Source organism: Rhizophagus irregularis, chromosome 18 (assembly GCF_026210795.1).
Source record: "Rhizophagus irregularis chromosome 18, complete sequence".
In the NCBI taxonomy this organism is placed as follows: domain Eukaryota; kingdom Fungi; phylum Glomeromycota; class Glomeromycetes; order Glomerales; family Glomeraceae; genus Rhizophagus; species Rhizophagus irregularis.
The window spans coordinates 1,297,150-1,441,328 of record NC_089446.1 but is presented as its reverse complement, the minus strand read 5'-3'; the positions used below and the strand labels follow the sequence as shown (position 1 = coordinate 1,441,328).

Here is a 144,179-nt window from a genome sequence, read left to right as displayed (position 1 = left end):
TCGGTGAAAAGAATATCATAATCCAGGAAAAGAATAGCATTATCCAAGAAAAGGTCAACCTAATCCGAGAAATTGTTAACATAGCCCGAGAAAAAACTAACATAGTTCGAGAAAAAGTTAACATGGTCCAAGAAAAGACCAAAATTGTCCGAGAAAAAGGTAACATAGCCCGGGAAAAGGATAAAATAGTCGACAATGACAACATCTTTGATAGCATTATCCATGAAAAAACAAGAGAAGGATATCATACTCCAAGAGAAGAATGTCATGATTCATGAGAAGGATTCCATGATCCAGGAGAAGTATAATATGATCCACGAGAAGGATACCATTGCCTACGAGAAGGATGTTATTATTCAAGTAAAGGATAAAGAAATTCAGAAAGTTTAAAGAAAAATATAATAAAATCAATAAAAAGTTTCACAAAAAGGACAACTCGATTCAAGAAATAAGCCTAATATTTAAAACAAAGATTTCTAAATACCAATATGTTAATTATAAACGATAATAAAATAAATTTAGTTAAAATATATAGAAAAATAAAATAGAGTTCCTAAATTACGACTTCACATTATTGTAAGTATACAGACCCAGTAAATAGTTTTTGTATAAATTTATACCAAACGGGCTCATTGGCTCGAAATTAGCTCAAATTTATGCAAAAAATAATCCAAATTTAAGCCAATATAGAGCCAATTATATATGGATGAGCCCATTTGGTACAAATTTATACAAAAACTATCTACTGAGAGACCTCAAGAAAACTATGGAATAGAAGCTGTTATGTATAGAAGCTGTTATGTATACAATTTAAAAAAGAATCGTATTAGAGTTGATGGAATAATACAATCAAGTATAATTAAATTGTGATTGAAGTACTTGGAGAAGATTTAATAATGGTAAAAGAAATATGGATACAATAAAATTGGCAAGAAAAAAAATTGAAGATATGACTGATGAAATTATTAAAATGTCGTTATTTTATTTTAAACTTAACGTTCAAGGACTTCGCTGATTAATCATAATGACAGTATATGTTACCCTAGTTTTATGAAAGAAATTGGGGATAGATAATACTGCAATTGATTTACCTCCCTTAATAGAAGAAAGAATTCAAGGATAAATCATATTTTTTTTGGTAATTAACAATAGAAGAATTTTAAACAAAATTTAGAATGATGCTTATTACTGTACAATTAACAAAATAATTCAAAGATTACAATAAATTGAGCGTCCTACGAAATATTGCATAATGCGGGCCAAAAAATCATGTGTGCGTTTTATTTTAAAACGTTGTGACGATCAGTCCAAGTGATGTTAATATTGACCGCACCAATCCATTTATAGATGCGTAACATGTAACGAAATTTGTTCCACATCGTCTCATTGTCTTTTGTAATAAAGAAATAGAAAGTAACAATCCAAAGAAAAGGATAAAATAATTTGAGATAATATGGCCCAAGAAAAAGTTAACTTAATCCAAGAAAAGACTAACATAATCCGAGAAAAGGCTGGCATAATTCGAGAAAAGAATAACATAATACGAGAAAAGAATAACATAGCCCAAGAAAAGGCTAATTTGCTCCAAGAAATTGGTAACTTAGTCCGAGAAAAGGCTAGTATAGTTCGAGAAAAAGTTAACGCAGTCCGAGATAAGGGCAACATAGTCCGAGAAAAATGTAATATAATCCGGGAAAAGGATAAAATAGTTCGTGAAAATGATAACACTGTCTATGATAATATGATACACGAGAAAGATACCATGATCCAAGAGAAGGATATCATAATCCAAGAGAAGGATGTCATGATCCATGAGAAGGATTCCATAATCCAGGATAAGTATCATTCGATCAACGAGAAAGATGGTGTATTCTACGAAAAGGATACCCTGATCCACGAGAAAGATACCATGATCCAAGAGAAGGATGCCATGATTCATGAAAAGGATAAAGAAATTCAGAGGATTTAAAGAAGAGGATTCAAAAAAAGATAAACCGAGTCAAGATTTAAAACAAAAATTATTAAATTCAAAAAGAAAGTTTCTAAATACCGATATGTTAATTTAAAATGATAATAAAATAAATTTAGTTAAATTAAAGATATTTATAGTGTTCTTTAAGTTATATTCACATTATTGAACGATGTTTAAGTATACAGACCCTCAAGGAACTTTGGACAATTAAAAAAGAATCTTCTTATTGTTGATGGAATGATACAATCAGTTATAACACTAAATTATGACAAAACATTTTTGAAGTTCTCGGAGAGGATTTAATAATATTAATGGTAAAAGGAATACGGCTAATTTTATATAATGAAATTGGTAAGTATCGCAAGCTCAGATTCTGAAAAAACAAAGAAATTAAAGAAATTGAAGATATGGATGGCGAAATTATTAAAACCGTTGTTACTTTATTTTATTTTTTGTACCAAAATATGGACTCAAAGCTAATGGAAAGGTTGAGTTTATCTTCTCTCATTATATAAAGCTAAATTTATACTTTTTAAATCGCTTTTACAGAATACCGAGGATACTGACTTACAGAGAAAAATTAAAACAATATGCATTAAATTCTGGAGAGAATATTGCACGGAAGATATAGAAATGATTAGACCAGTTTCTGATTAATCATAACGACAATATAGATTCTAGTTGTATGGAAGAAAATTGGGATGATAATGGAATAGATAATATAGCTGCTGGTATTTGCTTCTCTTAATAGTGAAAGAATTCGAGGATAAATTTTATTTTCTAGTTAATAAAACTATGATTGGACAATAGAGGAATTTTAAACAAAATTTTTGATGATTTTATTACAATTTACAGTACAAGATAACTCTCAAAGATCATGTATATTGAGCGTCCTAAGAACACGTGCTCGTCTTATTAATGCCGTATGTCTTATTAATGCCGTATGACGATCCTGGCTGATGGACGTGCAACATAATAATTTGTAACCGAAATAACGTAACACTACTCATTCCGAGTCTGCAACGAAATTTTATTTCCATATCATCTTTAGATGTTGCAATTAAGAATAGAAAGCAACTTAATTTGAATGATTAAGTTAAACCACTATAACATAAGTTAAGAAAAGGATAATATGGTCCAAGAAAAAGTTAACTTAATCCAAGAAAAGGTTAACTTAATCCGAGAAAAGAATCACATAATCCGAAAAAAGAGTAACATAGCCCAAGAAAAGGCTAGCTTACTCCGAGAAATTGCCGACATAGCTCAAGAAATGGCTAGCATAGCTAGAGAAAGAGTTAACATTGTCCGAGATAAGGGCAACATAATCCGAGAAAGATGTAACATAATCCGAGAAAAGGATAGAATAGTTCGTGAAAATGATAACATGGTCTATGACAATATGATACACGAGAAGGATGCTATGATCCATGAGAAGAGTATCATGATCCAAGAGAAGGATGCCATGATCATACCACGATCCACGAGAAGTATTACATGATCCAAGAGAAGGATGCCATGATCCACGAGAAAGATGTCATGATTCAAGAAAAGGATAAAGAAATTCAAGGGATTTAAAGAAATATAATAAAATTCAATAAGAGGATTCAAAAAAAGGATAAACAAAAGATAAGAAATCTAATTATCAAATGATAATAAAAAATAGTCCAGTTAAAGATGTTTATATTATTCCGTAAGTATATAGAAAACGGATAGAAGTTGCTATGTATACAATTAAAAAAATCGTGTAGTTGATGGAATGATACAACCAAAGTATAACTTATTAAATTATGACAATGTATTTTTGGAGATCTTGGAGAGGATTTAATAAATGTTAAAAAAAATACGATTATTTTTAAATAATGAAATTGGTAAATATCGTAATCTCAAAGATTCTGAAAGAAAGAAGGAATTGAAGATATGGCTGGTGAAATTATTAATATAGACTTAACGTTCAGCTGATTAATCATAACGACAATGGGATGATAATGATATCATCCCAAAAATGTCATTAAGTAAATTCAATACATATCCATTATATGTATAATGCAAAATTAATGCTAAATATTCTTATACCTTATGTTAAGTTATTATGTTGCTATCTGAATTTGGTATTAATTTAAAATCGCTTATTTAAGATTATTAATGATTAAAATTATTTTTATGACAATATTTTTTTATTGTAAGTTTAGCAATAAAAAATTTAATTTTTCAATCTTAATGTTTAATTAAATATTCTTTATTATACTTTATGATTTTATAATATAATTAAATTGATTTTTTCAAAAAATTTCATTATTAATGTATAAATATTAAGTTTAATAAGCCATAATCATTAATTTAAATATTAGTTTAAAATACTTTATGCATTTTTATTTGGTGAGAAAATTATTATGAAATGTTTATATTTTTAATACTCAAGAATTAATGTTTTAATTTGAAATAATCAATTTTGCTTTAGCAATTTAACATATTATAATGTAAAGCTATAAAATAAAATTAATCATATTTATTATAAGCTAATACATATGCTAATAAATTACAGCAACTAGACTTTTGAATTTCCTACTTTTTGGTAAATATTTTCCTTACTAACAGTTTTACCCTTCATTGCTAATTTGATTATACCAACTGCAAATGTTAGACTTAGTATGTTACCAGTGAAAATTTTACTTTCATATAAAACTTTACCTTGGAATTTTCTTAAATTCTATTGGTTAATTAACTAAAAAGGAAAAAAATCAATAATGTAATATAAAAGTTCCTTTTATAATAGGATCTTTAAAGAGTTTTATATGTAAATCTTACTTTAGACTATAAGGTATAATGTTGCTACCTAAAACTCATTTAACAATAAAATTCAAAAATCCAAAACTCAAAAACTTTATTTTTAATGAAAAAATTGGTAAATCTGAAACTTCTCTAAATTATAAGTAGTTTCAGAAAAACATAAAAACAGTTTAGACAATTAATTTTATTATAAAAAATAGTTTAAATTGAATTTTGACTAAACTAAAATTTTAAAAAAAATAGTTTTGGTAAGTATCCAAGTATCCTTATTTTAAATCATATATAGTTACTTTTTTTATAAATTAAAAAAAAAAATAAAATCAAATTATAATTAATAAGTTTTTTATATATTAATCTACTATTGTATTACTAACAATTAATAAATTTTACTATAAGTTATTAAACTAATTGATTAATAAGTTTAATAATATATCTAAAAAAAACTTAATTCTTTAGTTTTTTAATTTTATTTTTTTAGCTTTTATTGAAGTATCAAACAAGTTAAAATCTTTATATTCAATATTTAATTTTATTTTATCTATTTATTCTTTAATAAATAATTTGATATGTCAATTTTTTTACATTTTTAATTATTAATATTATAATTTTTCTTTAAAATATCTTGAATAAAAAGAAGTAAAACTAATGAAATTGAACAGTAATTAAAAAAGTCTAAAAATACTATAATTATATAAAAAAAGATAATAATAATTTAAATATAAAAAAATTGAAAAAAATAAAAAAGGTGAAAAAAATATTTTAGTAATAAAATATTAAAGAAGTTACTAATAATTAACTATTAAATTTGAAATATTTATTAAGGATGTGCCAAAAATTACATGATTTAGTGGGTGGGTGAAGTCAGGTCCTGCAATCAGATATCACAATATACTTTTTATGGTAATAGTATATCTTTTATCCTTTAAACGGTAATGCAGGCAAATTTGCCTGCAATTTTTTAAAATAAATTATATCTAAATACAAACTTTATCAATATGATTTGGATTATCCTATAATTCCACAGTTATATTGATCTACATTCTTAAGATCAATCGTATTGGTTTAATATGCTGGCTAATCACCAAAATTAAACACAACACTAGTCGAAATAGGAATATTCGACCTCTAAAAAATTCAGCCTAAATTCGGCCAATTTTAAAAAAAATTGATCTAAATTAGTAATGATATACAATTCAATCTATATTCGACTCTGATTCGATCCTGCAGAATGATGGTCGAAATACGTATAATAAAATTAAACTATATTCAACCTAACAGAATAATGGTCGAACTATAACTTTTTTTTTACAAAAAATATAAAAAATAATGGCCGAATTGCATGCTTTTTTTATTTACTTTTCTAGATAAAATAGTGGTTATACTATATTAATAATACTAAATATAATAAAAAAATAATTTGTTAAAAAATGCTTTGAAATTCGAATTGGTGTAAATACCAGTTCGAATGTTATATTAAATCAACGCAAATGGAACTTTCTATTTATAGGAATAACGGCTAAATATTCCCTGGCATTAGATCGATCCGATTTTTTGTATTTTACAGGTATAAACTAACCTAAAATGTTGTGTATCGGGATTATATTGTCTCTACTGCTTGGGTAGAAACTATCTTCTCATAATTTGACGTTGCAAGTTTCGACATCATCGTCAATACTGAAATGGAATCGAGATGTCAAATTTGCCGGTTTGTACCATTTGATGTAAGCCAATTTGTGTGTCAAATTACGGGAAGATAAATGAACGCTATGTTCGAAAAAAAATTGGATTTGACCTGGGTAAGTATCAACGCTATTCCCATCACGATTAATAAATTTAGCTAAGACGAATGAGTTCTTAATATGTCGTGTTGCAGCAGCAGATCCAAAAGTTTCTGCACAGATTTGACATCTTCCATATCGATTCGCTCGTGATAATGATCGTCGAATTGAGTAAATTTTCCGCGAACGGTTTTCTGAATATATAATCTACATACGTATCCTCGTAATATTCGATAAGTAAATCGCAGATTTGTTCTCAAGATGAATATCTTTGGATTGCGGTGCTAAAAATTTACCCGGAAATTCCTCGCAACCAGTAATTGCGACTCCGATATATTTCTGAATTCATCAAAAATCGATACATTTCATCTGTAAAAAATCGAAAAGATTTAACGACAGAAGGTCGTTTATCAAGTAATTCGAGTCCTATTACTTCTGAACTTGAACTATTAATAATATCATTTATTTGCGTTTCGGTCATCAATCGACGCATTAGTTCAGGTTCGATTTGGCGGTAGCTATTAGGCAAAGATCCTAATAAATAATTTATTATTAATCTTTGCTAAATGAAATAATATAATTCGAAAAATCGACACAATTAAATTTGAATTACCTAATAAGCCATTCATTCGTTCAAAGCTAAAGCACCAGAACGAATACAGAGATTCGTAATCGTAAGAGCACTCGCATAGATGTAATGATAGGTGGAGGTTTGGCATTATTTTTTCTTCGCCATAGCATTCTTCGATCAATTTAATTATCTTTATCAAAAGTTCATGGGCTTCTTTCATATCGTTAATCTCCACAATTCGTCTAATCAAAATCGTACAAACTCTTATGAAATACGTAAGAATTTTGCGATCTTTACCCGAAAGATGATTCCATAAAGCAATAGTGGCATATATTAGGAAAAAGTTGCGCCATTGGTCAGCGGTAAAGTTAGAAAACCCTTCACCACAATGGATTTTACCAGGAATTCGTCCCAAATCTGATGGTACTTTAAATTCGTCTATTTTCTTTTGAATTGATTGAAGATCTTTTTCTGTTAATACACCTTCATCAATCCATATTCGTTTTGTTATCCATTTAGTGATTCCTAGAAAAAGGCAATGCATCGGATTTACAACAACAAAACGAATTGGATCAAAATACGGCAGTCTTAATATTTCAGACCACCTTACGCCATTCTCCTTGACGAATCTCTCTCTTTCTGCGTTAGATTTGCATCATCGCCATTCTAAAGCCTTTTGACGATGCTCGACTGGATCTTTCATGATAAACCAGTTGCTCATATTCGCCATACCACCAAAATTGCGATTATTGGCCCTTTTTTCGCATCGATGGCATAATGCAAGGGCAGAGATGTGCCCGCATAATTTTTGAGCTCCAGGAATATTGCACGAAGCAATTATTAATGCAGCTCGAATATCTTTGCCATTTGGACATTTATTAGTGCGATTAAGATTCACGCCTTCCCAAAGTGATTCTAATTCCATGATTATTAGTGAAAGGTAATGATTTACTCTATGTAATTTAACCTCATTGGGCCCCGGTAATATGCCAAGTATAAGCATATTTTCAGGCTTAAATCGAACATCCCGAGGTAGATTACATATTATTGCGTATATTACACCTGTACTGTAAATCGTTCCTTCGTACGGCTGGAACCAATCCAAATTTATCATTAATCCTAGATGAGTATCAACGCCGTCCGATCGGAAAAAGTTATTTGACCCTTGTTCGTTTGATTCCTTAAGATTTTGCCAAATTTGCCCGTCGTATATGTCTGATAAAACATTATCAATTACTGAACGACGAGTCCAATGCCGCAATAATTCTTCAAATCCCTGGTCGTCGAACATACTAAAGAAATGCTTGTGTATACTCGGATCCAGATAAATTAATTCAGGAACAATTGATATACTATTATTTAAAGAAATTTTCTTTCCTAAAGGAGTTTGACATTGCTTTAATCTCTTTGTGGCCGAATTTGGAAATTCGACATGGCTGCATTTCATAATAGTATTATCATCATTTGATATTATATCCTCTTTTTTGTATAATTTGTGGCATTTTTGGCAAGCTGCAAATTGCGTAAATCGATTGATAAGTCCTAACGCTTTTCTTAACATATATAATGAATTTGGAAATGATTCGGGATTGATATTTTTACACACTTTCAATATTATTTTAATAAATTGTATTAATTCTTCAATTGCAGTATTTGGTATGTTATGACTCGACCTGAACTTCATAATCCATATCAAAATCCCCTTAATTAGTTCATCGTTGGTAATTCTGAAATATTCGGTGTGTCTGAAATATCTGGTATATCAAACATAGGATGAGAATAATTCTCAAAATTACTTGAAAATTCGTTATCATCATTATTAGGAGAATCTTCTTGTGCCGAAGATTCACTAGTATAGATATCATCTAAGGTTGCATGCCGTAAGTATTGATTATTATATTTCGAATTACAACCTAAACGGGTTGTAATATTATAAACATAAGTTGTAATTTTGTTGTAAATACTATGCTATTGTGGTTAACTAAAAGATGATAATTCTGATTTACAACCATTATAATTACTTGATTCTTAGACTTACAACTATTTACGGCAGGCAACACTAATATTATCCATGTCATATTCAGTTGATTCAGCGACTTGCTCAACTTCAGTAATATGACGAAGTGTGCCTGTTTTTGACCTTTTTTTACGTGGAAGAAATACATATTGTTGTTTCTCATACGTATCATTATCAGAATATGTATCAATAGATATTGTCGTATCTTGTGGTTCTACTAACGATATTGTCGTATCTTGTAGTTCTTCTAATGATATTGTCGAATCAATCAGTTTTACTAACTCTTGAGACGTTGGAGCCTTATCGGAATTTAATTGTTCTAAAGAATTCGTTTGCTCGTGTCTCTCCTTTGTGCGCGGATCAATCATTTTCCCATTACAATTGCTGCAATAGCACAGAACCTTCGATCTTGGTTTTCTGGTCGTAAATTTGGCATAAGTTCGTTCAGAGGTTGAAGAACTCGGATTATTATATTCGTCCAAGATATTAGCAGCAATGCGTTTTCTTCTCCCTTTATTCATTTTTTGATAAAAGTCAGATATGATAAAGTTGTAATATGTTTTTACGTTGAATAAAATTGTAATTATTAATATCAAATTTTTAGTGATGTCGAATTTTTAGTAATATTGTGATTTTTTATATTCCGTTTTTAAAGTGATATTGATGGTATAATTAAAAAAACCATATAAAATTTGGACGAAATAGACAAAAAATTGAACGAAAATTGAATAAGTATAGGAATTTAAAAATAAAACATACGTATCACCATACTATTTAATTTGATTTAACAGTTTCATTAATTGAAAGTCTAATTTGATGCGAAAGTTTAAGTCTGATTGATGAAAAAGTTTAAGTCTGATTTGATCTGTTTAATTAATTGAAAGTCTAATTTGATGCGAAAGTTTAAGTGTAATTGATCGTTGATTGTTGAGAGTCTAATTTGATACAAATGTTTAAGTGTAATTGATCATTGATTGTTGAGAGTCTAATTTGATAGTAAAAAATAGATATAAAAGGTGGACCAATTTCCTCGTCCGTACAAAAATCTCTTTCTTTTTTTTTTGAAAAAAAAAACCAATAATGACTCGTAAGAAACCATCGAAACCAAATACTCCTCCACCAAATATTGCTGAGTCGTCAACACCAGCACCACAAAATATTGCCACTTCGTCAACACCAACACCTCCAAATATTGCTACTTCAACACTGGCATCACGATCGTCAGCATCAGCATCACGAAATATTGCCACTTCGTCAACATCAACACCACAAAATATTGCTTTTTCAACAGCAACACCTTCAAATATTGCCACTTCGTCAACACCAATACCTCCAAATATTGCCACTTCAACACCGGCATCACGATCGTCAGCATCAGCATCACGAAATATTGCTTCTTCAACACCGGCATCACGATCGTCAACATCAGCATCACGAAATATTACCACTTCGTTAACACTAACGCCACAAAATATTGCTTCTTCAACAGCAACACCTCCAAATATTGCCATTTCGTCAACACCAACACCTCCAAATATTGCCACTTCAACACCGGCATCACGATCATCAGCATCAGCATCACGAAATATTGCTTCTTCAACACGTAATATTACCACTTCGTCAACACTATCAACACGTAATATTACCACTTCGTCAACACTAACACCACAAAATACTAATACTACAGTTTCTTCATCTCCCTTTAAACTCGTTATTCCGCCAGATATTTCAGCCTCAATAGGTCAAACTCAATCTCAATCTCAACGAAATTTAACGGCTTCGGATATTATTAAAAAATATCCTAATATTAATGTACCAAAAAGTTATCGTTCACATCACGAAGAAGGAGCACCAAGAAGTGATCGACCAAGTAATGAAGAAGTGGGTAAATCGAATTTGTTATTTTTATATTTTGATATTTATTATATTACATTTGTTTGTTACATATCCTTATAATTTAAAATAGGTAATTTTGAGTTAGGAAATTTAAAAAAAGAAACCCTTCGACTACAGAACGAATTAAAACAAGAAAAGTCCAAAGTAGCCGGAATGAAATGAAAAATAGATAATTTAGAAGACCATGTTCGTAGGATCGAGGAGGAGAACTCCATGTTACGGGATTTTAATGAAATTTTTAGTAACGAATCGAATGAATTATGTGAAGAAAATAAAGCTCTCTGAGAAAAACTTCAACAATCCAAACAACTTCACATACCTCGAAAGATTATTAATCCTCCACAGCAATATTCACCAAAACGTCCCAATAAAAGATTAAAATCGAGAGAGGAATCTCCTGATGAAGTTGCCGCTACAGATGCAAGAGTAAGAATTTTACAAGACTATTTGCAGCCGAATTGTGTTAATGTATATATACAGCTTTTATTATTTTATTATTTCCTCTTATTGTTTAGGCTGAAATGAAGAACCTCTTGAAAGGTCAAATACCCGAAGAATATCGGTTGGATTATGGTAAGACTTTCAGTGAACAGACAGCAAAGATATACGAAAAATTGATACCTGAATTAAAGAAGTTGATGAGTGGACATTATAATCCGTCAGTAACCCAATTGTCAAACTGGTTACGATCGATGCACAAGCATAAAAGAGATAGATAACGGAAACGACAATCAGGCCAATTAGACAAAGTAGATCGAAGAATGCACGTAAATGCGCGATTATCCGAAGTGAGGAGTATTTTATTTTAATACACTTCTTTTTTTTTAGTCATTTGAAATTAATCTTTATATATTCGACAGAAAAAAAATAGACGAGTAAAGGCCGCAATAAAATTATACGAAAGAAATGATGCCAACATACAGGAATTCGATAAAGATGAATTATTACCAATGCTCCTACAGAATGATTGTCATTCGATTGAGCAATCGGATTTCGAAGACGAATCAAGACAGAAATTGCCTAATAACAAGCGGTTCCTGCATGTATACGATCAGGAATGGCGTTCGAACAAAGTATTAAAGTGATTATTGCTATTAACCTATTTTAATATTTATTCGATATATAAAGTTTATCTTTGTTTTAAATAGTTAAAACACCTATTACGAAACGTATTGGACCCTGAAGCAGAATATATTCAACACGCAAAAAAGCAAAGAGAGAGAATTTATAATGATGACATATATTTTACGTCTAGTGAACTTCTCAAGAATGCGCCCGAATGGGCGCTCGATAAAGCGAAAATGTACGAAACTGATAAAACCAACGAAACAAACGACATTAGCGAATATGACGCGGCTGATAATGTGATTGATGATTTGATTCAATCTTATGAAGATTGTGAGCCAATGGAGCCAAATTTAACGGAGCCATATTCGGATTTCTTGTTAAATTCAGCGGAAATGAATTCGATTAGACCCGAAGATTTGGATGAGATTGGTGAAAGTTCGATGACAGTAAGTTGAATTGTTTTTAATATTTTTACATCGCAAATATCGCTAATTAATTTTGTTTATATCATATTAGCAACAAAGAGCCGAAAGGAGTCGAAAAGGCAAAGAAAAAGCCACAAAAGAAGCAAAAGAAGACGAGGAAATTTATGAAATCTTTGAAGCCGACGAATATTATTAGTATATTTTATATTTCTTTTTTTTGGTTGGTTTATTGGGTTTATTTTTTATTATATGGTATTATTAGTATATTTTATATTTCTTTTTTTGGCTTAATATGGTTGGTTTATTGGGGTTTATATATTATTATGTACATGGGTTGATTTATATAATTATATTACTATACGTCAATATATATAAAATATAAAATAAACAGGTTTTATTTGCTTATACTATGCTTTATTATTCGTCCTTGAAAACTCTATTTATCAATAATATTCGGGTTACATATAGTAGTCGAATATAGTTTTTTTTAGGGTCGAACAAATATGTAATAATGTCCTAATATAGAACTAATTTTAGCCGAATATCCTTTCTGAATTTGAATCTAATTTTAGCCGAATATCCTTTCCGAATTTGAATCTAATTTTAGCCAAATATCCTTTCCGAATTTGAGACGATTGGCACCCTAAATGCGCCCAAAAATTCGACCTTAATTTGACACAGGTTAAATCATCATTCGACCTATATTTGACCTGGTCAAATTTAGGTCGAATTGTTCTATTTCGACCAGTGCAAATTAACCTCAAAAAAATAACATCAGAAAGTTTATATAATAAATTAATTTTCTTTGCCATAAAATTCTGCTTCATTACAAAGCATTTTAATATACTTATTTATTTTTATTATGAAACTTCAAACCCTAATGAACGAAATAGAGATGATAAAATTTAACTTTATGCATTTTTTTACAAGTTCACAAAAATAATTCTTTTTTTAGAGTTCTATGTAAAGTCAAATTGCCAGTTCTAAACGTTAATAATCATAATAATAAAGTTTTTCCCCATAGCAAAATCTATATATTTTAATAAGCTTTACTATAGCCATAATCAAATTCCAATGAGATCGTCAAAGTTAAATGCAAAGTTTTTCAAAATTTTTTGTCATCTAAAAAATACAACTTTTGTCCAATAATTAATCTTCAATTTTATAATATAAAATCAACAAATAATAATTTTTGTCACATAAATTAAGATTTAAGCTCTTTGCAAAAAAAAATTTTATTAAAATAACTTCGTTTTTCATAAAATTAGATGAGAACTGAATTTTTGGTAAAATTGCAGGCAATTTGCCTGCAGTGTTTTACCATTTAAGGGATAGTAAATAATATATAATTTGTTTATTAATAAATTTTTTTTGCAATTATCTCACCATCTAAAAGTCCAATTTTAATGATTTTTTTTTGTTTTATAAAGTATAAAGAGAGCTACAAAATAAAAAAAAGTTTATGCAAATTGAATTATTGGATAGTAAAATAATTGTATTATAATATATATGTAATACAGTCGCCACTGGTTATAACGAACCTGTTTGTACCGAAAACTTGTTGTATTGAACCAAGTTTCACAGAACCGATTTTTTTATAATTAATTGCACTGGATATAACGAAATCACATAATAAATTATTATATACCGCATCCGAACTTATTTTAGCCAGCCCAAGTATATCAGTTACATATTTAGTATACCGAACTATTACGTGACTTTAATTAGTAATATAAAAGAATGGACTACCGGAAAAATTATTTCTGCTAGTATCAGATAAAATTTTCATTTGAATAGCTGGTAAATACTTAAAAAATCGATGAACACATAAATTTTAAATAAAACATAGTGTTATCTGTTATAGTAAGTCATGTAATCATCCGAACTTTAAATATTACAGTATATGCTGCTATAATTTAATTGAATAAAATTCATATACCGAACAGTTCGGTATATAATATGAATATCATATATCGAATTCACCATATACCGAACCAAAACGCTTGGAACGGCAGATTCGTTATATCCAGTGGCGACTGTATATAGTAGTAATTTATTTATTAAGAAGTTTTTTGCAATTAACTTACTATATAGCAGTTCAATTTTAATGATTTTTTTTTGTTTTGTAAAGCATAAAGAAGTCTACAAAACAAAAAAAAAGTTTATGCAAATTGGATTATTGGATAGTAAAATAATTGTATTATAATATATACAGTCAACTCTTAATATAACGAAGTTGGCGTCCAGACTGATCAGGCCTTCGTTATAGAAATATTCATTAATATGATGGAAAAATCTGGTATAACTAAGGTTGCTTGTCTAAACCTCTTCAAAATCCTACGATTAGTTTCGTCAAAATTTTACTATAGATTTATTATAGTTTTGGCAGAGTTTTGGCAGTTTTAGCATTTATAATAAGTTTCGGCAGTTTCGCCTTTCTCCAAAGTTTCACCAGTTTTTTAATATAACTTTAATATAGTTTTAGCAGAATTTCGCTTTTCAGCGAAATGCCATCTTGCCTAAACCCTAAGTTTTAGCAAGCAACCTTAGGTATAACCAGAAAATTTTTGTATATTATGGTATATTGTCGTATAATAATTGTATCTTATAATGCAAAAACGCAAGTTATACAAAATATTTTCGTTATATTGAAAAAAAATTCGTTATAAAAGAAAATTTGTTATTAAAGGAGGCATTTTTCATATACGGTTTATAAAATTTACTTTGTTAAACGGTTACAGCATTTAATTAGTAAAATTTGGTATAATGAGGTTTTTTTCATATGTTAAAATCTGTATCATACTGAAGATCCATTATATTGTAAAATTCGTTATATCAAAATTTGTTATAAGAAAAGTTGACTGTATATAATATATGATAATTTATTTATTAACAAGCTTTTTTTGCAATTATTTCACCATCTAGCAGTCCAATTTCAATGAATTTTTTTATTTTATAAAGCATAAATAAATAGGGCTACAAAACAAAAAAAAGTTTATGCAAATTGGATTATTAGATAGCAAACTAATTGTATTATAATATATATATATTAATATATATTATACTGTATGTATTTTTTTAGCCAATCAGAATTCAATCACATGGTGGTAAGGATAGTGCTGCAAATATGTAATTGCAGAATAATTGCGATTTACAGTATTGCAGAACATTGCAGATTTTAAATCTAAAAATCCGCAGATCTGCAAATCCGCAATTATCTGCAATTCCACAAATATTCCGCAAATCTGCAAATATCCAAAGTATTACAATTCAATTGCAGAATATTTGCAGGATTGCAGAATATTTGCGGATTTGTGAAATGTCTGCAAAAAAAACTAATTTTTTTTAAATGAAATATAATTTTTTAATTTAACTACTAAAAAATATATTTCTTTTTATTATTAATCATAAAAAAAAATCATTTTTCATTAACAAAATTTAAAAAAAAAATGATTTTATTTTTTAGAAAAAGGTGGATCAGTAATTGGAAAAAACTGCTAAAATGGCGTTTTCTCTTATTATAACTGCAAAAAAATGCCAGAACTAATAGTTCTGGCATTTTTTTATAAATAAAAAAAATAAAAATTGACACGTCAGAACTAATAGTTCTGGCATTTTTTTATAAATAAAAAAAATAAAAATTGACACGTCAGAACTAATAGTTCTGGCATTTTTAATAAAAAAAATTAAAAAAAATGTTAAAACCTATAGTTCCTGCGTTTTTATATAAAAAATTTAAAAAAATGTCGAGATTCATAGTTCCAGTGTTTTTATATAAAAAAAAATTTTAAAAAAATGCCAGAACCTATTGTTTCAGTGTTTTTTAAAAAAAATAATTAAAAAAAAATGCCAGAACCTATTGTCCCAACGTTTTTTTAAAAAATAATTAAAAAAAATGCCAGAACCTATTATCCCAGCGTTTTTTTAAAAAATAATTAAAAAAAATGCCAGAACCTATAGTTTTGGCGTTTTTATATAAAAAAAATTAAAAAAATACCAGAACTCATAGTTCTAGCGTTTTTATATAAAAAAAAATAAAAAAAAACGCCAGAACTATAGTTCCGATATTTTTATATAAAAAAAATTAAAAGAAAATACTGGAACCATAGTTCCAGCATTTTTTATATTAAAAAAAATTAAAAGAAAATGCTAAAACCATAGTTCCAGCATTTTTATATAAAAAAAAATAAAAGAAAACGCTGATACCTATAGTTCTGGCATTTTTATATAAAAAAAATTAAAAGAAAATGCTGGAACCCATAGTTCTGGCATTTTTATATAAAAAAATTAAAAGAAACCGCTGGAATCCATAGTTCTGGCATTTTTATATAAAAAAATCAAAAGAAAACACTGGAACCCATAATTCTGGCGTTTTTATAAAAAAATATGTCAGAAGCAATAGTTCTGGCATTTTTATATAAAAAAACTCCAGAACTATTAGTTCTGATGTTTTTGTATGTAAGTCAATTAGAATTGCGGAATTGCGAACTACTAACCGTAATTCAACTCCAAAATCTGCAATATTGTGGAATTTGAAAATCATTTGCAGACCCATCCTTACATGGTAGGTAGGGGAGTCAGGTTTCTAATTGAGCATAATCACGTGATTTCTGGCACGCCTCTTAGTAAAGATAATATTTATTAATTTGAAATTAAAAAAAAAATAATCATATTTAGTAGAATTCATTACTAATATAAAGTAAGTAGAATATCATATGTAATTATATAATTTATTTATTAATTGATGATCTGCAAGTCAACTAGCGAAATTACATATAAAATTTGACACAAATCATATACTAATTTGTCGTAATACACTAATTTTGGCAGTTTCTGACGTAATAAAATTATAAACATATTTTACTAAAAATAGTAACCAACAATAAAGTAAACGACATACTTTTATTTTTTCAAAGCCACCAAGCGTAAAAATTTTTTTTGGCAAACTTTACCTTGGAAGCATGCGGCATTTACCATATATTATTAGGTAAAATAAGAATTCAGAAGGTAAAATTTTTTTAAATTTCACCAAACTTTTATACATTTTTACTTTATTTTATAAATAAACTAAGTTATAACAACTTCTATTCTGATAAATTCAAGACGTTTTCAAACTTATTAGCCAAATCACACTCTGTAGCTCTTTCTTTAAAAACACAGGTATATGTATTTATCCAATTTTGTATAGTATTGACTTTTAGGATGTCCTCTTCTTCAAGTTCACCAGCTTCAACATGTTTTAATAGTTCATCACGCATACTTCGAGCATTCAGCCTATCTTCTGACCTACAATTCCCATTCAGGAAAAAAAGCTCTAATAGGGCTTTTACCTCTTTTTTTCATTCTTTTTCCACCTCTTCTGCCCAATTTCTGATTACCTTTTAACGCCCACCCTTTTGCTAATGGAAATTTTTGATCTATTATTTAAATGGAAGGAATAATGTAAAGTATATAAATATATCTTCATTATGTAATTTTTGTTTATAGTTTGACTTACCAATATCTATTTCCTCTTTACTATTGAAAGAATTTGGATCATTAGGTTGTTCATTTGGGAGAATTTCATCTAAAATTTTCAAACACACATAAAGTTATCTCATAGTAACTAATACATAAAGGTTTGAGTTATATTACCAGCATTCTTATCATTTTCTATTAGATCTAGATTATTTGAAAAATAACCATCAGTAATTTTATCAATTTAAATATACAGTACATACGCCAACGTAATGAAATACCTGATTCTAATGCAATTGACATAGTCCATTGTGTTTCTGAAGTAGTATATTGAGATATTGATGGTTGAGGTTGGTGAAGAGGCGTATTCCAAAGTTTGGCTACATGTGATGGTGAAAAATTGTTCCATGCTCCAAAATGAGGTAATGGGCGAGCACATATATATCTATCATATTACCCTGACAAGGCCATTTCCAATAAAATAATTTTGAAATCCCTTTGATTGTTTTAATCTTTGACTTTTTTTTTGATTTTTTTCATGACTCTCAGAATCATTGTTACGATTGGGTTCAAGATTAGCTAATGAAGTTCCAGATAATCCTTTTACTGCTTAAACAATATCATCATCACTTGATAAATCACATCCAATTCGTAAATATCATTTGATTGCATACGTTATCTGGGAATGATGGTATAATATAATCAGATATTATAGTCAATTGATTTCAATTGGATTAGAACTTACTGATGCATGATGTGAATTTACCATTATTTTCGCCTCCCCAGGTTTAAGAAACAATCAACTCCAAACTTCAATATCATACCAAGTATGCCAATAACTTACAATTGCCATGAGTTCAGAATTGTGGTAATGTGGATCATTATCTGATATTACTTTGATCCATTTGGGCTTTTTACTTATTGTTTCAAATACTGCTTCAAATGCCGATGCTGTAAACTAAGCATCCTGTTTGGTATCCAAAGACCAATGATCATAAGCTTCAATATCTAATTTATTTGAATTTGTTTCCCTCATAAAAATCAAAATAGTATGCAAGGTCCATCCACGCTTTCCAAAAAAATCTTGCTTTGTTTCATGTGCTGATTGTGGTAATATTCGCATTTTATAATCAGCAATAATAACTGCACCACTTAAATTCAACTCAGCTAATGTGGCATTAAACTGGGCATTTAGAAATACTTTGCATGCTTGATGTGAAAGATAGTACAACAGGTGCTCTTTAGCTTCAGCAAGTTGTGATTAATAATTTTCAAAAGTATTTTTAATCATGAAATCAAAAAATTCAAAAAGTTAATTACATTTTAAATATTGTATTTTATGTTTATTATTGTACTCTCCAAATGCATATGGTAAACAATGAGAAATACAAGGATCGTGAATAACTTGACCATCTGGATTAACTGCTAGTTCTTTTTCAAAATCTCGCTTTAATTGTCTTTTCAGCTTGTCAAGTTGGTCAAGAATCATATTCTAAAATATCTTTAATAAGTAATTTATATGTTATTGTAAAAAGTAAATATGATTTAGTTTCAACTAATCATAATTGTTTTATCTTTGAAATTATTCCGTATTATGTTGGCCAAATTCTCAAATACCTCAAATCCATAATCATTGCAAATTTGACATAAACCTCCAAGATCATCACGGTATTTCAAATTGGTAGAATTTTTTAGACGTGCCATAAAAGTTGATCTTTTCATACCATTTGGATAAGTTTCAGTAAACTTATTTCATAATTCACTTTTTTGATCTCGAAGATATAGAACTGGCAACCCTGTTTTCGCATCTATATAGTAAGAACTCATAGCAACATTTTCACGATTTTGAAAAAAAATAGTAAATTGTTCTTCTTGTGCATTACTTAAACGTTGAACTTTTCTTTTTATTTTATTTATGGGTGAAGCACACTGGTCAGAATAGTCCATTTCGGCAAAATTTTAAATTGCCGAATGTTGGACAAAATTCGGTCTGACATTAGCCGATCAGTACCAAAAAAATCAGCAACTAATTTTATGGACAATTTGCACCGTAACACCTGCTACTCACAATTAGAAATTGGCAAAGTTTCAGAATTAGTTAAAAAAATTGGCTGTACATATCAATAAAATTCGAACCTGCCATGCAAATGAAATTCGTCATAAACAATCGACTATTCGTTTAAAAATTGATATTGATTTAATTTGCCGATTTGCAAAAATAAATAAAATCGACCATAATAATTTTGACAAAATTTAGCAAATTTAAGTTTTAAAACTGATTTATTTCGATTGATTTACCAATTATTTTAATTAAATCAATTAAATCGCAAAAATTTCCTACAAAAATAATACTAAAATAATACGAAAATAATAAAAATTTCCTACAACAATAATACTAAAATAATACGAAATAATACTAAAATAATCTAAAATAATACGAAATAATACTAAAATAATACGAAATAATACTAAAATAATAAAAATTTCCTACGAAAATAATACGAAAATAATACGAAAATAATATGAAAATAATACTAAAATAATAAAAATTTCCTACGAAAATAATACAAAAATAATACGAAAATAATAAAAATTTCTTACAACAATAATACAAAAATAATACGTAAATAATACGTAAACAATACGAAAATAATACGAAATAATACTAAATTAATAAAAATTTCCTACGAAAATAAAAAAAATTCAATCCACAATTCCACAAAAAATCCCATAATTTTCAAAAAAAAATCCGAAAAAAACCGACGAATTCACAATCTAAAATTCGAAAAAAAAGTTAGTATAATAAAAACTCAAACAAAAATTAAAGTACAAATTTATACCATTTGTCTGTTTCATCTTCCATTTCCGGCAATTCTTCCACTCCTATTGGTTCCGATTCTTCCACTCCCATTGGTTCCGATTCTTCCATTTCCGTTGGTTCTGATTCTTCCATTCCCGTTGGTTCTGAATCTTCTATTACCACTATTTCATCCATCTCTGCCGACACTTCCGCATCTTCCGCCATTATTAGATTCTCTATCGTTTGAATTGGCGTCTCTGGCTCAGAACAGTCAGTATCGGCCAGCGTATTCTGCTCCACATAGGTCCAATTTGAAGCACCTCGTGGATGACGAGAGACGATATTATATATCTCATCATCATAATTTCGCGTTCGTATCAATTGTGCAGATTGAAGAGAGAAAGCGTGTTGGTCCAAGACATTTCGTAATAAATCTATTAACTATTATTAGAAAAAAAATCAATCCTATTACGAAAAAAATAATACAAATAAAAAATAAAAAATAAAAAATGCGACAAATAAGTTATCGAACCTCTTCAGATCTCCAAGACGGATTATAAACATTGATATGTCTTTTACCGTCTGGTTGCTCCTCATCCGATTCAGAATACTCTGGAGAGTGATATCGGTTGTCACTTAAAATATTCAAAAGTTCTTTTCGATCATAATTCTCCAGTTTTTCGTCATTTTTGTCGAAAAGCGATTTTGCGCCTTTAACTCGACGTGCCTTTTTCTATATTTAAAGTTTTGACGAATGATGAGATTTTTTTTTTTTTGAAATAATAAAGAAATTATTTACCTCATTTAACCGATTGTTTCGATGTAGACGGCGATTATCTTTGTCTAAAGTGCCACGTTGTTTATATAACAAGCGCACTCTGCGATGTTTATGTAAAGCGGAGAGCCAAGACTTGACTTGCCTGTATCGTGGAGTATACCTTGGCTTCATCGCTTCAATTAGTCGAGGTATAACCTGTCGAAAAATTTTATCATTCAACTCACTGGTAAACTTTTCATCGTATTTTAATTCTAGTTCAATCAGAAAAGTTTTTAGAATCGTCTTCATCTTGGCCTAAATTGTACAATATATCAGTTTAGTGAGCGTTAAAAGCATACATTGAAAGAGGATTTTTGGACGAACCCTAGCTTCTTCTTCATCTACTTCCATTTCATCTTCAGAATCGCGCACAAGATTTTTTCCTTTCCTACGCTTTGTTGGTCATTGATCCTCTTCAAATTCGATATCTTGAAGGTCAGATGAATGTCGGTGACGCAAGCCGTCATTTTCCTGACTTAGTATATTGTTATACGATTGTAATTGGCCAACGTCTAGCCATAGGTCACGCAACTCGCCATTTGCATTATCGAGTTGCCGATTTAATTCGTCGATTCTTCCCCGTAAGTAGGCATTTTCTTCTCGCATCATACGTTTCTAAAAACGTTGAAAGTCGACCAGAACTCTAAAATGAATACAAAAGTCAATTGTAGCTCACCATTTACATCTCTAGTCCAATTACTACTATAAGGTTCACGTATAATTGGCGTTAATTCTCTCCTATATGGTTTGGCGGTGTGTACATTGCTCCTATATGGTTCGGCGATGCGTACATTGCTCCTATACGGTTCGGTGGTGCGTGTAATGGGCGTTAATTCCCTATGTACATTGCTCCTATACGGTTTGGCTGTGTGTGTAATGGGCATTAATTCCCTATGTACAGTTACATTACGAATTGGTGGTACCATCTTGCTTTGTTGTGAGTACAAGCTGGATGGTACCACTAAGCGAAATGGCCCATTATCTTCCGAAGCTTCTGGTATCGACGTTTGTTTTTAAATTTTGGTAGAACCGGAACCAGAAGCTGCGGATTCCTGTTTCGATGCTTGTTTTTGAGTTTTGGTAGAACTGGAACCGGAAGTTGCGGATTCCTGTTTCGATGCTTGTTTTTAGTTTTGATAGAACCGGAACTGGAAGCTGCGGATTGTTGTTTCGATATTGACGTTTGTTTGGGAGAATTGGAACTTACAAATTCCTGTGAAGAAGTTTGTTTGTGAGACTCTTGACGACTTTTTTTGACACTTTTTTTTTCAGATCGTTACATTCTTTATAGAGATTTTAATAAACAGAAGAATAGTAAAATTAGTAAATAAAGTAGAACTTTCTTTCAAAATGACGAAAAATATTGTTCGATTTATATAAAAGTTACGTTTGACGATCAATATAAAAATGTATTGCAGATTTTATAAAAATTTTATAAAAATTACGAGAATTGTTTATCGAAAAAATAAAATTATTTTTGCGAAAAAAATTCGATTGATGGAGCTTTATAAATTCAAAATTCAAAATAAGCTTTCCTGGGAAAAAGTCTATTTGATAAAAATAAAACCAAAATTTGATTTAAAAGTTAATTAATCGTTAAAAAAAGTTTAATCGAAATTAGACTTTTATTACTTTTATCAAATCAATTACTAACGGATCAAATTTAACCGAAATTTTCAAATTAAAAAAAATTCTCATGATTGAAAATTTAATTAATCGAAATCTCGAAATTAAACTTTTATCAAATCAATTACTAACGGATTAAATTTAACCGAAATTTTCAAACTAAAAAAATTCTCATGATTGAAAATTTAATTAATCGAAATCTCGAAATTAAACTTTTATTAAATCAATTACTAACGGATTAAATTTAACCGAAATTTTCAAATTAAAAAAAAATTCATGATTGAAAATTTAATTAATCGAAATCTCGAAATTAAACTTTTATTAAATCAATTACTAACGGATTAAATTTAACCGAAATTTTCAAATTAAAAAAAATTCTCATGATTGAAAATTTAATTAATTGAAATCTTGAAATTAAACTTTTATTAAATCAATTACTAACGGATTAAATTTAACCGAAATTTTCAAACTAAAAAAAAAATTTCATAAAATTTTAATTTTCAAGAGAAAAATTGACTTCATTTGTCAAAGTTTCGTTAAATTTTAAAGTACATATTAATTATAATCGAATCTTTATCAAATTTTATAAAACATGACGAAAAGAAGATCGATTAATCAAATTATGGGTTCGGAAAGGATAGCAAACCGACTATCTTCTAGAAGGTTTAGCAAAAAAAGAACCAAAGTCCCTTGTTATTGTGACAAATGTAATGGAAAACTGGTTATAACACGAACCAAAATGCTTCACGAAGCGGTAGAAAACACAACTGACTCGAATCTTAATAGTGGTTTGGCTTTATTGTTACTAATTAATCAAGAAGAGGATTCGACAATAACTTCGTTAGAAGAAAATCCGATAAATGAAGATATTTTGGTACCTCCATTAAATGAAGAGATTTTGGTAATAACTCCTTTAGAAGAAGATTTGACAACAATTCCATTAAATGAAAAAGATAATTCTACAACTCCAGAATACAACGAAAATGAATATATTTTTTACCTCGAAGACGTACAAGAAGCTACGCAAATCGCCCACAAATTATGCTCGAACATTCAGGAACAGAAGATTTGAGCAATTCTGATTATGAACAATATACTGATACTTCTTCTTCTGATGGCAATGAGTCAGATGATGAAACTTTTGCCGATACTTTTGAAAATTATTCACCACCAGATTTTAAATCATATCAAGAGGAAGAAAAAATGACAATCGATGATAAATTTTTATGGATTTTATTGTGGATAATGACCTTTCGAAAAAGTTCAATCTCCCTGAAACAGCGACCGAATCTCAACTAAAATTCATGAAAATAGTGTTAAAAGAAATCGGTGGAGACATTTATGATAGCTTTCCTGACTCTCTATATCTGGCAAGAATTCAACTTGGCCTGAAAGATCATTTCCATAGTTTCGTGTCATGTCTGAAATGTCATAAATTATATAATAAGACAGACATAGACGAAATTCAAAAAAATGACAGTATCGGTATCATAAGATGCAGTCACGTCGAATTTCCAAATTCTGCGTCTCGAAGGACGAAATCGTGTCAAACGGTCTTGGCTGAGAGAGAGGTTAAAAAGCCAGAATTAATATATCCGTTTGTACTGATTCATCAACAATTGGAAACTCTATATCGTCAGCCTCACTTTGAACGGTTACTTCAACATTGGTCAAATCGTTGACAATTCGATAACATACTGACCGATATATATGACGGTCAAATCTGGAAAACATTAAGAGAAACTGACGATGAAAATTCAGCCAAATTTTTCTGACCAGAAGTAGCCGATTCACATCTAGGACTAATGATAAACCTTGATTGGTTCCAGCCCTACGATGGTACATTTTATAGTATTGGGGTAATTTACGCGGCTGTCTGTAATTTACCCCATGACATTCGGTTCAAGCGCGAAAATTTGCTGGTTCTCGGTCTACTACCAGGACCGAACGAAGTAAGCTTGCACAAGATTAATCATTATATTGCGCCTATTGTCAATGAATTAGAGTTACTATGGAGTGGAATAACTTTAAATCAAACATTTGAGTGCCAAAATGGGAAAAATATTCGTGCGGCTTTAGTACTAATTTCGTGCGATATCCCTGCTGCTCGAAAAATATGCGGGCACATTTCAGCTTTAGTTTCTTGCCATCGGTGTATGAAACGAGCAAATTATGAAGACCACCAACATAATTTTGCAGGTATGGAGGATATGGAGAATTGGTTCATTACTCGTGATTCGACCGAACATCGTCGGAATGCTCTTGCATGGCGAAGTTGCAATTCCACCAATTCAAGAAAGAATTTCGTTAGTGAAAAAGGGGTTAGGTGGTCGGAGTTACTTCGATTGCCGTACTTTGACCCAATTCGTTTTATTATTGTAGATCCAATGCACTGCTTATTCTTAGGAATTGCGAGGTGGATAATGAAGAGGATTTGGATTGACGAATGTGTTTTAACCCTGAACGATCTAAAGCAGATTCAAGAAAAAATGAATCAATTCAAAATACCGGCTGATTTAGGACAAATTCCCGGGAATATTGAGCGCGGAAAAGGGTTTCGAACTATACAGCTGATCAGTGGCGAATTTTCTTTATGATCTACGCAACTACCTCATTGTGGGAACATTTACCGTCAAAAGATCAAAAAATCTTGACACATTTCGTTAGAGTTTGTTCTATTTTAGTAAGCCGAATTTTAGAAATTGAATTAATGGAAGAAGCTCATGAGAGGCTAATTAAAATAATTAAGCTTATTGAAGTACACTATGGAAGAATAAAAATTACGCCTAATCTTCACCTTTCGCTCCATTTGTGCGATTGTTCGAATGATTTTAGTCTATTGTATGCATTTTGGTGTTTTTCATTTGAGCGTATGAATGGAATACTCGGTAAGATATTCTTTTTTTTACTTTTTTTACTTTATTCGGATGTTTACATTGTTAGTCTTATTTTTAATAATTTTTAAGGCTCGTTGCCAACAAGTAATAGACAAATTGAACCGAAAATAATGTGTCGGATAATGAATGATAATCGAATTGGAAATCTCATTAGTTCTGACATTCAAACGAAAGGCTTAGAATTGCTTGAAGATCGACTCACAACTGGTTCAATATCGGCTGCAGACCAATTTTCTTCAGATGAACTAGAGCGGTTTTGGCTAAATGCTAAAAACATACAGGAATCGACTATTACTGGATGCGAGCCGTTTCCTGGAGAAATGCTGAAGCTTAGTTCTGAAGCAATAATGACCGAATCAATGCTCGAACTGATGGTTGCTTTTTATAATGCTTCTTATATCGAAATGTATAAGTTTCGCAAACCAGCAGATGAAATTATCCAAGATTCTATAACAATTCGAGTAAAGATAAATCAATTTGGAAGATGCCGAATTGGTTCCAAAGTATTTGGCTCCGCAATGTCAGTTCGACATACAAAAAGCTCGTGTGTCCTAGCCAAATTTATAACTAGTGATGAGGAAGTCGACAGTTATCCGTTAAGGTGTTCTGAATGGGTCAGGTCAATTCGGTGACCCGTCGGGTTGACCCGAAAATTTCGGGTCGGGTCATCAAATTTATGACCTGACCTCAGATCAGGTTACAGTTTGACCTGACCCGTTGACCCATTTGACCCGACATAATATTTCTGGTCAGATGGGTCAAATATGTAAAAAAAAATGCCGAAACGTTTTTTTTTTTGTATTATTATTAAGAAAAAACGTTTCAGTGTTTTTTCATATAAAAAAAAACGCCGAAACGTTTTTTTTTATATTAATTATTATAGAAATAACGTTTCGGCATTTTTTCATATAAAATTATTAGAAAAAAAACGCTGAAACGTTTTTTTTTGTATTAATTATTATAGAAAAAACGTTTCGGCGTTTTTTCATATAAAATTATTAGAAAAAAAACACCGAACTATTTTTTTTTGTATTAATTATTATAGAAAAAACGTTTCAGCATTTTTCATATAAAATTATTAAAAAAAAACGCTGAAACGTTTTTATTTGCATTATTATTAAGAAAAAACGTTTCGGCGTTTTTTCATATAAAATTTAAAAAAAAAATGCTGAAACGTTTTTTTTTATATTACTTATTAAGAAAAAACGTTTCGGCGTTTTTTCATGTAAATTATATTTAAAAAAAACGCTAAAAACGTTTTTTTTTGTATTAGTTGTTAAGAAAAAACGTTTCGGCATTTTTTCGTATAAAATTATTAGAAAAAAACGCGAAACGTTTTTTTTTTGTATTAGTTGTTAAGAAAAAACGTTTCGGGTTTTTTCATATAAAATTATTAAAAAAAAAACGCCGAAACGTTTTTTTTTATATTAATTATTATAGAAAAAACGTTTCGGCGTTTTTTCATATAAAATTATTAGAAAAAAACGCGAAACATTTTTTTTTGCATGATTATTAAGAAAAAACGTTTCGGCATTTTTTCATATAAAATTATTAGAAAAAAAACGCTGAAACATTTTTTTTTGTATTAATTATTATAGAAAAAACGTTTCGGCGTTTTTTCATATAAAATTATTAAAAAAAAATGCCGAAACGTTTTTTTTTTGCATTATTATTAAGAAAAAATGTTTCGGCATTTTTTTTTAATAATTTTATATGAAAAAATGCCGAAACGTTTTTTCTATAATAATTAATACAAAAAAAACGTTTCGGCATTTTTTCATATAATAAATATTAAAAAAATGTCGAAACGTTACTTTTTTAGCAGAAAAACGTCAAGTTTGGCATTTTTTGTTTTTTTTTAACTAAAAAATGTCGGGTTGACGTTTTCAATTAAAAAACCCAGGGTTTTTTAATTTTTTAATCATTTTTGATACACGGGTCAAACGGGTCAAACGGGTCGAGTCGGGTAAGATGGGTTACCCGACCCGACCCGACCCAATTTTTTTTGTCAGGTCGGGTAAGACGGATTACCCGACCTGACCTGACCCGTTCAGAACACTAGTCAAAAATAATTTTTAACTACTATTAAACCCTATTAAACCTATATAAAAAAAAGGACAAACAATCCATATTAGTTATAAAATAAGTAATGGTAGTATGAGAAAAAAAATAATTATCTTTACTTTAGGCAAAATTTCTAAGCTGAAAGAATAAGAAATTCCAAATCATCAAAAATAATTCCAGACCGCCTAGAGAAGAGAAATTAGTATTAGCATATAGTATTGTATAACTAACAAGTATAATTGAAGAGTTGTAGATATGAGAGGATATCGATAACTTACAAAAATAAATGATTTTTATATACTTTTTTTTCATTTTTTATATTAAAAAGCTCCTTATAATAAAAAAAATCCAATTTTTTACGGTTTACACAAAAACTACCTAACTGACTGTCATTAATAACTTAGAAAAACATTTTCTTCTCGTGAATTTGCATATATTACTATTATTAAAAATATTTTTTATTCTATTTCTCAACTTTAATCTCAAAGAAAAGCTTTTTTTAAGGGTTTTTTGCACGAAATATAAAATGAAAATAAAAATTTACTAAAATAGAAAGCAATGATAAAATTTATAGAACACATGATTATCTATAAATTTTGTAATTTACACAAGCGTGGTACATTTGGAATTTGACGATAATTATAAAATAAAGTTGTTGGATTAACATTACACAAAATCGATTTATTATGAAAATGATCTGCATGTGACATTTCCGGTGACTGATAAGCAAAAAAATAAGGTTAAATAAATTTTCTTAATTTTTATTAGTTTGTTGTATTAAAATAACCATATAATTGACTACTTTCTTTGGCTAGATGCAACCGAATAAAGTGAAGTTTTTGACTTTTAAAAAGTTCAAAAATATTTTTCAAACCTTGAACGAACATGTTTATTATTGTTGAAAAAAATGTTACATTGCATAAATATGGTGTTACCTTTGACCTGAAAATTTCGATTTTAATGTAATTTGGGCCAGCATTACGAATTCAGCTAGAATTAAGAAAATTTCAGCCAGAATTAAGATCTGAAAATTGTCAATTTTAGCCATTTGTACCAACTTTGGCCAACCTTAAGTTTACATATATACTATATGCCATATAGCCATACTATCCCAATAATTTATATTGAGATATCATAGTACAAAAAATCTCTCTCTAATTTTTGGGGACATTTCCACTGACTGATATACATATTTATTTATTTATTTATATAATATTTTATACAAAATAAAATCTAACTTGCTTTAAAAATCATTATTATTATACAAACAAATTTCTGACTTATCAAATAATTACCAATTGGCTATACAAATTCAAACACATGACTTATCAGAAAATTACATAGTAAGTCTATATAAAATCGGATCCCAGTATTATATATAATGTTTGGGGTCCTATTCTACCCATCTATTTAAAAATCACGTGTAATTATACAATGCTCTATTAATTACAGCATTAACTGATTAATATATTATGAAAAATTAGTTTTTATTTGATTAGCAAAGATAATTTGATTCCAAATTTCCAATACATAATATTTTAGAACAATTTATACCTGTAAAATATTAATTCGTGATCTGCCAGTGAACCATAAAATTTGACCATTAAAAGGTGGTGATAAGAACATATATATTTTTATCAATAATTTAGAATCTGCAATTCTGAAGAAAAAATATGGGATAACTCGCCTTCTATTGGTCATGGAGACATAAAATTATTACCATTAGATGCGTCTTGACAAGACGAATCCGATGAACCAAATTTTATTTTCTTACGACCACTAGATGATGAGTTATCTTTAAAATTTTTAAAATACTAAATTTTTTTTTTTCAAATTCAAATTTTCAGCTCTTATGAAAGTGTCTTTCGGTGCTTAAAATTTTACCGGTCTTTTATTACTAAGATAGCCAAATGGCATATTTTTATGCCTATAATATTAGTTTTTTATATTATATTTTAGTAATTTGTACATTGCATTGCGGACGCAAGTATTATGCATTATTAGTAAATATATATATAACTTTACCAGAATTTAATAGCCAAGTTTTATGGTTCGCTTGGTCGGATCGCGAATTAAATATCAAATTGAATTAACTCTAGAGAATATTTAGCTATTATTTTCATAAATAGAAAATTTTATTTTTACTAATAATAAATTACTTCAATTTAACAATTCAAATCTTGGTTTAGACATTTTAGTAAATTTATTAATATTATTTTTTATAAAATTGCTGGAGGCGATCATTGCCAGTGTCACGTGATTTTTAATAATGTTTCCGTTTTTACTATGTATTCTAGGGACTTTTGAATTTTTTTAGTATGAAAAATTCTATTTGTCACCCTTATTCGTCACATCCCATTAATTTCAGCTAAATTTTATAATTCTGGCCAAAATTGCCTTTTTGGAAACTTGAGTAACGTTATACAATCCAAAAGGGCAATTTTATTTCTCATATAGTGCATAACGTAGAAGCGTAAATAGTCCGAAATTTATTTTTATGCTGATCATTACCAAATATAGTTAGATTATTACTAAATAAAGTTAGATTATTACTAAATTTGGTAATAAAGATGTTGATCATTTTATGTATTATAAATTAAATTAATATGATTGGTTAAAATCATTTTCACGTGATTAAAAATTCCGAATTTTTCTCATTTACATATAAAATTATATAAATTAATATAAAAATACATCAACTTTAAATCTTAATAGCTCCTAAAATATGTCAGTTATGGAAAAAATAATCCGATAATTTGAAAGAGAAGAACTTAAAGTATAATATTATCAGTTTATATTTTCAATTATCATAAAATTTTATTAAGTAGTTAACATTTTAAAATCACTAATTTTATTTGATGCCTTTAGATGTTATGCACCATAAAAATCGAGAAAATGGGTTACACAAGATTCCAAAAAAGGCAATTTCTATATCGATCATTTAATTCCGGCCAAATTAAAAAATCACGTGACGCCAGCGATGATCGCCGCCGGCGATAAATAGCAAACTCCTATTTTTTATTATATTATTATTATATTATTAATGTAATAAATATTCAATTGTTATTCAGTATAATTGAATGATATTTAACTATTATTTGATCAAGTTGAATATAGATCAAATAGTAGATCATTATTAATTTAGGTTAAATAATTTTGATTTTGGTCAAATATAAGTTGAATTGTTATAAGATCAAATATTTCATTTTAACTAATAAGGCTATATATATAGGGTTTAATATAATAAATTAATGAAGGTTTTGAATGAAGAAGAAATTTTTTTTCTATTTTGAAAATTCTAGCATTTATTCTGAATATAAAGGTTAAGATTCAAGCTTTTATTCAATGATTATAATGTTATATATCTATATTATTATAAACTAATAACTTTATAAACGTTAGGAAGCATACGAAGCATATACATATAAAAAAAATCAAAAAATCATTTATTTTCTTAGCCAATTACTAATATAGGTAACTTTGAGTATTATTTACTATCTCATGAGTTACAAAAATTTTTTCTGAAAATTTTTTACATGTAATTTATTTTTCTATTGATAATTCTGACAGATCACCTTGAGCTAAATTTTTTGTGAATGTACACTTTTATAATAATACCCTATAAGTAAATTTATAACTTTTAATCATTCAGAATAAGTAATTAGTATCACATTTTGAATCATTTATGTGAAGTTTTAGAGTTTTGCTAAAATCAGATCTAATGATTTTATGTGTAATAGTGCATCTAAAAAATAAATATTCTGTATAATGCTAGAAAAATAAGTCATGATTTATGATAACTTATCAGTATCTGAAAGTGTTTTAGAACTGTCATAAAACTGTAAAGTGATACTTATGATATGATATACTCTATATATACAACATTTTTAGCTAAATTTTTGGTATATTTATAATTAAATAAAAATGAATCTAATATTTTATTATAATATATTGACTAAAACTTACTAAAAATACTATAAATCAATAAAATCACTATGTATAATAACTCTGCTATAAACTGCTAAAATTTTACTAAATGGTTTTGGAAGTACTTATGAGAAGTATTTGAAATATGCTGATTTACATCGCATTAAGGAATAAGAATGGTAAAACTCTGTCTGACTGAAAAAATAGGATTTGGAATCATCTAATGTATTTTCAGAATAAAAAATATTATACATATAATGATTATAATGTGAAAGATTACTTTTGTGCTGCCAAACCTTTGCCAAGACCCCGGAAACTCTATATAAAGGTTGGTCTAAATTTTGAGAAATTTACTATTATCTTTACCCAGTTTAAGCCAAAAATTTACTAGTATCATTACCCAATTTAGAAATAACCTGAAATATTTTTCTAATATATATTACCCAAAATAAAAACAACCTATTATAATTTTTATATAAGTAATTTATTAATAAAATGCGATATATCATACAAATAACGTGTTTTTTTTAATCCAGAATTGATACCAAAATATTAACTATATGTAAAGATGTTAGCCGTAACTGTAATATTAAGACACAGTGTCGTATGTAATAGGTTGCAACCTATCTACATTAAAAAGCAAAAGTTGTAATGCTGTAATTAGGTTGTAATGCCATAATTAGGTCGTAATACTGTAATTAGGTCTTAATGCCGTAACTAATCCGTAATGCCGTAATTCCGAAATTACGTATGTAATTTCGGCCAGAATTATGCACTTAATTTTAGCAGAAATTAACAAATATCCTAAAAAGGAAAGTGTTGTTACACAAAATTCCAGTGTCGTTCCCACTAAAATCAATTTTTGTGGAACGGCTATCGCCAAAAAAGGAAAGATCCGCATTCCCGTTTTGGCTGAATTATGATTTTCGGCTGAAATTACATGTTTAAGTGAAATTACGTTAATTTCGGCCGGAATTATATTTCGGATTTCGGATTTCGGATTTTAGGAAATATGTGACCGTGTAATTTCAATTTTAGGGTAAATAATATCAAAAATAATAATAATAATAATTTTTTTTTTTTGTAAAAAAGTTTATATGTAAATTATGCATAAAATCATCTAATTATTAAAGATATTATGCTAATTTAATATAAATTTTTTGAAAAAAACTTAATATTTCCCACCTTCCATCCTGACCATCCACCCCTAGGGATTTTAGTTCATTATATAATTTTTTTCTTTACACGAACGCGTATACAAAATACAAAAAAAAATGCGACGCGTCTTATGTACCCCCTAAAAATTAAAATTACACGACATATAAACTATTGTAATTTACTTTTATAATTCATTACTTTTATTTTAAATTTTTATGCCATTAAAAATTACGACATTACAGCCTAATTATATATAGCATTGCGACCTAATTACAGCATTACAACCCAATTACAGCATTACGGCCTAATTACAGTATTACGAAAAGTGTCATAACTGTAATGCTGTATGCTGTAATATTACGGCATCGGCCAATCAATTACGGCTAACATCTTTAACTATATGTTTTTGTGAAAAAAAATCAAAAATTTCCCAAGAATTTCCTATTAAACATAAACGACCAATTAGATTAACAACTGTTGAATTGGTGTAAATTATATCTGAGCTATTATCAAAGTGATAAATAACTTGTTTTGGAGTTATATGTGCAAATAAATTGCCTCCCGTTTTACTTGCTAGAGAAAATAAATTGTCATCAATATTAATATATGTGGGCGAACCTACAGCAAAAGGTGGGGCTCAGACAGATCACGTGATTTTGAGATTTTTTGAAAATCAGATGCTTATTGGTCTTAACTTTATGGGGGTATTTTTTTCCATTAAGATATATTTAGTAAAATAATTTGCAATTCGATTTTTTTTCTACTGCATTATTTCGTAAATATCGTAAATATCGTAAAATTGCTTTTTAATAAAAATATGGAGTATGGTATTAGTTCTATTAAAGATGATGCAAATAAAACTATTTTAACTGCTTTAGAAGATCTAGATAATACATTTTTTACCGAATATTCATACTCTGAAGATGAAAAAGAGCCTAGTTTTATACCAAATGATAATGATGATGATACCGAATTAATAGATTTATCGTTAAAAGTAGCTGATATTCATTTAGATAATTTTGAATTTAAAGAAAATCCCGATAGTTATATTGAAGATGAGGTTTATAAACGCTTGAAATTAAAAGTTGATGAATTTTTTTTAAAAAAAAAGTGTTCATGCCGTTCTTCTGATCAACCTTGTTTTATGAAAATTGGCTATGAACGTTTTCTTGCACGTCGAATTGAATTTGAAAGCTTGGACAAAACAATGCGAGATATGGTTGTTAAAGGACAGCTTATGGCCTTTCAAAAGGATGAAAATACACGAAAAGTTAATAGTAATGATAGAAAATTTGTGCGCTTTAATTATTGTTATAATAATGATCTTTTAATTTGTTGTACAACGTATGAAAATCTTATTGGAGCTAGTCATAAATATTTAGATACAATTATACAACATTTACGAGAACATGGTATTGAAGAACGTGTACATGGAAATACTGGTAGAGCTCCTAAAAATATGAAACGTGTAGAAGTTAATTATGATGTAGCAAACGACGTACAAGTATTTTTAAAAACTATTCAAATGTACATGGTATACCTTCGCCCAGGCAACATTGCAGTGAAAATACTATACCGGTCGTATTTCTTCCAACAAGTTACAGCTATTCTTCAGTATACCGTGACTATGTAAATGCTTATAAGGATAAGCATGGAGCAGAAACTCGTGTTATGGTCAAACAAACTTTTATTAATATTTGGAAATCTTTAATGCAATCGCTCCAATTTATGTCTCCAAAATCGGATTTGTGTGAAAATTGTGAGTTAATGAAGATGGACATTCGGTATATTATACAACATGAGAAAAAATTGGAATCTACAGAAAATTACCTGGCCCATTTAAAACGTGCACAACAAGAGCGAGATTATTATAATTCAAATATTGCACTTGCAATTGAAGATGGCCGAAATAATTCTAATCCATCCGGATCTCAAATATTATTCAAAACTTTTGAGGGAAGTGCTCACATTGCATATGACTGGGCGCAAAATGTACAAATCCCCCACTCACCACAACAGGTAGGATCCTTGTTTTTCAAAAGTCCACGAAAAGTGCATTTATTTGGTGTTTGTAATACTGGCAACTATCCTAATACACAACAGATTAATTATATTATTGATGAGGGTGAAATGGCTGATGACGGCAAACAAGGAAAGGGTGCAAATTGTACATTAAGTTTGGTTTTACATGCAATTCAAAAATATAATCGTGGAGAAAAAAAATTAATTGTTGCATGTGATAATTGTGTAGGGCAAAATAAAAATAACTTCACCTTATTTTTTTATTCATGGTTAATTGATCGTGGTATATATGATGAAATAGAATTAAATTTTATGATACCCGGACACACAAAATTTATTTGTGATGGTTGTTTTGGTCTAATTAAGATACTCTATCGAAAAAGTATAGTGAATACAGTGGATGATGTTGTTTCAATTATCAACCGTTCCACTACAAATAATTTCAATATTGCTCAGCGTTATTTAAATGGAAAAGGGTTTCAATATTACGATTTTAAGAGTCATTTTCAAATGTTTAAAAAATTACCTAACATTCAAAAATATCATCATTTTTATTTTTCTTCACAACACCCTGGAGTTGTCTTTTATAAAGATAAACTTGAAGATGTTTACGAAAAAACTACAATTCGTACTTTTTCTTATGCCATCAACATTTTACCACCTATAATTGCTTCTAGACCCCTTTCCTTAAAAAGACAAGAAGAATTATATAAAGAAATTGCGCCTTATGTTGATGTACCCTTTCGTGAAATTACTTGTCCTAAACCTGAACTTCAAAATGAGTGAAAATAAATTTTATTTTTTCGTATATAAGACAAAAACTTCATTATTACTCATTTTTTACATTATAAAACTTACATTTTTTATGATTTTTACGCTATAAAACTTATATTTTTTACATATAAACATAGTTTATAATTGTAACAATAAAAAATTTACAATTTCATTGATTTGAAAAGTAATGTTTCGAAATAAATAAATTTGTTATGTTTTTTCTTAAACTTGTATAAAGGTTATGCTCTCATATATTCAATAATACAAATAAAACAAGGTGTTAAATGGAAGCTAATATATTCAAAATATTGCCTGTAAAAATTTTTCTTTTATTATAAAAGTCAATATTAAGAACTTCGCAGTAAATCACATGAAAATTACGTAAAAACTTTAATTGCGATTTTCTCAAAATCACGTGAATGTCCGAGCCCCACCTTTTGCTGTGGGTTCGCCCATGTGGCAACTGAAATATAAGATAAAGAATCTATATGTTTTGAAAAAGAAATATAAGCATGTCGCTTAGATACTAATTTATATATTGACAATACTTTTCCTAGTAATATCTCTTCTTTTGATATATATAAAATAAAATTATTTTCTTGTAATGGATTATTATCGGTTATATTTGCATAGGAAATATTTGAAGCTATTATTTAGAATAATAAATAAATATAATAAATAAAAACTAGTGTTCACCTGTTGTCTACGACAACAGTTAATATGTAATTCCGGCCAGAATTAAAAGATCTGCAAAGAATTTCCTTTTTTTGGAAATTTGAGCAACACAATTTTTTAATTTCTCTGAAAAGTAACAGAAGACAAAATTTCCTTTTTTGGAAATTTGTGTAACCGAAAATTTCCTTTTATGGAATCCTGCGTAACTCAAAATTTCAGTTTTCGCCAGAAATAAAATTTCCTTTTTTGGTATTGTGTAACATTTGTGACGAATAGGAGTAGGGTTACACAATTCAAATGACTTATTTATATGGTTAATCTAAATATAACGCCTACGTGATTGCAGTGTTTTTTAATATATAGATTAAAAAATTAAAATAATGCCTTTACCTTTAACATGTTGAGGTAATCCAATATTCTCAAGTTTTTTCTTCCCATCCATCTTTCTTTTCGTGATCTATTTGTTAATTCAAAAGTACTATCATTTCGAAAAAATTCTGAAACTAATAAATTTGCTGAATTTTGTTTTAATTTTGCCTGATTATTGGATGATCGAATTGCATTTAATTGACAATTTTGGCAAGGTCGTTCAGATCGTGAAAATGCATTATGAGATGCACGAATTTGAATTATTTGTGATATATTCATTGAACCATCTATATAAAACAATTCATTTTATTCTAATTCAATCATCGGAAAATATTTTTTTGAAGTATTTAGAATATAATCCAATTCTATTTTTGATAAATCTGAAAGCTTATGCTCTTGTTCTGGTTCATTTGTTTGTTGCTCCAAATCTGCTAATTGTGATAATTGTGCTACTTCTAAAGCTGTATTAGCTAAAGAATAATCTTCATTTAAATCAGATTCATCATTATTGAAATCAAATCCACTGATATCATTTATATCATCTGAATTATCAGAACTAATATTTAAATAATTAGAAATTGCCATTGATTGATGTGATGTTCAACCATAAAAGCGTGGAATTGACTTATCATTTAATAGTTTAATTCCTAATACTTTAATAAATTTAGCCGCATCTTCATATGCTATTTTGATTGCATCATGAATAGCATTATCATTTGGCCATATTCGTAAAATATCAATATTTTCATTTGATTTAAAATTTGGATCAAAATCAAATATATATTTTAATAAATAATTAATAAACCAAATAAGTTAATTATATTTATATAAAAATTTGAAATACAATGTTTATTAATTTACCTGATGCTGATGTTTTTTCCTTTTGAATTTGCATATTTTGTCTAATAATTTTGTCCCGGTATGCAACACGTTGTTGAATTTTAAAAAATTCATAAAAGGAAAAATCATTTGTTATTTGACGAGATATACCAAACACATGTTCTATAGCCTCTGTACCATGTTCCCAAGGATATAAAGGGTATGATGAGTAAAATTCACGATGAGATATAATTAAAAGTATTAAGGATTTTGCTAAATTGGTAAAAATTTTAAAACTTTGTGGAGAAATAAAGTTTTTGGCAATAGAAAACATTGAATTATATAATTTACTAGAATCTTCTATATATTCAATCCACATATTTAAAAAAAAATATCTATGCATGGCCATTATAATTCATTCCTTATAAGAAATATTACGATTTAGGTATGAATCAAAAAGATTTCCTATTTAAAAAATAAAAAATCTATTATACACAAATATAATAATTATATAATAAACATTAATTATTTATTACCTAACACAAATAGATAAGTAAATAAAGATTGCATTTCATTATTTTCTAAACCAGTTTGATATATTTGTGCTAATATGTCTGAATGAAATACTCTATACGCGGCCCCATCATCCTGTTTATCAACATTAACAACATCCCGCATATAAAGCGCATGATCTGGAGATTGAGCAAGAGTTAAGAGATGTCGGTAAAGTATTACATTATTCCCAAGTACAAGTAGTCTTGCGCCTGAATGAAGTTGATTACGAGCTGTTTTCTTAGCATGTTTGGGATCTTGTACAGTTATGATAGGTAAATTTCGATAAATTGGCATCTATACATATTAATTTATTTAATAAAAATTTCTTTTTAAAATCATACTTTTATTATACTATAATCACCTGGAAATGTACATTATAATAATTATCATGAAATTCAAAAAAAGTTTCAGCTTTTTCACTATTCATTATTAATTATTACGCATTATATTCAACAGGAGCACCATCTGATCCCAAACTAACTAAATTAATACCTGCATCTCAGGACATGGTTATTACATTTATTAGAAGGTCATAAATTTCTGCAGCATTAGATCCCCCATTTGTTGGTAACATAAAAATTACAAAAGGCAGAATTTTTTCAATTGGAATCTAAAAAAATACTTAAAATGTAAATAATTTTTTAATTAATTTTTATATTATATTTAATTCATACCTTTAATACTATTACTCTAACTTGAGTTGCAATAGCTTTTTTTTGTTTTATATAATTTATAACATTATGAATATCATCATATGTTTGAACCGAAGTCTCTGATAATTTTAAAGTAGATCTAACAATACCATCTAGTTCATCTGAATAAGTAAATTTAGGTCGAATTTTTGTACAATCTGTCATTCCAACAACAAGTCCATTCCAATTAAGTGCTTTAATTAACTGAGAAAATTTTAGTATATTTTCATATATTAATTCTGGATTAGTCACAACATCAACTTCTTTTGCTCGCAGGTATCTTATAGATCGAACGCTCATTCCTGCAAATATTTGTCTAAAAATCTCATATTCACGACTGCTCTCTGATAATAAACTAAAAAATTGTTTTAAGTGTTTAGAATAACGGAGACCTGTAGTTTTTTTGTTTCTTAATTTTTTTCCCTGTATTTGTATCATTAGTGATACTAATTCTTGAAATGTTTTTTCTCCTTTAAAAAATCCATCTTTTCCGAATTGAGCTAATTTAGTCCAAATTGCCGTATTGTCATTATCTTCATCAGCTGATACCCATAATGATTTGAGATTTATATTAAGAAGTAATTTGCTTAAAGGATGTTCAAGATAGCATTTTGGAATAAAGCGAATATTTTTTCCAGTTGCTCGCCGCTATAAATACAAAAAAAACAGATGATTAAATTTAAACATAATAAATACATAATATGGTTGAACTCGTACCTTATTAATTGCTTTAATTAGGCGATTATCCCTTCTTAATTGGTCACAGTTATTACAAATACCTGATTCTCGGATTGTAAAATTTTCACATGCTTTGCTTCTGACGGATATAGTAGTTTTATCTAATATCCACGTAGCACATGCACGTAGATAATTTTCGAGATCATCACAATTTGCTGTACTAAGACTCTTTAATCTAAGTTTCATTTTAATAGTTTCGGGAAATAATTCTTTTGTGGCTATATCAGGTCTAACTGATCCCCCAAATTCAGCAGGACTATTAAGTACATACAGTCAAACCTCTATATACCGATATTGCTGTTTTGGGGAAAAAGCATCGGTATATTGAATTATCGGTTTATAAAAAAAATTTTGTATACCGATATTATTATAAATAACGTGATTAATATCGGTATAAGTATTTTAATATATATAAACATGCAACTTTATTCTATATTTATAAAATTCAAAAAATTTATTAACAAAATTGTATCAATTATATCAATTATGTATTACATTAGGGATTAGAAGTAAATATCAATTATATAATTACGTTATTAGGATTAGAAGTAAAATAGCTATCTAATGTAGCCTGCTTTAAATCGGTGATATGTGATCTTAATACTTCATGTCTCAATTTTTGTAATGTATTTAATTCACTTTGATTAATAGAATTATTTAACGATGAATATTTAAAAAACATAACAAGATCATCCAAATCATTTAAGGTCTGAACTTTTGAAATTACTGATGGAATTTCTTCATCAGATTCAACTTCTAGTTCATTTTTATCTAAATTTACTAAAGATATAATTTCTTCATCAGTCAGCCCTTCGTTACTTTTTAGATGATCATCAATATGAATAAATTCATCCGCGTCCATATGATCATCAAATGGGAGTTGATCAATTAGAAATTGTATTTCTTCCCGTTCTACTTGATTATCTTCTCCTAATTGATTAACACTTTCATCCACTTCCTCTTGATTTACTAATGGAAGTATACCTGTATGCTTCCAACAATTATAAATTGTTTCTTGTGTTACTGCATTCCAAGCATTTGTACAAAAAACAATAGCATCATGAATATTTAAAGAATCGGCTCCTTTATTCAATTGCTGTGAGATTTCATATGCTTCAACCCTATTTTTTACAAGGAGTTTTCGATACTTCGCCTAAAATTAAGTGAGTGTATGTTAAAACATTAAAAAATAATAAAAGAAAAAAAAATGCTAACCTTAAAGGAATTAATGATTCCTGCATCGCATGGTTGCAAATGAGAAGTAGTATTTGGCGGTAAAAAATGTAGAGTTACATTTGTTAATTGGGTATTTTCATTTGTAATATGCACAGGAGCGATTATCAATCAGCAATAGAATTTTGCGATTTTGCAATCGCATTTTTGTATCCAATTTTTTGAGATAATCGTTCCAAATAGAGACCTGCATCCACGCTGTTTTATTCCAATAATAATTAACAGGTAAATCATCTTTTTTTTTACCTTTTAGTGCTCGTGGATTTTTAGAGGTATGAATAAAAAATGGCGTTAATTTTTCTGTTCCAGTTGCGTTACATGTAAGAAGAATTGTAACTCTTTTTTTTGATTTCTTTTTTCCAGAGAGCGGACCTCTTGCTAGAGTTTTTGAAGGTTCAAGATCCCAATATAAACCTAAAATAACAAAAAAAAATATCAACACAAATAAGTGCATGTAAAATCTGAAAAATTCAGTATTTACCTGTCTCATCACAATTAAAGACATCATTTAAATCATAATCCTTAATTATTTCACGCAACTTTTGTCTTTCTTCATTTAAAGTTTCAAGTGGAGCACTTGCTGCTTCACCCCACTTAACATATTCTTTCATGTTATGACGTTTTTTAAAATTAGAAATCCAACCATTAGAAGCTTTAAAATTATTAACTTCAAAACTCCTAGCAAAAAATTCTGCTTTTTCACGTAAAATATCAGTACAGTCAACTCTCTTTATAGTCACACATTTGGGACAGTCCATATTTGGTGATTATAAAGAGATGTGACTATATAAAAAATTTCTTATATTTGTATATCATAATTCCGGCCAAAAATTAACATAATTTTAGCCAGAATTATACTTAAAACTTTATTGTATCGTAACTTCGCCAATATTAATCGTAGAGAGATGATCTTACCGCCATTCGATTCGTCTTGATGAGACGGTTCTAATGGTATAAAATACGTCGAAATCCAATCACTGGATTAATTTCCGAAATTAAAAAAATATTAATGGTTTTTGTGTAATAACTCTGTCAATATTGATCCTAAAAAGACGATCTTACTACCATTCGATTCGTCTTGATGAGACGAATCTAATGGTATAAGATACATCGAAATCCAATCACTAGATCAATTTCCGAAATTAAAAAATATTAAATGGTTTTTAAGTAATAACTCCGTCAATATTGATCACAAAGAGATGAGCTTACCACCATTCGATTCGTCTCGATGAGGCGATTCCAACGAGCTATAAATCATCTTTTTACAATCACTAGGTACCGAGAAATCTAGCAAAATGTTAAATGGCGCAGTAAACGTGAATCAAGAAATATTATAATGCCGATGTTTAACATTTTGTTGAATAACTCGTTAGCCAGTGATCAGAAAAGGATAAAACTAACTCTCTCCCGTTCTGCTCACTTGACAATATTTACGAAAAAAATAAAAAATTTTTTCGAAGTTTTTTATTACTTTTTCTTTATATTTTCTTTATTTTAGATAACTACGACACTCTACAAATGGCTAACAATAACAAAAAGAAAGATAACAAGTCTAACAAAGATACTACTTCTAAACGTCCTGCCTCTAGCTCTCCAACTGGCAACGTTTCTGGTCAAGGTTCCTCTATGTCTGGTCCTTCGAACACTCCACCTTCGACCACCTCTACTAATAAACGTACCAGAGTCAGTGCCGAAGACTCTGTCATGGATGTTGATAAACCTCTCACGCCTCCTGGCCCCGTTGAGACAACTTCTGATGAGACACCTTCTCAACCTGATACCTCCTCTCTTGACGCTTCTCAACACGCACCTGCTAATAACAACGATAAAGGCAAAAGCCCAGAAATTACTCCCGCAGTCTCCTTCCCCGAACGTGCTGCCTCCCCCGACGCGTCCCAAGCTGCAGTACAATCTCAACCTACGCTTTTCTACGCCTCAGCCGCTCCTAATGATGTCGATGGCTTTTGGAATCACTTCGCTTCGAACCGCGACGCGTGCGACGCAGTTGATCGACAACTTTCCTTGTTCTCCTCTTATGGTAGTCGTGCCACGTGTAGTGGATCCAACGATTTGAAGAGGATCATCGTCCACTTCCGAAAAAAGGAAGATCTTGACAACGCCACAGCTTCCCCTATGGATTCTTTGTTCGGCTTGCATTTCCATGCGTATGACCCCCAGGCTATTAAGGCAGAAGAACACGCACGTACCCTGGTGGTTACCGATATCCCCCTTTTTCTTACTGACGCGCTTTTGCGTGGTACCTTTTCTCGTTACGGCAACATTACTCGTTGCCATACCCGTTTGTCTAAACTTTATCGTACTGCATACATTACCTTTGAATCTACTGGTGCTTTACGAAACCTCGACTCTACCTGGGGCGTCCTTTGTGGAGGACATTGTTTGCGAATTTGCCCCGCTACTTTTTCTCCTGACCAACGTGCTGAAAGACGCGCTTATGTCGCTTTACTTGCCGGTCTTCCGCGTGGTACTATAGCGGCCGATCTTGCTGAAATTGCCGATGAAATTTCCGCTAAATCTATCAATGTTCCCTTCTCTATGAATTCCTACAATCCCAAACCTTACGCCTATTGCCATTTTGCCTCTGAAACGGCTATGGAAAATGCTAAATCTATTTCATGTGCCCTTAAGAAAATTGGCCTTACCTGGCATTCTCCGGATGAAGTCACTTCTCTTTGTCATCGATGTGGTCGCCCTAATTGTAACCCTGATCGATGTGGTTCTTCATCTAGACCCAATCGCCCTTCTCGCCCTTGGCAATCTAACGATAAATTGCGTGCTTTATATAATAAGCATTTACCTCCTTCTCACCCTGCTAAACGACATAACCGTTTTGCCCGCCCTGATAATAATAATGATGGACAAAGCCGTACCAATGCTTCTCGCCATCGTTCTAAATCCAGGCCTAATAACCGACAACAATCTCGTTCTCGCTCTCAACGTCGACCATGGAATCGCGACAATCTCAATAATAACAATGACAATCAACGTCGTCGTATTCCTGACGCAAATGAACTTGACTACTATATTGATGGCATGGATGTTACATACCCTGCTCCTCCTACTGTGCTTACTGATTGGAAATCTATTGGTGCTGCTCTTGAAAAAGTAGTTGAAGAATTAGCCCTTCTTACCACACAATTTGCTACCATGAACAGCCGCATCACCAATTTGGAATCTGCTATGGCTGCTCGTGCTCCTATTCCAGGACCTTTTGTCGCAAAACCACCTTCCTACATCCCTTCCTCTATGCAAGGATGGGATGATACAGTGAATCAAAATAATAATAATATCCTCGTTGATGTTAATTCCCCTCCTTTGCAATCAACAAGTGGATTTTCCCCGATTCCTCACTTTGCTCCTATTCCTCCTTCCAACGTCGCTCCTTCCTCTCCTATTGATATGGAACAGCGTCTCTCCTCTCTTTCTGATACTGTTGCCTCTTTGGCTGGCTCGATTAAAGAAGGAATCCAACAGAATAACCTCATCTTAGCTCGGCAACAGGGCCAAGCTAATCAATAATTGTTCTCCTTTTCCCCCTTCTTTATTACCGATTTATCAGTGTGTAATAATGATGGACAACAAAAAACACAACTTTTCCCCTCACCCCTCTCCCCTTATCAAATTTGGTCAATTAAATGTTAATGGTTTATGTTCCCCAGTTCGACAACAACATTTGCTTAATTTTTTTCTCCATTCTTCCTTTGGTGCTTTATCTATTAATGATACGCGTCTTTCCCCGTCAAATGCTAAATTTATTTTCAAAAATGAACACTCCCAACATCACTTTAAGTCCTATTGGGCTTGCTCATCTTTTTCTCGCCCTCATGATGGTGTTGGAATTTTATTACGAAATCCCCTTCATAAGCATGTTCAAACAATTGATCCTTGGAAAGGTCGACTTCTCAAATTAGATTTGTTTTTTCATCAAACAAAAATTTCTATTATTTCTATATATTATCCCCCTTCTGGTTCTATTCATCAATCTATTTGTAATGATCTTATTGCTAAACTCCTCTCTTGGCTTGATTATGCCAGAGATAATAATTATTTTGTAATTATCCTTGGCGACTTTAATATTGATGAAGTTGCTCATTCCCATTATTCATCTAGTCATTTTAAGCTTCTTCGCTTGCTTTCTTCTCGGTTTTTTACCGATCATCAAGCTCACTCTTCTACAAATGGTCCTGATCCCACCTTCTTTCACGATAATGGATCTTCGAGACTGGATTATATCTGGTCTTCACCTGGTTTTCCTGCTCCTGGTCTTTTTTCGCAAGTGGTTACTTGCCCGGGTCTTCTTGATCGTCCTTTTACCGATCACAAAGTCCTTACAACTGTTTTTGACTTTAGCTCTTGTTTGGCTATTTTGGCTAAATCCCGTCTCAAACAAAAAAAAGAAATGCGTACTATTTTCTCTTACGCTTCCACTTCAGTTGAACAATGGAATAATTTTACCACTGAAGTAGATGATTCTCTTGGAGTTTATTTAGATAGACAATATCACCCTAATTTTGATTTCTCTTCCCTTTCTCTTGATCGTATGTGGCATGCATTGAAAGCAGCCATAATTGGTGCTGCAATAGAAACTTTACCTTTTCAAAAAGTCTCCAATACACACCGACATTCGTACTCTCCTGAATTAACCAAACTTATTGCTATTAACAAGTTTTTAGATCGATTTTTATATCGCCTTACTACTCGTCGTTCTAATCGGCCTACTCAGATTGCACAAATGACTGCTGCTTTGCCCTCCCATCTTGATAATCTTGCATCCTTATTTCCTGATTATTCAGTTCCTACCTATTCTACAACCCCTACATCTGTCTTTAAATCGTTTTTACGATCACAGAAGAATTTAGTCTCTGCCTTTTTGTCTACTAAATTCGCCCAACACCTTACGGACTCAGTGGAATATTATACTGCACTACGTGATGAACACTTTTCGAACTCGCTCGGCACCTTTATAGATTCTGCCTTATCAGTAGAAAAACGTTCAATTGTTCTTGACCGTGTCCTGGTTGTCCTGGACTTAACTCCTACCTTATTAACGGATCCTTCGGATATTAAACAAGCTGCTATTTCTCATTTTCAATCAATTGTTTCTCCTCCGTTGGTCCGCTACTCTTCCATCAATTCATTTCCCGCCCGATGGCAACAAGCTTACACTCCTCTTGCTAACGTGTCTGCTTCTTTGTACGATCCTGTTTTGGCACCTATTTCTCTACAAGAATGGTCTGCTGTGATTTCCTCCATGCCAAATAATAAAGCTTCCGGCCCTTCAAAAATTTCCTACGAGATGATTAAACATCTGTCCGGTGAAGCCTTAGATTTCTCTCTTTTATTGGCCAATACCTGCCTTTCTCGCGGTGATATTCCTGCTGACTGGCGTGAAGCTGTGGTGTATCCTATTCCTAAACCTCATGACTTTGATGCTCAACTCAAGAACACTCGACCTATTACCCTTCTGGAAACAATTCGTAAATGTGTAGTTAAGGTCATCACAAATCGTCTCTCCAATATCCTTGCTGATGGTAAAATTCTTCAAGGAGGTAACTTTGCGGGTTTACCTGGTGGTTCTACTGATGTCCCTATCAAAATGCTTGATGCGATTATTCATCAACAAAAACATGACTCTACTGATGATCAGGAACTATGGATCGTTTCTCAAGATATCTCTAAAGCTTTTGATTCTATGGATTTAAATATGCTTAAACTAGCTTTAGATAGATTACATATTCCTGCACTTTTAGTGCGATTTATTTTGAATCTTTTTACACGACGAAATAATAAGGTTATTACTTGTCATGGCGATACAGCTGCTTATAGAGTACGTGTTGGTATCGATCAAGGAGAAATCATTTCCCCTCTTCTTTGGGTTATTTATTTGGATCCCTTACTTACTGTTTTGAATCAAGAAGCACGAGATCCTTTTATTTTAAAATCTTCGGCTCTTTTAAATTATTCTCCACTTGAATTTGAACAACACTCTTTACCAATTTCACATTTAACGTTTATGGATGATTCCACACTTATTTCTTCTTCAAAATCTGGAATAGAAGATCGCCTCTCTATTACTGCTGAATTTTATACTTTAAATAATGTTCAAGCCAATTCAGCAAAATATGTTCTTCTTTCATCCTCTTCGCCTTCTTCGAAGATTACTTTTGAACTTTCACCTTCCCTTTTAATTTCCGATATATCTCTTTCCCTTTCTTCCTTACCTCTTAAAACTTCATTTCGTTTTTTAGGAGTTTGGTTTTCTTTGTCCGCCTCTTCTGATTTTGTTCTGAAACAAGCGCGCTCCATGGTTAAAGATATGGCTGCTCTTTTGAGCCCGAAGAAATTATTAGCACAACATGTAGCCTATCTTTATAATGCTGTCCTTCTTCCGCGACTGGAATTTCGTCTTCAGACTACCCTTTTCTCTGAAAGTACTATTCAATCGATAGTCAAGCCTATGTTTTCAGTACTTCGAAGAAAAGCTGGTCTTGCTGCGACTACCCCGTTGGCCTTATTATTTCTCAAACTTCCATTTTCGCTTCAGAATGCTTTTTATCGATTCCTTTCTTCCCATATCGCATCTTGGCAAAAAATTTTCACTCATCCTGATTTCAAAGATTTTGCCCTCTATGCTATCTGCTATCTTCAAGGATATTTGGGTGCCGAGAGTTGCCCGACTACTATTAACCTTGAACCATGGTCGCAAATTGTTTCTTTACGAACGCATACCTTGTTTAATTCGCTATTGTTTTCTTCGCGTTTGAACATCACGTGGTCTTTCTCCTTCCGGCCTCCGAGGCGTGATCTACAACTTGCTTTACCACTCCGATCTATTCTACTACATTCCATTTTTCAGACAAGTTGGAAACTTTGGAAAAACTTGAATATATTTGTGCTTGCTCAGTTGGTTTCTCCTTGTGGACGTTATCTTATGAATTGGCCCGACCTTCGTTATCTTGGTATCGTTGGTCGTAAAGGACGGATCCCCAATTGGTTTACTTTTATTAATATTAATTTTCTTTCTTCTTCTTCTTCTACCTTACTTTTATCTTCATATTTTATTAATTCTTCTTTTACTTTAGCTTCTCCTTGTTTATTAGATCATACTGTTAAAGATTATTCTTTTTATCCTCAATGGGCTGTTAATGTTGATTCTGCTACTCAAACTTTATCTGTTGGTCGTGTGTGTATCACCTACAAAAAACAAAACTCGGCTATTATGTCTCATTGGCTTCCTGTATCTTCTTCGGCTGATGAACGATCCTATAACCCTTGTCCTGGTTGTGCTGTTAACATTCCTGCCTTATCCAAGAAATCTGCCATTAAACAGCGCTGTAACAGCGAAAAGTGTTTTTTCAATGTTACCCTATCAGAAACTGTGGGCTACCCTACCAGAAATGCCAAAGTTTTCGCGGCTTATCTTCCCATTACTCTATCTACTTCCTGGAGTTATGCGACTTCCTTGGCTCTTGTTCATTTTTCAAACGCTTCTCCCGCTCTTTCCCCTCTCTTTAAGGATAGAATCGATAGAATTGAAGACACTATTTTACCACTTTCAGTGCAATCTTTGTACACAGATGGTTCGTTCCATCCTGCCAATGATTCTTCGCCTTCTTCCATGACTTCTGCTTGGATTGCTCTTGATGATGATGGACTTGTTCTGGAATCTTCTTCCATGCATCTCCCTTCTTACTTTCCTTCCGCTTTGCGTTCCGAAATTTCTGCTGTACTTTTAGGATTGAACGCCCTTTCCCGTGATTCATCAATCTCTATTCATACTGATTGTAGTCAGTTAATTTCACTATGGACACGGTTTGTTGATGCTCCTTTCTCACCGAAGTTGCTCCGAGAACCTAATCATCTTCTCTGGCTTTCTATTCGACAACTTATCATGGATCGTAATCTTAATGTCGAATTGATTAAAGTCCCTGCTCATGGTGATGATATCTACAATATACAAGCGGATTCCTTGGCGAAAGATGCTCATTCGTCTTTACAACCCACTACTTTACTTTCAACATTTTGTTATGCTCCATGCTTGTTGACTTTTAACTCCTTGCCTATTGACGTGAATATTCGACATTTTCTCCGCTCTATTGCAGATGCTCGTGCTCTTTTATCTTTCTGTTCACTAGCGCGTTTTACTGCTCTTGGTGCTCCTTCACTTTTTGATTGGGCTGGTATATATTTTTGCCTTTCACAAATTAAAGGTTTTGCTTCACATAGGAATGGTCGTCCTGAATTTTGGATCTTCCGCATTAAACTTCTCTTGGATATGTTGCCTACCTTAACTACTCTTCAACAACGCAAACCTTACTTATATTCTCCTGACTGGCTCTGTCCGCAGTGTAATTCTGCTCCTGAAGGTTTGAATCATCTTTGGACTTGTCCTTATATTTTACCGGAAATAAATCCCTGTTTAACGCACCGGTCTGAAGTCATTAAATTTAGAGATTCTTGTTTATCTTCTTTCCTATCCTTGAAGTCTTTGGATAATTCTTTTCATACCGGTTTCTTTGCTTTGGATTGCTGGAACTATGAAGCTCCTTCTCCATCTTGTCTTTGGCTTACTCGAGGATTGTTGCCTGCGCATTTAACGGCATTTTTGAACCAATACTTTCCTCTCTCTGTTATTTACAAGATTATTTCTCCCCTTCTTAATGACTTCCAAGTCGAATTATATGGTGAAATTTGGCTGTGTCGGAATGTTCTTTTCCATGCTTGGGAGGAGTCGCAGGGTATCTCGGCTGCTTCCAAATTACGTGGCCCATCTACAAATTCTTTCCCTAATACTACTCCACAACAACACAACTCTTCTTTGGCGACAGTTTCTCAGGATTCCTGGATTTCTTGGATATCCTCTTCTATAATTCGGGGTGGATCATGGATCTCGCACTTGGATTTTCTGCGCCGCTTAACAGTTCAACCTCTTAGGATTTCTTTCTGGTAACGGACTGGATTTTTGGATGTTGGATAGTTGACTCACACTGGCCTTCGGGTAAAGTTGGGGTATGCGATTCTGTAATAGTTTAGTTTTTCTTTGCTTTAATTTATTTTAGTTTAGATTTCTTTACTTGTATGAGTCGTGAAGCTACTCTTTTTATTTTTTATTAGTTTATTTTCTTATTTTTGTAATATTGTTCGATTATATCTTCGAAATTTAAAATATAAATAAAAGATAAAGTCACAAGACTGTTTGCACAGAAAAGGATAAAACTGAGTAGGCGGCGTGTACCTAGCTTCAGATCAGCCTAAAATAGCCCGATGGGGGATGTCTTCTATAGTGGTGCTGTTACCTGAGGAATTAAGTACTCGGTTTAATGGTTGCCCATTGAAGATGATAGGACACAGACCCGAGATTAGTCTCATAAGAGGCAATGGGTGGTCTGGCCGTAAACACTTGCAAAAGAAAAGGATAAAACTAGGGTTGGTCACCCTATCTCGGTGGTTAGTCACTGAGACCCTCATTAAGCCTGAGTATGGTGAGGTCGCAGGTTCGATTCCCATGACCACGGAAATAAAAAGAATTTTACTGCGGACGCTACAACCAATAGCGTGAAGGTACAGGGGATTAGTGTAGTTGGACTGCATCATGGTGAATTAGTGTGTACGGTTAGGCCGCACATTTCAATCCAAGGGAATCGTGTGTCCTTGCGTTAACCCCTATGAGGCCATTGGCATGTGCGCAGTCCTGTCCCGGCGGGGTCACTACTATACCTTAGAGGGGACTTCCTGTCTGGGTGGTCACTCCACGATACCACTTGGGGTCAGTAATGGCTAGATGGTCGTCCTAGATGGTAAAGCTGAGGGTGCAATGTCTTAGTGGTAGTTAGACCTTCTGTTAGGTCTTAGGCCAACCAAGGTATTCGTGCACAGAACAGGTAGCATGGTTATGGGGTTCGATTCCCCACTTCTTGGGTCCTGGTTGGTGATCCCTGGTGGTTGATACCCACCATAAGGGGTGATCCTGGACAGAAGCCTGCTACTTCCTGTCCGAGTGGTCACTACGTAAGTATACCACTTGGGGTAAACAACTGTACTATCGGTGCTAGGTAATCGCGGGCTGTAGTGGCCTTTGAGTGAGACCTCGTACCTAAAATGGTGGTATGGAAGGGTACTAGATGGTTGATGTTACCTGTCGAAAGTCCTCCATGAAAGTAGGTGCTCTCTAAAGGTCGTAAAATAAATTGAGTACCAGTATCATGCAATGGATTAAGGATGAGTAGGCGGCGTGTACCTAGCTTCAGATCAGCCTAAAATGGCTCGATGGGGGATGTCTTCTACATGGTGCTGTTACCTGAGGAATTAAGTACTCAGTTTAATGGTTGCCTATTGAAGATGATAGGACACAGACCCGAGATTAGTCTCATAAGAGGCAATGGGTGGTCTGGCCGTAAACAATAGCAAAAGAAAAGGATAAAACTGGGTTGGTCACCCTATCTCGGTGGTTAGTCACTGAGACCCTCATTAAGCCTGAGTATGGTGAGGTCGCAGGTTCGATTCCCATGACCACGGAAATAAAAAGAATTTTACTGCGGACGCTACAACCAATAGCGTGAAGGTACGGGGATTAGTGTAGTTGGACTGCATCATGGTGAATTAGTGTGTACGGTTAGGCCGCACATTTCAACTAAGGGTCATGGTGTCCTTCTAACATTCCCTATGAGGCCATTGGTATGTGCGCAGTCCTGTCCTTGAGGTCACTACTATACCTTGGGGGGACTTCCTGTCCAGGTGGTTACTCTACGATACCACTTGGGGTCAGTAATGGCTAGATGGTCGTCCTAGATGGTAAAGCTGAGGGTGCAATGTCTTAGTGGTAGTTTGACCTTCTGTTAGGTCTTAGACCAACCAAAGTGTTCGTGCACAGAACAGGTAGCATGGCTATAGGGTTCGATTCCCTACTCCTTGGGTCCTGGTTGGTGATCCCTGGTGGTTGATACCCACCATGCCAAGGGGTGATCCTGGACAGATGCCTGCTACTTCTGTCGAGTGGTCGCTACAAAGTATACCACTGGGGTAAACAACTGTACTATCGGTACTAGGTAATCGCGGGCTGTAGTGGCCTTTGAGTGAGACTTAGTACCTAAAATGGTGGTATGGAAGGGTACTAGATGGTTGATATTACCTGTCGAAAGTCCTCCATGAAAGTAGATGCTCTCTAAAGGTTGTAAAATAAATTGAGTATCAGTATCATGCAATGGGTATAGGATGAGTAGGCGGCGTGTACTAGCTTCAGATCAGCCTAAAATGGCCCGATGGGGGATGTCTTCTATAGTGGTGCTGTTACCTGAGGAATTAAGTACTCGGTTTAATGGTTGCCCATTGAAGATGATAGAACGCAGACCCGAGATTAGTCGCATAAGAGGCAATGGGTGGTCTGGCCGTAAACACTTGCAAAAGAAAAGGATAAAACTACCACCATTCGATTCGTCTCAGTGAGACGATTCTAACAAGCTATGATACATCTTTGTACGATTATTAGATGCCAAGTTATTTAATATATTCTTTATATAACTGTGATTATAAACGGTTCTTTTTAATATAAGATTTTTGAGGATAGGTGTGATAGTGACTATAGATAGATTGTGACTATATAGGATAGATTTTAATAATAAAGTGTTTTGAACATTCAACTGGTGTGACTATATAGTAGAATGTGACTATAACGGGAGTGACTATAGAGGGAGTTGACTGTATTAATAACAAGATCTGCTTCAAGCGCATTTGTAACCCATAGTGTCATAGCTTCCTCCACTTCTGGAAATTGCACAGGCCTTTCTCTTTGTTTTTTACTTTCCTCAGAGTCTAAATCTAGAAGTAACCACTTATCTTTATTCTTCAAAATATCAGAAACCGTGTTCTGTTTAATGCCATATTGAATAGCAAGTTGTTCTTGGGTAAGTCGTGGTTTTTTCTGATAGTCTAAGCAAAGTTGATACTTTTGTGCTTTTGTTAAAGTCACTCTTTTTTGTGACTGTGAAAGAGTTTGAACGGCTTTTCTTTTTTCCGACATTGAGAAAAGGGAAAATCGTGTAACTTCATTTACGCGATCTAACCTTAAATAGTTAATATATCGGTATATAAACCAGATCTACATATACGTTACTATATGAGGGACAAACAAATAGTATCGAATAACGTTATATCGTGAAATCATATAAAAAATTGGTATAACGAGGTTTTTTTATTAGATAAAAAACGGGAAATTAAAAATCATCAGTATAAGCAAATATCGGTATATATTGTATCGGTATATAGAGGTCTGACTGTACTCTTAATACTTTTCTTCATATAATCCTTTACACGCAACTTTTTGGACAATTGTGTTTTCCTCTTCATATCTAATCTTTTTAGGTTTAAAAAAAACTTTAATACTTTGTTGACCTTCTCCACTATATTTACAATTACTTAATTCGCCATGTGTTGTAAGATTTTTATCTCTAAAATCTCGATCTAAATGAATTTCTTTACCACACTTACAACGAACCAATTTTGGTGTTATTTCTTCCATAAAATATTTATTAGCATGCAATTTATTCCATAACTCATCTATTTCTGTTTGTAAAAAAATTTTTTTTCTACGTTTTCTCTTTCTCTTTTGTAAATTATTTACATCATCATAGATTATAGCATCATTATCATATTCTTCTTCTGATATAACATCATCTATTTTTTCCATCTCATTATCATCTATTATTACTTCATTTTGCTCCACGTTTATATTATCCAACATTTCAACTAAATCATATCCAAGAAAATCAAGAGTTTTTTCAGAATCATATTTATTATCATCGGGTAGAAAAAACTCTATAGAAGGAAAATTTTTAGGACTTTCGGTTTGCATCTTTTGAATAGACTAAGAAAAAATTTTTTTATTGTGATTTTACAAGGTATATTTATATATATATATATTACCCTTATAAAAAATACATATGTTCGTTACCCATTATAGTAACAACCTTGAAAGTGATTATAGGACGATTACCCATTTTATGTAACAACAATGTTATTCTTACCCAATTTAACAACTATCCTAAAATTTTTTTATAGCAAAATTACCCGACTTAACGAGCAACAATTTTGGATTTTATATAACAACTTTACCATTTTAACGGCAACCTATATATAGAGTTTCCGGGGTCCTCCTTTGCCATATCTTATTAATGGAAACATATGATACTTTATAGATATGGAATGGTTATCTGCTACTTATGCAATCAACTTGTATATTTGGAATAGAAAGCTTGTTAATTAACAAAAGATATGTATATGATGGACTAAAAGACAAGTTTATAACTGAAAAAAATACCAATATACAGTCAGACCTCTATAATTGCACTCTCCATAATTGCATCCACTATGTATACCCTCTCTAAATGCACCCTCTGGTTCGGTCCCAAGCTTATATGATCTCTAATTATTTTACCTCTATAAATGCACACCCTCTTTAAATGCACTATTTTGAAAATTATGCATATGGTTCCAAGGGGTGTGCAATTATGGAGGTCTGACTGTATTACTTTTTGGGAGTATGGAAAACGTTTCTAAAAGGATTAGATACATCAGACAAAAATGTGTCTTTTTGCATATTAAAAGATAAAGGGATTTTATCAAATCATGAATAATGTTCAAGAGGGTCAAAAGGCATGTTGCATGCATCCACTATATATAAACAGGTAGGATTGGATGGATAAGCCACATTTCATTGACTTATTCTTCTTTACTATCTTTACTACCAACTTCTTATCAATTTTTGAATTGCAAAAGTAATACAAGTGAAATATTTATCTCGTTTCTGTTTGCAAAACAAAATAACTTACAAACCATCTTAATCAACCAAAAGGTACTGTAGGAAACGATTAATTGGTTTGACTGACTGATTCTGAGAAATGTTTAAATATGACCATTCACACATAATTTATTGGGTAAATATGTATTATCTGTTATGTTATGTGCAATAAGACGTCATTGAAATTATATATGACAAAGCGAGTATGTCCCAAATTTTTTTCACGTGTATTAATTCCATTTTTTATTTATGATTGACATTTATTACTTAATATCCATTTATTATAAGCCCATACCCACCCCATGTAATATGTAAAATCTTATGGTACACATATGTTATATGATCTTCAAATACCCCTCACTCCTAGAATATTACGTAATAAATGTCACTGCCCTTATTGGAAAATGTGCCCAAAAAAAATATGCTAATCGCTTATTTAGTTAAATCATATAATGATAAAGCAAAGTCTATTACATATACTGCGTCTTTATTGGTTGCAAATGTGAAGAGTCTTCACGATTATCATATGATATCATGGTAAGGTTACGCATAGGCTAACGTTAATGCTTTATGTCTTTATGGCGTCCCAAGAATCTATCGTGCTACTTCTATCAAATTGTCTATAGAGTGGCGCCCAATCTTTTCCCTAACGAACCTGTGGTAAATCACCGAATTTTAAGTTCCAAATTGCGATTCAAAAAATTGATTTTCTCTAAAAAAACTTCTTTGTATATTTTAAAAATTTATAAAATGAATTTTTTTTTGTTATCAAAAGGGTGGAAATCCGGAAAATCAAGGATAATGAAGTTCAGTTCGGAAAAAAAAAAACTTTAGACAAATAAAATGTCTGCTAAAATTATTTAAATTCACAAAATATAACCAGATATCTGCAAAGGCAACGAAATCATGAACCGAAATTTTGTTTTTGCTGTCATTTTATTGACTACGCTTTCCATAGTCAATGCTATTCCGCATCAACTTGAAAATATTACGTATTATCAATGTGAAAATTATCCCATACTCACTATATCACTTGAACCTAATCCTTGGGTTTCTGGAACACCAGAAAATTATACTGCTTCTGGACAAATAGAAAAAGCTACTACTAAAGAAACCATTCTTCTTATTCTTTTTGCTGTTGGAGGAAAAGTTATAGGAAATTTCTACCAACAGCCTATTCCAATAACTCCAGCTGGATCTATCACAGTAACAGCAAATAATGTTCTAACACCAGAATTACCTTCCACATATGCTAATATAGTTGCTATTTCGGATACAATTCATATTAAAGATATGTATGCTTGTGCGATAACTTATATTGGATATTAAGTCCGTACCATCAAATATGACAGATGTGTTTAATTCTTTTCTTTCTTAATAAATTTTCGCAAGCTACTTTTCTTTGACATTAAAAAATTTTTAACATATTATTTAGTTATACCGATATTATATTTATTATTAGATATTTTTATTCAATGTTTTTCGTGTACACAGTGAAATTTGATATAATGGTTGAACTATCCATTCCATTATTAAAAATTTAAATTCCATTATATCAAGAGTTCCGTTATATTGATACTAGATTAATTTATTATAGATTAATAATTATGCGTTTCAAACAAAAATTCCGCTACTAGCGGAATTTTTTGGGATTCCAAAAATTTCGTAATTAATTATCCCTAAGGAAACATTCCCACCCACAAGGATTCCTATCGAAAGATTTATATAGAATCCTTTAGGATCCTAAATTTACCATTAAGGGTTATCATATTTATCTGTTATTAATTATATCGGTCAATTTTAATTATTTTATTTAGTATTATTATTTATTATTTCCCATATATTATTACACGTCCTAATTATCAAGAACATTAAATAAAAATGGGTTCATTAATAAAATACTAAGACACATTATATATTAATTTTTAAAATTATTAAAAGTTACAAAATTATGTGATGATGTATAGAATATTGTCCTCTTGTAGAAATGTTCAGAGATTCGTTTTACTTTTTTTACCCTTATACAGAACATTTAAAAAAAGAAAAGAACAAATTGTTAGTTAAGTTCATCATAATAAAAAAGAGCGATAAAAATAAAAAAAAATATTTTTTACTTACCGTTATCCTATACTCAGAGAGACTAAAAAAAACTCCATAACTTGAAAAGTGTGTGAATCTTCGCATTGTCTTAGTTTTTCATTTAACCTAAAAAAAAAATGATTAGTAATGTTCGTTAATATAAAAAAAATTTAAAAATTTTCTTTTACTTTGAAGAGATTAACAAAGACCCGAATGACCTGCTTGGGCTGGCCGTTGTCCGTTGACCACATCTATAAAAACTTAGAAAACCTGCTAAAAAACGAACAGTTAGTGATGTTCGACAAATTAAATAAAAAACCAAAAAATTTATTTTTACTTACCGGTAACCGGTATTCACCACGCTCAGAGACTTGACCAGATTTTTTTCTATTTACCCATCTTCACGTCCAGAGACTTGAAAAAATACCTAAAAAAGAAGAAAACGAACAATTAGAAAATTAAAGAAACTTTTACAAGATTCTATTTATGTTCCAGGTTCCGTTATCACATTTCAAATACTCTCATATTTTAAAAATAAAATTTGTAGCTAAAAAAAAGTAGCAACGCCTAACAAATATTTTTACATTTTTTGTGCAAAAACAAACAATAGAAGTCATAGTATTATATGTGAAAATGAGTAGATGAATCTGATTACGAACGTGGTAAATAAATGATGATTGTTAATCGTTTTTCTTTCTTAATGTCTGCTTCACCTCATTCGGAATAGTTTGCACTAATTAATCAACCATGTTCTTAAGATTTTTGATAATTTACAAGATAATTAATTACAAGTGCGAAATTAAGTTAATATTAAAAATGCTTCTATAGTGAAGGGAAGGCCAAAAAGGTAAGGATATTTAGAGATGATGTGACAACCTTGTTTAGAATGTAAGGAGGAAATTATAAATTTGCTCGCCTTGTTTCTGTATGGATACGCTTTTCACATTAGATGTTGTCGTAAAGTTACGTTCTGCTCTGAACGTTGCCCGGAATGCCGGGCGAACGACTTAGTTTTAATGAAATGAGTAAAGAGCAAGTCACCATTAGATTGTGAATTAGGTTATGAAGTCTTATGACATTAGTTATGACGTCACTTCAAGATTATATAATCACCATTAGATTATTGATACTGTAATCCGAGAAAAGGAAAATATAGTCCGAGAAAAGGATAGGTTAATTCAAGAAAATGATAAGATGGTCTATGATAACATCAAGATAATATGGTTCAAGAAAAGATTAATTTTAATCCAAGAAAAGACTAAAATAATTCGAGAAAAGAATTACATAGTTCAAGAAAGGAAGAAACTACTCCAAGAAAAGGTTAAAATGGCCCGAGACATTGTAAACATAGCCCGAGAAAAGGTTAACATAGCCCGAGAAAAAGTCAACGTAATCCAAGAAAGAGCAACATAATCCGAGAAAAAGGTGATATGGTCCGAGAAAAGGATAAAATAGTTCAAGATGACCTATGATGCCATGATCCAAGAGAAGGATACCATGATCCAAGAAAAAGATAAAGAAATTCAGAAGATTTATAATATGACAAAACTCAAAAAATCGTTTAATTCAAGAAGGAATTCAATATCAGGAAAAAGATAAAGAAATTCAAGATTTAAAACAAAAGAATATTGAATTCAAAAATAATAGTATCTAAAAATCAATATGCTCTTGGATTCAATTAATTTCAATTATCAGATGATAACAAAATAATTTAGTTAATGATATATTATTACATTTGCCGAGTATGTAGAAAATTGGAACTTTACGTTATTGAATGAATATACATTCGTATATTTAAGTTTTATTTTAGGCTTAACGTGCAAGACTAAATAAATTTGGTTAATTAAAACGATAGTATAGGTTGAGGCGATGATAAAATAGGTAATATGATTGTACTTTCCTCGTAGAATTCAAAGAGAAATCAAAATTTCATATTTTTTAACAAAATAAATTCCAAGATTCATATATCGACCGTCAACTACGTCATGTAGTTTCATAGTAAGGAGGAACCTGTAAACATATACAGTAGTAGTTGCTTGCGCTACGAACTTCAATGTATGAATTTTAAAAAGAGTTGTTTCACAATGTAAAAACATTATTCTCTTTTGGAACAGAAGTTTTTTGATTATTGTTTTTTATCTTTATGAAACTTTCTGCAGTTTCTGCCCGTTATTCACATATTGGTATCATTATACACGTTATACTTAAATATTTATATGATAAAAGAGAGGATTTAACATTTGACACTAAATTCGAATGGTTTGGATTGAAATTAACAGGCCTTCAAATACTACATCTTCTGTTGATATGTTTAATAAAAGTTGTATTCAATTTGAAGTTTTGAGTTATGATATTGTTTTATCCGGATTTACTGTATTAGTGTTATTTTTAGACTATTTATTTCTATTTATTTCTCAACAGAAAAAGATTCCGTTCATGGGAAAAAACAAGTTAAATAGTATGTCATATTTATTTCAAAGATTATAAAGCATTATCGCTATTATACAGTATATGGTAACTAAATTATATGTATAACTTAAACAATTCCTATCTCCTTGTTAATTTCAAAAGTAGCAAGATAATTTTGTCCATCGGTTTCATTTCTCGCGGTGGCTGTAAGTAGTTCCATTTGACCAAATGATAGTGCAAAACTAACTCGTCTATCAGTTCCATTATTTGAAAGGTCAATCTTGAGAGTTCCTAACACTTCCATTCCATCACAATACTTTGGATCGTATTCTTTTGTGATATAAATATAAAATGTAGCAAAAGTTTGAAATCCACTAACAGGACATAAATTATATATACGAATTTCACTATCGATATCAACAATATCATCTCTTTTTGCTATACGATGAAATCGCTGTATGAATCCATTGGATGTTTTACGTTCTGGTGGGTCACCTTTTCTAAAAGGTTTAAATACTTTAATTCCATATGTGAAGTTGAGTTTTCGATTCTTTAATACGAATAAAACATCCTCATCATTTCTCATATTATAAATTTTATCATATAAGCTTAATCCAAATAATGTTGCTCCTCGAACAACTGCTGCAACAGGTTCCTTAGAAACAACGATAGATTTCACTCGATCTTTGAACTTTTCTTCAATTCTATTTTTCAAATATTTTGATTGGCCGAATCCTCCAACTAAAAATATAATCGAACATTCATCGCGACAATTATCAAGTTGAGTTCCTATCATCTGAATGATTTTTTCAACAATAGGGTCAAACATTGATTTGATCTCTTCAAATTCAATTTCAATCGACCAACCATTTTTCTCTAATAGTTCTTTAGCTTCGTCATTAACGAATTTCTTAAGAACTTTAATGACATCTAGAACATCTAAATCGTATTGAAAATCTGTATCTTCACCAGTAAAAGGAAATTTAGCTTTGCGACAGAAATGATCAACCATACGTTGTAGCGACTTGCTTTTTTTATCTCGTAGTTTATCAATTGTTGAATTTCCTACTATACTTCCTATATGTTTAAGGAATGCTTCATCTATAAACGAACTTCCACAATAATCACCGGCTCGTTCCGTAATTTCACCTAATTGATTTTCACCGACGAGTTTACGCGTGGTCAAATCTACCGTTCCACCTCCACAGTCAACGATCATGAAAGTTGCTAATGATATAATTTAAATAAAATTTGTTTTAACATTACAAACTAATTAACTTATCTGAACCGTAATTATAATAGTAGTATACTTACTTCCTATCTCGTAACTTTCCAGACAATTTTTCATGCAATAGATTGCAGCAGCTTCAGCTAATTAAAAAGATTTTAATTTTGAAATGCCTTCTTTTTTTTAAGTAATTATTTATTGCTTTAATTAGATTATTGGAAGACCTACGTTCTGTAGTAAATTGTAAATATTCGGAATTTTCTTCTTTAATTAAATCTGCTTCAGACGCACATTCTCTCATTATTGCTAATTCTTTCTTTGAATACTCCGCGGGAACGCTAAGAACTAAAAGAACGTTTTCATGAAACTTTATACCTTCTACGCTTTCAACTGTTTTTTTTATTAACTAGGAAAAAATTATATATTGTTATATGAAACAATACGTTTAAGGTTTAATTTAATTAATATTTGTTATTACCTTTCCCATTTCTCTAAGATAATCAATAATAGCTTTTTTAAATTCAACTGGAATTTTAGGTTTTAAATGATCTTGTAATTTTCCTAAACTTCCCAAATGTAATTTAAATAATCCAACAGATTTTGGTTCATTTGTATCATCCGCTTCGTTTGTTGTTCCTTTAATAAAGGCCGGTCTTCCCCACTTTACCACATTTTTAAAATTATCGTCATATTCGAGAACGGTATTTGTCTTATATTTGCCGACGTATCCTTCCCAATCTTTATTTGTATGAATTTCCCCAGCAAAATCGGTAAAACGATAAGCAAATCCCTACGTTAAAATTATTAATCAAAGAAATAACATATATTAAACACATTATATAGCTAAATAATTGAAACAAAAGATTCAAGAAATTATCAATTTAAGAATTTTAATTACCGAATACGTGGTTCCAAAATCTTTTATTATTTAAGAAACATATTAAATTTGCGTTAAACTTTTAAAATTTTAATATTTTTATTTATAAAATGTAATTACCTATGCCAACCACCACACGAACATCACTTTTCCAAGACATTTTCATAAAATCTCTTGAATTTAACAAAAAAAAAGTCCAACTATTTATTTATCTTATCAATCTAATGATATCATGATGAGCTATTAAATTTTTTTTTCAAATTTGAAATATTTCATTTAAACATCATAGAATTTTTCTTCATTTTACGTTTATGAAAAGCTTTTTAAATTTAAAGGAATAAACATTTACTCCTCAAAAATAATATAATTGGCCAAATTCTATTGTGATTTGTCATCTTTAAATCATTCGTGTGAATTTAAAAATATCAGTATCGGATTTCCAAAAGTGGGAACAAAAACCTAAATAAATGTGTCATGTGATTTTGTTTAAGCCTTTTTGCGAGGCTATCCATTTTAATATCATTCATACTCCATTATAAATGACGAGAACATAGGTCATTGATTTTTGAAAGACATTCTTTAGTTAATTTAATGAAGTACATTCATGATGAATTTTAAAATGGAAATTAACACAGGTTATACTTCATATTGTTTACCTGTATTCCCACAGATTGCATGATTATGCAGATTTCATCTTTCTCTGGTCAAAATAATCGGTTAAATTTCATCAATTTTGGGAACAATAAGTTCAAAATTTTATCTTTCTGAATTTGATAACTTTCTTTATTATTCTCTTTCGATAATAAAGTAAGGATGAAAAGGTTCTTGATTGAGCAAATATTGAGTAGTTCTTTTCGGTATTCGGTTCACATAATTTCTGACTCAGCTCTGAAAAGTAGTACTATATATGGAACCGTACTCAGTACAAGGCTATAATTACATCAAAGTAAATTGGATAATTCCGTGTTAATTAAAGTATGTCCGATATCAGTAAAGGTTTAGAGCTGATGTGCATATATACTTGTTATTCCATGGGTATCAATGAATAAATACTTGGTATTCCTTAATGATTTAGCAATCTAGATTGGAAATCGTTTATTCCGCTAACTAATATTATTGAGTAATAGTGCGGTTCCGTCAGCCCTGTAAAAAAAGTTGATCCGTTTTTTATATTCCGTCTTTTTTCGTAAAAGGCTCATATTTCCGGAATTAATAACCTTATATCACGGAATTTATCGAATTATTTACATTTTTTCCGTGAATGGATCCGTGAAAGGCTCATTTTTACGGAGTTTTTACAGAAATAACGAAAAAAATTTTTTATAATGCAGAAATGCATAGAAATTCTTTTGGTTGTAAATAAGTACGTTATAAAAAATCATTTGAGATTTTCAAAGAATTGTCAAATGTGAACCTAATTTGCTAAAATTCTTTGTTAAAAAAACCAGTAATTTATTAACAGCAATAAATGAATAGACCTGCACTTGATTCATTCCAATAATAGTAACTTTTATAAAGATGATTATCTGCGAGTGCCAATCTTCAAAGACTCATTGGTGTAATGAACAAGTTAATTACAAGGGAATTATATAGATAGATATATATATATATGGGGCACTAGGGTAATCATACAAGATTATTAAGACGATTGAACTGAAGGCGCACATAATCGGTAGTCATCTAAATCTCTTTTTGGTTTTAATTTTTTAATTTTAGTAATTTCTTTATCTTTATATCAACGTTCTAACGTAACATCACATGCATCATATGTAGATCAGCTGATCAATCGGATGTTCGGTTGTTATAGCTAACATTACTTCCGACATTCAATGAACAGAAAGCTTTCAAAGACGCAAGATTTGTGTTTTTCATAAGAAATTCATACGTATGAACAATCAAAAGTATAATAGAATTTATCAACGTTGATCTAACATAGCATGATAGCAACACATGTAGGTCAGTTGGTCAATCGGATGTTATAGCTAACATTACTTCCGACATTCAATGAACAGAAAGACTTCAAAGACGCGAGATTTGTGTTTCTTCATAAGAAATTCATATATATGAGCAATAATAGTACTTGTGTTACTACTTCCATAATTGAATAAATTTTATCCGGTCAAGTCAATGAATAATAAATAAATATAAGCCCAATATTGCGTTTTATCATCAAAAATAAAAAATAAATATATTCTAAATTGAATTAAAGTTTTTTTAAAATTTATTTCTTTTTTTTTATGAAATGTCTCAGAAAGACGAGAAAAAAGATAATGGAAAAAAAATCGATGAAATTCTTGTAGTAGTTGGTTTAGGTACAGTAATCATGTACTACTAGCTATATTTGATTGAGGATTACCATACTAAAGTATTTAACGCTTTATTTACTTATTTATTTATTTTTTAAAAAAAGATTTTGGGACATCCTCTTCGGTAATTTAAAATTCTTTAAATATTATAAAATTTTATTTTTTTTTATCATAGTTTATAAAACTTTCATTTGATAGGGATTTGCTTATTGTCATACTGCTTCTGCTAACCAAGAAGTTTGTACCAACACCGAATGGAATGGACATTCTGCTCAATTTAAAACAAATACAGTTCTTCAATATGATGATAATTTTGAAAAAGTGACAGAATGGGGAAAATTAGCATTTGCTAAAAAAGCTGAAAGAAAAAATATGGATGAAAATGAACCTAAATCTGTTGAATTATTTAAATTATATTTAGGAAGTTTTGGAAAATTAGATGATGATTTAAAACCCAAAATTCCGGTAGACTATAAAAAAGCTATTGCCGATTATCTTAGAGAAATGGGAAAGGTAAATATAACATTCATATATTAATAGAATTAAATTTTAATAATTTTTATTTTCTTTTTTTTTTATCTTTTAGTTAATAAAAGTTAGAATAAGTAAACATTGGCCAGATGTGAATTTTTATGAAAATGTTCTTCTAGTAATTAGCGTTCCCGCAGATTATTCGAACAATGAATTGGCGATAATGAGAGAATGTTCACTTGAAGCTGAATTAATTCGTGAAGAAAATAGTGAATATTTACAATTCACTACGGAACGTAAGTAAATTGACTATATTATTCGACCATCCATATTTTTTTTTTAATTTAATTTTATTTCATTCTTTTTAGCCGAAGCTGCAGCAATTTATTGTATGAAAAAATGTCTAAATGAACATTCTCTGGCTTCAACAGGAAGTAAGTACTGTAATCTATCGAATATAATTCGAATTAACTCCCTTAATCTATTTTAAACATTGAACTTTAAAAATGATTAAACAGCAACTTTTATGATCGTTGACTGTGGAGGTGGCACAGTAGATTTGACAACACGTAAACTTGTGGGTGAAGATCAATTAAGCGAAGTTACAGAGAGAATCGGTGATTATTGTGGAAGCTCATTTATCGACGAAGCATTCCTCAAACATTTGGGTAGTATAGTGGGAAATTCAACAATTGATAAATTACGAGATAATAAGATCAAATCATTACAATATATGGTTCAACATTTTTGTCGAAAAGTAAAATTTCGATTCACTGGTAAAGATACAGATTTTCAATATGAGTTAGATGTAATGGAAACCATTAAAGTTCTTGAGAAATTTGTTAACAGCGAAACTAAAAAACTAATGGAAGACAATAATTGGTTGATTACGATTGATTTCGAAAAAATAAAATCGATGTTCGATCCTCTTATAGATAGAATCCTTAAAATGATAGAAATTCAACTTGAAAATTGTCGAGATGAATGTTCAATTATGTTTCTGGTTGGAGGATTTGGTCAATCAGAATATTTGAAAAATAGAATTGAAGAAAAATTCAAGGATCAAGTAAAGACTATCGTCGTTTCTAAGGATCCTATTGCAGCAGTTGTTCGTGGAGCAACATTATATGGATTAAGTTTGAGTGATAAAATGAAAAATATGAAAGTTAACGAGCAAGTAAAATTCGTAATAAAGAATCGAAAACTCAATTATACGTATGGAATTAGAGTGTTGAAGTTGTCTAAAAAAGGTGATCCACCAGAACGAGTAACATCTGATGGGTATATACATAAATTTCATCCGATAGCGAAAAGAGGAGATGTCGTTGAATTTGATGAAGAAATTCGTGTAAATGATTTATGTCCTGTTAATGAATTTCAAGAAAGTGCTACATTTTGCATTTATTTTACAAAAGATGTTGAAGCAAAATATTGTGATAAAATGGAACTATTGGGAACTCTTAAGATTTACTTTACGGATCGTGGACCTGATAGGAAAGTTAGTTTTGCATTGTCATTTGGTCAAATGGAAATACTTAAAGCCACTGCAAGGAATGAAACGAATGGGCAGAATTATCTTGCTACGTTTGAAATTAAAAAGGAGCGTTAATATGGGTTAAATATAATGAGATGATAGTTGAGTATCTTGAATAATATTACACAATTGATAGCTATTATATTTATTGATAAGATGTATAAATTTATATTTAAACATAATCGTCTATTAAATAAATTTGATTTGTTTCAATTTTCAAATAGTATACTACAAATATCTTTATATTGAATTTATATTAATATAAGCCATCTGAAGAAATATGACGTCTGAAATCACAAAATTGAAAATAATTTCCGGACTGAAAGTAGCTGCATTAATAAATCGTAAATTGTATAATATTAATTGCATCTCATTTTATTGATAGCCAAGTTGCCAGCACACTAATAATACCTTAAATTAGGTCATCTGACCGATAATTTCGGTCAGACAATTCGTAAATTGTCTCGTTATTGTTTCTGCCTTTTGGAAAATTTCAAATGGTAAAATGAGTAGACAAAATAAGACTTTAGTGCCTCTAATGTACGTAATTCTGATAAGAAAATAGTACAAACTACAAAGAGATAAAAAACACTATAGATTGAATATAATAATAATTTCTTAATTAAATAAACTTTTTCTGGCTGTTTATCTTATTTTAGTGACTGGGTGGTGCCTACTGAAATCAAAAGGAATATTTAATTTTGATTTGAAATTTTTTTTTAGGCAATTTCTATTTGTACACGGGGTGTTTGAACCCGGGTCATGTGATTATTGCCATTTTGACTAATAGTATAAACTTCAAAATTAGTAGATAAATGGATTTTTGCCTGCTCTACAAGTTTATCTAAGGAATCAAAGGTGCTTTTGAATGTCAGTTTTGACTTTACCTATGAATAATTGATTTTGCCGATCGCTCTTGAAAAAATTTAGGAAATGATCGGCAAAGACAGTTTTTCATATATTAGTCAAAAACGGCATTCAAAACCCCCTTTGATGCCTTAAGTAAACTTGCAGAGCAGTCAAAAATACATATATTGCATAGAAAAAGTAAAAGGGTGTGACATTGGTGTCATTATATTTCACATGACCCGTGTTCAAACACCCCGTGTAAACTTTGAAATTTTCTTTTTTTTAAAATATAAAAATATATATATTCTTTTTGACTTGGAAAAATGATATGGTTGGTATAGGTAAAGCGGGCTTGAAATATTTCTTCCTTTATTTTTTTTAAGATTTTGGAACCACATGTTTAACATTCTTAATAATATTCAGGTTTTTGTTTCGCCATTACGAGTATATGGTGTACAGTATTAATAATTTGAACAATAATAATAATATAGGAATTTGCTTATTGTCAAACAGGTCTTGGCAATGAAATTTAAATAAATAAAGGTAGGGCTGGTAAGACGAATACTGCGGTTGATTATAAAAAAGCTATTATTAGTATTTAGAGAAATGGGAAAGTAATATTAACAAATATTAATTAAATTAAACCTCAACCGAATTATAAGGCCTAGAGGATGTGAAATTTTATGAAAACATTCTTTGATCCTTAGCGTTCCTGCAGAGTATTCAAGGAAAGATTTGGCAAAATGAATTCATTTCAAATTTTTTTTTTTTAATTAGCTGAAGCTGCTATGAAAATTTATCCGGAAAACCACGTAATAGGAAGTAAGTATTGCACTATCGTAGTTATTTCAAATTACAGTAGTTTGTCATGATAAAAAAATTTTTTTTTTTTAAATAATATAATTAACAACTTTCATGATCGGAAGCGATACAGTAGATTTGACCACGCGTAAACTCGTTGGGAAAAATAAGTTACGATGTGAACCGGTGATTAATGTGGAAGTTACTTAAATATATAAGAAGTATAATAGGAAATTCAACAATTGAGAAATCAACATATGGTTGATAATTTCTGTCGCAAAGCTAAATTCCCCCTTTTACTGGCGAAAATACATCCGAGCTAGATGTTTTGGATGTTATTAGAATTCTTAAGAAATACGTTAATGGAGAGACCAAAAACCGACGGATGAAAATAAATGGTTGATCGAAATTGAATTTGAAGAAATAAAATCAGTTTGATCCCAATGTTGAAAAATCCTTAAAATGATAGGAACCCAACTTGATAATTATGTCAATTATGTATCTAGTTGATGAAAAATAGAATTGAAGAAAATTTTAAAAATCGAGTAAAAATTATCGTCGTTCCCACCCGTTGCGGTGGAACAGCATTATATGGACTAATATGAAAATAGCAAGGACGTAAGATTCGTATTAAAAAATCGAAAACTTATGGAATTAATGGCGACCCATCAGAACGAATAACATCCGGTGGGACAATTCTATTGTGATTTGTAATTTTAAAATTATTCGTGTGAATTTTAAAATATCAGTATCAGATTTTCCAAAAGTGGGAACAATAACCCTAAATAAATATGTCATGTGATTTTGTTTAAACCCTTTGTCGCGAGCTATCATGCTTATTATCATTAAAAATGACGAGAATAATAGGTCATTGATTTTTAAAAGTCATTCTTTAGTAAATTAACGAAGTACATTATTCATTATGAATTTGATAACTTTCTTTTTCGATAATAAAGTAAAAGATTCTTGATTGAGTGAGCATTGAATAAGTAGTTCGATGCGACTCTGTTCGGTTACTTCGGTATTTCAGTTCATATAACCTCTGACTCGGCTGTGAATAGTAGTACTACGGGACAGTACGAAACCGCGAACTACTTAATAATATTTATTAACAAGCATTAAGGAACACTATTTGATATGCACATGTAAACCTTTGTGGATATCAGGCGTACTTTAATTAACGTGTAATAATCACGTACAGAGTCAATTACTATGATGTAGTTATAATTACATACTTCAGAAGTGTATGGCAAAGCTTTTGTAAAATGTTTATGTCTGTAAAGTACGTGACGTCTTATAAAAAATCATTCGAGATTTTCAAAGAATCAAATGCGAACCTAATTGTTCTTGTTAAAAAAAACGGAGATTTATAAAAAGTCATCAATGAATGGGACCTGCACTTGATTCATTCCAGTAATAGTAACCTCTATAAAGATGATCTGATTACCTACCAAAAAATGATCTGTGCTAGGGTTAATCATACCAATTTTGAACTGAAGCATATCCGCCGATCTGCAGAATGCATATTATATAAAAACCCATCTAGCAGTGCCAAAATTATCACATGCATTCTGCAGATCGGCTGATATGGGTACACAAAATCAGTGTCCATCACTCCATCTAAATCTCATTGATTCTAATTTTGTAATTTCTTGTCTTTATATCAACATTGATCTACACTGTTACCGCTTTCGAATGGTATAGTTGCAGTATTACATTCAAATGATTTAATGAATAGAATAGGAATTCAAAGAATGAAAGAAGCGAGATTTGTGTTTCCTGATAAGAAACTCATTCGTATAAACAATTAAAAATAGAATAGAATTGTAATTTTGTGCTACTTCCCTAATTAAATAAATTTTATCCGGTTAAGTTTTAATGAATTAATAAAATAATAAATATAAACCCCTCAATAGCTTAATGTGATTTATCATCACAAATAAATTCTTCTAAATTGAATTAAAGATTATTTTTTAAATTTATTTCTATTTTTTTTTTTATGAAATGTCCCAGAAAAATGAGAGAAGAGATAAAAATGTTCATGATATTCGCGTAGTGGTTGGTCTAGGTACAGTAATTATGTACTATATTTGATTGAGAAATACCGGATTAAAAATAATAAAATATTTAACGCATTTTTATCTTTTCCTATATATATGAAAAAAAAAGATTTTGGGACATCCTATTCGGTAATTTAAATTTCTTTAAAAATATTATAAAATTTTAGCTTTTTTTATTATAATTTATGAAATTTTTGTTTGATAGGGATTTTCTTATCGTCATACTGCTTCTGCTAACCAAGAAGTTTGTACTAACACCGAATGGAGTGGATATTCTAGTCGTTTTAAAACAAATACAGTTCTTCAATATGATGATAATTTTGAAAAAGTGACAGAATGGGGAAAACTAGCATTTGCTAAAAAAGCTGAAAGAAAAAATATGGATAAAGATGAACCTAAATCTGTTGGATTATTTAAATTACATTTAGGAAGTTTTGGAAAATTAGATGATGATTTAAAACCGAAAATTCCGGTAGACTATAAAAAAGCTATTGCCGATTATCTAAGAGAAATGGGAAAGGTAAAATCTAACATTTATATATTAGTAGAATTTAAATTGTTAATAATTTTTGTCTTTTTTTTACCTTTCTTTTAGTTAATAAAAACTAAAATAAGTGAACATTGGCCAGATGTGAATTTTTATGAAAATGTTCTTCTAATAATTAGTGTTCCCGCAGATTATTCAAAGAAAGAATTGGCGATAATGAGAGAATGTTCACTTGAAGCTGAATTAATTCGTAAAGAAAATATTGAATATTTACAATTCACTACGGAACGTAAGTAAGTTGAAATTGAATATACAATTTTTATATTATTTGACCATCCATATTTTTTTTTAATTTAATTTTCATTTCATTCTTTTTAGCCGAAGCTGCAGCAATTTATTGTATGAAAAAATGTCTAAATGAACATTCTCTGGCTTCAACAGGAAGTAAGTACTGTAATCTATCGAATATAATTCGAATTAACTCCCTTAATCTATTTTAAAACATTAAACTTTAAAAATGATTAAACAGCAACTTTTATGATCGTTGACTGTGGAGGTGGCACAGTAGATTTGACAACACGTAAACTTGTGGGTGAAGATCAATTAAGCGAAGTTACAGAGAGAATCGGTGATTATTGTGGAAGCTCATTTATCGACGAAGCATTCCTCAAACATTTGGGTAGTATAGTGGGAAATTCAACAATTGACAAACTACGAGATAAGAAGAGTAAATCATTACAATATATGGTTCACCATTTTTGTCGAAGAGCTAAATTTCGATTCACTGGTAAAGACACAGATTTTCAATATGATTTAGATGTTAAGGAGGTCATTAGAGTTCTTAAAAAAATTGTTAATAACGAAACTAAAAAACTGATGGAAGACAATAATTGGTTGATTGAAATTGATTTCGAAACAATAAAATCGATGTTTGATCCTCTCGTAAATAGAATCCTTAAAATGATAGAAATTCAACTTGAAAATTGTCGAGATGAATGTTCAATTATGTTTCTGGTTGGAGGATTTGGTCAATCAGAATATTTGAGAAATAGAATTGAAGAAAAATTCAAGGATCAAGTAAAGACAATTGTCGTTTCTAAAGAACCTATTGCAGCAGTTGTTCGTGGAGCAACATTATATGGATTAAGTTTAAGTGATAAAATGAAAAAATATGAAAATTAACGAAAATGTAAGATTCATAATAAAGAATCGAAAACTCAACTATGCATATGGAATTAGAGTGTTGAAATGGTTTAAAAAAGGTGATCCACCAGAACGAGTAACATCTGATGGGTATATACATAAATTTCACCCGATAGCGAAAAGAGGAGATGTCGTTGAATTTGATGAAGAAATTCGTGTAGATAATTTATGTCCTGTTAATGAATTTCAAGAAAGTGCTACGTTTTACATTCATTATACAAAAGATGATGAAGTAGAATATTGTGATAAAATGGAACTATTGGGAACTCTTAAGATTTACTTTACGGATCGTGGACCTGATAGGAAAGGTAGTTTTGCATTGTCATTTGGTCAAATGGAAATACTTAAAGCCACTGCAAGGAATGAAACGAATGGGCAGAATTATCTTGCCACTTTTGAAATTAAAAAAGAGCATTAATAAGGTTTAAATAATTACACAATTTATCAATTTATCATATTTATTGATAAGATGCACAAATAAACTTTAAATTAACTTAATCAAGGTTTGAAATATCTTTATTGATTTTATATTATTGTAAATCATCTGATGGAATACGACGCCTAAAGGTCCGATAATCCGATAACTACTACTTCAAGCTAATAATTTTTCACAAAAATTGAAAATGATTTCCTGATTTAACGGATTGAAAGGAGTTTAAGTTAATAAGGCGTAAATTTTACAATATTAGTTGCATCTTATTGTATGAACCAATATAATAATAATAATACCTTTTTTATAAAACAGAAACTTTAAACTTGCAAATAATTTAAAATATGTAACCAAATTTAGGTCATCTGACCAATAATTTCGGTCAGACAATTCGCTCAAATAGTCCCGTTATTGTTTCCATTTCTGGAAAGAAATTGTGATATTAGATTTTTATCACATTCAAATGTGCAAATGGGTATGTAAAATAAGATTTTAATACATTCTAAAAACGCGATATTTGTCATTTGTGTAATTTTGATAAGAAACAATACAAAGAGATAAGGAATAAAATAGAATTAATTGATTATATTAACAATTCCTTAATTTAATAAACTTTTTCCGATTGTGTTTTCATGATATTCGTGCAGTGATTACATATATATGAGTAAAGGATGATTTAAGAAAATTTTGAAATATTTAATTAACGCGAGCTTGAAATATTTAAAATTTGGAACCACATATTCGGTAATTAACATTCTTGATAATATTCAAAGCTTTTGTTTCACCATTACGAGTTTATGGCGTACAGTATAAATAAATGATATTTCTTTGAATAACAATTTTCAACGACTTTACTAAACCACACCACTGGTGCTCAACACCATAGTATGCGTTTTCATGAAAATTATAACTTAAATTAAAGAAGTCACTCTAATTAAAATTGTTCAGCACCCCTGAAGAAAATGATCAGAAAAAGTTTACTTGTTTGTTACTTTTTTTTTTATACCACAAATATTGCAAAATAAAAAAAAATTGTTTCCATTAATAAAATATTATAATTCATATTGCAATATTAAATGCTATAGCATATATTTCACATATATTTTTCTTAGTTTTTCACATCTTAATTATACTATTAATAACTAATATAGAATAAAAAAATAATTAATACATATAACTGTGGTGTTGAACACCAGTGGTGTGATTTATAATTTTTGTTTTTTAATATAGTATTGTTATACAGGTCTAATGGTTCTACTGGTCAATATAAGATGAATACTGTCCTCGAATATGACAAAGAATTTGATAAAGTGAAAAGTAGGAAAACCATCATTCTCTAAGGGAACGCCATTTAAAACTAAAATTGTAGGCGATTATAAAAAAGCTATTACTCATTATCTTATAGAAATAGCAGGAAAGGTAATATTAACAAATATGAATTAAATACGTATATATATATATATTCTTTACAGTTTGTAACAGTTGAAAATGTGAAGGGCATGAAGTTTCATGAAAACATTTTTTTGGTCCTTAGCGTTCCTCAAAGAAAGTATTGACAATAATGAAAGAATGTGTGAAGCCGATTTAATTAAAGAAGAAAATTTTGAATATTTACAATTTACTACGGAACGTATGTATTCTAATTATAAAATTATATAAACAATGAATTAATCTCAAACTATTATTTTTTTAATTAGCTGAAGCTGCTACAATCTATGGTCTGGAAAACCGGTGATTATTGTGAAAGTTCGTTATTGATGAAGTATTCCTGTTGGAGTATTCCTTAAACATATAGGAAGTACAATTGGAAACTCAACGGTAGAAAAACTACGATTACCACAACGTATGGTTGACCGTTTCTGATGATGATACAGATTTTCAATACGAGTTCTTAGGAAATACAAAAAGCTGATGGATGAAAATAAATGGTTGATTGAAGAAATATAATCATATGTTTGATCCTATTTTTGAAAAAAATCTTTAAATGATAGGAATTCAACTTGATAATTGTCATGATGAATGTTCAATTACTGTATATATCTGGTGCCAATCAGAATATTTGAAAAATAGAACTTAAGAAAAAAAAACTATCATCGTTCCCAAAGATCCTGTTTCGTGGAACAACATTATATGGACTAAGTTTACATGATAAATTCAGTTATGAAAAACAGCGAGAGCGTAAGACTCGTACTAAAGAATCGAAAACTTAACTTTACAAAGTGTTGAGATGGTTTTAGAAATGGTGAGAATACATTCGATGAGTTTATACAATAATTTCATTGTATAGCAAAAAGAGATGTTGTTGATATTGATAAAGAAATTTCAACTTTCTCAGATTAGTGCTACATTTTTATCTATTTTTTTTACAAAATATGATGAAACAGATATTGTGATGGAATTATTAGGCACTCTCAAGATTGATCTTCCGGATCGTGGATCTATAGACGAGTTAGTTTTGTCATTTGGTCAAATGGACAAAATTATTTTTTGAAATTAACAAAGGGCTGCTTAAGTTTGAATTATCATTTTATGACACAGTTATCCATTTTTTTTTTATCTTTATTTGAAACTGCTATATTATATATACAGTATAAGTATATATAAGAAAAAAATATATAATATTAAACAAATAAAGTGAAACATTATTTCTTATTAAACGATTTAAAAATTTTACCAATATTTATACTACTACTTTTACTGGTTTTATTAGTTTTATTGTTTTTGCCATCTTTACTTTCTTTACTTTCTTTACCTTTTTCTTCGTTAACACCATTTTCACCATTTTCTTCTGATGAAAAAGAATTATCATCACGAATAAAAACTTTTGCTGGAGTGTAAATTTGTAATTCCGTTGAGTAAGAATTAGGATCTTTATAAATAAGAGGAAAAATACATATTTCAACAACTGCATTTTCAAGATCATCATCATCCCAGGATCCTGTCATTTGAATTGAATCAATTTTATCATTATTGTTAAACCATTTCCATTTCGCGATTGGTTCTTGAGTTTTAAGCCGAAAAAAAAATAATTTAACAACTTCTCGAATAATTTTAGCGGCTAGCTCTTCACACTTTTTTTTCTTCTTATGATCCGATATTTCCCTATAAGATTCAATTTCTTGATTGAGTTGTTTCTTGAACTGACTGATGAATTTATGCTCGCTCTTTACTTGTTTATCATTAATTATATCAGAAAATCCATAATTGCTTAATGCTGAATAAATTTGTTGTCTTATTTTAATAGGTACAGCTGAAGTAACTTTACCACTTTCAAACCGTGTTTTCGCGAATTTATCCGTTAGATTTATCAATTCATTCACTTTGAAATTAATTTCTGATTCAAGTGATTGAGGTTCATCAGTATTCTTAACATCCTCGAAATATTTAATTGCATTTTCATAAATGAATTCAACTACATGTCGTTGTAATAATGCCTTAATGAGAGTTGTATCTTTAATTCGAGCTTTCATTTCTAAATTACAATTATAATGAGCGAAAAGTTTGTTTACTTTTTTATAATTAATCTTTATTTTTGATCTTAAGTTGGTGACATAATCTTCCAACGTATCTTGTAAATGTTCAATATCTTCATTTAACCTGACAGAATTATTCTTATCATCATCGCCTAATTGAAAATTTGTTGCAGCTCCAAGTGCAGATTGGTATTTTAATGCTTCAGCTTTCAAATTTGAATTAGTTTCTTCTAAATTCTTTATTTCATTATCTTTAGCTTCAACTAATTGCACACTTTTTTCTATTTCATTTGTTTTTTCTTTAAGTTGTTGTTCAATTGTTTGTTTTTGTGATGATAAAGAGTTAAACTTTTCTCGTAATTCTTTATGAGATTGAAAAAGTTTAATAAATTCTGAAAGTTCTGCGTTGATTTTTTGATTATTTATTAAATTATTTATTTCCTCAAATTCTTCTTTTAATTTCTTGTTTTCTTTACTAAGTGATTCAGTCTTTTCGTAATATTCACGAATAAGAGTTATAGCATCTGAAACATTTTTATTTTCAAAATTTTCAAAATTTGTAGATTCTTCAATGATATTTGAATTCTTAGTTACTTTGATTGACATTTTTTATTTTTCTCTCCCTTTCTTTTTTTTTTTAAAAAAAGTCAGAGTTTGCTTTGATGATGAGTATTTAAGTATAAAAAGAAGGGGATAATTAAGAATATTGTTTATAGCATAATGTAGCACAAACATTTCTTCATAGAATCATAGAATAGATATTTATCATCACAAAGGCGTAATTTGCCAATGAGGGCTACTTATTTGCGGGACCCTTTGTACTATATATTGTATATGCAGATTTTGTAATTCAAAAAACTTTTATGTATTTTGTTGACCAAATGCATGAACAGTGTTCCAATTGTTCCAATTTATTTCGCAACAGGTCGGTCAGGTTTTAAATATTTATTACGTAAAATAATATCCTATATTAAATCAATATAGTCGACAATTTTATGCTGATCATGTGATATTAAATTCTTATAACGAACCCGGCAATCAAATTCTTCACTAAAGGACTTGATTATATTTATATTCAAATTAGTTTATAAAAGGTTGGAATAAGAAAAAATTTTCATTTTGGCTAGATAATTAAATCATAATTTGCGCATTATTTGGAAATTGATACATTTGACATGTGATTATTTAAAAAAATTTTTTCTAATTATATTTAGTCTGAAATTAGGAATGGGGAAATAACGTAACCAGATATATCCAAAAATAAATTATTATTAATATTTAAATTAGGGTTTTATTTTTTATCGCTATAGCGATATATCGCCAGTCCATATAATCACGTGATTTACATTGCATGTGACTTATCGTTAATTATACATTTTTTATTATATTAGCAAGAAAAAAAAAAAAAAAAAAAAACTCTTTCCCCTTTCCATTTTTTCACATAGAAATCCGCAGTAAAATACTGTTTTTTTATTTACACCCCTTTTACGTTTTCAACGTTCGAGAAGAAAGAAGACCACTGGGTGGCTTCTTATGGAAAGGTTCTTCTCCTTATCACCCGTCCTTTGAAAGAAGTTTTTATTATATTTTCACCATACCTTTATAAAATACATTAAAATATGGTTTTTAGTTCTCATAAAACTATCCCCTTGGGAAAATTTTCTTTCAACGTTTCTTTCCACAAATTTCACGTGACTAGACCCAAACGGGCTGGATGTAACAAGATTTACGAAATCAGAAGATCAAAAAGTTTCTTTTTTGAGTTAGCTGATCCCTCAGCAAACACCAATGATATTCATCTTAAAATACACACAAATGATTACCACATGAAATCAACCCCTATTAGCTACTCTTCCACCTGTAGCTTTCCTAATCTGAAATTTCAGATTAGTAAGATGTTACAACATTTTTTTTCTCATCAAAAAGTTATCCCACGTTCTATCCAAAAGAAATATTTTAATCTCATTCGTTCAAAACTACTCAATAGATATTTTCTTGTCAAATCACGTGCTGATAAAGTCACACAAAGAAATTCCCGGACAAAAACTTTCTTTAACTTTTCTTATAAACGTTATCATTTTTATTTTGGTATTTTTACACCATGTAACTTCTCCACTGCTTACAATTTTGGAACTGAACACACACAGTTGTGTTGTGTCCCCTCCCCTTACATTATGTCTCACAATAGACGCGCTTGCGTCTCTCACCATAAACATTTAGATATTTTTCACAATATTAAGAAACCTACCCCGTTATCACATAATAACGTAAATGACAAACGGTTTCATGCAACCCTTACCTTTAAACAATGGCGCTATCATGCCAAAAAACATGTATTTTCAAATCGTCTCGGAATTTCCTATGACGTCTCATATTTAGCTAATGGACACAAATTCCTTCATACGTATAAGGATCGCCGTATGTATCGTAAACGATTGAACAACTTCTGTTCATCTCACTCCGACAGTAGTACAAGGAGTAAAAAACAAAAATCCCGTTTTGAACGGGCTATTAGATCAGTTTTCAACAATCGCGGTAATAACCAAAATTCTCATAGACGCGTGGATACTCTTGAAGAAAAGCTTCGTCAAGCTAAACACTATCGCTTCCTATTTTTACCTTCACAATATGTTAATAAACCTTTACAACATTTAAAATATCACAAAAGACTAGTGCTCTGAGATGAGACACATTATAATTTTCCTATACCACCTGATTTACACAAACCTCTTGGCGTAATGTCTGCTACCGTCAAGGCTAAAGAACCACCTTCTCGACCAGATCCAGGGAATAATTCATTTAGTACTTCAATTACTCACTCATCTGCCACCACCTCACAACCCATTCTTTCTAAAGAAGAGAATACTTGGCATGAAAAGTTGGGCATCTGGATTCCTAACGATCTCTTCCCTTACGTAACTGACGAACCTGTTTACACTTCTAACAGACAGGCGAAAATCAAAGGTCAACAATATACACCAGGATGTTATTACTGGTTTCTTGGTATTAGAAAACGTAAAGAAGCTCACGAACTAGCTGTGCGACAACAAAATGAAAATGAAGCATGGGAAGTTAAACGTCTTGCTTATGAAGATGAACTCTCTGCTAGAGCAAAGCTCTGGGGTACCTCCTCTAATCGTGTAGAATATCGTGAAGATATGACCAAAGATCTCACAAAATTTCAAGATCACTTTCACAAGAAAATTACTCCTTTAATAGACCGCCGTTCCGTTCTACAGAACAGAATCACGCAAGGAAAAAATGTTTATAAAACTAACAAACAATTGCTCCAATTAGAGCAAGAATTAGGTCATTTTCACATTGACTATTTCTCGGTCATGGATGACCGCGAATCTCATTATCGGTACAAAGGACACACATCAGATGATGCTAAACAACTCAAACTTAGACCACATAAACGTCCCCCTATTCCGCCTACAAATATCGATAGGCATAACACGGAGATCAAAAAATCGAGACTAGATATCCTGTCTCCTGAAGACTCTAAAGTCTTCGTTTTACGCTAACTCCTTTCGAATACCACTATCAGCTTTTAATTTTTTTTCTTTTACTTATTTAGTGGCACGCTGATAGTTATAGATTTACGTTATTTTAGCCACTTTTTTATTATTGACTTGTATTAAATTACATCTTTTTTTTTTTTGGGTAACCCCCCACGTACGAAATTTATACCAACGTACAACAATTAGAATAGTGTGAACCATTCCACCTATGACAGTATTTACAGGTGGCGGTCTTTAATGACCGAAAGAAAAATACGGATCGTTTCTTAGTTCTTAGATTTGATTGTGCTAAAGCCTTTACTTTGGTTTATTGGGATGTGATGTCGTGTTAGGGACTCCTCCAAGTTCGTTGAAAGTACCAGAGTGGCGCTGTCCTCGGGCGGTTTGATTATAGCTTAGTATTAGATAGCGTTCGACTTTTGTTTTATCTTTTGTTCTTGTCTATCTTTCTGTAATCTTGTTCACGTGGTTTTAAAAATAAAAATAAAAATAAAATATTATATTAGCAATAATTAGCGAATATTACATTATAAATAATTTACAAGCAAATAATGCATTATTGTAAGCGTTATTATATCTCAATAAAAAAATCAACTAGTTATTAACTGCTTCTTCCTAATAAAATGCATAATGATAATCTTAGTATAAATAAAAAGCAAAAGAATCGTAAAAAGGCTATACGAAAATACCTTGCAATTCTTTTGATAATGACCGGCCAACCCACATCTTTTACAATGATGTTGTGTTTTTGATTTGGTTTTATTTGCTTCACAAGAAGACTTAAAGCGTTTTGTGCCTAATGGTCAGCCTTTTCCACGACGTATCTTAGGATTTTGTAACTTTGGTATTGAAGGATCAAAATTTTCCTTATCACCTGTAATGATTTCTTGTTGCAACTCTAATTCATCAGAATCTGATGGATTTGATTCTTCTTCCTCTGCTAAGTTTTGTAATAAATTGATGAGTTGCTCTGATTTAGAATTACTGCAATGCCTTGTTCAGAGCCTTCTTATACATTCTGTGTAATTTGCCATATGTAATTTTTTGTTCAAGAATTGTCAATCTTTCTTCATCAATTTCCCTATTATTCCGATTAAATAAACATAAACTTGAAGAATCATTAAAATCATAAGAAAAATGTTGTTGATCATCTTGTATAAATTTATCAGGCAACCAAGAATGGTTCTTGCGATCCATCTTTGTTTATATTATACCATCGCTTTGGAATAAATTGAATATGAAAAAAGCTTCTTTGGTAGCTAACATTACTTGAAAGTAATGTCTGCAAATTATTCCACTTTGTACGATTGAAAGGCAACGGGTTACACGATCTTTAATTATATGAAAACCTTGACTCTTTGCCCATTCATTCAAAAATTGTTCACATTCTTCCCATGACGTAAAGGTCTTTCCTGAATACAAAGATACAGTATCATGTTCATTGAATAATATAGGTTGCCCACTACAAATAACTAAAAAAAGAAGAGTTAAATACTTATAAACTATAAACAAACTAACCCTAACCCTAACCCTAACCCTAATTTCTAACCCTAAATCCTAATCCTAAACAAACTAACCCTAACCCTAACCCTAACGCGATCCCAACACCAATATAAAGATAAGCCTAATGCTTATTATTAACGTACCATTATTAGGACTTTCATGTCTACTTTCTTCGTCCATATCATATATTTACCATATAGAAATAATACAAAAGAGTAAAAAAAAAGTTTGTTTATGAGTAAAAGGAGTGAAATAAGCAAGGATGTATTGGTCGTTATTAATGAAAGTTTAAAATTGTTGGTAAATGAGGAGACAATCGTGAGAAAAAATAACGATAATCTTTTTTTCATAATCTAATTATAGTTTAAAAAAGTAAATCACGAGTTTAAATCAATAAATCACATGATCTGTATAGACTGGCGATATGTCGCTATAGCGATAAATGACAATTTTCTTTAAATTATATCGATTTTGTTAAATTATATTTACTTAGCTCAATTGAAATCGTAAATATAACTAGCGATGAAGGTTAAGTATGTTTTAAAAATTAATATTGTGAATAAATCCATTATAATATAAGAAATAGAATTTTTTTTCGTTCCAATTCATTTATATAAGTAATTAGGTTATATAAAGTATTATAATATATAGAATTTTGATTTGATCCGTGAAATACATATATATATATATTTGTTTGTTAATATATTATTACAAAATCAAAGTTATATTTATTATTATTTTCAATTCAAGGTTGATAAAAGTATAGCGGAATCTCTTGAAAATAAAGTCAAACATAAGCATCTGATTCAATATTATTGAATAAAATTTGTTTCATTAAATTTATATATCCCAACCTAATTATTGACTGGACATCTTCATACTTATCGATTTTGTGATGAAGTAGACACTCGTTATTAAGAATCCTAATTTCAAATTGGAACATGAATCGTTACCTGTTGACAAAATCAAGATTGTAGCTTGTATTTCAAAGAATCCTGGTGAAACTGAAATCAAAAATTAAAAAATATTTTTTGTTTTAAATGTATTTTCCGCTGCCTTTATTTTTCATTATTTGGTGAGAAATCCTTTAATAATATATTTGTAAAGTGATGATAATTAAAAATATTATTCCAATTGATCTCAACAAATTATTACAAACTTTATTAAAATAATAGATTGCATTATTAATTAAAAGCCAATTAATTTTGCTTTGTTCCAAAATTATATTTTCCATCTTCATATTCATGTCCTGGAACCCAATAAATACGCAGTAAGATATTCAGGAAAATTATTGCCGATTGCTGTGTTTCCTGTAAAGACTCATGTAATAATAATAATAAAATAAGACCCTTTATTGATCCAAGGGGCACGATCCAAAGTAATCCTTTTCAGCTTTAATACGTCTTTTGAGTTCGCCAATTGTTTCGTTTTCTTTAATTTTGATAGAGATTATATTTCTGAATGGCTTTCCTAGAACCAGACAATTGATGTCGACAGAACGCATTTTTCTGTGTTGGCAAAAACACATAAACGGTTGTAGTTTTCTGTAATTATGTTATCAAAATTTTGACAATATATACTAATAGAATTGATAAGACAATGATACCTGTACGTTTTATTAACTTTTTGAATGAGTATTGCCGACCTATCTTACACGAAACACACAGTGTCAGAAAATAAATAATAATTCATAACAATAACCTAGTAAAGCCCGCCGAAATTTTATGTTATTTGCATTCCGTGATCTAGTAAGGTCCTCAGGAATCTATACGAAAAAAATAGTCTTTAGTCGCGAGCTCTGAAATCGTTTCTTTGGGCACAGCCGAAATATTCATACCTTAATTGCGCATTTTCTCGTTCAGGCTTTAATGTTTTTAATAATTTCTTGTCAGCGCTTCCTTCAACGAGGTCAGACTCAGAGAAAATAATACAACAGTTTTAGCTGCGGAGTAAGAAAAAAGTTATATGTACAGTACATGTATAACGTAAGAAATCTAGTGGTGAGAAAACAAAATAACAAATACATGAAAAATCTTTTAAAACAGTATGATAATATATTAGTTATTATATGATTTATAATATTGAATTAATAATAAAAGGAATTTTACGGAAGCGTTTATTTGATTTAAAAACTCTTTGGAATTAAATAACGAAAATTTCAACGCGCCATTTAATTTTATATAATTTACCATACAGCATGCATGTAATACGCGGTTTTCAAATCTTTTGACAATTGATTTTTGTAAGAAAAGACCTTGATCTACGGTCTTTCTCGTTGCATCCAGAATGTATTTGGTCTGTTCGAGACACATCTGGTTCTCCAGTTCGTTCTGTTTGAAGGTATTAGGAAGTATTATATAATCAACAACTAAATTTCAAAATATTATATAAAGACAATGTACCTGTTCCTTCTCTCATGCAACTTAAACTCCGCTAGAATATTTTGTCTTTTCAATTGAAGATCCCAAAAATGGTTTATCTGATCTGATAATTTATCATTCTAATAAAAGTATTTCAAGTTAGAAAAGAAGAAAAAAATGACAAATTTATTGTAAAGAAAACGTAGGCAAATCACGGAAAAGTCGCAACCTTTCCCGCAACCAGTCGCAACCAGCACGGTAGTTGATAACAATGTAGAACACCACTTTGATCATTTATGATATGCACACCGACAAGTCGCAATCTTTCTCAGTACAGTCACAACCAGTGTGGTAGTTGGTGTCGCACAGTATCGAATAAATGAGTACACTTGCCTTAAATTGTTTTAACCAACTTATCGCCTTTGCCCCAATTTCAGAATTTTCACCATGGTAATTTTTAATGATTTCCGATTGTATTGACGATGCTCTATATCTCTATCTTTCAAATCGTTTGCTTTTAATCGGAAATCTAAGAACTTTTTTAACGAAAGCTCATCCATAGACTCCCAAAAGACTACATATTTTTACAAATGAAAGGTTACGCAAGAGTTATCATAAAAAAGACTAGTATAATTGTCTTACCACTGTATTTTAGCTTGTCGGCACATTTAGGTAAAAGGTACATTTTATTGTGTCACTAATTCTTAAACAATCTTTGATGTAAATTATTAATATTATAATTTTTTATGTCAACGATAAGAGTCTACATCTCTGTTCATACGTTATTATTCGATATACTAAGAGATACAGTAATTAACAAAAAGAGCCAATCTGTATATAAATGGCAGAGTTAATATAAATAATAAAATTAAACTGAAATACTGTAATAGTTTGATAGAATTGAAAGATCATCAAAACAAGAAATCATCGACTTTATTAATGATGATGTGATGATTGCAATGATTTCTGCAACAGATAAGAACTTTTTACAACAAATACTAAAGACAAAGTTATTGATGCAATAAAAAGATATAACCAAAGACTTATCTATAAGTGAGAATAATATCATAATTTTAATGTACCTGTGATTTATTAAAATTAAAATTTATTTAAAACGTTGCCACATGATTGAAAGATCTAATTAAACAGTTTCAGCAAAGGAAGACTATTACTTATTTCTTCTTTATTAGTAAAGTCTGCATAATCATAATATTTGATGTAATTCCTGATATTGTTTTTTATAAACAACCAATATAAAGTGTTTATCAACCAGGAATTGAATATTTAGTTACATCATCTTACAACAGGATTTACTTAACTCCTTGTTAAAGTTAAAATTAACTTTCATTGCAAAATACAGACTGTACGTCATAAAAAAAGTGTGTAATTTTCAATGAATACCCATTTTTTGGTTACTGTTTAAGTTTATAATGATGCAATTTTTCATCTAATCAAAATCAGCCAAATCAGAATACACGTAGACGGAGTTATAAATCCTAGTAAAAAAAACATTATATAAGCGCTTATTTAAAACAGTTAATAAATGAAATATAATTTTTTTATATAAAAAATTATTATACCTACTATATACAAATCTTATTATGAAAATCAACCAATAAAAAGTAAGCTTTCAAAAATTAATTAGTTTATACACATGAATTTTCTAAGAAAGTTTTACCATTCGAATATTATTTGACCAATCAATGATATTTAGCTGATAGTATAATTAATTTATTAATTTGCAATATATTAAATATATCAGATATTAAATTTTTTTTAAAAAAAAATAGTATGTGCTATACAATTAACAATTCGCTTAATTAACATTATATAAACATCTACTTATAAGATAACAATTTAATGAAAAAAAAATTTTGAAAATAAAATTTTGTTCTAGTAATTTAAAAAGTATAGGCGATATATACAATAAGTAAATAATAAATCAATTTATAATTTATTTTATTAAAACACTAATCTTCATATTCTACGATTCACAATCAATGAACCAAATGGAAATTTAACCAAGTACATTTTATATCTGTTCATCACTTTGACTCTTAAATCTTTTTATGGACTGAACAATAAGCATTTAATTTCTCCTACATCCATCTGTACTTCTAAAGATTTGTGTTAGTCCAATATATCTGATTATATAGAAACATGTCATGTATAGAGGCCTATGTATGTACGTATAGTGGTCAATGTATGGCAACGTCCGGTATACATCACCCTACAGTATACATCACCCCACCATACAGTATGGTAAAAATGACCATACATACCGTACGTTGATCACTATACGGACATACATAGGCCTCTATACATGACATGTTTCCGTCGTATCTCACTTTTTCTTTTTTTAGCTACGTCAGTTACGTCACTAATTAAGTCAATGAAAGGTTGTAACTCGTGACGTAGCTCGATATTATATAAAATTTCTCTGTGAACATCTGCACTTCTGCAGTGGTAACTTTGTTACGGCAGTTACGTTGGTAAAGTTTGCAATTCATGTAGTGTTGGGAGTAGTTTTGATAACGAAGGACTACTCTCCAAAATACTTTTTTTAAAAGTAGTAATTAGAATATTCTTATAATAATATCAAATATAAATATTAAATGTAATTCGTACCGACTTTACTTTGATTTCAAAAGATTGGCAATTTTCTTCTATAATTTGTTTCTAACAGCTTTCTACATAAAATTCTACAAAAATTGTTTTATGTGATACTAATGTACACAAGTCTATGTCGAAAATTACATCAGGTATCAAAAATTTTTTTTCTAGTAAGCTGAATTAGAAACTAGGAAAATGGGAAACCATCAAAGTCCATCGCAATATACATGTTCATTATAAAAAAAAAAGAAATAACATGATTTGAGGATTTAAAAAAAGGAAATAGTGATGATTTTTGTGAAAGGACGCATTGCAAACTTGTCTCCAGATAGTCCTAATTTGATGGTTGACAATTCACCAGTAAATATCAACGATCTTTCCTAAATGGCCTACAACCATAATTGAAATGTGCCCAATGGTCCATAATTTAATTAAAAATATAACAGCAGTTTGTCGCTGTAGCAAGCATTAGTCATGCCAAGATAGTCTATAATAAAATTTAAAAGATTATATTAATAAATAATTTTTTATATTAATAACATTTTCAGTATACATGATTTGAATACTATTGAGTATTGATAACATACGGTATTTGAAAAAACATGAGCCATCAGCTCCAAACTTATATCCGAATTAAAAATTTTCGTTTAACAAAACTCTCCGTGGAGGCATAATTATCAGAACATGTAAAATATCTAAGAAAGCGCCATACAATATTGCAAATGAAATTTGGATACATAAATTGCGTATAAGGAAATATAAAGAGGAATGAAATTTCTAATTCCAAAATCTATCATCGAGAACCAAAAATCCAAGTGGTAATAATACAAGTTGAATATAATCATTTTAAATGATAAATTGTAATAATAAAAAAATTTAAATAATGTACAACCAAATATTTTTTAATAAGATTGAAAGAACTGATGCACTACATATTTGACTAAAATCTTACGATAATTCTGAATTACCATAATTTGTATAAATTGAATATCATTATAAATTTTTGCGTAATTTGAAACACGTTAAATTATCGATACACATTGTTATTACCAGATGAAGTCGTAAACCCCTCTATATTTATATCTTTCTCCTCACCACAAGTCTTCAAAATTAGTCTAAAATTGACTTCAATTTCCTCTTTCTCATTTAGTATTTCAGAACTTGGTACTTTTTTCAGGTGTCTCGCTTTCATCTGATATTTGATTTTCTCCCGATGTGTTTTTAATACTTGATCCTCTTCTTAAAATTTCTACTTTATTTTCTTCAATTTCTACTTGTTTTAAAATTTTTAGAGGTGTCAAATATTAAAAAGGAGTGTAAAAAAAGTTTTTAAAGGAATATAAGAATATATGTAATAAAATTTAATAAAGTATAAAAGGATTACAAGAAATATGTGATATGATTTGTAGTTGATATGACGGTAAAGAAGTTAGTATTGAGGTAGAATGATTAAGGATTAATAGAAGGTGGAATGAGAAAGGAGGTTCCGCCAATTCGTTTCTAACTATAATGGTAATTACCTAATAATATAAATATAATAATATTAATAAATCAAATTCTATTTAGTTCTAATAAAAATAAATTGCTCACTAAAAGATAAATCAAGAGTTCGTTTCGATACCTGACTGAATTTCTTCATACATTGTTTTCAGTGTGATGGGAATACAGACAGGGGACACATTCTATCTTCTAGCTAGTAGTTTAAAATAGAGGGAGCTAGGGAAAGATGGTATTAGGAGTGAGACATCTTTAATAACACTTATTATGGTGCTCTAGTTTGGGAAGGCTGGTGATTAACTTGCCACACTCAATTCTTTATTGATTCTCCCTTGAAGAAAAGTTCTATATGCTGCAACATCATCCATCATTCTTAAACGGTGATTAATTAGTTAAAGAAAACTAAATATCGAACTGATGTTGCGCTAAATAAGCATCAGTCTTAACAGCAATTTCATAGCATGATTAGGATCCTGAACACGTATTACCGAACCAATTGTCCAAAGGTTTAGAATATTTAAATTATCTTCATGAAGATAATGGTAAAATGCTTGATCAAGATCTATAGAAGTGAGTTTTAGACCATCATAGAGTTTATGAAACCATAAGTCATCACGTCTTATAATTGATTTCACTAAGTCTGTGCTTTGGCTGTAAGACACGTAGCGGTTTAGTCTTCACAAATTGATAACCGGTAATTGAAAGTTGTTCTACTTAAACGTATTTGTTGCTGTTATTGATATTCAACAATAGTACTATCCGATCCAAATGAATAAAGTGTAATTTGTCAATGAGAGAAATGCAGAGGAATTTTGTACAATAATCCAGCAAGTATCAATTAAAATTTTAACTTGCTTGTAAGTTGTAAATACTCAACGAGGCCTCAAATTATAAATATTCACCATTGGTCTACTTTATGTCATCACCATTATTTGTTTCGTCCAATTTAATAATAAGGTTAATAAGGAATATGTGACAACGTAAGGAAAGCTCTATTTTTATACAACTAGTAATAAATCAGGTAAAAAAAAAAAATCTTCATAGCAAGGAGGCTGACTTAGAGGCGTTTAGGTAATGGTATCTTATGTCATTATCCTTTCGTGATAGCAATAAAATGCTAAAAAAGTAATTTTTCTCGCAGATATATTCTTTATTTCCTGGTCTAAAGATGGATAGAACATAATTCTATAGCATGCTGTCTTTGCGAATGTTCCATCAGAATTTCGCTCACGGTTCCTGATGTACCCAAACCAGAGCCAAAACAGACGATAGCGCTGCGAAAATATCTGGAATCGCTTTGTTTAAACGATCAAATATTAAGTCGTGAGCTATTTCTTCGTCTTGGGACATATATGCTGGATGTTTTGTTTCTCAAGCACGGTGTCGCCCTTTTGTCAATCCTGTAGACGAATCTGCTTAACCAAATCGTTACACGTTTGATGGATTTGACAACGGTTGAACATAATCTTTGGGCAGGAGAATACGATGGTGCAGTTTCAAAATTCTATGATGATTTAGCACAGATTATTTATAATGCATTCAAATTCCATCGGGAAGGTTCCGTAATATTCAAAGAAGCAGATTCGATGCTTGCGTATTTTGTCGATTTAACAACGAAACTTTCGAAACCACCACATGATCTAAATAAATTGGACTTCGCACTTGCTCAGATTGATGCTAAACTCCCTCATGAAGAATTTGGTGATGTTTGTAGTGTAGCACCAAATATTGAGAGGTATTCATGTTTTCTTAATATTTTTTTTTTTTCGCGTGTAAATTAGTAAAATATATATAACACCTTTGTATTCGTTCCGCCAAGTTACAAGGAGCGGTAGTAACGTTGCAAAACTTCCCCATGCTGCCGCTGAACGTTTAGATCCGATGTCATGTCCTCTTTTTGACACATTCGAACGTGGGAGTCTCCCTCCGGTTAGATTTCAACCAACATAAACGCATTGCAACTTTGCACGTCTCTACATCACAAGGGGTTCAAAGAATATTTGTAGCTCCTTTTCTTCTTGTATGTTGTTCAAGTTTTCATTTGCCACCTCAATAATTCTTTCCTTTACTGCTAGCTCCTCTTCTAGTTCAGTTTTTTCTTCGTTACAAAATAGCAAATACCTTTCCTTGGATTGAAATCACACTATCGGTAAGTTGACTATTTCATTCTCTTGTCATGATATGAACGAACATATTAATGGTTGAGAAAAAAGTTCCAATTGAATTCCTTTCCATTTTGATCAATAAAAAATATGTAATTTACATTAATTTATACATTAATTATGCCATTGTTAAAAGGGACTACAGTAATAGTTTCTATTATGAATAGAGATAATGTCAAATAGTCGGTCAAAAGTTATATTATTGGAACTTGTGAATGTAGATATTGCCGGTATCATTATAGCAAAGAGAAAAGAGAACTATTTTTGCTAAATCAAAGCTTAAAAGAAATTCACTTAAAGGTTAGAAAATGCTAAATACATATAAAAATTTCTTTTAAAATAGACCTAAAAAAAACTTACTCCATGTTATAAATTGTGTGAAAGCTATGATTTTTGCATACATCGTATTATGTGTTAAGGACTTAAGGGTGACTGTGAATATTTATTCTAAACACTTTCGAAAAATATTATTGGTTGATCTACAAAATTAATCGAAAGTACTTATCACGTGAAATTTATTGCAGTTTAGGCATCGTGCATGACTTCCGTTCTTCGCGTTGTTTTCACCTTTAAATAACAATAAACAAGATTGATTGTTCAGCAGTGTGAAAACGTTAAGTGATTAATAACAGAATCCCAATTATTAAAATTAAGCAAAAATAGGTGCTTATAAGGAGGCGTTCTTATATAGAGTGATTATATGGAGGTTTGACTGTATTCATACTTTTGGTTAATAAATCTAACATTGATAAATTGTATCGAACGACGCCCGTTCGTATTTGATGAGGCTTGTGCGGTCTTTGATTATATGGAGGTCTGACTGTATTATGACTGAAATACTTTCAGAATGACTTGGCGAAATATGTCGAACAACATACTTACGTATTTAATGATGTCTTTCCTTTTCCAAATCTTTAAGAGATTTTAATTACATGAACTCTCTGAGATCTTTGTGATATGTTCTGTCAATAATTATGCGGTCTTTGATTATATGGAGGTCTGACTGTATTATAACTGAAATACTTTCAGAATAACTTGGCGAAATATGTCGAACAACATACTTACGTATTTAATGATGTCTTTCCTTTTCCAAATCTTTAAGAGATTTTAATTACATGAACTCTCTGAGATCTTTGTGATATGTTCTGTCAATAATTATGCGGTCTTTGATTATATGGAGGTCTGACTGTATTATGACTGAAATACTTTCAGAATGACTTGGCGAAATATGTCGAACAACATACTTACGTATTTAATGATGTCTTTCCTTTTCCAAATCTTTAAGAGATTTTAATTACATGAACTCTCTGAGATCTTTGTGATATGTTCTGTCAATAATTATGCGGTCTTTGATTATATGGAGGTCTGACTGTATTATGACTGAAATACTTTCAGAATGACTTGGCGAAATATGTCGAACAACATACCTACGTATTTAATGATGTCTTTCCTTTTCCAAATCTTTAAGAGATTTTAATTACATGAACTTTCTGAGATCTTTGTGATATGTTCTGTCAATAATTGTGAGGTTTTTGATGAGGCAGGGGATTGCATTAGAAAGTTTCTTAATAGAAGCTTTAGATTTAGAGGCTTTTGATTATTGAGTCTTGGGAGTTTAACCAGTTCTAACTGGTTCTAACTAGTTCTAACGAAATTTCAGTTCAGAATACCTCAAATGAACAAGCCAGATCAAGAATTATAACAATTGCAAGGAGGGAGAATTTACAAATTCAACGTGAACGAATTCATTGGAGAAGCCAATTGTGAAATTCATCGTCTTGAACTCGTTAGTCATTACCAAAAAGTTATTTTAGGAAAATTTGCAACTGTAGGATCTTTTGTAAAAGCTGCTGATGCAATATCTTCCGTGCCTGCATGGTTATAGTAATGGAAGTTTAATAATACCTTATTGATGAAGTTGTGATCAAGAGTGTTTTGCGTGTAATGAGAAATATAATTTGATATATTTTTTCTTTCTTATATTGTGAAGTTAGGGGAGTTGATAGTAGCGTATAATTGAATGTGTAGTATTTATGTCTTAGCTTGGAATGTTAAATTTTCTATGAAATTGTTATAAAGTGTTTAGTGTAGGACGAGGATCACCATTTAATGTATTTGTAGTTAAAAGAGATGGGAAAGTGTACGAGTTGATGGGTAACATATAATAGAGTGTGTTCTATTTATTCCTTGGTTATATGATGCGGAAGAAACGAGGAGTGTTTGATGTGCAACATGGATTATTATTCGATGTATTTTTCTTTTTTATAGTTAGAGAAGATGAGGAAAATATGAGTTGATGGATAATGTATAATTGGTTATTTGCTTTGTCTTGCGATGTAGAAAGAACGTTAAATTCCTTATTGATGGAGTTGAGCTTGATGCGCAACGAGATTTGTTATTTGATGTATTTGTGGTTAAAGATGGGGAAGGTTATAGTTGACGGATAGCGTTATAATTAGTATTAGTGTCTTGGCTTGGAAGGAACGTTAAATTCTTATGAAGTTGAAATCAAGGGTGTTTGGTGTGCAACGAGGATTATTATTTGGTGTATTTGCAGTTAAAGGAGATGGGAAGGTTGGTAAATAGCGTATAATTGAGAAGTGCGTAGTCTTTATGTCTCAGCTTGGAAGGAACGCTACTTCTTATGAAGTCGAGATCAAGTGTTTGTGGAAGAGGATTATTGTTTGGTTTATATTTTTATTTTTACCATTATTATCTTATATAGTTAGGAGATGGAGTTGATGGGCAGTGAATAATAAAATTCCTTAAAGTTGAAATCAAGAGTGTTTAATATGTAACGAGAATTATTATGTGATATATATATTTTTTTCTTTTCTGCCTTTAATGCTGGAAAGATCAAACTAAAGAGACACTTAAATGTGAATTCCTATTGGGGATGTTATATTAGGATGTGCCGATGTGGCCACATAAGACGTAACGTTGAATGCTGGGAAAATCAAATGGAACTTATTTGTACGGAATTAGTTACAGTAATGAATGTATGTAATAAATTTTTTTTTTGTTTTTTTTGGTAATATCTTTAACGCGATTTTTTACGTATGTTGTAGATTCAAAGCTGCCAGAAACGCGTCGTGCTGTTGCAATGTAATTTTTTCATCATATTCTGAAACTTTGAAAGGTGTTCGTATTTTTCAAAGAATTTTGGTCCAACTTTAAGATCGAGAGCCATCTTATCAAGAAAGGCAACTCGGATCCAATATCGTGCATCTATTAATCCGGAAAGCCGAACGTGTCGAGTTCACGTAGCTCGCCAAATGGTTTTGAAATGATCACATTACATTGCAATCGATTCTCTCCACACGCATAAGAAACATCCTTCAAAATTACGAGAATTGCATTGCTTCATCTCTACATTTTTTAATATTCTTTGCATCCATTGTAACGTGGAGACGTGCAAATTGCAATGCGTTTCTGTTGGTTGAAATCTAACCGGAGGGAGACAGAAATGAAATAATTGATCAAACTACGAGACTTAAAACTTAACAAATCAGGTAAGTTTATCATAACTTATTTTAATGCTCTTAAAAATAAATTAATTTTATTAATTATTTTTAACTCATTAGGACATTGTTCCAAAGGCATCCGGTAAGTAATTATATATTCTGATTACTATATAACTTTACCTTGTTTTTAAACTTATGATATTAATTTTTTTCTTTTAGTATATAATTGAAGAATATAATGAAGCTACTGGTTGTCCTAATTGTAATATTTTAATTAACTGAATAGGTTCAGAATTTGTCATGTATTAAAATGAAAGTTTAATGTATAACGAAAATTATTTATTATAAATTTGGATTTTAATAATAAAGAAATCTTTTGATTTCCGTAGCGTAAATAATTTAAATTTGATTGCACTAATTTATCAAAAATGAAAGCAACCGAGATGATTTATAACCAATTTCTTGAGCAGTTTACTGTAATTATGCGTAATAATGATTATTGTGAGCGATTGATTAATACATGGTGGCGAATTAACTCACGGTAATTTGGCAATACACCGTGCTAATGCCGAAATATATACACCAAATCTGATCTAAAATATAAAATAGTACATGCCGAATTGCCGTAATGCCGAATTGGTAAATTGACATAATGTTTTGGTGAACAGATTTGATACCCTACATGAAAAATCTTATAATTTTAATAATTTACAGCTAAATGTAAAAAGAATGGACCACCCAATTCATTTTCATCTCATACGCATGATCAGCATAATTCGGGCCAAATCGATATTCCGTGTGTGTCGTGGGAAAAGGGTTAATTTTGGCTTTGGCTTTTTAGCCTTCGAAGAAAAAGTCTTCAAACGTACAGGAACATGACGAGATGATAAATCACCTCAAAATGGACATCAGGCGACATCATTGGTTTTCTTGGTCAAAAATTAATGATTACGATTTAATCAAGATAACATTGAAAAATCTGAAAAGAAATGTAAATAACAAGGCCTTTCTTCGCTGGACCATGGGAATTCTTATGAATGTACTACAGGTGAGTAATTATAAAGCTATTGTGTCTTTCAATGGTATCATGATTAATATTTTTTAATAAAGGTGAACACGCAAGTACTTCTACATCTAATAGGTTGATTTAACAATATTCCAGATAAACAAAACATATAGTCGCCATATTAAATTCAAATTTAAATTTACATGATATTAAAGTGACTTTGTGATACAATAGATTATGTCTGATTACGCTTGACTTTATTTTATTTTATTTTATTTTTAAGTTGACTATAATTCTTTTATTTTTACTTTGCCGCATAACTTCAGTATGATCATTCGATGATCAAAACATAGCAAGTTATATTTATTGAAATAATAATAAAAAATTCACATAATGAACGGACATAAATTTTTATTGGTTAATCTAAATTTTTTACAAATTTTTATAATTTTCATTGACTAATTAATCTGATTTAAAATACGCTGCATGCAGTGTAACTGATCAATTACTATTGGAGCTGATAACGACCTTAAAAAGGCTATCTTATAGGAGCTTCCTAACGCTGAGAACGTAAAAGCCACTCAACTCACTCTATGGAGGGTCAACGTTGCTTCGGGTGATTTGCCTGTCTGATATATAATCATATAATACCAAACACTTTGCTTCTTATCGTCAAACTCGCCCAAAAAAACACATTCGCGTTATTGTAGACTGTAGAGCAACCCGTTGCTGGTAAGTGAGTCGTAACAAAGTCAACACACATATTAACTTTTTATAACCATTCAGCTTACACTGTTTTTTCTCTAATTCCTATTATACAGAGTCTCACGGCATGTACATAAAGATTGTGCATGAAAAGCTAACGAACTTTTGGAAAGCTTTGAAGAATACATTATTTATATGGATGATGATAATTTGCTCTTTGAGCTATCTGGAAAGTCATTTTTTTTGGAAAAAATAGCGAACCTTCAAAACTCTTCATTCGTAAATATCATAATGACCTAATCGCAATAGTTTTTGATGATAATGTAAGATGATTGCGTATCTCAGGAAACCCGGGAATTGGGAAAACTTTCTTCGGATACTACCTGCTTTATTATCTCGCAATATTAAATCCGTACCACGAATGAACCAAGTCGAATTATTTTATTTGATCACGAAGAGGCCTTTTATCTTAACAAGACTTGATGATTCTAGCGTTTGGTATATCGTGGATGGTAGAGATCCAGATATAGTTGAGGCCAAAACAATTCTTACCTGCTCTCCATTGAAAGCTCATTACAAGGAATTCAATAAAAAGATTCCAACCGTACGATACATGTCGGTGTGGTCCTGGAATGAAATCAATATATGCAGGAGTGAACTTTTCAAAACCTTAGTGTTGATAAGGTTCATAAGTTGTTTAAAGAATGGGGAGGGATCCCTAGGTATGTTTTGGTGGGTGTTCTGGACATGGACATTCAACATCAGCTCAAAGATGCAATTGGATTATGCGATGAAAAAATATTTAGATATATTGGTGGAAGCGATAGCAAAGATGATGTAAGTCGCAAACTTGTCCATATTTGGACTAACTTACCAGCAGAGAGATGATGCTGAAAATGAAGGGGTCGAAGATGATGAAGAAATTGGAGGTGGCGAAAAAATCGAATACTAATATTACTCCTAGTAAAGATTATATTAGAGCAACAAGTAGATATTATAATGAACCGTCATTTAGTAACGTGTCAATTATATACGCAGAAAATTGCGTCTGATTATGTGGTTGAAGAGGTAACTAGGAATGTCAAAAGGATAATAACGATAAATTGTTTATGGATCTAGATGAAGTCTTGAACGTAGGCAAAAGTAATTCAGCCCTAGGCAGTTATTTTGAGTCAATCGCTCACCAGATGTTACGACATGGAGGAGACTTTGATGCTCGTTCCTATAGATTCCAATGAGAAACACACGCTCACGCTTCCTCAACGGGACGAACATAGGTTTTCTAATATTGATGAAATTAAAAATAATATGTATGAACCATTAATCACACCATTAGCTGATGATCAGACCCATCAACTGTACCTGCAAAAAGGCTCTCTAGTGATATAGAAAGAGAAGGAAGAAGTAAAAAAAGAAGTAAAAAAAAGAAGAAACAAAAAAAACGCGAATTTTAATTATTATACGTGTTAAGTAAATGAATAGAGTAACATATCATGAGAACTTTGTTTCGAATTCCATTTAATTATATGCAAGTGTATCAAAAAATTAAATAAAGTATTTGTATTTGCTCATATCGGGTTCGTGATTTTTAAAGACTGGACGTATATAATAGAACACAATGCCTGAAAGTAAACGTCTGATTAGAAAAACCTGACTGAACGCATATGCCAGATAACATAGAAGCTTGCGAGCAGTATTGTTCATAGAGGAAGGCTTTATCGCGAAGTCTATTAACATATTGGATCACATATAATCATTGCACAGCATCTTCGGCTAAATACATAAGTAGTTTTAAGTGATACTGAAGAATTTTATTGTAACTCTTTGTATTAAGATATTTTCAGAATGCTAAAAAAAAGAATGTGTTGAATGCATATTAATTAAATATATTTTATATCATATAAATAATTTGTACTTACAAGGTCTCCGTGTATAAGCAAACTTAAGTTGGCTCTCCCATTTAAAAGTTATAGTATTCAGCATATTAATTAGAAGTGGCGCAGCGAAACATTATCGGCGTTCGTATTACATTATACCTAGGTTGTCGATACCCAAAACAAAACGTTTTTCTGCGTCATGATTTGTTTGGTGTACAGGAAATTACATACCGGATTAAATGTAGTAGATACCGGTATCGTTAAAAGATCCGGAGATGGAAATGAACTTCCCAAAACCATTTGCGTAAGTCCCATGTTTATATATATATACAGTATATATTTATATATAAATTTTTTTGGAATTATCATCCTTCATTACGATAAAGAAAAAAAAATATGATATATTACGGATAATGTAACAGGCCATTCATTTTGATCGTATTGATTATGAGAATTATCAGAAAATAACCATTATATAACGAACTTGATCGTAACAATTTGAATGATTTAAGTAGACCTAAATAATAATAATAAAATTGGTAATCAGGTGATTTGATAAGGAACATAATGTAATGGCTGTAGACATTGTTATTCTCAAAATAAAACGGTATGTGTATGAGCGTAGTATTCCGCAAGATCTTGTTGGTGATGATATGATTGCAAACCGGAATTCCCAGTTACCACAAGAGAATCTTTATTACTGTCGTTATTAGTTGAATATATTGTATTATTCATACATGAAAAATATTTCGACAACATTTCGTTATCAATCATGTGAATATCATCGGATTGGGATTGAGATGGTTGCACGTGTTCTAAAATATAAAATTCGCAATAATTATTAGAAAAAATTAACGGTTTAAGAGCAAAAATAAAAATAAAAAGAAAAATGGAAAAAGAATAATAACATTAAAAAGAAACCCGAGAAAAGAAACTTTTTAATGAATATTAAATATTTGGTTACTCCGGATTCTGGAAACAATTTTTTTTTTTTTCAAATAATAATTATAGTAATTGAAGATTGGAAAATGATTTTAATTTTAAAAGAAGGGGGAATTTTTTAAACATTTTTATTCAATTATGCTACCTAAAAGTAGTTGTCTTCAATAAGGAAATTCTTTGGTAAATTCCCCATTATAAAAAAAAGGAGAGAGATGAATTTATGTGTAATAATAAGAGGCAAGAAAAATCTGTGATGGGGGAAATAAAAGAAACGAATTAGTAATTACTTAAATAAATGCAAAACGAAAAATAAATGAGACGTAATTCACGTTATAGAAAAGGATTTGATTTATAAAATCTCATAAATTGTTGTTTTTTCGAAGATGAAAAAAAAAAACAAGTAGAATCAAATCGAATTATTTTAATCTGTAATTAAACTTTAAATCATTAGACACACAAAGAATAATAAATTATCTTGTTCAATAATAATTTAACTTGCGGAATAGTCGAAAATGACGAAATGGAATCAAAGATTCACGAATGAGGTTAAGTTCATTAAACCAAATCGCAACTAAAGATGATTTTTTATTTTACTGTAAATCCGGAATTAATATTTGTACTTATGTGTAGATTTTGAATTCAAATATCAAATACCACCTCTATATGCGTGCATAAATAGAAAATATATATACAAAACTTGAGATTTGCGTCAGCTGACAGCTAACTGCGTCAGATAACGACAATGCTGGCCAACCTACTTAAGGCATTATAATATTGGGCAATATTGGGCCGATAATGTAGACCGGCGTCATCTGACGCAAATCGGCATCTGACGCGATACCATATTTTTTTATATGTGATATATATTATTGAAACTGAAAATTCTCTAATCTGTCAACTGCTTTAAATTCATGAAAATTTACTATATTCTTTTCTTGAACAATAATCAAAATTACTATTGATATTCCATATTATCCTCTAAAATACCTACAACATTCCTACAACTAAATACATCTTTCCATTTATTCATCCTATTAGTATTATTTATTTCATGGGAGCTGAGAATAATAGGGTTTCTCTTCCCATGAAATAAATGGGTAATCGTGTCACTAAATATAACGTGATTTTTAAACTAAAATTAGAGATTTCTCGGTGACCGGGAAACAAGTAAACTCATTTATAAACTCAGCCAATTTTCAAAAATTAGTACGATGAGTGACACTTAGCAGTTAGTGCGACTATTCATGCATCTAATAACCTATGAAAAAAAAAATACTCAAATCATATTAAAGTATATTTTAAGTGTAAATCTTTTACACTTAAAATGTATTTAATAATTTCAATTATGTCTAATCATGAATGCTTTAACCAAATTTGTTTAATATAACTATACTTATATAATGGTAAACAATAAAGATATAGTTAATTATAAATCATTTAAGATTATTAAAGATGTAGAAATTCCTTTTTTTATATATTATATTATACCATAACACAGTTAGTGGCCGAGTTTTGCGATTACATAATTACATGCATGTCAATAATTAGACTTCCGTATGATCAACATATGATTTAACCATAAAAGTAGAATTGTTTAATAAGACTTAATTTAATAATAAGATTTTTAATTTAACAAATTCTCGATAATAATATTTTTTAATTTATAATCTTATATCACGTGAACCAAAATAACAAAATAACTATAAATATGAAGTCTTTTTTTTTTTAAAAAAAAAATTAAGAATATTTTCTTAAATAAATAAATTATAAAACGAAATCTTCAATAACAATGGATCCAGCTTGTAAAAAACTCTACAATGTAATTAATATCCTTATTAATCGCAGTCTGATGTTATTTTAATTTAGTTATGATCATACTAAACCTTTTTTTTTACAGATTGAACAAGTATATATATGATGTTCAAACGGTTAAATCTGTAAAAGATTATTATGGTAAAGTTTATTAAAACAAAGATTTAAAAACCGGGGCTTGCTGTACAGAAGAACCTATTCCGGCAAACATTGAAGCAATTATAAAAGATATTCATCCCAAAGTAATTTCCAGATATTATGGTTGTGGTTCTCCTTTCCCTCCTGCATTGGAAGGAAAGCCAGTTTTAGATTTAGGTTCTGGTTCTGGTCGTGACTGTTTTTATCGAAACTAGTTGGTCCAAATGGTAAAGTAATTGGAGTAGATATGACTGATGAACAGCTTGAAATTGCTAATAGTTATATTTCTTATCATACGGATCGATTTGGATATGGTGATTTTTAAGAAAGGATATATTGAAGATCTTCAATCGATTGGAATTGAAGATGAATCAATTGATGTAGTAGTTTCAAATGGTGTTCTCAATCTTTCTACCAACAAAAGAAAGTTCTTAAGTCTGGAGGTGAATTATACTTCTCTGATGTTTTTTCAGGAAGTAGAATTCCCGAATCTCTCGTAAAGGATCCAATTCTCTATGGAGAATGCTTAAGTGGAGCATTGTATATTGAGGATTTTCGCCGATTAATTACAAGTTTAGGCTATCCTGATTATCGTACTATAATTAATCGAAAAGTCGATATAAAGGACTCAGATATTAAACAAAAAATTGGAATGATCGACTTTTATTCTATTACCATTCGTACTTTTAAGGTACCTCTCGAAGATCGTAGTGAAGATTATGGTCAAGTCGCGGTTTACAAAGGAAATATTGAAGACAAATTCGTATTGGATAATCATCACGTGTTTAAGATTAATGATCAGGTTCCAATTTGTGGAAATACATCTGCGATGTTACAAAAAACTCGTTACGCGGACTACTTTGATATTATTGGAGAATCCGTACATTATGGATTATTCAAGAGTTCAGGGTGATAAGATTACGTACATTTCAGATATTTAAATTTTTTGTATCAGAAACAAAGATTAGTGAAGTTTATTTACCTATAACATTTTTCAATTTAACCTAGTATTTCAAATTTTTGTTTTCTTATTTAAATATCATATGTTATTGTTTTATAGGAAAATTTGCCTGCAATTTTATTTTTTAAATAAAGATATTTTTAAATGTTTTGATATTTTATTAAAAAAATTATATTTTTATGATAAAATTCTATAGTATTTTCTAAGTAAAAATCGAAGCTAAATTTATTAAACTGAAACATCTTTTATCTACTGATCCTATAAAATTATCAGTTATCAGCGTTTTGATGAAGAGAAAGAATCTGATAGAATAAAATTTATCTTAATCTATAAATCAATATAATTTTCTATCTATCAATTTTACACAATATAGTTCCACTACCATTAGATGCACCTCAATGAGAGGAATCTAACAAACTAAATTTCATCTTTTTATGGATCACAAGATCCTAAAATATCTTGAAAATTCAATAATTTATTTGTACTAGAATTTGTCCATGAGTTCGAGCAGTCGTATTGTGCTCTGATGTTTTCCTGACGTACAGTACTATACGTTTTTAAATACCTATTTGATAACGACACCACTTGTGCATAATTTGACATGCTTGTGCGACGATCGATTACTGATTATAAAAACAGAATATCTTAATTGTAAATAAAGATTACTTGATTAGGATAGAATTACGCAATATTTTGATCACGTAAATAGTATGGGATTTATTTATGATATTTATGTTATTTAATTGACTTTTTTTTTTTAACTGATATAATAAGCCTGAATAGTACTAGGTGACTTAGAATTTTTTAGCTTGAGAATTTACGTAAATAAGTATATATAAACAACTATAAAAAACTACTTTTTTTTTTGATAAAACTGAATTAAATAATGCCCGCGAAACTTTTTCAAGTTGTGTTTTCTGTCAGAAGGTCAATAATTGCTCACTATTTTAACATCAATGGAAACAATGCTCAATACAATTCCCATTGCAAAGATTAAACTTACCAAAAGTTATGCTTCCATTAGATGGCATTTCTTCCCGGTCAAGTAATACGTAGGTGTTCCATGATGTCACCTCGACCTCGACAGGCCGATGAAAATGCGTGTTACCTGTATGAATATAGGATAAATTTCATTATTATATAGTTATCTAGCAGACTAGCAGGTGATGCTTAGGGAGCGGGTTTATATTACGTGAAATTTATTTATACAGTTTACAGTAAGATCGGCATCGTTGCCGCGTGATGCGTGATGGCGCTCGTACTCCTTATGTCATTTATGTCGTCTAATTGTGCTACCCAAGTGATGTGATAATTAGTGACGGAATCGCGAAATATTTTGTTTATCTGATCTGTTTTCCGTTACTAAAACTTTTTCTGCCGCGCTAATTTAAATTAGGAGCGTTAGAAATATTACTAACGTTCTTTTTATTTAGGAACTCTCCGGACACTTCAGACGCTTCGGAACCGACGGAACAGATCCAGGAAGGTACTATGAAGAGGAGAGAGAAGTAGGAATGTTAGTAAATTGTATTAGTCTCTTTAACTAATTTCGAAGTGGGTTTAAGAACGTTACTAACGTTCTTTTTTACCATTTATAGGAGGATAAAATATTAAAAGCCGAGTCAAACCCTCGAGTCAACACGTCGAATAATGTTCGACTTCGTCTGAAGCTTTATTCTCAAGTTTTTTAAATTTCAAAAATATCAGAGTATTATCCCGGTTATACTGTACGTGTAAGTTCTAATCTCTTTAGCCATTTGTTCTTATATGAGAATTATTCATTTCGTAAGTTTTTAAATCTTTACCAGAAAATAATAATAGAACCTCCACTGGATATTAACATTTAAAAACTGCATGGAAGATGAAACTTGGAAATTATTCCTAAAAAAAACGATGATAAATACAAAGGTTCTATATTCTTTTTTTTTTGTTTTAGAATATAGAACAAAGGGAGCTCTTGGTTCGATTGGTCATGAGTATTCAGTCTCAAGTGACGATGCTGCGCTCCTTAGTCAATGGTCGGTTTTCTTTGGAGAATTAGTGGTGGCTAGGTGCCAACATTGACCCGAGTGATGATAAGCTGCGCTCCTTAGTATGATATGGAAAATAATAGCACTATCATTGCGTTTTCATAGGGAACTCTTGATTAATGGTCGGTTCTTCAAGAGTCTTCGGTTTGCTGATTCAGTGATGGTTATTTAGTGATCGCTAGGCGGCTCATATACTTCGCTGTATTGCTCATGAAACAAAGGGAGCTCTTGGTTGATCATGGGTATTTAGCCTCAAGTGACGATGGCTGCGCTCCTTAGTCAATGGTCGGTTTTCTTTGGAGAATTAGTGGTGGTTAGGTGCCAACATTGACCCGAGTGATGATAAGCTGCGCTCCTTAGTATGATATGGAAAATAATAGCACTATCATTGCGTTTTCATAGGGAACTCTTGATTAATGGTCGGTTCTTCAAGAGTCTTCGGTCTGCTGATTCAGTGATGGTTATTTAATGATCGCTAGGCGGCTCATATACTTCGCTATAATTTATACTCATGAAAAACATTTTACTAATAGTTTACTGTTTTTTTATATTTACAGTAAAAATGGACATTTTGAGATTCTTAAGAAGAAATTGAAGAAATTATTCCTGAAAAATACGACGATATAATATACAAAGGTTTTATATTCTTTTTTTTTTGGTCGATCCCTGACCCATTTTGTATAGTAAATATCGATCTTTTTTTTATTTTTGCAAAGTACGCGTATCCACATTAACAAATTAATAAGTTTCAATTTGGTTTTTGGCAGCTTTAATTTAACAGTTAACGCGCGTTTAATAATGATTTTATTTACTATATTCAAGCTATTTAATATAAACTTTATTATAAAAAATATAGCAAAATACGTGTATTAGAAAGCTGAATTAGAATCATGACGACGTTATTTTTGAAGGTGACAAAGGATATATATTTTCTTTTGACATATATTTGTTCCTTTTGCCTTGAATATTTCGCTCTTTCCAAATTTTATTCAAAATGTCTTTAGCTGTTTTCCAATATCTTCATTTTCGATTTCATTTCTGCATTCAAGCATTTGGCATTTTCCTCGATCCCATCAGGTATGTTATCAGATAATTGTTTTATACTCTTTGTAATGATTTAATTTGCAAGTAAATTTGTAGCTAATGTAATATGCTCTTGTTTCCAGATCGATGCATGATGATTTAATGATGAATTTTAGGCAAAGTTGTTTTTCCAGGATCATTAGGTGGCGTTAGAGTTGTTTCAGGATTATGAAGAGAGTCTTGTTGTTGTGACAGTAATAACGGTGTTTTATGACTATGAAGGGAATCTTGCGGCATTAGTGATGGTGTTTTAGGATTATGGTGATGATCTTGTGACGGTAATAATGGTGTTTCATTATTTTGATGAATATGTACTTTAAAATAAATATGTTAATAAAAATTAATTTTTAATTTTAATATTATCCTGATGTACTTACTGTACTTCCAATGTTTTACTACTTCATGTTGGTAACGAAATATATGGCAAATTTTGATGGTCAAAAGTGGTGTGATATTTAGGATTAGGTGGCTGTAATCGCAACCAATTTATCCAAATGATCGATGCTCTAATATGTTTACATGCACCACCTCAAGATAAAAATCCATACAATTAGGAAGTAATTGAATAATGTATATTTTTGGCTCCAATTGAGTTAATTGAGTTGAAATGTCAGAAACAATCCAAAACTATAAAGTTTGACCATTACATTCTACTTGAATTATTTTTTTTTCCTTACAAATCCGACTGGCAGCTTCATCACGATTAGGATCTGGTGTGTAATATACTAATTGCCTGTAATGATTTTCAAGTTGAATTCTTTCTTCTGGTAAAAATGGTACATTTTATATCGTTCTTTAAGTTGTATTTGCATGTTTTAGGTTTCTCTTTAAAAGTATATTTGAGGTAATATTTTTTAATTAAGATTACGCTTAAAATATCAAACCGTAAAAGATGGCCATTGTTTTGATATTTCTGTAATTGGCAAACCTTTAATTCACTGTTAAAAGATTCAAGGTGATTTTTGTTGTTGGAATTTTTTCTAATGGCACTTGTAATAAGTTAGCGGCAATAATTAGTTCTTCCATATGTACACCCTCCAGAAGCCAAATTTCCACACCAGTAATCACGAATATAATAAACAAAATCCAATGCGCCTTTAATTATTGATAGCGTTTTAAGATTTGTTTTTTCTTGATTTAAATTATTCTATAAATTAGTAAATAATCATTAAATGTAATAAATGATGATATAAATATAAATTCACGATCATGCAAAATTTTTATGTAGGTGTTTCATTTTTCTGTAAAGTTTTTTAAAATTGATACATTTCTTTTCTATATGCAACAATTTCATGACCTCCATGGTGTCCAAGAAACAGATTTTAATTTATTTTTCCAACTTTGAAGTACATGAAATAAGCATAATATTAGATGAATATTAGGCCAAATTTCAATTAAAGCACGTCTTTCTTTATACGATCTGTCATAGCAACCTAATATTTCACATTATAAATAATACATGATAAGTTTTTTTTAAACATAAAAAATAAATAAATGATATACCTTTGGAATAAATTCATAACCTCTTGTTCTAATTTATCTTTATAATGTAGTACCGTATTCATCCGAAAATAAGCAACAACTTTTGCACGTAATTCGGACCAAAAAATGCATAACTTCGCCTATTCTCGGGGGGTTGCTTATTTTCTGATGAATGCGGTATTAATTCTTTTAATATTTTAAATTATTATAACTACTACTTGCTCTTTGTGCGCCTCCAGCAGCTGAAATAATAAATATCCTATAGGAATTCCTATTTTTTTGATCATCCAATACAAGCAATATAAATAAAAGAATTTTTTATTTGATATCCTCTGGGGAGTCAAGAGATTTTGGCGACTTCTGTTAAGTTGTAGCAAAGTAGGGCTAGAGGAATCTGGCCCTGAAATGAATAAATCGGCCCTTTGGGCCCCCCTTTCTCTTAAAGATATAGGTGAAGACCTATTTTATAGGTCATTTATGATAAGTAAAATCAAAAGCATTCTTTAATGAAACATTAGATATTTGACCTATCTAGGATATCTAAAGTTCAGGTTAGAGCTTTTTTAAATAGAAAGGCTATACCGAAAGTTCCATCCAGATGTAAAATCTGCTGATGTCCAAATTTCCAAGCTAGATCTCTTTGATCTTTTGTTGCAAGAATTACAAAAACAGATCATTTAACTCTTTTCTTGGTTTATAATAATATATATTTACTTCTATTAATTCACTATCTTTACTATTTGATCCAAAAAATTCATCTATATCTGCTTTGCAAACCTCTCATTATTAATTATAACTTTTCCATTTAAATGCTTCGCTACATAGTCCATATTATCATCAAGAATATGTGAAGGATTAGCATGAAGTTATAATAAATTTTGTGCCATTCTTTTTACTGTTTCATTAAGGTGAAGAAGTGGAGGTATGGTAAACAACGCTGACAGTCCTCTACATGTTTAAGATAACCAAAAATATTTATATAATTATTATTTTTTTTCTTAATATATGCAAATGCAAGACACCCAACAAATTTATACATTTGCCTTGATTTCGTGCTTTTGCTTCTGAATTAGATTTTTTTTAAACTCATATCACTTCCACAACAACACTGTAAAAGATAAAATCCTTTATTTTTAATACTAGAACGCGTTTTCCATTTTGTGTTTTAGTTGAATATTTTCAAGAATAAGGTTATATTCGCTTAAAAATGAAATAAATGAAATAGCACTACTTTGTGATTCCCAGTTTATATTAGTAAATTCAGAAGCTGGAAGTGAACATAATTGTTTTTTTTTGATGTTGATTTAAAATAAGGTGTGGAGGAATTTGTAAATTGAACATTTAGTTTTAGTTATTTTGAGTATAAGAAAACTACGTGTATAAAAAAAAAATCGATATTTACTATAAGCTATATCGTAATTACCGACCTTGCAAAATGCATATGGGTTGGAGATCGGCAAATGCATCCGAGGGTAGTGTGGTAAGATTCCCCCCCCCCCCAGAGCAGGGACGATGATTTTATGTGATTGCATAATATCACATAAAACGAATAATTATGTGGTAAATACATAATTTTAATTAATCGCATCATGCATAATCCGCAGTAAAATACAAGTTTTTTTCAAAGTTTTCAGCAAAATACCAGTTTTTCCAAAGGTTCTAATCATCATCATGTAATGTTGTTATTAAAAATAAATTCGCATTTTAATGTTGGATAAAGCAATTTTTTACAAATAATATACATATTTCACCAAATAATATCACATAATGTGAGAATTTTTGAAAAAAATTAAATCACATATTTTAATTTTAGCACATACATAATTTATGTTTGAGCACATCATAAAATCATCGTCCCTGCCCCAGAGGAGGTCGCTCATCGCAGTATGCTGCGCATTGTCATCGGAATTTATGTAATTTAAATTCATTAAATTATTAAATTAAGATTGTTTCCGTGAATTTATGTGATCTTAATAGACTAATATACTGACCAATGAGTAAATACATGGTTTAAAGTTTTTACTAAATCCAATAGGAATATTCAAGGATTTCCATATTTCCTTTATGTCAATATTTCCTTTATATTTCCAGTATTTTCTTTGTAGTAATATTTCCTTTATAGTCAAAAAGAATATCCGTTAAAGTCACATATAAAGAAACTGAAATTACAAATGTATTATTAATTGGCAACGGATTATTTCTTTTTGTATGAACAGAGTAAATTTTACGTCATATTGATTGTGATATTATTATTATTATTTGATAATTGTTAGCGAGAAAAAAAAGAAAACCTTATGTAAAAATTTAAGAGTTCTAAAAATAACTTGATTATTATTGTAGTTTGCAGAATTATATGGTTAAAAAAAATACATAATGATTTCTTATGATTATTTGATTTACAAAAGAAAATAATTACTGCATGATATTTATCTACTTTTAATACATGCTTATTGATCGTTGTAACAAAAGGAAAGATCATATAACTCTTTTAATGTCCAGTTATATAATTGTCAAATTGGGCAATTTGAATAATACTGTAAACTGACAATTAGACAATTGGACATATATCCAAATTGGGACCAAAATTGTCTGATTATCTTAAACTGGCACATGATTTAAAATGATTATTTGATTTGCAAAAGAAAATAATTACAAATAATCGTCTGTGCGACTTTGTGATTGTTTGTAACAAAATAAAATTTATTTAATTTTAATACATGCTTCTAATTTTGACTTTCATGATATTTGATTCTCAAATGTTTGTTTGTTATAAAGACAATTATTTGAATTGTGCGCGTTAATCTAAGTCCCAGATTAATTGAGAGGTGATACTAAAAATAGTAAGGATTACTATTCCGTCATTTGTTATTGATCATCGAAACAAAGGAAAGAAAATCATATAACTTTGTTACTCTTTTAATGTCCAGTTATATAATTGTTAAATTGGACAATTTGAATAATACAGTAAACAATTAGACAATTGGACATATATCCAAATTGGAACTAATCGTCCAATTATCTTAAACTGGCACATAATTAATGGTTTTTAATGATTATTTGATTTGCAAAAGAAAATAATCGCAATTTCAGTGCAATTTTGTGATTGTTTGTAACAAAAAAAAAATAAAATAAATTTTATTTACTTTAATACATACTTCTAATTTTGACTTTCATGATATATGATTCTCAAATGTTTGTTATAAAGACAATTATTTGAGTTGTGCGTGTTAACCTAATTAAGTCCCAGATTAATTGTGATACTAAAAATAGTAAGGATTACTGACTTTTGTTATTGATCGTAGGAAAGAAAATCATATAATTTGATACTATTTTAATGTCTAGTTATATAATTGTCAAATTGGACAATTTGAATAATACAGTAAATATTGGACATATATCCAAATTGGAACCAATTGTCTGATTATCTTAAACTGGCACATGATTCTCTCTGAAATGTATATAAATCCTTTCAAATCGACCAACACTGGTTATAGGGTATCAACTCTTTTTAGATATAATCTAAATTCTTTGAAATTTCCAACACACAATTCATTTTAACCATATTCCTTGACATTTTTATTTTAAACATGTCAGAACATTATCGCGGTTATAATTGTAAGTCCTAAGGTGGTTCTCCTATACCTTCTCAATCTTCTCCTTACTGACTAATCAATCTCTTTAGCTATTCGCTCTTATTTAAAACTTCGTGGTGAAGACAGTTCATTTAATGAATTTGTAAATCTTTACCAAGAAATGATCTTAGAATCTCCACCAGATTCTGCTGAAAACTGGGTTGGTTTGGAGGTTGCCTGGAAAACTAGGTTCCTTAATGCCGTTAGGGAAACCATCCCAGTACATCATGAAGGAATACGTGAAAAGGTTTGTATTAGTGATTAGTTATTCAGTGTTCAGCTGGCTCATATGATGATAGTTTGCCAATACTGATATTATGAAAACTTTCTTGCTAATTTTAATTAATTTTTCCTATAATAGGTGAGATTAGAAGTTTCAAATAAGCAATTAATGACTTATTGGCAAGCTATCCTCACTGAAAAACAGGTAGATTTTTATTCTAAATTTTGCTTGTTCAATTACTGCATATTTTTGATTTTGTCTGTTTTATTATAAACAGAATTCAACATCAAGTACATCAAGTAACCTTTCTCACATTCAAAAAGATGATTTATCAACCTCTGTCAGTGAAACATTAAATATCTTTAAAAAAGTCCAATTCCCCACATATTACAATAAACTTAAAGAAATATGGTATGATGAAGATCCTTCATCCAATTATTACGTAATTGACTTTGGAAACAGAGACATATTAGAAAAAGTACACAATTTATTAAACAATACTGAATTACAATCATTATTCGAAAGATTGAAGCTAGATGATGAAGAAAAATATTTAAGTCAAAAGGCACACGATTATTTGTCATTATTTGACAAAATTTTAAAAGCTAAAGATGAAGAATCAGAAGAGGAAGAGGAAAATGATGAATCGGAAGAGGAAGTGGAAAATATTGAATCAATAGATAAATTTGTTGCCGAAATGGAAAAAACATTCCATTCTCTAAATGGTGTGGCCACAAAATTTAGATACCTGTCAAACACTCTTCCACTTCCAGTTCTAGAATACGATCAATCCCAAAATATTGATATTCATATTATTAAGAGCATTTCAAGCCACATTGATAGTTACTCTAAAATGAATGGTATATTGGAAAATACAACAGAACGATCTTGGACGGCACATGTCCTTTCATACTTTTTTTTTATGACATTCAGTTACATGGATTCTGTTCAATACTTTTCGTGTGAACGACCCATTTCTATAAAATCAGATCTACAAGATACTGATTATAGGGCAGATGGGGTTGCAGAACTTTTAAACGACCTAATCAAATCCCAATGTTTTTATTGGAAGTTTCTGGGGATCCTAGTAATGATGACATCGATAAACTTGCCAATGATAAGAAAAAATTGATTAAAGAAGGCGTTTTCGCCCTAAACAAATTCATGACAAAAACAAGGCTTCCGTCATGGGAAGTATGTAAAGATTTAAAGATTTTCCTGGCACAAGGATATAGTAAGTCATTTTCAAACATTAGTGTATAAATTGTTTATATATCTTAAAATTGTATAATGAAATTGTTTATATATCTTAACATTTAATATAACTATTAGGCGACAAACTTGAAATTGGTCAAATTATTTATATTGGACCTAAGTTGTACTTATTTGCTCCATTTACGGTCCCAAGTATAATTATCCCAACTTCCACTGCTAATTTGAGTTATACATCTCGATTAATTCGAACATTATTATGTTTGAGATTTAACATTATTAAAAAAATACGAGAGTATAAAGAATTTGAGATAAAAGCGCAACAGCTAACCATGAATCCAGGAAATAAATATGTCACTGGGGCATCTCCAGGTCGAACTAAAACTGTGGTATTTGAAGAATTTTTACCCAAGATTTCAAGAGATGATACAAGAGATGATACAAAAAGAAAAAGAGGAAGACCTCGAGGTAGAGGGAAAAGAAAAACAAATGAATAATCTTTATAAATTTTTTTGTATTCAGATACAATATTTCATATGTAAAAAAATTTCGAATACTATATTTTTTTAAACGATCATTTTGATATATATTTTTAACCAAATTTTTTATTGAAATTTTATTTTTATAATAAATATAATTATATACTCATTTATTTACTGGAAATTTGGAAATTTGAACACCTTTTTTTTTATAATGTGTTTTTTAATATAATACCATTTTGACACTAGGAACAATGAAATTTACTTTCATACAATATACTATTTTGCTAATCCTAAAGACAACCGTTCTTACCAAACACTTTCCAAATTGTCCTCCAAAGAATTCTTAAATTACTCGTAAAATATTAAAAACTATTTTATTTTATTTTATTTTATTTTGTTTGAATTTCGCAAAATAAATAACTTGCCGGTTGCCAATTTATATATGTTACATGTTTTAAATATAGAAATTACCGATTTTAATAGCATTGCCGATTTTTACATACTTTTTTTAATGTAGCTTTATTTTTAAATTAAAGTATACGCTGTCAAAACACCTGTATATATTCGTTAATCATCTCACTATCTTAAAAATAAAGATTAAAATAAATTTCATGAAATGACAAAAAAAAAAGAATACGTGGAAAATGAATGATCGACTGACGCTTAATTAATTAATAATTAAAGACTTAGTATCTATTTATTATTATTAGACTTGGGAAATGGGAAGGCTTCATGATTTTTAACCAATCATAATAATAAAATGCATGAAATTACCGTATAAAAATTATTATATGAAGTCTTTTAAGTCCTGTTCTTAAATGAAAATTAATCATGATTAAAAGAAATTTTTAAATTTTTTATGCAGATCACACCTAGGGGATACGTACCGCCTTACTTAATTCTGCTTTATTTTTTTCTTCTTCTAGCTGCGGTACGAACCAAAAATTTTAAAAATATAATTTACACAAATTTCAATTTTTTTTTTAATAGATGAATTTTTTTTTAATTTTAAATAATAATTTTATTTGATATTTTATTAAATAATAATTTAAAGGATACATTATCTCGGTTCAAAAAACTGAAAAAAAAAATAATAAATGAATGATTTTTTAAATTTCAAATTTCTTTATTTTTTAAACCAATAAATAAATAAATAAAATTTGAAAAAAAAATGAATATTTTTTTAAAATAGTTTTGATTGGGTCCAATCAATCGTGATCGCTGAAATCCGAAACAAAAATTTGAGACTTCTTTTTTTTTTAATAAATTTTAAAGAATTATATAAATTTCAATGAATATTTTGTTAACATTATTTTTAATATACAGTATCTCAACTCTCTTAAAGAATAATAAAGTTATTGATTTTTTTGTTTTTTCATTTTTGACACCCTAAGTCTTATTAAAATCTAACATTTTTTATAAAAAAAACAAATTGTTCCCTTAAGTCAAATTTATATATTTAAAATACGAACCCATCTAGATGCATAAGTTTTACGTACGCAATAATATATATATCATACCTCAAATAAGTATTAAATATTCATTGGATATTATCAATAAATCGTAATATTTAGGATAATGATCGTTAAATTTTCATATAAAAATTACAAATAATACAGAATTTGAATTAATTATATTTATCGGAATTTATGTCACAATCATCACAACTTGGCAAGTCAAAATCTTCATTTTCTAATTTTTCTTTTGTTACGATTTCTGTTCTTTCGATTTATTCAATTTTAAAATTATTTGATATATTTAAGAATCCAATATTATTATTAATTTCCGAAATTACTTGACGAATGTCTGGTCTTAACATCTGGTTCCCAATATTCTATTTAAATAAATTTAAATAATTTAAATTTGAAGTAAAAAAAATTTTTTAAAATTACATATAAATTATAAATTGTACTTGCTTTCATAAAACGCAACGAATTTATAGTTTGTGCCTGAAATAGGTTTTTCTCTTTTACCTTTAAGGATATCAGATTTAATTTCAATAATTTCTTGAAATCAAAAGGTGATTTACTACTTGTTAACTCCCAGAATAATACCCCCAAACTATATATATCGGATTGTCGGTTAAGCCATACGAACGATTTTGAGTTTCAAAAAGTTTAGGATCCATATAAGGTACTGTATGACACCTCGTACTTCAATAATACTATATGATCCTATCTGCTAATTTTATTGTATCTCTTTGTATTAAGATATTTTCGGGATGCTAAAGAAAAAGAATATGTTGAATGCATATTAATTAAATATATTTTTATATCATATAAATAAATCGTGCTTACAAGGTCTCCGTGTATAAATAAACTTATCAACATGTAACCATAAAATCGCACTTGAAATTTCTTTAGCAAACTTAAGTTGGCTCTCCCATTTAAAAGTTATAGTATTATCTCTTAAATATTTTCCTAATGTTCCGCCTTCTGCATATTCAAGTACAAGAGAATAATTTATTTCATCTAAAATATCAAAAAACATGTGAACTTATTTACCATTTAATTTCGTAACTCCATAAAATTGAATTATATTTGGATGAGGATTAACCAATCCCGTTAAATGAATCTGGGAAAAGAAATTAACGATTTTGAAAATTTATTTAAATAATATTATTATCATATTGTATTAGCAACATACCTCATTAACAATGGCTTCTTTATTAGAATTTATGACAAATTTTTTAATTGCGAACTTTGATGTATTTTTCCAACATACATAATAGATCAAGGTGGATGCTCCAGTAGAAATCTTATCGAGAGTCTCAAAGCCTTGTGGATCATAATAATATATTATTTGTCGTATGATACACTTCGAGGCGCAGTTATTACAGTATAAAGAAGGGGAAGTAGAAAGGTAGAAAATGATTGACTAATTGAGTAACGTAATATCACATAAATTACGTTACTCTGTAAGGCACGGAACGTAAGATGAACTTTATTCACCTTACGTATATAATGTGCACATGTAATATATAAAGCACGGATATAATATGACTTCGTATTATATTTTGTATAAATTACGTAATATAATATTACATTTATTTCGACCATTATAAACGATCTTAAGTAAGAAATTATTGTCTTCATTTAAAAAGTAATAAAATTACAAATATACAGTATATGTTATTAAGTATTTTGCGCAAAATCTTTTTTGTGATATTTTAATTGTTTAATTTATAAAATAAGAAGCTATTATTATCATTATATTAATTAATTTTCTCCTAATTCTAAATAACTCTTTCTTTAAAGATAACCTTTCTTTTAGAATCTTATTTCTCTATCTCTCAAATTCGAGAATTTCTTTTTTGTTGTTGTCTATTGGGCGAATTTGATTCTCTCAAAGCATTTCAAGTATCATAGTATCTATTGCCAATATTTGAACTAGTTATTTTTTTTGTTTCTTTGTCGTTCTATTAGTTTCCTTTGTAGTTTTTTCTATTTAAATAATATAAAATTTTGATTAATTGTTGCTATTTCAAATTAAAAAAATTATTGATACATATAGAAATTATTAAATGCACACGCGATCCCATCTTTTTTCAGAATTTTCATTCATTTTAATTCTTGTAAGTTTCAGGAAAATTAAAAGTTTGAAAATTATAACTAGTAGTCCATTGTATTTTATCATATGATTGTGCGCTATATATTGATATAACTTTAAAATTAAAAAAAGTTTTTCATTATCAGATAACTGAAATCAGGCTCCACTGTGCAGAAAAACTATTGTATTACATTATTTACATAAATTTAAAAAGAACTTATTACGTCTAAATTGTTGAAAATTTTGCAAAGGTCAAAGAGTCTAACACGAAAGTCTAACACGAACGGAAAAAATAATTTAGGGAAAAACTTCTCCCATGTCAGTACCTAGATTTACGCGAATTATCTTTCCTCTTCCTTTTCTTGGGGTTTCATCGCTAATGAGCGAAATGCCTCTTTCATTTAGGGCACAACATACACAAAAATTAAGTACAATAAAAATACAAAAATAAAATACAATATTGCAATACTTAATTATTTTCTTTATTTGATTTCATAATATGATATAATTAATATACAGTATATTATTACTTTATTATTTACTAATTTGTGCTATTGATATCAACATCTATAAGTAATACGTACTGCTTTACTCTTTTGTGGTCCATGGTTTAACACTCACTATATTTTTTGATTGGCCTCTTTCTTCCTTCTTCACTGTGAACGAACAACAAAATAAAATAGTGTCGGATAGTATGATCTGCTAATTCGCCACCTAGCTTTTCATGTATTAATTCGTATCCATGTTGTTTTATATCATGTGTTCTTCCCACCATCATTTGAAATGTAAAATTATAATCTTTTCCAATATAGATGGAATCGATAGTTTCGAAATTCTTTGCTGCCGGTTTACAGTATTTACCATCTTCAATGTCATCTGGTGTGTTACCAATTTTTTTGTAAGCTGAAGAAGTCGTAATTTTCGTTCTTTCACACTTTTCACACAGGATTTTTTACTTTCTTCTAGTGAGCGTGTCAAAAATGTTTTACCAGCGCTTAGTTCATTATGTGCAATAATTTCAAACACATATCCACGTACAGAACCTAACAATGACACAGAAGCGACAAACTTGTACGTTTCTTCTTTGTAGAATTCTTTTAGTCTTGCAAAAACTTTATTACCAACAATTGTTGAAGCAAACTTTAATTCACAAGAAGTATAGGGGGAATTAACAAAGGTGTGCCCGTTGATGATTTCATTCACCGGCTTCTCATTAGTATGAATATGTACTAAATTATGACTATAATTATCACCATCACTAAGTGTGCCAATATATCTAAATATGTTAGTGTTATTAACAGAAGCCGTAATCATGTTATTAATCTCAAATAATTCGCAATTGAAGATCATTCTTGTCTTGGAATACCGCCACATAATTGGTAAGATTCATGAAGATTAATTATCCTTTGAAAATTTAGGATAGATTAATGATCGGACCAAAATTTGCATATAGAGTTTGATTGTAATATGTGTTGGTTTGCTAAAATTTTTTATACTGTATGTAAATCCTTAGATGATGATATCTTATATTTTTATTTTTTTATCTATTTTTATCTTTTATTACTTTTAGTTATTACATATAGTTATTTTTAGTTATTTTTAGTTAATTAGTGATTAGATAAACAACGGAAGCTTAGCGGTGGGAAAGTGGCTGAATGAGAAGTGGCTGTAATGCTGCTGTATAGACAAATGTGCCCAGATCGCCACAATTGGCCGGGTGGCAATTCTGTTCGAGAGACAGATTTGCACCAGATTTTAAACAATATAAAAAGGACAGTTGTTGGAGGTGCAGTTAGAGTACTAGTTAGTTAGAGTTCAGTTAGAATTCAATTTAAGTTCAGTTTAAGTTTAGTATAGGTTTTATTTTCAACCGATAGATATACGGAATATTACAAGGCAGTATTTTGTTTAATTGTTAATAAACCTGCCGATCTGTTTCCACATTACTTATATACGTTTTATCATTTTTTAACACACTGTTTATTATTGTTTATTATCGTTCATTATCATTATCATTTATTATCATTTGTTAGTTTTTTATTATACATTATCATTATCATTTATTATCATTTGTTAGTTTTTTATTATACACCGTTGATTATCCGTATACATAAAATATCACTAATTTTTTTTATACACATACCACCCAATCTACCTTCAATCTATTACATCACTTATTATCGATCATAATCGTTTATTATCGTTTATCCGTATACACTTTTACCTTATCGCTTGTCATACATCGTTATATTGCCTTGTCATTTATTAACCGATCCTTATATTTCTTTCTGTTACTACCTACCGAACGTCAGAAACTGGTGGTAACAATATCATAATAATTTGTCAGTATCAAAATCATGATTTACCCTAGGTGGTTTGCCATCGATTATACACCATACATTGTCTCTTCCCCAACTCTACTATAGTCTTCATTTCGAACCCATTCCACATCAAAAGCATTCATCTCATCATGAGTAATGAGATATGGGAACGGGTAACTGCCATCATCTACCAACAGTTCAGAACTTTCCTTAACAAAACACTCATAATATAACGTCCGAAAAATGTCTTTTCCATTCCTGGATTCCCGGTGATGCAGAAATGCTTATGATTTTTGCTCTCGAGGATGATTTTCTTGAAATAATCGTAACAACGGTGCTTATAGTAGATATGTGTTTCGCCTTTGATTCCTGGAAGTGGAGGAAGGATAATCACTTCATTTTTCAAGTCTAAATCAATAGCGGTTCTTGCAAATAATGTAATTTTACTGATGTCTTTTTCCCAATCCTCTAAATAAATAGAAGTATAAAGAACGATGTGAATTAGAATTCTGATAACTCATCTTATTAGTACTTGCCTAACATTTTTGTCCTCTTGTAATGATTTGATTCATCAGAGGGCAAGAATGGCCGTTTTCCTGGCATCTCTGCACAAAAAAAAAGCTGCGTTAGTTAATGAAACAACAACTATCAAAGTCCAAATTTTGCTTTAATAATAGTGATACACAAATTTTGGTCACTTTATTATAAAATAATCAATAAGATACCCGAAAAAGGTCTCAGTTGCTTACGTCATTATATCCAATAACTTTATTATCTATGATAACTGATTTACACTAGGATGTGTTACACCGGTTTCTGACGTTCGGTAGGTAGTAACAGAAAGAAATATAAGGATCGCTTAATAAAAGACAGGGTAATATAACGATGTATGACAAGTAATAAGGTAAAAGTGTATACGAATAAACGATTATAAACGATTATGAACGATTATATATGAACGATAATAAATGATATGATACTAGATTGAGAGTAGATTGGATTGGGTGTGTATAAAACGATTAGTTATAAAATGTATGCGGATAATCAACAATGTATAACAAAAAATTGATAAGTGATAATAAAAGCAATGATAATAAACAATAAAAAACAGTGTGTTAAAATGTGACAAAACGTATATAAGTAACGTGGAAACAGATCGGCAGGTTTATTCGTTAATAAACAAATACGATATTACTACCTCTATCGGCGCTTCTCCAAATAACTAACTACTCCAACTGCACCTCCAACAACGGTCCTTTTTATATTGTTAAAATTCTGGTGCAAATCTGTCTCTCGAACAGAATTGCTACCCGACCAATTGTGGCGATCTGGTCATCATATTTGTCTATACAGCCAACTGTATTCAGCCACTTTCCCACAGCTAAGCTTCCGTTTTTTTATTTAATCACTAAATAACTAAAAGTAACTAAAAATAACTATATGTAATATAACTAAAAATAAAAAAATAAAATAAAAAATATCCCGTGACAGACATGTGGGCTTCGGCACATGATATACATAGCAATCCTAGTGGTATCATCTACATGATGACCAAAACAGCAAAATCTGGTTTGACTGTAGTATGCAAAATCGTAAATATATATTATTTATTATCTGAAAATTAAAAATATTTTAAAAACATATTATGGCGAAATAACAATATTATAATAATTAAAAATAAATAAATAAATAAATTATTACAGGTTACATTTTTTATGTTATACTAAAAACGGTAATTGAATAACTCGATTATTCATTAATGAATCTTTTAAGAAAAATTAAAAGAAAAAACTGATATTCTCAATATAGATTTGACAAATTTTAACATGGAACATCCTAAATATGAAAAAAAATGAAACATTGTTAATAAAGCTTATATTAATAGTTGACAAAATGATTTAAGAAAGCCTATTACCCAAGAAACGCATTGTCCTTTGCAACAATATTGATTCTGAGTGGATTAAAGAATAAAATTATAAATTAATTAATAATGTTTATGATTTAACGATCATTAAATGAGAAGATGAAGCATAATTACCGAACCGCATACTACATCATTGCAACAGGTTATATACTAAATAATAAAATGTTTTTTAGTATCAAGAATTAACAAAATCATACAAATAGTCAAAAACATGTATTCCGAATTTACTGATACTGAAGGTTTCATTGAAATTTTTTGAAAAAGTTTAAACCTCTCGAATCGATAAATTCGGAATATTGGAATACCGTCAAAATAAAGCCTATTACATTATCATAGCATTTGTTACCACAACATTTCTAAAACGGAAAATTTTGTTAATATTGATGAAGATATTGATAAGTAACAACATAAAAAAGAAAAGAAATATATATTACCCCGCTACAGCATTTGTCTCCACAATGAGTTTCACCCTGTGAAAAAAAAGATAAGATGTATATTAATATTGACATACCATATCATAGATAAAAAAAAAATAAAGTATATTACCGGATCACACCACTAAATTTGCAAAAAAATATATTAAATACTATTAGTGATAAGTAATACGTTGAAATTAAATTACAAGATTTAAAAATAATCTGTTACCGGTTCATGGCAATCCAAAGAGTTTTCCTGAATGCGTTGAAAGCAAAATAATTAGTAATTCAATCGAATTTATGAAATCAATCTCTGTTAATAATGAAATGATTCATACTATTGCGCACAGCCCGCCAGTTGGACGAGAAGTAACCATAAGAAAGAAATTGAATAGCAAAGCTACTAAATATATCATTGAAAGATTTTTAGAGAGTTTCATGATTTACTAGAGGGAATAAGTTAACGAAAATATTATTAATACAAAAATTTTGAAAATAATGACTTTTTATAATTATTGATATACTGAGTATTTTCCTCCCTATAAAAATTTTTATCCGTTATTTCTGTAAAAACTCCGTAAAAATGAGCCTTTTACGGATCCATTCACGGAAAATGAAATAATTCGATAAATTCCGTTATTAATTCCGGAAATATGAGCCTTTTACGGAAAAAAAGACGGAATATAAAAAACGGATCGAGTTTTTTTACAGGGCCTATTTTTAATTGATTCATTCTGTCCATCCTACTATTAGAAAGTTTGCCTGATACAGAGTCATTTTACGTTAAGCATAATAATTTTCGCATGTAATTAAAGGAATTTGTGATCGGGATTTTACGGGAATGGAATAGTCATTTATTCGTTCATTGTACGATCACCGGATCTGTTTAATGCGTTGAAAATCATTTACCAAAATGAAGCCATTCGAAATTTGCCAATTGTTTGTAAGGTCTTGTGCATAAAATAAAATCCACAAATTTTTCACTTGCAAAGAAAATAACACATTATTTTACATTTCTCAACGAAACTTTATCATTTTCACAAAATTAGCCGGTATGAAATGTCTTATCTCGTTTCCCTTTTTCATCATTATTTGTATCATAATGAATATTGTTTCGGTTACTGAAGGTAAAATTCTTGGACGTATATTAAGAAGTAATTGCCTGTAAAAGAAAGAAAAAAAGAATTAATTTGAATTTTAATTTATTTGGTATATAGCATACAAGGTTGTTATCCATAGTTATATGAAATATGGTACATTGTGTCGACTTTGGACGGAAGATGAATATGGTAATTACTTATCTGGTGATAAATCGGATCGAACATGCCATGAAGATGATGATTATACTTATTATACACCGCCAACCACATTTTATGTTATTGCGCATGTTCCCTTTAGCCTTGAAGAAGATAAAAAGCGTGGTCCATACCACAATGATATTTGTCTAACTATACAAGGAACATTAAATGATTGGGATTTTTATGAAGCTTCTACTCCATGTTAAATAATTGTTTTTCAAGATTCTCCTATATTCTTTATATTATAATAATTGCAATTGTAAGCTCATGAAATATTAAATAGATGTCCATATGAAATTTGAAAAAGATTCTGTTAAATTAGCGTTATAAGTAGTATCAGAAACCGGAAAATCGATACATACTGTACTTCTGTTGGTTGTAAATTTTCGTTAAGTTTATAACTAACTTTAGAATTAAAATTAAATAAATTTTTGTGAGAGTTGCGATTATTTATAAAAGTCTAAAGGAAGCGGGTTATATGTATACATTGTATCTTTATTATTTGTAACTTTTTAAATCGCAAACTCATGCGGAAAATACAATAAAGATAAATAAATATATTACAAAAATTGAAACAACTACCCCAAGGCTATTGTTTCTAATTCCTTTTTCCTATAAGGTTACTCGATGATTTTACCTTTTTTACTCTCGATTGCTCTAGCTTCAACTGGCTTCTGGGCCTCCTTCAACAACCATACAATAATCCGAGGACTTTTTCCACCTTAACTTGCAAATTCTCATCTTTGTACACGACGGTCACTGGTTCCGATGGCTTAAACGATGGCTTCCCCTCATTATCTAGCGAACATTCCATAAAATACCATTCGGACGCATCGGTAACAATCCCAACCACCCTATCCACATCCTGCCCATTATCGATTTCATCAGCTTTGCGTTTACGCGTTAAGATTGATTCCATCTGCACAGAAGCCTGGACAAATCCCTTCATAAAGTCTCACTTCTTAACTTCGATCACACCAAGGACCCTACGTTGAACGACATTCTATTACATAGTCGAGATTTCCTTGCCCATTTCGACCCTCGATAAGTTTTTCGGTATGAGTTTGAAATTATCTTTGTAAAACGAGACCCGGAAGCAAGATAACAGTAAGAATAAATCGTTTTCGTTGCCTCGTTTGCCCTTGTTGGAGGAGTAACGATTTTGTATGTCAAAAGAGGTTAGCGCGTCACGTTTGAGTTGACCAATCATTACGACGCAAAGGCTTTACTTTGATGTTCGAAAAAAAAGTCAGTAACATTAAAATATTATACAGTATGATTACAATAATTACAAAACACACCCAGAAGTCTCACTCCGATTGGATTATCCATCGATTTCATATATCTCTGTTAATTTAATCAAGTTCTTTTGACAATCCTTAAAAATTGAGTGATACGTTGTAAATCGGCCTTCTTTTTTACATATAAAGTTAGACTTGATGGTGCACAAGTCAGTTCTACTTTTTTTGATATTGCTTCAATGAAATCAATAAAATTATTTCTGGAAATTTCAGTAATTTTATTTGCGTGATAATGACTTTCCAAATAGGTTTAGATTTGTGGTAGAAAGAGTTAGTGGTTGAGTTAAAATATTAGTATAAAAAGAAAAACGAGGTTTATATATTTTATAGACAATTCAAAAGTTTAATTTTATCAAACATCTTAATAAACATTAAACTCGAGTCATTGTGAAGTATCTAGCTGATTTGATTACTCACCCAAAATATTTAAATTTTATTTTTTAATCTTTAAAGTATTACCAAAGCATCACATAATAAAATTAATACATATTACTATAAACTATAAAGTTAAGTTTTGGCTGAAATTATGTTAACGTACATTATTTGAACATTAGAAAGTGAAATTGATATGAAATATTGCAAAATAACATTTTGTTTTTTATTTTCATTTATTATTTATTTAATTAATTTACATTTATTTATATATTGCTATAACTACCAAAAATTTAACTAAAAAATCTAACTAAAAAATCCAACAAAAGAACCCAATCCAAAAAAGAATGTATGTTTACTTTAGTCTTCTCACTTGTTGTTCATGGTGTGAATGTAATTCCAGCTGGCTCGACTTCATAGTATTTTTATTAAACTTTTAAATTCTTCGCAACTTTAAATTGCAGGAATCCTTAAGATCCTTTTAATTTTAGTCCCAAATCTGAAAAATATGAAAAAAGGTATTAATAATATTTTATAACACAGCTATTACTCATCCGTTTACTCCAAAAAACTTACTTTTATCACTTAATCTTCTAATCTTTTAGGAAAATCCGAAACCTAAAAATAAAAAAAGACATTAATAAATGTCTTTAACACCATTATACCATCACATTTAGGAAACTTATTACAAGTTTCGTTTTAATCTTCTAGGAAAGTCTGTCCAAAAATCCAAAAAATAAAAAAAGGGAGGATTATTAATATCATTTATAACACTATTACACATACTACATATTCATTCCACTAAAAAAATTTACCACAAGTTTCATTTGGATTATTAATCATTTCTACCATTAATATCAACCGGTTTTAAGGCATAACTAACTGTTCCTAAAAAAGAAATTAAGTGTTATACTTCTTTAAGTCAATATTGAATAAATGAAAACGTAACTATAGTTCTTCTTATTTGTTGTTCATGGTGTGGACTGTGGACAAGTTCCTGTTGGTTTGACTCCAACAAACAACAACTCCAAAAATCTAAGAAAAAAAAACACACTAAGAGACGTTAGTAACGTTTCTTAAAGAAAATGGTAAAAAAGCAGTAATGTGAGAAAAATTAAAAATTCATTAATATTATCAAAATTTTGTAAACATTTTAAATTAATTTCTATATTTAAAATAGATGATAAGTACCTCGTACGCATATAATTACCATTCTTCCATATTGTTGAATATATTATACTCTGCTTATTTCATACATTAACATTATTAAATTGGTCATATGGTATCCATTCAATTATTATATCTTCCTTTTATGTTTTTTATTGGAATATTTATTACCACATTTGTCACATTTGGATACTTTTTTAATCAATGGGCTATTTTTAGACGACATTTTGATTAAATTAACAATTTTTTTAACGTTCGATTAACTTCAACGGTTAAGAATAATTTTATTATCATGTGATTTTTTTTCTGCATGACCATAAAAGCATTAAATGGCCAAAAGCACTTGAACAACGTGACATTTGTAGTACAACAACAAAATCTGATTCTGTAAAGAACATTCTAGTTAAATACATTATAAAAGCGGTGACTAATTTGTAAATGAATGAAAGTCCTGTATAGATTATATGTGGCATAATAATTCGGCAAAACCCTGCTTGGTCGTCTTTCCCCACAATATATATACAATATTTATGAACGTATTATATTATTAGGTGTATGTAAGTACTTAGGACGTATTGTGTATGTATAAATTATTACATTACTGTCGTTCAATAACTGCAAATTATTGCTTTTGATGGTAATACTATAATAGTTCATGTGCATAAATACTCTATATTTCTTTATGTTCCTTTATTGTTGATACAATTATAAAAAATGCCACGTGATTCAAATGATAAATGTAAAAAGCTCATGTGTAGAAGATCAACTGCATGAATTAAATTAAAACATAAATAAACTATATTAAATCATGTATCTGTTGCGAAACTATGTGACAGGTTCTTTATGCATTATTTTAAAACATTTAACTCATTTTGGATCTCATTTACATAGTTATTTCAATTTTAGTCATCTGAAACAATTTAATTTCGGAAAATCGGGCCCAATTTTTTTGGTCCTACATTTAGAATAATTATAAAAGATGTTCAAAATTTTTGAAACACGTAAAAAAACTAAGAGATATAATATGAAACGGATAATTCTTATTTAAAAAAAAAGGAAGAATTCAAATTTAAGGTATGGAATACTTATTATTTAAAACGTATTGGATTTTTTTTTTATATTTAACAATATTTTATATAAATATAGGTCCTATATTATTTTGTTTTTTCCTTTGCCATCAATATTTTATTTTTCTCATACTGTTGTAATTTAAATAAGCAATGTTGAATCTCAATTATCTCAAATCTAATTTACTAGAGTAAGTAAGATATAAATATAATCTCGCTTCTTATTTTTCTAAAAAAAAAAAAAAATCTCACTTTACTTCTTGCTTCTTAAGTTTCCTTTTTTGTTATAATACCCACAAGATTGTTAAAGTAAAAAAGTATGTATAATTTAATTAATTCATTGATTTTATGACTATCTTGCTAAAATAATATTTTTTTTTTTCGATTCTTTAATAGCCGAAGAATAGGTATCCTTTACCGAATATTTCAAGTCGTTGTTATCGCCTATATAATAATATATGAAATCATCGAAGATAGATTATATTTAAGAACGGTAAATATTTTGCAAAAATATATGTACATTGTTTAGTATATATATGTATGATATATATTATGTTTAAATTAGATTCAAACATTTAAAAATATAAATGTCACGATATATCTAGGACCCTCCAGTAAGTGGCGCGATAAGATTAACGGTACAAGAGCCAAAAATATTCACAAATTCATCATATTGTAGCGAAAATTCTTTACCGCTTACAAAACCATCAAGTTGTGCGGAAGAAAAATTACCTTGCGTATATTGGGGGGCAAAGGAAATACAATATGCAAGTGATGCAACAGGAGTAGGATTTTTTACTACAAGGGCAAATGTGGCAAAGTATCCACCAGGAGCCTGCAATTTTCTTTCAGCATCATCACCTGAAGATGCTTGTATTTTTAATTCTAAAACAACTCCTGGTGAAGTTTTAATGAATAAGTCCTTTATTGCTGATATTGAAAATTATACTGTAAGTACATAACGTATTATTATTTTTTTTAAAAAATATATATATTATTTTTTTTTTATATAACATTTTAAAATAATTAGGTTATGATTGAACATTCTGTCGGTTCTGTTGATGGAAATATTATACTTAGTAATACACATATGGATGGCCAATTTTTATCTAATGATGGTAAAACTGTAATTAAATCATATACTAGCGCTTCAAGGGTATATAAAATATATAAAATAGTTTACAATTTTTTTAGTTTGTCATAATTATTTTCTAATTTATAATCATCATTATAGTTCGAAACCGATCCAAATGCCAATGGAGACATTATAACAATGAAAGAAATCTTGGACGCTGCAGGTATTTGATTTGAGAAAGTCTTAAATTTGTATTTATTATGTGCATAATTTTTACTAACATAATGATTCTAAAAATATAAAGGAGCAAAGTTAGATGGTAATTATCTTATATTCAGGTTATTTTAAATTATATTATATTTTTTATAATTGATTAATTTATTATTATTAATTTTTTTAATAGCATGTTCATTTGCTCCTGGTGCAAATAAGGATGAATACGAATCAAATAGATCTTCTGGTATTGTAATCGCAATTGTAATAGAATATGAAAATGTTCTATTCAAGGTATATTATATATTTTTAAAAGAATGGGTGATTTAATGTGATTTAACGAACTTTTTTTTTTTAAAAAAAAAATAGAATAACGTATTCACTTATAAATATCATCCACAAGTTATTGATGGAGCTGAATATAAAGCAATTGAAAGTATTTATAATGTTGACGGTTCTTATACAATAAAAGAGCGACATGGGTATTTAAATACAAAAAATTATTTATTCGTTTTATTTATTCTTTCTTATATATGATTTAACTATTATTAATTTCTTTTTTTTTAAATAGAATTCGTTTGGTATTTGAACAATACGGAAAAATCAGTTCATTCGATTTTATAACTTTATTGGTTAATTTAACGGCAGCTTTTACTTTATTCGTAAGTCTAACTATCTTTTCTTTTCATATTTCACTTTCATATATATATAAAGCTAAAATCATATTTTTTTTTTTTCTCAGACAGTTGCAACTTACCCTATAAAATTATTAATATTGTACAACGATTTTAAAAAAAATAGTATAAACACTACATGATGGCACCGACGAAGTGACGATTTTTTTAAAATCACATTATGTATTTGTGATTTAATGTATTTAATATGTATTTTTAGAAAATTATTTCTTTTGCTGGTCAATAGAAACAAAATGTATAAATAATATCAATTCATTTATTAGACATAGATAATAATAATCATTTTTTTTTTAAAAAAAAAATTAAAGATATTTGAACTTAACACGTTAATAATACTTTGCGTTTCTCCTATTTATTTTTCATTATAATATTAATAATGATAGAAATTCACATAAAAAATAATTATAAAATTAACACGTCATAATTCATAAATTTGAAACTCTTACGTAAGTACGAAATTTTTTAAAAACCATTGTTTCTTATTTAGGTTTAAGTGGTTTAATTGCAGATTAAATAGTTCAAAAAAATTTATTATTTTACTGATCCCCTGTTTGAAACTCAAAACCAATGTCCCATCCCTTGGAACTATAATTTGGTTTTAGGGTATTAAACAAGATATTTGGTGTTTCCATACGTAAAAATTTGTCCAAATTAATCTAGCAATGAGGAGAGATGGAGAATGTAAGTTAGATATCAGTTGTCTAAACATTATTCTTAAAACTATGTGATTGTTGTTTTTTTTTTATTTTGTTTCAAAATAAATAAATATTCTTTATTTGTTCACAATCAAAACAAAGAAATTGTTCTACAGTATATATTGTACATAATATTATGAACGGTTAACTATAATGTTGAAAAAACAAGCAAAACGTATGGAAAAAAACAATAAGAGAGACATAGAAATATTTGATTTTATACAAATCCTCCATTTTTCGTTGCCATAAAATTTATTTAGTAGAACGATTATATAAAAGTGTCAATTTCATAAATTCATCACAAATATGTAAAGATGAAACATTTATATAATAAATCTTCCAAAACAATAGTTTCATGTGAAGTAATTAAAAATGTCTTTAATGGTATCTTCGTCTGCGCATTTTTCATTATTACAGACTTTCTTCTTTTTTATAAAATTCAAAAGTTATGTTCGAAAAAAAAGTTTTTGGTTCTATATATGATTGAGGGAGGAAATAAATTTAGTGGTACAAAAGCCCCGTCCTTATGCGACGACCAGAGTCATGTGACTTTTTGGTATTTTTTTCTAAGCATATTCATACCCTCACATCGTGTTAAAAAATATTACTATGAAAAATTAATAAACTCGGAGACCTACATTACCATCATGTGTACGTTACAATTTCGTAACCAAGAAAGATTATTTTTGACATTGGACTGTATATAAAGGATAAATCGAATTGTCAAATTGCATACACTCACAAGTCGCAACATAACAGATATAACAGATAATGCAAAAATTATATTTTAAAATACAGCTAGAGTTATTACATATATTATTTAACTAATCAATGCGCTGGTGTTTTATTTTTTTTCAATTTATCGGTTATGACTTACTAATGTAAAGTGTGATGTAAAATGTTATGCGGAGATTAATTTGTTCGTATACCCAAATTTTAGCCACAAGAATGATGCAGTCAATTCAGAAGATAGTTCGTCCTTGGATTTATAGACATGATTATTAATGGAGAAATTCTTATTTATGTTAATAGGCATTTATTATTAATACTGTAAAAAATCACGCGATCAGGTAAATCACGTACTACTGCGCCATATGACTATTGATATTTTTCAAAACTTTCAGATCTTTCCATATGAATTTAAGAATATCCAATACTGTAAATAATCTCATAATATTAATTTTGTCATTGCCAACTCTTTTAAACATAATATTGACCTTATAATCCATTTCTGTATTTTCTTGATAGTATTATCTAATATCATATTAAGTCATTAACTTTTTTATGTACCTCATTCAAGATAGTATTTCCTATGAAATTCAAAGCATTCCATAAAAATTATGATCTAATAACTTTTTGGCTTGTGATAATCACATTTTGTCTTTCAAATTAAAAAATATTTTTCATGGATCATCTTACCACCTCGGATATATGTTTATGGTAACACTAGTGACGGGGATGTTTTTTGTTCTGTGAGGTATGAGAGATAGATAAAAAGAATTACAGCTAGCTGGATAGATTGGAGACAAAAAACGTCATAAATCTGAACTTACAGCTGTAGAAAGATAAATCGCATTCTCTCAAGCTTTTTTTGGTCAACGGGATCATTAAAAGTCTTTGTAAATGATTGTTCTACAATTCTTTCCGCTTCTTTCGGCCTGAGATCCTCGTCAAGCGCAGTCTGATACATCAAAAACCACCATATTAAAAAATTGTGATAGTGACTTTTCGAAAAACAATACATTAATACGTTACTTCAATACATTCTTGGAGTATTGTCTTTACGCCTTGCGAAACTTTGTTTTAACTATGCATGTATTACGAATGTGTTTATGAAAATCTACCAGAGTACCTTTGGAAAATTGCTCAATCTGCAGATCCGAGAAATAATCAGCTTGTAACAATAAAATATGCGATAAGCTCCTAATGTTTCCAGACGAAGTGTTAGCTTTGATAATTCATACAAGAGAATATGCTCTCAAGATTCAAACTTACAATATCTCACGGTAGTCTGTTTCGATAGATAAAACCCGATTCTCACGCCATTTGCCATGCTTTTAAGCGATATGATGCAAATAGCGCAGATATATTCTTCTTTTGAAACAGAACTATATATCGCAAAGACGCTTATTAGCAAAGATCAAAACATATTAACTGGTAGAAATGAGAAGAAAGGGCTCACGGAATTTTCTTCACCATTTTCATCAAACGCAACTGAATCGTCCAAGAAAACTCTCCTCTGATCATCGTCATCATAATTCGTGTCATCGCGTCGGAATCATCACTGTCAGTTTCTTCACTTTCACTGGTGGTTGGGGAGACGAAGTAACTCAAAGAAAATGTTTAGTGTTCAGGTGTTCGTGGTAGATGAGGAGGAGTAACAACGCGTGGAGGAGGAATTTTAACATGGAAATAGGGTTTATAATCCTCACCATCCATTTTTCTCCGGTTTGATTCTTCATTATTGTTCTAAAGATTAAAATTCATTAGGAACATGACAAATAAAGTAGTTCTAAATAAAATACAATTCAAAGAATTAATAACATATTCTAACCAGTATATCACATATTTTTTATTCCTATTTTTCATCCCACCAGGTCAGCGAGAAATCTTGAACATCAGACAACAGAGAAAGTCATCTGTGCATCAATACTGGTTTTGTGGCTCAGCGAAAAACCTTGAATGACAAGAACCGAAAAAGTCCCTGCCACGCCACTATTTCCACTATATTTCTGACAAAAGATATTGACTTGTCTTTCTATATTTGTTTAGAAGCAGAGTTGCTCTCTCTTTCCTTTTGCCTGTTTCGTAGTCTGCGATAATTTCAAGAGATTTGAGGTAACTATCTATTTTGATATCAAATTGTTCTATATCGAACTTATTAAGGAAGTCCTCAATATCCCATTCCAAAAAGGTTCGTTTAAAATATTCATGAATTCCGGACATGATTATTACAAGGTCTTGAATCTTGATGAATTAGTGATTTTTAAAAATATCGTCAGATGATCCGATAGCAGGATTTCAGATGATTTGCGGTGTATCATTTATTACATCATATATACTTTAACGAGGGTCGAAAACGTGTTAATTTATGTCGCACACACCTACATGCATTGATAAATATATTTATATTCTGACAAAATACACACGGTTGAGATTTTCTTTACTATTAAGATAATATTCGGATTCTATTTCTTAATGTATTTTAACGATATACCTAATAAATTTTTTTCCAATACTGTATATTTTATATTTTCGTTTTCGCAATGTCATTACAAAGATTACTGAGTATTAAAATAGTAAATTTATTAATATTTGCTTTTACATTTATTGTATATACGTATTCTTTTTTTAAAATTTATCTTGTATTTGAAGGTGGCAGACGTTAAAAGGAGAACTAATATTTTCTAATAAAGATGTATTTGAATTATTTAAATAAGTAGGTTGCGTATACAAATTAAGAAGGAGGGTAAGAAGAAAGGTAAGAAGGGTATGTAGGAGGATGTGTAGGAGGATGTGTATATAAATTAGCAAGATGCATATATGAACCATTTAAAGAAGAATTTGTGTATGTGTATTGTGCAAAGAAGAAGGTAAATTATATAGGGGATTTGTGTATGAATTATATAAGGAAGGATGAAAATTTGTAGTTATAGGAGTAGGAAATTGAAAAGTACTTGAAGAAGTAGGAGATTGATTAGTATAAGAAGTATTTAAAGCAATGTTAAATTCATTTAGGACAGCTTTTTCCTATTACATCAAATAAAAAAGTTAATTATTATTATTACATAGCATACATTTCTATCACCACGTTTGGCTTTACGAATTTGATTAGTTTTTCTTTTTTGAATAAGTGCACCTGTTAAAGGTCCAGAAATATCCTTTAATCTTTTATCATCACGAGCAATTAATTGCCTTAATTTATTATTATCTGTACAGATCATTCTTTGATTAGCTAATGCTTTAGAAAGAGTTTCTTCATTAGCGCCATTCATTGACATTAACAATTTTGATTTGATGTCTTTAATACTTCCTTCTACTCAAAAGAAAATTATTTCGTACATTTCTTAATAAATTCAATCTTTTAATTTTTGGTGTTAGATTATTAACTATCATATTTGATGGAATATGAAATCCTTGTATAGTTTTTAATAAAGGATGAGACGTAGTTAATGATGAAAACGAACTTCACTTATAATTCGTACTTTGCATAAATGCATGTCTTGATAATTTTTAAGCCCATTCGGAAATTCTGAATTTTTACAACCTGCTCTACATTTACCAACTTCTCCACAAACTCTTTGGCAAACATTTCCATCTCCAGCACAATACATTAATCCATGACAACATAATTTATCTCTTTTTATCTTAGAATTTATTTTTTCAAGGAGTTCATGAACTTTTGAAGTTAATGAAATTATATCATCAATCCTATTAGTAGACTTTGTTTTTCCAGTTATAGTTTGCCATTCCATAAAGTCGACTGCGCCTTCTACTTTGAATAGTAATATACCCTTCTTTAACTAATTCTGAAGTATACAGTCTACTTTGAGACTTTAAACGTCTATCTTTTAATAAAGAATGGTTTGCTATATACCATTCTGCAGCTCTTCCGAAAGGAACATTTACAGAATTATCTTCGTTATACTATATATGTGTAGAATAATCTTGCATTTTATTAAAACACGCAAAACACGTGATATATTAAATACAATACGTTACATAATCAGGATTTCTATCAAATCATTCGCCGTAACATGACTTTTATAGTCACGTACTGTATATGTTTTTTTTTTGATTATAAATATTGTCAAAATTATTGATTTTCTCCAAATAAAGTGTTAATTTATCAGGAATGAGATGCAATAAATCAATTTTTGCATATGTAGGACGGGTGCTTTAGCATACCTACAACCTTTTATCTAATCGAATAGTCATTTGACAATTGATACTCACAGTATATCAATTTTTTAAGTTTATTTATATATTCAGTGAAAATACAATGTTAATGAAACTACTCGACTAATATATAATAAAGAAATAAATTTGTACAAAACTATTTATATAAGTTTATATTCTTCAATGAATATTTTTAAGCATTTTTTCTTTACCGTCATAATAATACTTTAATTCTTCTACATATATTTTTATAACATTTTCGATATCTTCTTCACCCGCTAGAATTTTATTTGAAGCACGAAAATCTCTAAGACGAAGTTGTGCAACATGACTATAATATCCACGATTTTGTTTAGCAGCCTTAAAATAGAATTTAATAGCCTCTTTATCATTTATTTTTTCTCCTATTTGACCTCTTTCGTAAGCTTCACCAAGAAATGTTTGTCCCATAACCAATCCATTTTCTGCTGCATATTTCAACATTTCTATTCCCTCCATTTTTTCATTTTCATCTGAATTACCTTTATTAATTAAAATTCTTCCAAGTTTAGCTTTTGCATATAAATTATTATTATCAAATTGCACGGCCATCTTAAACCATTTCTCTGCTTCACTTTTATTTTTAATTTTTTGATCATTCTCATAAAGTAATCCAAGATTATATGCAGATTGACTATCTCCCAATTCACAAGATTTTTTGTACCATTTTATTGCTAATTCTAATTTTTGTTTAGTTAACTTTTTAAAAGTTAACTCATTTAATTTGGTTATTTTAACAAAATTTTTCCATTCAAAAGGTTTTATAACGTAACTATTATGGTACAACAATGCCACATTTCTAGTCGCTATTCTTACTAATTCTTTACTCGCGTTTTCTGTTACTTCATTTGTTGCATTTTCTTCTGTTGCTTTTTTATCTGTTGCTTCTGCTTTTTCAATTGTATCGATTACTTCCTTATACCATTTTTTAGCTTTTTGTGGATCATAATGTAATATACTGAAACCAATAGAACACATATATCCTAAACATAGTTTTGCTTCTATAGATCCTAAATCTGCAGCTTTTTGACACCATTTTACAGCTTCTTTATACCATTTTTCAGCTTCTGGGATCAATTTTATAGGAATAGAATTATTCTCTTTAATTCCTATCATATAATATCCGGCTAATATCATTTTATAAACATAACCATTCTCATTTTTTGCTTTTTCTTCCAATTTATTTAATTCAATATTTTTAAATATATTTGTATCTTCAGTTTTATCAACAAATACATTATAAGTTCCAAGTCCTTTCACAGGTGTACAATTTACTACATATTTAATAGAGTCATCCAACATCCATTTAGGTAATTTGTTATACTTTATTCCAGTCCATCCTGTACCATTCGAATTTTGTTCATGTTTACCAGTAATAATAAATAATGAAATTATATTATTATTAAATGGATTATATGGAGATTCTTTAATTTTTGTTAAAACTAAACGTTTTGCTTTTTCAGAATTCTCGGATTTTTCTTCATGTAAATCAATTCTAGCTGTAGATAAATAAATTTTTGGAATGGATAATTCTTTGTTATTAGGAATTATACATTCATAATAACCTAAAAAGTTATCTTCTAATTTTTTATCTTTCTCTTTATCAATAAAATTCTTAAAATCATTTTTAAAACTTAAAGAAGAAATTCCTTTTAATTTATCTTTTACTGTCGTAATAAGTTGTTCCTTCTTTCTTTTAAACGTAATACTAAGGTTAGAAAAGGATTGAGTGATAGATTTTAATGATATATCCACAGTTGAATTAGTTTTTGTTTTAAATGATATGAACGATTCATTGTCTAAACTTAACGTTTCATTTTCTAAACTTAAAGTATCAACAGATTCATTATCAGAACCTGGAGAAGGAACTTTAGTTTCAGAACCCGAAGAAGGAATTTTAGTTTCAGAACTTGAGGAAGGAATTTTAGTTTCAGAATTCGAGGAAGAAACTTTACTTTCAGAACTTGGAGAAATTTTAGTTTCAGAACTTGGAGGAACCTTAGTTTCAGTATTTTTGTTTTTTGACTTTCTTTGAAATATATGTGTCATTTTGTTAAAAATGAAAAAAAAAATTTGAAAATTTATTTTTCAAATGAAATTGTCATTTTAAATAATACAAATTTCCAAATTACGCTTATTCAATATCCTTAAGATTCGATCCGCCTATGATCGACAGAAAATTACTATATAAATTCGGGGGAAATTTTATTGCAAAAAATAAACTAAATAGGCAAAATTTTGCCAATCAAAATCATCACAAATCATGTTGTGATACCAAGTCATGTGATGAAACTTAAAAATGCCAAGAAAAATATCGAGAAAAATATTTTCACATAGAAACTCACAATAAACGCTAAAATCTGACACCTACCGTGTCTTAAATATTCATTTATTCAGTAAAATTGCTTCACGCATGAAAATTACTCAAATATTATTGTCAAAGGGATGGTTTTTTGGCTAAAAACAAGCGTAACTAACGTACAAATAGAAAAGATCTAAAAATGAAAAATTCAACCTAAAATAACCTATCTGCTATATAAATCCTTCTAAAAGCCATTATTACCTATTGTTCTGGTAATTGTATGTTATTTTTTTTATATTATTGTTACAACACTTTCAAAAAGCTAATAATATTTTGCAAACTAATGCTAAGAGTTTGTGTGATGCACTCAAATTGAAAAACTAGATAAGAATACATATACCAAAACTTCCACCATTTGAAATTAATTTACGGGTTACTCCTCATGAAAATAGAAAGAGATCATAGTAACATGTGAACTAAAAGCAAGAGAAAATATTAGAATTATATAAAACAAGTAGTTTCAAACATATAAAATACATGAGAACATAATTTTAAGTGTTCATATATGTTAAAATAACGTAATATACGACTTGAAATTCTCACATATATATATATACATACCTGTCAAATCTGACGCTGCCTCAAAGTAAAGTTTTGAACAAATAAATAAATTTCTCAATTTTTTTTTATTTTTTTCATCTTTGACATTTAAGGAATCATCATGTGAATTTTGGTGCCACAGCATGATGATCTGCGGTTTTTATAGCCCATAAAATTTAGCCAATTTTGGCATTTTTATAATAACCTCGCCCCGAATTTATATAGTAATTTTCTGTCGTTCGTAGGCGGATCGGCTCTTAAAGGGAAAGATTACGGGGTCACGAAATCCGAATAATTCGAATAAAAAGTAAAGATCGGTGAATAACCATAAAAAAAAAATAAAAACGAAATTTCAGAATTCCACGTGATATTTTAATGTCAGTTCATTATCGTGATAATTAAAAAAATAGTGGATATGAATGTAGAAGTTAGTAAATAGTGTTACGACTACAAATTTGAATAACAAAATACAAGTATTCGAATGCAACAGAAAACGAGGATAATAGATGACGAAAAATGAGGTAATGTCGAGTCAACCTACTTTTCTATAGGGTTTTCGTCTGTTTGGTCCTTACTTTTGCTTATTATATACCTATTGCTTGTTCACTTACATCTTAAACTATATGCAGTAGAATTCTTATATCGATATCTCTTATTGAATTACTATAATTCTGCAAATATCCTTCGTTGTACCTTTTCTACAGGGGAAGCCATTTTCCGTTAAACAAAATAAATAATAAAAAATAATAAAAAATAATATTTTTAACTAAAGGTCTAAAAAAAAATAAAAGTGTTGGACAAAATGCGACATTTAATAGTATCATTACAACAATTATAAATAAATTTTAGTCAAAATTACCGAATGTATTAAAATATTTTTGTCAAAGCATGTTTATAAATAACAATTTTTTATAAAATAGTATTAACTATGATATTTTAAGATATTTATGCATATTTTACATTTTTACATAAAAAAATATCTTTAAAAATCTTCGTCAAATTTAAATGTAGTTTCATGTTTACGACCAGTTTCTAAATTCACAGCAATGGCACTAATTTCGATTTCGCCAAAAATCAAGAAAAATAGAATGGGTCTTGGACTAAACGTTATGGGTAAGTCGATAACCCAATTACCAAGTGGTTTTACACCATCTGAATCACAAAAATCTGCATCCTCTTTGTCAGTAATATATATATCTAAACCCATAAATCTTTGAAATACATGTCCTGGCGTAAATATTCTTGGAATTGCTGCATTAACGGGAATTTCTTCACCACATTTTACCAATCGTGAAAATTCAATAATTCTATCACCCATACCCATAAACCCATCATTCGGAATCTTTCGATCATCCGGATCACCTGATTTCCACATACGAGCGACATCAGTACCTAGTACAGATAAAGAAAAGTCAGTAAATGTTCATTACAATTCATGTCAAAGTTTTAAATAATCACCGTATGTCCATTTCAAGACACGAGTGGCAATGACGTCACGATTCAATCCATATTGAACAGCTAAGATTAATAAAATCATGAAATAAATATGAGTTTGAACCAAAAGAAAAAAGAGGTATATCTAATCGATATAAAATTACCTCCTTCAACAATTGCTGTTGCTGGACTATCAGGAAAAGAAATTTTCACTCTGCTATTAAATTTTTCTTTGACTTTTTCCCGCAAATATTTAGATTCACTGAATCCACCAACCAACAACATAGCTGAAACTTCTTCATTACTTTCGTCAAGATGTTCGCTAATCAAATCTAAAATTTTTTTTATCACCACGTCAAACATATTTTTAATATCTCCAAATTTTAATTCGATAGTCCATTCTTCTTCTTCCATTTCATTACGTTCAGAGCCTTTAACATATTGCTTAATAACCGGACATAAGTCTATTTAAGTAAGAAAAAAAAAAGTTTAATAAAATTGATAAAATTTCAAAATGTCATAACATTTATAAATTACCTTCCAAGTCTAAATTAAATGGTTTAAAATCCGCTTCTTTTCCAGTGAACGGGAATTTGATGCGTCTACAAAATTCTTGAACTATATATTGTAACTGGCCATAATTATTTTCTTTCAAAAGTTTAATTGCCGAGTGGCCAACTTTACGACTAATAAACTCAATAAATTCATCGTCAACAAAACTTCCACCACAATAACCTCCTTTTCTTTTGATTTTTTCACCAAGTTTATTACCCTCTAAGAGTTTTCGAGTTGTTAAGTCAACAGTTCCACCACCACAATCAACAACCATGAATGATTCTGGAAAATAAAAAACGTAAATGAAAATTTTTTTTTTCAAAGTTATAAATTTAAAATGATAATGATACTTACTATCAACACCAACACCAAGTTCTTTTAAAATATCCATACAATTAACCGCAGCAGCCTCGGCTAAAAAAAAATCACGTGGGAAATAAATTAATTATTACTATGACAAATTAATTATTTGATAATTTGTACTTACGTTCAGTTGTAAATTTCAAATGTGGACTGTTCTTATGTTGAATTAGCCCAGCATTAAACGCACATTCACGCATAACGCCTATCCTTTGATTATCAAATTCAGCTGGAACCTATAATAGACATAATATTTAATGAAATTACATATAGTACGTAGTAAAAGGATATTGCTTCAAATTAAAGTGACAATAAAAAGAGAATTTACCGTCATAATTAGTAAAACTTGTTTGAAGAAATCAACTTCTGTCCCAGAATCATTTAAAGTCTCCTTCATAACTTCACCCATTTTTCTGAGATAATCAGTTATAGCAGTTTTAAAATTTAAACCCTTTGGTAAATATATTTTATCTTTATCTTTATTTTCCATTTTACACAAGTGTAATTTAAATCTTTCCGCAATGTGAGTAGTAATAGATTGCTTTTTTTTATTTTTCTTCTTTTTCTTATTATTCTGTTTTTCTGGCTGTTCAGCCAATGCGGAATATCCCCAATCCATTGCATTAAATGATCCATTATATTTTAACACTGTTGGAGTTTTAAAATAACCAATATAATTTTGCCATTTTTTATGTATGAATATTTTTGAAGGAGTCGATTTATACGCGTAAGCGAATCCCTGTATAATATAAATTTATTAATCATAAAAGAATATTTTTAGAACATTTTATTGAATTTGTCGATTATATAACTATCTTACCGAAAACGTAGTCCCGAAATCTAAAAAATGAAATATACATATATATTTTAATTTAATTAATTTATGTTTCAAGTTTATTAATTATTTTTGCAATGGTAAAATACACAACCTATAGCGGCGACCACTCGAATGTCCTTGTTTTCATCATCATCATCATCATCTGGTAGCATTGGTCTCATAATAGGAATATGTTCGTCGTCATCATCATCATCTTGCATTAAATTTCTTATGATTCGAATTTCATCGTCATCATTTTGCAACATCTTTCTTATAATATCATCTTCGTTATTCGACATCATAACTGTAACAGACTAACAGAATAACAGTTGAAATAAAAAACAAGAAAAAGAAAGGAAAGGAATTTCTTTTATATTTTTTAAAAAAAAAATTATGATCCGAAAAAACCAATCAAGTACATATAAATAGTTATACAATTTGTTTACATATAATTTAACTTTTTTCGAATTGGATGAATGACGCGCCTAATTCGACATAATAGGTAGAGTAGAAAGGTAAGTGAGGTAATATTTAGGTCATTTGATATGTAAAATAAAAATAACGACCAATTAACATTTTTTAATTTATTTTGTGGTGACTTAGATATTCCCAAGGTCTGTTAAGTAATCATAATTTTACTAGTGAACCTATAAAAATTTGGTTAAATGTGACGTTTACATGATTTATAATCAATATTATTAATTTGTTTTATTGTTTATTGCGCCATAATATAACTAAAAATGGTTCTTGTTTATTCTTGTTTTCCGTAAACGGGGCATTTTGAAACACCAATAAAATTTTTTTTAACGTAATTCTGAAAAAAAAAATCGAAAAAAAGAAAAAGTGGCTTAGAAAATAGTTTCACATCCCCAAGTATATAACTTCCGTTTATTTCGTTATAAGAAACGCAAGTTTTTTTTTATGTTTAAAAAAAAGCCTCCTGCATCATCCAATCAACAGCTATGACTTCACGAGAAATTCAAAAAGAACCTGAACGTAACAAACGTCTTGATGATGAAAATGTCGATTTAAAGATGAAGCAAAAAGAATATGAGAACGGTGTTAATTCATATTGTAACCATTGTACCGAGTTAGAACAACAATTAGAGGAAATAAAATCTCAAAATCAATCATTGAAACAAAAGAATAAAAATCTGGAGGCTGAGGCGTCAAAATATCAGTCAGCCCTTGGTATAGCAACAAATTTTGATTTAAATGTCGATGATCAAGGTGATAGCGTCAAACTTAATAAAGATATTTTAGAATTACATGATACTTTAGAAAATTACGTTACAAATTTGAAACCTAAAATAAATGTTAATATAAATGAAGCAAAAAAGCTTTTAAATAAGTATGGATGTCAAACAAATATTTCTGAAGAAGAACCAAATAAACCACTTATCAAAGCTGTATTACAACGTCATGTGCTTGAAGAAATACTTACCCAAGCGAATTACTTTTTCATGAATTTCAAGTATTCAAATAAAGATCATCATCTTGAATCCGAGATAGTGGATCGAGCTACGTATTTGACTGGTCTAATGGAAAAACTTTATAATAATCGTCTTGGAAATGATGAAATAACTCGTCTCATACCGATAAGATTGCGTCAGCAAGTTTATACTGCACTTGGCACTAGAGGATTTAATGATATCAAAAAACCCTTAAATAATTATTCTAAACATAACTTTATTGACATTATCTCGAAAAGAATGAATAAGATAATGAACCAATTTCGTAGAATTAAGGATAATGAAAAAAGGAAATATGTAAATTCTTTAGCAAAAGATTTAGTTCGAAATGCTGTTAAAATCTTTTATTTTCGTTTACCCATTCAAGAACCAAAAGCCGAGTATCGTTGGTTTGAAAATGACGAAAAAGTCAATAAATCTTACATGAAAGGCAGTTGGAATGATGATGATATTAAAAATTTGGTTGTTGAAGTTTGTGCATTCCCTATGATCTGTAGACAACATCCAGATGGTTTAAAAGTTTTTACTCCTGCAAAAGTTTTTACACGTCGTTATAAAAAAAGAAATCTGATAGGAAAATTTACGGATAAAATCAGAAAAAAGCTTACGCCAAACGATAATTCAGTTCTATCTCTGCAAGGTGATTACGGTTCAAATGACTCTGATGACTCTGGTGAGTCTGGCCAGTCCGATGACGATGACTCCGATGACTCCGACGACTCCGATAACTCTGATGACTCTGGTGATTCTGGCAACTCTAACGAGTCTAATTAAATGATTAGATGTCAACTATTAATACTGAAAATTATATAAAATATCAATACTCGAGAAAACGTCATTATAAACAAATAATACCTGTAATGACATGAGCTATTTTAAAAATAATTTAAGTAACATATGTTCCGTAAATAGATATTTTTTTTATTTTTGATATTTTTTCTTATTATGCACATTGTATGTATAAATATTTGTCACGGCTAAAATGTTCTTTTTTTTTGTCAAATTTGTTCAATCAATTTTAATATTATGAATGATTAAAATTTCTCTCCTGTTATCATTACCATCATGATAGAGCTTCCACCTACCATCAATTGATGAGCAGGATGATATCCAGTTGTTCCTTGTTAAGAGATTTAAATTATACTCATTCCAATTACAAAATCCAAAAGAAATCGTATTGTTATCTATTGTCACTACCTTCCGTGTCGGGATTGGATAATTTGTACGCCTTTCGCAATCCTTGGAAGTGATAGCCGTTTCTCATTATATAGTATACATATATGTCCAAGCGTTATGCTGGATTACGGATTGCAATCATCATAGCTATTTATGTGTATGTGTCCTATTGAAAAAAAAGAGGGTTAAAAATTTTGAAATTTAAGCAATTTAAAAAATGTATAAAACTTACCATAAGTCCATTAAGACGTTGATTAATTATATAATTCTTATTAAAAGCGCAACTATTGTTCCTCTACGGATCGAAAAATTACTCGTACTCCAGTATAATACTCTCGTCATGAATGAAAGTCGGTTAATAATCGAAATTCTTCCTATAATTCGCCTTGACATGAGACAGGTAAAGTTTTCTAATCCAAGTTTTTTTATTGAAAAAAAAAATAATATAAAATAATATAATATACTTTAAAAGAGAGTAAAATATACTCATATAGGAAGAAAATTCTTAATGTCATAAAGGGCATTTCTTCTCAATACTCTTTGAGTTAATTCAAGTCCTACTCGAAATCATTTTATCATTTTGTTTTCAACACCATAGAGAAACGCCCTAGAACTCCTCGATTTTTCGATAATTCTTTGTCTCCGCTGCTACAATTTACAATTCTAACATGTTAAATAATCAGCCAATAAAAATTCATCAAATGACGTAAAAAAATTTTATCAAGTTACCTCATAACGCCCTGCTTTGAAGATATCCGTACATTCAAAATCGGCAGGATTCTTTGTTTAATTAATTTTAAAATGGCTATAATTTAAAGTTTGATTATAAACTTATAACGTTAATGAATTGTGTTGACATCAAACTTTATTTGGCTCAATAATAAATAATACGTGTTTAATTATCTATTATGGCTTAACACATTGCTGAACTACCAATACAGTTTTATATTCCTATTATTATACTTCATTCCTCACTGACCTGGAAGTGCCAAACTTTTTTCCTTAACATCAATATCATTTTATGTTGCATTATAAAGCATTTCAGGACCTGAAGCTTTAATTTTCAAAGTCCCAATTGCTCTCTCTACGTTGAAGAACTTTTTTGGTAGTTAGGATTTGAACGTGCATTTCTATAGTTGTTCTTCGCCTTCTTCATGTCATTAGTCGATTAACAAATAGGCTCTAATTGATAACAATTTTATTACATTACATAAGTTATTGAAGGAGGTTTATATAATTTAGTGGGATTTTTTTTAATAAAGTGTGGCCAAAAATTTTTTGGGGATATTCAATAAGTTTGCTATAATTATTCTTCCTATAATTAGTCGTTTTGTAAATTCAACATTATTAATTATTATTGTTGAACATTCTTGTTAGTTGTTATTCATCAATCACAATAAAATAAATTTGTTTTAGAAAATTTTTCGCAAGCTTTTATGAAGGAAGATCATGTACATTTTAAAAGCGTTTTGTTTCCAGGAATGGAAATTTTGAGATCGGCGTGGGCGGGACAATCCTTACATAATTAGCAAATCAGTTAGATAAATTAACTAGAACCAGTCACTCGTATTACGAAAAATTATTAGTGTTAAATGATGGTTACATAAACTAATGGATAAAAAAAAAATCAGAGATTACCACTTCTATTCATTTGGTAATTGTTACTGGTTTGCTTCCAAAATCCTTGTATCGTTAATAAAAAAAAAAATTTTATTATTTAATAAAAAGTAATAAGAATTTATTATATCTTTAAACTGTTCAATATTTTATATTGTTTTTTTTATTGTGATTTTTTCTAAATATCCAATTAAAATGTAGTGGCTATACATATATCGTCAGTTTGTATATTATGAGCCGTAACTTCAATTTCAAATTCAAAAAATAAAATGGGCTACAGCACCTACAGGTATATCCACATTACCATATATTTGGCGAATCACAACATTTTACATTATCATCAGAATTAATGTAGAAACCTATCAAAAACTTGATGAAATAACCGAAAAGAAAGGAGACTTTTGTGTTGGAAGTTTGTTGATGATGAATTTATAAAATCCTTTGGATTTTGATAATGTTAAAAAAATGTCTGTTTCGGCTACATGTCCTATTTGTGATGGAAAACATGGGAATTATGGATTACATGGCGAATAGTATAGGAATGAAACAGAATATTGTCTTACCTGCAACAGTTCAAGCAATAAACTCAAGTTTAGGACGAAACAGATCATGTGAAATAGATCACTTGAAATGCGCATTACGATATCAGGAAAATTCTATTCACCCGTTCATAGCTCAATTAAAATTATCAGATTAGAGATTTTTTTGCAAAACAATAGATCAAGAGGTTAGGACTGTGCAATATAAGATTTTAGCACTTTTTTTTTGTCATCAGGACTAATACCTAGTTTCAATTCCAAGGATTCTCGTTACTAATCACGAATGCAAACAAATGAAACGAACTATTAAGTTAGGGTGTTGGTATAATGAATATAGCGAGTATCTGGAGGCGAATAGAATAGACACAATAAGACTTTATCATGTATCATGTATCATTGTATCAAGCGAAACTGTATCGCGGCCTAAGATCTGATATGTACTTTTTATTTACAATCAATAAAGCAAAGGTTCATTAAGCACAATATATTTACATGATAATATTTTGCATAGTATGGTTGTGGGGATTGAGGGATTGTATTGGCATCCCAATAATGTGTAAAACTATTGCGTAAGTAAAAATTAACCGTAACATCTTGTAGATGCGTAATATTCTTGAAATTTCCTGCAGATACTCATGTAATAATAATAAAAAAAGACCTTTGTTGATCCAAGGGACACAATCCCATATGATTGGCAATCAAGGCTTTTTATTATGTCTTGAGCAAACCCGTTAATCTGATTTTCTGTGATGCCATCATAATTCCCCAAAGATTTATTCCAAATTCGATTCTTGAACCTTCAAAATCATATAAAAAGAAGGAGTGACAGATAGTGAACCCTTTTATCTACCTTTCACAATTATAACCAAAAAATCAAGTGAAACTAATAATATCTAATCAAACTTTACATCCAAGATTATCCGCAAAGTAATAATAAGATATATTGGTTTTATTGTTCAGCTAGCTTCTTGAAACATGTCATCACGATGTTAATCGATTTCCCATCTCTTTAGATGTTCCAAAACAAATCAGACATATTACTCTTCTTGTTATATATCGGCATTCTGATCTTCGCCAAGAAAATCTTTGACGTATATAATAGATGCAGTGAAAAGTCTTGCGCAGTACATCAAAAAATATAAACATCTAATTCTTAATGTTTGGCGTAATATTGTACTGGTGATAAAAAATTATGCATCAAATTTCTTAAAAATCAAGGTGGTCTGAAAATGAGACGTAATGGTAAGTACGAATCGGTAACATTACATTACCTTTTTTACATCAGTTGCTAATCTCCCAATTTATGCTGTAGATTCAAAATTATTCAATCTTGGAAACTTCTCTTGCAGAACTTAGCTAAAATCAAAAATTTCTATATAATATGTGTGGGTAGGAGTTATCTATACTGGCAGGGATCTTGTAAGCATAGTTTATTTCGTATTAGTAGAAAATGGAATCTCGTAATTAGAAATAATTTGATGCAGTGGATAACCTAATGAATACATCTATAGTTCTGCTTTAACAGTAAACAGAAAAGATGAGTATAGATTGACATCAAAATTACACATACTTTTCAACATCATCGATTATAGTGAAGGAACATTATAAATTTCCTTTTCAGATTTTTCTTCAGGGGCTTGTTGTTCCTCAATTTCAGATTGTTTTTCGAGTTCTTCTTTGTGATTTTCATCACTTGTAGCGAAGGGAATAATATCATCATTATATATTTCCTCTTCAGATTTTTCTTCAGGGCTTTCTTGAGTTCTTCATGATTTCAAATTTCAGGTTAAACTTACGAATTGTATTCATTTCTGCCAAATCTATAAAATCTTGAATTATAATCTTGTACATTCCCGTATTGGACGTATAGTAGGCAATTGCAAAAGTCGTTCAATAATGATCAATGTCTCTTAGAAGAAGTCAAACCAGAAAAAAATTATAGGCATTGCATTTGGTGTATCAATTTCAGTCTTCACCAAGAGCAGAAAGAAAGAATTAGCTTTAATCTGATGAGTATTCAGAATTGTGCAGAGACAAATGCTTGGATTTTTTTTTTATCTGTTCAGACCAGATCTTCCAATCAAGTCTCAAATGATATCAATTTACTTGAAAGAAATAATGTTGCCATGCGTGAATTGTTAAACTTATCAGAATTAGTTGATGCAACCAAAAATAAACGTGAGTACTATGAATTTCAACCAAAATATGCTTCTGCTTCCATAATAGTCAAAATAGAAATATAATTTTTATAATCAAAGTTTCCAAGAATGACTATGTGGATAGAGTTAGGGCTATATTATCGCTTCATCTTCCAGTCTAATCTCATAATCCCCTTCCTCTGAATAATAATTATACTTAATGTGAATATTTGCAATTTTTTATATATTATTGTAAGCTGGCAATATTTTTTT

At 29.7% G+C, this 144,179-nt stretch overlaps 35 protein-coding genes across 35 annotated transcripts in view; 17 read left to right on the top strand and 18 right to left on the bottom strand.

Annotated features, from left to right (window-relative positions):
- The window catches only part of OCT59_009960 (uncharacterized protein), a gene marked incomplete at both ends in the record, with an annotated part of 324 nt that extends 46 nt beyond the window's left edge, over window positions 1–278 (top strand). Inside the window, one exon of the mRNA XM_066132700.1 lies at window positions 1–278. This exon is cut by the window's left edge and continues 46 nt beyond it. Within this exon, the coding sequence (XP_066000317.1) occupies window positions 1–278 (278 nt within the window).
- Window positions 279–1,453: 1,175 nt separating this feature from the next.
- On the top strand, window positions 1,454–1,969 carry OCT59_009959 (uncharacterized protein; the record flags this gene model as incomplete). The annotated part of the gene is made up of 1 exon (XM_025310406.1): window positions 1,454–1,969. One exon carries the CDS (start codon window positions 1,454–1,456, stop codon window positions 1,967–1,969), a length of 516 nt encoding a protein of 171 aa, XP_025182872.1.
- A 1,135-nt stretch (window positions 1,970–3,104) lies between these two features.
- Window positions 3,105–3,470, top strand: OCT59_009958 (uncharacterized protein; the record flags this gene model as incomplete). Its single annotated transcript, XM_066132699.1, has 1 exon — window positions 3,105–3,470. One exon carries the CDS (start codon window positions 3,105–3,107, stop codon window positions 3,468–3,470), a length of 366 nt encoding a protein of 121 aa, XP_066000316.1.
- A 5,345-nt stretch (window positions 3,471–8,815) lies between these two features.
- On the bottom strand, window positions 8,816–9,646 carry OCT59_009957 (uncharacterized protein; the record flags this gene model as incomplete). The annotated part of the gene is made up of 2 exons (XM_066132698.1): window positions 8,816–9,021; window positions 9,157–9,646. 2 exons carry the CDS (start codon window positions 9,644–9,646, stop codon window positions 8,816–8,818), a joined length of 696 nt encoding a protein of 231 aa, XP_066000315.1.
- A 559-nt stretch (window positions 9,647–10,205) lies between these two features.
- OCT59_009956 (uncharacterized protein) lies at window positions 10,206–12,710 on the top strand (the record flags this gene model as incomplete). Its single annotated transcript, XM_066132697.1, has 7 exons — window positions 10,206–11,010; window positions 11,092–11,165; window positions 11,349–11,447; window positions 11,537–11,679; window positions 11,893–12,094; window positions 12,170–12,535; window positions 12,606–12,710. The coding sequence occupies 7 exons, from the start codon at window positions 10,206–10,208 to the stop codon at window positions 12,708–12,710; spliced, it is 1,794 nt and encodes a 597-aa protein (XP_066000314.1).
- Window positions 12,711–18,929: 6,219 nt separating this feature from the next.
- OCT59_009955 (uncharacterized protein) lies at window positions 18,930–19,693 on the bottom strand (the record flags this gene model as incomplete). Its single annotated transcript, XM_066132696.1, has 3 exons — window positions 18,930–19,216; window positions 19,292–19,463; window positions 19,589–19,693. The coding sequence occupies 3 exons, from the start codon at window positions 19,691–19,693 to the stop codon at window positions 18,930–18,932; spliced, it is 564 nt and encodes a 187-aa protein (XP_066000313.1).
- Window positions 19,694–20,792: 1,099 nt separating this feature from the next.
- On the bottom strand, window positions 20,793–20,996 carry OCT59_009954 (uncharacterized protein; the record flags this gene model as incomplete). The annotated part of the gene is made up of 1 exon (XM_066132695.1): window positions 20,793–20,996. One exon carries the CDS (start codon window positions 20,994–20,996, stop codon window positions 20,793–20,795), a length of 204 nt encoding a protein of 67 aa, XP_066000312.1.
- A 994-nt stretch (window positions 20,997–21,990) lies between these two features.
- Window positions 21,991–22,514, bottom strand: OCT59_009953 (uncharacterized protein; the record flags this gene model as incomplete). The annotated part of the gene is made up of 2 exons (XM_066132694.1): window positions 21,991–22,203; window positions 22,272–22,514. The coding sequence occupies 2 exons, from the start codon at window positions 22,512–22,514 to the stop codon at window positions 21,991–21,993; spliced, it is 456 nt and encodes a 151-aa protein (XP_066000311.1).
- Window positions 22,515–23,806: 1,292 nt separating this feature from the next.
- OCT59_009952 (uncharacterized protein) lies at window positions 23,807–24,286 on the top strand (the record flags this gene model as incomplete). The annotated part of the gene is made up of 1 exon (XM_066132693.1): window positions 23,807–24,286. One exon carries the CDS (start codon window positions 23,807–23,809, stop codon window positions 24,284–24,286), a length of 480 nt encoding a protein of 159 aa, XP_066000310.1.
- A 9,791-nt stretch (window positions 24,287–34,077) lies between these two features.
- Window positions 34,078–36,068, top strand: OCT59_009951 (uncharacterized protein; the record flags this gene model as incomplete). Its single annotated transcript, XM_066132692.1, has 3 exons — window positions 34,078–34,787; window positions 34,865–35,279; window positions 35,649–36,068. 3 exons carry the CDS (start codon window positions 34,078–34,080, stop codon window positions 36,066–36,068), a joined length of 1,545 nt encoding a protein of 514 aa, XP_066000309.1.
- Window positions 36,069–37,406: 1,338 nt separating this feature from the next.
- Window positions 37,407–37,685, bottom strand: OCT59_009950 (uncharacterized protein; the record flags this gene model as incomplete). The annotated part of the gene is made up of 1 exon (XM_066132690.1): window positions 37,407–37,685. The coding sequence occupies one exon, from the start codon at window positions 37,683–37,685 to the stop codon at window positions 37,407–37,409; it is 279 nt and encodes a 92-aa protein (XP_066000308.1).
- Window positions 37,686–38,973: 1,288 nt separating this feature from the next.
- On the bottom strand, window positions 38,974–40,090 carry OCT59_009949 (uncharacterized protein; the record flags this gene model as incomplete). The annotated part of the gene is made up of 3 exons (XM_066132689.1): window positions 38,974–39,084; window positions 39,149–39,814; window positions 39,884–40,090. The coding sequence occupies 3 exons, from the start codon at window positions 40,088–40,090 to the stop codon at window positions 38,974–38,976; spliced, it is 984 nt and encodes a 327-aa protein (XP_066000307.1).
- A 12,700-nt stretch (window positions 40,091–52,790) lies between these two features.
- Window positions 52,791–53,174, bottom strand: OCT59_009948 (uncharacterized protein; the record flags this gene model as incomplete). The annotated part of the gene is made up of 1 exon (XM_066132688.1): window positions 52,791–53,174. The coding sequence occupies one exon, from the start codon at window positions 53,172–53,174 to the stop codon at window positions 52,791–52,793; it is 384 nt and encodes a 127-aa protein (XP_066000306.1).
- Window positions 53,175–53,435: 261 nt separating this feature from the next.
- Window positions 53,436–54,005, bottom strand: OCT59_009947 (uncharacterized protein; the record flags this gene model as incomplete). The annotated part of the gene is made up of 1 exon (XM_025327492.1): window positions 53,436–54,005. The coding sequence occupies one exon, from the start codon at window positions 54,003–54,005 to the stop codon at window positions 53,436–53,438; it is 570 nt and encodes a 189-aa protein (XP_025171021.1).
- A 1,851-nt stretch (window positions 54,006–55,856) lies between these two features.
- Window positions 55,857–56,279, top strand: OCT59_009946 (uncharacterized protein; the record flags this gene model as incomplete). Its single annotated transcript, XM_025320577.2, has 1 exon — window positions 55,857–56,279. The coding sequence occupies one exon, from the start codon at window positions 55,857–55,859 to the stop codon at window positions 56,277–56,279; it is 423 nt and encodes a 140-aa protein (XP_025171022.1).
- Window positions 56,280–59,565: 3,286 nt separating this feature from the next.
- Window positions 59,566–61,703, bottom strand: OCT59_009945 (uncharacterized protein; the record flags this gene model as incomplete). The annotated part of the gene is made up of 6 exons (XM_025332506.2): window positions 59,566–60,665; window positions 60,753–60,809; window positions 60,895–61,072; window positions 61,145–61,456; window positions 61,565–61,584; window positions 61,664–61,703. 6 exons carry the CDS (start codon window positions 61,701–61,703, stop codon window positions 59,566–59,568), a joined length of 1,707 nt encoding a protein of 568 aa, XP_025171024.2.
- Window positions 61,704–63,785: 2,082 nt separating this feature from the next.
- On the top strand, window positions 63,786–65,929 carry OCT59_009944 (uncharacterized protein; the record flags this gene model as incomplete). The annotated part of the gene is made up of 6 exons (XM_025311504.2): window positions 63,786–63,855; window positions 63,954–63,973; window positions 64,048–64,362; window positions 64,436–64,616; window positions 64,689–64,754; window positions 64,839–65,929. The coding sequence occupies 6 exons, from the start codon at window positions 63,786–63,788 to the stop codon at window positions 65,927–65,929; spliced, it is 1,743 nt and encodes a 580-aa protein (XP_025171025.2).
- A 3,579-nt stretch (window positions 65,930–69,508) lies between these two features.
- On the top strand, window positions 69,509–71,672 carry OCT59_009943 (uncharacterized protein; the record flags this gene model as incomplete). The annotated part of the gene is made up of 6 exons (XM_066132687.1): window positions 69,509–69,577; window positions 69,770–70,084; window positions 70,160–70,340; window positions 70,430–70,495; window positions 70,581–71,170; window positions 71,259–71,672. 6 exons carry the CDS (start codon window positions 69,509–69,511, stop codon window positions 71,670–71,672), a joined length of 1,635 nt encoding a protein of 544 aa, XP_066000305.1.
- Window positions 71,673–72,955: 1,283 nt separating this feature from the next.
- Window positions 72,956–73,547, top strand: OCT59_009942 (uncharacterized protein; the record flags this gene model as incomplete). Its single annotated transcript, XM_025332507.2, has 4 exons — window positions 72,956–73,001; window positions 73,219–73,314; window positions 73,382–73,402; window positions 73,480–73,547. The coding sequence occupies 4 exons, from the start codon at window positions 72,956–72,958 to the stop codon at window positions 73,545–73,547; spliced, it is 231 nt and encodes a 76-aa protein (XP_025171028.2).
- Window positions 73,548–74,326: 779 nt separating this feature from the next.
- OCT59_009941 (uncharacterized protein) lies at window positions 74,327–75,763 on the bottom strand (the record flags this gene model as incomplete). Its single annotated transcript, XM_025320580.2, has 1 exon — window positions 74,327–75,763. One exon carries the CDS (start codon window positions 75,761–75,763, stop codon window positions 74,327–74,329), a length of 1,437 nt encoding a protein of 478 aa, XP_025171029.1.
- A 2,132-nt stretch (window positions 75,764–77,895) lies between these two features.
- OCT59_009940 (uncharacterized protein) lies at window positions 77,896–78,684 on the top strand (the record flags this gene model as incomplete). Its single annotated transcript, XM_025327493.1, has 1 exon — window positions 77,896–78,684. One exon carries the CDS (start codon window positions 77,896–77,898, stop codon window positions 78,682–78,684), a length of 789 nt encoding a protein of 262 aa, XP_025171031.1.
- Window positions 78,685–94,319: 15,635 nt separating this feature from the next.
- OCT59_009939 (uncharacterized protein) lies at window positions 94,320–94,879 on the top strand (the record flags this gene model as incomplete). Its single annotated transcript, XM_066132685.1, has 2 exons — window positions 94,320–94,595; window positions 94,676–94,879. 2 exons carry the CDS (start codon window positions 94,320–94,322, stop codon window positions 94,877–94,879), a joined length of 480 nt encoding a protein of 159 aa, XP_066000304.1.
- Window positions 94,880–99,071: 4,192 nt separating this feature from the next.
- On the top strand, window positions 99,072–99,673 carry OCT59_009938 (uncharacterized protein; the record flags this gene model as incomplete). Its single annotated transcript, XM_066132684.1, has 2 exons — window positions 99,072–99,203; window positions 99,263–99,673. The coding sequence occupies 2 exons, from the start codon at window positions 99,072–99,074 to the stop codon at window positions 99,671–99,673; spliced, it is 543 nt and encodes a 180-aa protein (XP_066000303.1).
- An 8,230-nt stretch (window positions 99,674–107,903) lies between these two features.
- OCT59_009937 (uncharacterized protein) lies at window positions 107,904–109,880 on the top strand (the record flags this gene model as incomplete). Its single annotated transcript, XM_025327496.1, has 6 exons — window positions 107,904–107,931; window positions 107,999–108,195; window positions 108,310–108,375; window positions 108,449–109,072; window positions 109,183–109,405; window positions 109,504–109,880. The coding sequence occupies 6 exons, from the start codon at window positions 107,904–107,906 to the stop codon at window positions 109,878–109,880; spliced, it is 1,515 nt and encodes a 504-aa protein (XP_025171037.1).
- Window positions 109,881–112,039: 2,159 nt separating this feature from the next.
- Window positions 112,040–112,924, bottom strand: OCT59_009936 (uncharacterized protein; the record flags this gene model as incomplete). Its single annotated transcript, XM_066132683.1, has 5 exons — window positions 112,040–112,089; window positions 112,163–112,300; window positions 112,370–112,439; window positions 112,512–112,742; window positions 112,817–112,924. 5 exons carry the CDS (start codon window positions 112,922–112,924, stop codon window positions 112,040–112,042), a joined length of 597 nt encoding a protein of 198 aa, XP_066000302.1.
- A 1,100-nt stretch (window positions 112,925–114,024) lies between these two features.
- OCT59_009935 (uncharacterized protein) lies at window positions 114,025–114,728 on the bottom strand (the record flags this gene model as incomplete). The annotated part of the gene is made up of 2 exons (XM_066132682.1): window positions 114,025–114,317; window positions 114,404–114,728. 2 exons carry the CDS (start codon window positions 114,726–114,728, stop codon window positions 114,025–114,027), a joined length of 618 nt encoding a protein of 205 aa, XP_066000301.1.
- Window positions 114,729–119,177: 4,449 nt separating this feature from the next.
- Window positions 119,178–119,579, top strand: OCT59_009934 (uncharacterized protein; the record flags this gene model as incomplete). The annotated part of the gene is made up of 2 exons (XM_066132681.1): window positions 119,178–119,229; window positions 119,293–119,579. The coding sequence occupies 2 exons, from the start codon at window positions 119,178–119,180 to the stop codon at window positions 119,577–119,579; spliced, it is 339 nt and encodes a 112-aa protein (XP_066000300.1).
- Window positions 119,580–120,058: 479 nt separating this feature from the next.
- OCT59_009933 (Coronin-like protein crn1) lies at window positions 120,059–120,322 on the bottom strand (the record flags this gene model as incomplete). Its single annotated transcript, XM_066132680.1, has 1 exon — window positions 120,059–120,322. The coding sequence occupies one exon, from the start codon at window positions 120,320–120,322 to the stop codon at window positions 120,059–120,061; it is 264 nt and encodes an 87-aa protein (XP_066000299.1).
- A 3,111-nt stretch (window positions 120,323–123,433) lies between these two features.
- On the top strand, window positions 123,434–125,385 carry OCT59_009932 (uncharacterized protein; the record flags this gene model as incomplete). The annotated part of the gene is made up of 10 exons (XM_066132679.1): window positions 123,434–123,471; window positions 123,677–123,773; window positions 123,886–124,230; window positions 124,311–124,436; window positions 124,515–124,578; window positions 124,660–124,674; window positions 124,759–124,862; window positions 124,938–125,050; window positions 125,140–125,230; window positions 125,311–125,385. 10 exons carry the CDS (start codon window positions 123,434–123,436, stop codon window positions 125,383–125,385), a joined length of 1,068 nt encoding a protein of 355 aa, XP_066000298.1.
- Window positions 125,386–127,249: 1,864 nt separating this feature from the next.
- On the bottom strand, window positions 127,250–128,420 carry OCT59_009931 (uncharacterized protein; the record flags this gene model as incomplete). Its single annotated transcript, XM_066132677.1, has 8 exons — window positions 127,250–127,268; window positions 127,378–127,428; window positions 127,512–127,639; window positions 127,714–127,754; window positions 127,811–127,881; window positions 127,954–128,012; window positions 128,114–128,197; window positions 128,391–128,420. 8 exons carry the CDS (start codon window positions 128,418–128,420, stop codon window positions 127,250–127,252), a joined length of 483 nt encoding a protein of 160 aa, XP_066000297.1.
- A 1,090-nt stretch (window positions 128,421–129,510) lies between these two features.
- On the bottom strand, window positions 129,511–129,959 carry OCT59_009930 (uncharacterized protein; the record flags this gene model as incomplete). Its single annotated transcript, XM_066132676.1, has 2 exons — window positions 129,511–129,708; window positions 129,756–129,959. 2 exons carry the CDS (start codon window positions 129,957–129,959, stop codon window positions 129,511–129,513), a joined length of 402 nt encoding a protein of 133 aa, XP_066000296.1.
- A 168-nt stretch (window positions 129,960–130,127) lies between these two features.
- OCT59_009929 (uncharacterized protein) lies at window positions 130,128–130,433 on the bottom strand (the record flags this gene model as incomplete). The annotated part of the gene is made up of 1 exon (XM_025333581.2): window positions 130,128–130,433. One exon carries the CDS (start codon window positions 130,431–130,433, stop codon window positions 130,128–130,130), a length of 306 nt encoding a protein of 101 aa, XP_025171041.1.
- A 604-nt stretch (window positions 130,434–131,037) lies between these two features.
- Window positions 131,038–132,945, bottom strand: OCT59_009928 (uncharacterized protein; the record flags this gene model as incomplete). The annotated part of the gene is made up of 1 exon (XM_025320585.2): window positions 131,038–132,945. The coding sequence occupies one exon, from the start codon at window positions 132,943–132,945 to the stop codon at window positions 131,038–131,040; it is 1,908 nt and encodes a 635-aa protein (XP_025171042.2).
- Window positions 132,946–134,593: 1,648 nt separating this feature from the next.
- Window positions 134,594–137,356, bottom strand: OCT59_009927 (uncharacterized protein). Its single transcript, XM_025320586.2, has 9 exons — window positions 137,077–137,356; window positions 136,968–136,987; window positions 136,476–136,886; window positions 136,275–136,383; window positions 136,142–136,201; window positions 135,770–136,069; window positions 135,397–135,696; window positions 135,257–135,316; window positions 134,594–135,190 (listed from the first exon to the last, which is right to left on the bottom strand). The coding sequence occupies exons 1-9, from the start codon at window positions 137,264–137,266 to the stop codon at window positions 134,781–134,783; spliced, it is 1,860 nt and encodes a 619-aa protein (XP_025171043.1). The 5' UTR covers window positions 137,267–137,356; the 3' UTR covers window positions 134,594–134,780.
- Window positions 137,357–137,812: 456 nt separating this feature from the next.
- Window positions 137,813–139,574, top strand: OCT59_009926 (uncharacterized protein). Its single transcript, XM_025320587.2, has one exon. The coding sequence runs from the start codon at window positions 137,927–137,929 to the stop codon at window positions 139,208–139,210; it is 1,284 nt and encodes a 427-aa protein (XP_025171044.1). The 5' UTR covers window positions 137,813–137,926; the 3' UTR covers window positions 139,211–139,574.
- Window positions 139,575–144,179: the final 4,605 nt, after the last annotated feature.

Bases quoted from the DNA above. Each gene is read 5' to 3' on its own strand.
- OCT59_009926 (XM_025320587.2), top strand. From the start codon at position 137,927: ATGACTTCACGAGAAATTCAAAAAGAACCTGAACGTAACAAACGTCTT.
- OCT59_009927 (XM_025320586.2), bottom strand. From the start codon at position 137,266: ATGATGTCGAATAACGAAGATGATATTATAAGAAAGATGTTGCAAAAT. The intron at 136,988-137,076 runs GTTGTGTATTTT...TTCATTTTTTAG, and splicing joins TCGAGTGGTCGCCGCTATAG to ATTTCGGGACTACGTTTTCG. The intron at 136,202-136,274 runs GTAAGTACAAAT...ATTTTTTTTTAG, and splicing joins TTTGAAATTTACAACTGAAC to CCGAGGCTGCTGCGGTTAAT.